The following is a 144179-nucleotide window of genomic DNA, read 5'->3' on the forward strand; positions in this document are numbered from 1 at the left end:
AATAAATAGAAAGGACTGGTCATGCTTTATAGACAAGAACTAAAATGAATCAGATTTCTCCTTTCTCCTGCTGAAATATAAGAAGCCTTTTTTTCTACAGTACTTATTCTATCATATTACCTTAATTAATGAGGGAGGGAGGGAGGAAGGAAGGAAAGGAAAGAAAGGAAATAACACAACGAATAACACAACAGCAGCAATACGTCTAAACCTCATATACTTACCTATTTCCTGTTGTGTCGGGAAACCACAACATATAATTGTCTATGGAGATTCACAGTCATCTAGGTCAGAGTTATCCCAAAGGTGCTTTTTTCAGAGGCAATTAAGAAAGATCAGTTGCCTCGTGAAAAAGCACCTTTGGCACAACATTTAATCAAATCCCTCTTCCTTAATTCGAGATAATATTGTGAAAATTGTATGGACATTTGTAATGAAATTCAGTGGTTTGTGAACCATGTGATGGATAAAAACCTTTTGTTCTTCACAGACACACACAGACACACACAAACATCTGTGTTGCTTTTTTACAGTTAGCCCAATTTAGCAAAATAATCTGTTTTCTTCCAATTCTGGGAAATGTCTTGACGGGCCCACAAATTTAATAATAATAAACCCCCAGTGAGACACTACCTTGGCGTGGTTGTGGGGCTTGTGTACTCTGAGGAAGATGAGAGCTATGCCAGAGGTTCAACCATACTGGACAGGTCTCATCAGAGGAATCAGACAAAGAGTGTCTCTCCCATAAAAAATATGGTGAGACGTAAATTGCAGAATGCCATACCGGCTCGGACGTCGCCCGGGTTAACAAGGTCCGCACTAGATATTGGAGTTCCTGGATATCTGGTGAAAAATGGGTTACAGGACTCAGGACTGTTGGCTGAGCAACCAGGGCCAGCAGCTGCAGAACTACTGGAAGAAAAGGTGTTTACCCGTCGCAGATACACAGTGATGGAAAACAAAGAAATAATGATCTGTTAATACAGATCAAGTCCAACAAGAAGAGGATATCTAGGGAGCTTCCGGTACGGGGCGATGGCGATGGCGGCTACCTTGTAGCCGTCCAGCTGGGAAGGTGTCAGAATCGCGGAGCGCAGCACGTATCAGCTGGCCCGCGGTTCGGAATTCCCTTCCCGGGCAAAGGGAAGGGATAGAGAACGCAGGAGTAGAGGTAGAACCCCTGAACCCCCTCTGGATTCATTCCTAGAGGGGGTGAAAGGAGTGTTCCCTCGGAGCTCCTGCTGATCTCCGCCTCCCAGCTGTTTTTGCTTCTTGGAAGCAAAAGAAACCACCGCCTCTATCTCCGTGAATATAACGTCCTGATGAGTAATTTTTAAAAAGGACAGAGCGGCTTAAAGGATTCTTTTATATAGTTTAGGGTTTTATTTTTTTCTTTTATTTAGTTTTGGTTATCTCTCCTTTGTTCTTTCTTTTGTTGATATGGAGAGAGGAAATAAGATAGCGTTTTGAAAGTGTCGGAGTTTTTTTTTCCCTTTGTTTCTCTTTTGTTTTTAAAGAACTGGACTTTAATGATTCTGCTTTTGGTTTTTTTTTTTGTTTCTGGTACTGGATTTCTCTTTCGATTTTTTTTTCTCTTTTTTCCTTGGATTTTTAAGGATTATAGTGCTTTTGCTGTCTTTTTAAAAAATTCTTTTTTTTCTTCCCCCTCCCCTTTCTTTGGGGAGAAGCGAAGTGAGAACTGTGTCATATAAAATGGCTTCAAAGAGACAGCCACCTTCTATAACATCTAAGGCGGTCTCTTCTCCTATAACTCTTACTGCACAATCACAACAACAATCTAAACATGTACCACCGAAAATTTTACCTAAAAATATGACTAGTCAGGAGAAGCAGACTTTGGTTAATTTGACGGGTTTTGAAATTGTTAATAAGGTAAAATATTTGGGGGTGATGTTATCTGTTTCTAATGCAAAACTATTTAAAAATAACTATGAAAGGTTGTGGGTTAGGGTACAGAAAGACTTGAAGAATTGGGAGAAGTTGCAATTATCCCTCATGGGAAGAATTGCAGTGATAAAAATGAATATTCTACCCAAGTTTCTCTTTTTGTTTCAAATGTTACCGATTTTGAAGAATGAGATTAATCTAAGTGAATGGCAGAAAGGCCTTAATAAATTCATTTGGGCAGGGAAAAAGCCAAGGGTTAAGTTTAAAATCATGCAAGACTTCCGTGAGAGGGGTGGACTCAAGGTACCGAATCTGAAATTATACTATGATGCGGTGGTTCTAACACTAATTAGTGATTGGGTAAATCTGACAAATCCTGAGATACTCCATCTAGAGGGATGGGATTTACTTTTTGGGTGGCATGCCTATTTAATATTTAATAAAAAAATGGATTGGGTCTTTAAAGCTCATATTTTAAGAATTTCTTTACTTAGGATTTGGAGAAAATATTATAAAAGTGATTTTAAAGTACCATTATGGGCTATACCTTGGCATGCGATAGAAGGAATAAAAAGAGGTGCTAAAATGGATATGGTGTCTTATAGACAGCTACTTAGATGGGATGGACTAAACTGGCAGTTTAAATCACGGGAAGAGTTAGCACAAGAAAATATTATTTATTCTTGGTTCCAATATAGGCAACTAGTAGATAGATGGAAGGTGGATTGTAAGGTGGGTTTTCTTAGAGAAGATGAAAATTTTATTAAGCAAGTGAAGGATCAAAGACAAACCCACATTAAGAGGATTTATGGGGTTTTAGTTGAATTGGATTCAGAAACGGAACTAATTAAAGATTGTATGATCAGATGGGCGCAGAACTTTGGTGAGCCAGTTCCATTGGATACCTGGGAAACCATCTGGGTGAGAAATGTCAAATTAGATGGCACCTTGATCCACAAAAAATGTCTCTTATATACCCTGAATTACAACCTAAATGTTGGAGATGTGGTTGTATGGACGCTACTTATTATCATATTTGGTGGTCGTGCAGAGAGATAAAAGCATTTTGGATTAAGATATGGTGGAATATCCAGAGAATTTTTAGAAGGAGGGTAAAATTTACTCCGCAATTATTTTTGTTGGGTATAGTTACTGATTGTGATACAAAGGAGGTTATATTGATGTTAAATTTGATTACAGCCGCAAGGCTGTTAGTAGGGCAATATTGGAAGAAGGAATCTTTGCCTACCTTGCAAGAGTGGTTTCTTAAAGTGTCTTATTTGGCGGAAATGGCAAAGATTTCGGCTTTTTTAAAGGAACAAACGCAAGAGAAATTTCTTGCTGTTTGGGATAAGTGGATAAAATTTATACAATTTAAACTGGATATAAAAAAATATTATATAGCCTTTTCATAATTTTTATTTTTATATATATACATATATATTTTAATGTTATATTTTCCTTTTTTTATAAACATAATTTTTAATTGTTTTTTAATTAAGCCTATATTCTGCTCTGGGAAGCTCAGGGAGGGGAGGGGGAGGTGTTTGGGTGGGGGTTGGGGAAGGGGGGTTTTGTTGTGTAATGTTTAGTTTTTTCTTTGTATATGTTGTTTTTTGTTTTTGTATTGTTTTGTTCTTTTTGTAAAACTTATAAAACTTTTTAATAAAAAAAAAAAAGAAGAGGATATCTAAAACGAATGTACCAGTTCTGGAAAGAACAACATCCAGAATCAGAAATAACAGAACAGAGACTAGCAGATCAACGCCGATTTATAACACGAAATAAAGTATTCACAGAAACAGAATTGGACGAACTGCAAAGGTTTACCCAGGGCAAAGAAATCAAAGCCTTACCAGAAGTAATTCAGAATGTAGAGGCAAACCAGGGGGAGTTGGCAGTGAAGGAATCCAGCAGAGATATACAACTGTTCTCATTTGGAAACCAGGCACCTCTTCCTCAGGAAGAACAAAACCCTCTAACTAAAGAAATAAAAGAATTGAAACAAAGAATAACTGAGCATCTAGAACAGCACAAAAACAACAGAATAAGGCTACCTGCATTGAAGCTTGTTCCAAAGAAACAGCTAGCACAAGCATTAAAAGATGCAAATACTGCAATATCAAGTATAAGCACCAATTCACTGCAAGAAACAAACCAACTAATGTACAGCACAGCTGCAGTTATAACAGAATACCTGGGATGCAAAATCAACAAAAAAGAAAAACAAACAAACAGTGCACCAGAAAAATGGAAGGTTAAACTAGAAAATAAGATCAGCAAGTTAAGATCACATGCAAGCAAGCTAGAACAGATGAAAGAAAAGAAGCTGAAGAACAAGAAGACCAAAGAATACCTAATCAAGAAATACCACTTAGAAACAAGGAAGATCAAGGAAGCACTGGAAATAATAAAGCAACAAATAACAGCTATAGCCAGGAAAATCAGTAGATATGAAGCTCGAATTGCAAACTATAGGCAGAACCTCCAATTTCAATCCAATCAGAAACGTTTCTACCAATCCATCAATGGAGAAACTGCAAGGAATCAGTCAGTACCTGACAAGGAAGAAACAGTGCAGTTCTGGAAGCAGATATGGGATAACCCAAAGAAATACAACAAGGATGCGGCTTGGTTAAAAGAGGTGGATGCAAATAAAACAGAAGTTGAAATGAAAGAACTAGTAATAACAACAAAAATGGTAGAAAAAAGAGCAAAGAAAATCAAAAATTAGTCAGCACCAGGTGAAGATGAACTGCATGGGTTTTGGTTGAAACATCTAACTGTTATACACCCACTCATTGCCAAGCAGTTCAACAATACACTACAAGGAGGAGAAATTGAAAAGTGGCTAACAACTGGGAAAACCTACCTAATAATGAAAAATCCAGCAAAAGGGGCAACACCAGGCAACTACAGGCCAATTACCTGCTTACCAACAACTTTCAAATTACTAACTGGTGTGGTAGCTGATGCAGTACAACAGCATCTAGTTGAAAACAATCTCTTTCCACCTGAGCAGAAAGGAAACCGCCCCAATAGCAGAGGAACAAAAGATCAACTCCTAATAGACAAAATGATCTTGGAAAACTGCAAGAGAAGGAAGACCAACCTGAATGTGGCATGGATTGACTACAAAAAGGCATTTGACTCTCTGCCACATGATTGGATAATAAAGTGCCTAGAAATAACAAGAGTCAGTAGAAACATCAGAAAATTTGTGCAAAGATCGATGGCACAATGGAAGACACAGTTGCAGATCAATGGTGAGAGGCTGGGAGAGGTTAATATCAAGAGAGGAATATTTCAAGGAGATTCATTATCACCATTACTATTTGTTATTGCACTGTTTCCTCTGTCAACAATACTGAATAACTCAGGACATGGCTATCAAACATCAAAAACATCTGCCAGACTATCCCACCTCCTTTACATGGATGATCTGAATGTCACCCCGTCTTTGGCACCCACTCCAATAAAAGAAGCACCTCGCCAGGAACGGAGAACACCCAGTTTATTATGCAAGAACAAACGGAAATAAAGTCAGCACTGACAATGTATACACCCATTCCCTTTTTATACAATTTACTGAAACCGCGCCTAAGCCACACCCCCTATCGCCGCCCATACACCCACCGTCCCAAATGTTGCTTCGTCATCCTGACCTAAGCGTTTCCCGACGCCCCGGCCGCTTCCCGACGCCCCAGCCGCTTCCCGACAATTCGCGACTCTCCAGTAGCTTCCAACAATGTCTGGTAATGCATCCGCGGTCTCCTCCAGCCGCGCATGCCCCGTCGGTCTCCAACAGTCCCTGGCGTCTGCGCGTGTGCACCCACCGGCCGGCTGTCACTCCGTTAAGATAGATTGTTGGCTTCCCCGGCGCGTGCTCGGCCGTCCGCTTATATGGCGGGCCGGCTACAGGTTGTTCCGGTCGAATGCCTGCTGCTGCTGCATTCAGGGTAGGCGGCCCGACATACTGCCCCCTCTTACCAAGGCTCCCCCTGGGAAAGAAAAGTAGGGTTACATCGTTTCCATGGCTTCGCTTATTCACTCCCCCCTGGCCCAGATAATTTCGGTTTCCCAGGGTTATTCTGGTGGAATCGTTTCACTAGTCGGGGAGCTCGTACTTCGTCCACCCGTACCCATGTAGCATCTGTCAACGGATAGCCTTTCCATTTAATCAGATAATACAATTCCCCCCTTTGTACACGGGAATTGAGTATTTCCTGTACTTCATAAAAATTATTACCGACGGGACCTGGTTCAGATTTCTTTTGGTACATATAGACCGGTTTGATTAAGCTACAATGGAATACTGGGTGCACTTTGCCCAGTAATCTGGGTAAGTGCAATTGCACAGTTACCGGGTTAATGATCTTCACAATTTTAAATGGGCCAATATATTTAGGCGCCAATTTTTTGCAAGGGACCTTCAATTTCAGATACTTGGTGGACAGATATACTAGTTGACCTATCCTAAATGGTTTACAGGGTTGCCTTCTCTTGTCCGCCTGCTTCCGCATCCTTCTTCCATACTCTGCTAACGCTGTTTTTACTGCCGCCCATGCTCCTGATACCCATTGAACCCACTCCCGTGGAAGATAAGACTGTGTCTGTAAATTCATACATTCAGGTATAGGGACAAAATCCTTTCCTGAGACTACCTTAAAAGGGGCAAATCCAGTACTGGTGTGCACCGCATTATTATACGCCACTTCCGCAAATACCAAAAGATCAGCCCAGTTAGCCTGTTGATAGGAAACGTAACTCCGCAAAAATCTCTCAACGGCTGCATTTGCCCGTTCAGCAGCTCCGTTCGTGGCGGGACGGTATGCGGTGCTAAGCCCCTGTGACGTCCCCAGAAGCGCCGTAAAACCCCTCCAAAATCTCGCTGTAAACTGAACCCCCCGATCCGATATTATTCGTCGAGGGGCTCCATGGATCCGATATATGTGCGTCAAAAACATGTATGCCAATCGTTTAGCCGTTGGTAATCGTTTACACGGAATGAAATGCGCCTGTTTTGAAAACAGGTCGATTACTGTCCAAATGACAGTATATCCTCTACTGCTTGGTAATTCTACAATAAAATCCATGGCAATATCTTGCCATGGATGCTCAGGGCCGGCCACTGGCTGTAGATATCCCACCGGCTTTCCTGGCTGATTTTTGCAAGCAGCGCATACAGAACATGCCTTTACGTAATGTGCCACATCTTTTCTTAACGTAGGCCACCAAAATTGGCGCCTAATTAAATGTAAGGTCTTGACGAACCCAAAATGCCCCGCTAGTTGTGCATCATGGCACCTCTGAAGAACCTTGGCCCTTAAAACAAGGGGAACATATAGCTTCCTACCAAACCACGCCAACCCGTCCCTCTGAGTGAATAGCGTACGATGAGTTTGGAACCACGAATCCTGGGACAACACCTTCTTCAGTTCCCCCTCAAAATTATCGAAATTGGAACGGACTCTTAGCCTACTCACCCCCTGGGTATACGGCGGCAATATAGCCTGTACTACTTCCTCTCGTTGGCTCTCGTACTGGGGTAACCTGGATAAGGCATCTGCCAAAAAATTACGTCCCCCAGGAACATATTTAAGTCGGAAAGTGAACCGTTGAAAGTATTGTGCCCACCTCACATGCTTTGGTGCTAAGCGCCGGGGGGATTGCAATATAGCTAAGTTTTTATGGTCCGTCCATATCTCTATTTCATGTGTCGCGCCTTCTAGAAGATGCCTCCATGTTACTAGGGCCCATTTAATGGCGAAGGCCTCCTTCTCCCATATAGCCCATCTCCTTTCAGCTTCTGTCAGTTTGCGCGAGGTGTAAGCGCATGGTTGTAAGTCTTCCTTATCATTTCGTTGTAACAAGACTGCACCCACTGCCACATCGCTCGCATCAGCCTGGACAATATACTGCTTATCGGGATTTGGATGTAATAAAATGGGCTCTTGAGCAAACAATGTCTTTAAATATTCAAAAGCAGCTTGACTTTCCCTGGACCACACTAGTGGTTGACTAGGGCGTACCTTAACTGGGGAGTTCCTCGTTTTCAACAATTCTGTGAGAGGCAAAGCCACCCGTGCAAAATTAGGGATGAACTGCCTATAGAAATTTGCGAACCCCAGGAAGCTCTGCAATTGCCGTCTCGTCCGAGGGGCCTGCCATTCGAGTACTGTCTTTACCTTTTCTGGATCCATTTCTATACCCGAAGCTGATATCCTGTACCCCAAATATTCAATACAGGTTTTGTGGAATTCGCATTTCGAGAGCTTCACAAACAACTGAGCCTTAAGGAGTTTGCGTAATACTTCCCTGACCAACCGTATGTGTTCTGTCATAGTTTTAGAATATATTAAAATGTCATCCAGATAAACCAATACCCCGCGATATAAATGATCATGCAATACCGCATTAATGGTCTGCATGAATACTGCAGGCGCTCCTTTAAGGCCAAATGGCATAACTGTAAACTGGAAACTGCCTAAAGGACAGTTGAATGCGGTCTTCCACTCATCTCCTGGCTTTATTCGGATGCGATAGTAAGCCTCCCGTAAATCAAGCTTAGTAAACACCCTCCCTTGGGATAAATGAGATAGCATGTCCTTTAACAAAGGTAATGGGTACATAGTTTCGGTGCTCACCGCATTTAACCCCCTGAAATCCACACACAACCGCAATCCACCATCCTTTTTCCCTTGAAATATCACTGGAGCCGCTATTCTCGATCGGGCCGGCTCTATAAACCCCCGTTCCAGGTTTGTATCAATATACTTCCTTAGTTCCACCAACTCCTTAGGTGACATGGGATACATCCGGGGCTTTGGCAGCTTCGCCCCCGGTATGATGTCTATTGCACAGTCGGTGGAACGGTGTGGTGGCAACGTATCACACTCCCGTTCGCTGAATACCTCCTTTAGATCGTCATACTCCACAGGGAAGAGCCGTGCCGTTCTGGTAGCTTCCACTGCTACCTTACTTCTTTCCATGTGTTGTGTTTCCCTAAGGGGTGATTGCTTCTGTGGCTCCTTTTCACCATTACCTGGAGCCCGGGGACCTGTTACCAACCTCATACGACGATACCCATCTGCCCACCAAATCACCGGCTGCCATTTGTCAAGCCAGGCCAGCCCTAAGATCACTTCCTCAGTCATTGAGGGAATTACAATAAAACGGAGCAACTCCCAATGCTCCCCCATCTCCAATCGTACCGGTTCGGTTACCTGACATACCGGCGCCCCCCCTAATAAAGAACCATCCACCTGTTCAAAGTTAATAGGTCGGGATAGATTGACCAATCTAAGCTCCAACATATTTGCCAATTTCCGACTAATCAAACATCGAGTACAACCCGAATCTATTAAAGCTTTACAGTTTTTATATTGTCCCGATCTACAATTTGTCAGACGTATCGATATATTAAATGGTACCACCAGAGTACATACCATGGGGTCTTGTTCCGGATCATCCTGACCATACGTCTCAGGCACTACCTCCGATGTGGCAACCGGCACTACCGGTGTAGACCTATAAGGGATGCTACTTTCATCTTGTACCGCCTTTGTTTGATCCTTCCCTCGGAACGGGGTGATGGTTTGTCTTCTTGTCTCCAGGGTGGACTGTCCCGAACTCAAACCCTGTCTAGGTGGGATTGGGCACTGAGCCACCCTGTGACCCGGTTTGTTACACCTATAACATCGGAAAGTCCCCCTGGACACCCCAGGTGGAACTGTTTGGACTGGTACACTTAACGCCCTTGGTTTATTTGCCGCTTGCTGAACGGATACCGGAAGTAGGGCGGATGCTCTTGGTGCCAATTCTTGTAGTCCTGCATGGAGTTCGGTTACAGTCTTATACCATTCAGGTAAACGGGAGGGCACTCCTCTTACCAAACAAGCCTGGCGGAGTTCTACATCCAGGCCCTGCCTGAAATAATGTACCAGCAATTTCTCAGGCCAGGACCGCAACCGACCCGCCACCCGCTGAAATTCTTTAATGAATTCCCTCACTGGTCTCCCTCCCTGTCTCAGTGTCACTATTTCAGCTTCTGCTCTCTGAGCTCTGGTGGAGTCTTCGAACCTAATCCTCAAGGCATCCAAAAAGGAACCTATGTCGGCCAATTCACTAGCATGGTCCCCAAAGAGGTCAGCCGCCCAGGAAGCTGCTTCGCCTTGCAAACTGGCCGTTACCGCCACCACTATCACCCATTGGGAGGAATAATGGGCTGCGAAACGATCTAGATGGTTTAGCACATGTCCCAAAAACATAGCCAACTTGTCCGGATCTCCATCAAAAGTAATTCCAATCGGTGGAGGGGTCCATGGTATACCTGTGGGCCATGCTACAGGTTGGCCTCCATGCTGCCCTTCTGCGATGTTAGTGCGTTGGCCAAGATCCCCGGGTCCCAAAGGCAGGAAGGCCGGACTGGCCTGAGTAGCAGCCATGGGTCCTAATCTCGCAGCTCCGTGCCCCCCACGGTCCGACTGTACTGTTGGCCCCCTCAATAGTGGACTGGCCAAACGGAATCCAGGTGATTCAGTGGGACGGCGTGGGATCGCTCCCTGTCTTGGCAGGAATCCTGGTTCCCCAAACCTAGCCTTTAACACGTCAAGGGTATACTGCCCCGGGGTTGTGGAGTAGCTCCAATCGCCCTCTTCGCCGCTAACCGCTCTCCTCTCCCTCCATCCTTCAGCAGGACCTTTGTCCGTCGTTACAACCCGACCCTCAGTATCCAAACGCTGAAGCGTAGAACTCAACCCCCATTCCACAGTCTCCGGTAACGCCGGCTGCTGCTTCATCCCTGGATCCACACCCAGCACGGGTGGAATACTCCTTTCCTTCGGACGAACGACCGGACCTTCCAGCGCTGCCCCAGGATCTACAGACGTCCCGGGATCCCCCTCCTGCTCCTGAATATCTTCCATTGCGTCGGCCCCTTGCACCCCTTCGGCCATGGCACCCTATAGTCTGGCAACCGACCTTGGGGGAGTGCTGACTTACTGTCACCCCGTCTTTGGCACCCACTCCAATAAAAGAAGCACCTTGCCAGGAACGGAGAACACCCAGTTTATTATGCAAGAACAAACGGAAATAAAGTCAGCACTGACAATGTATACACCCATTCCCTTTTTATACAATTTACTGAAACCGCGCCTAAGCCACACCCCCTATCGCCGCCCATACTCCCACCGTCCCAAATGTTGCTTCGTCATCCTGACCTAAGCGTTTCCCGACGCCCCGGCCGCTTCCCGACAATTCGCGACTCTCCAGTAGCTTCCAACAATGTCTGGTAATGCATCCGCGGTCTCCTCCAGCCGCGCATGCCCCGTCGGTCTCCAACAGTCCCTGGCGTCTGCGCGTGAGCACCCACCGGCCGGCTGTCACTCCGTTAAGATAGATTGTTGGCTTCCCCGGCGCGTGCTCGGCCGTCCGCTTATATGGCGGGCCGGCTACAGGTTGTTCCGGTCGAATGCCTGCTGCTGCTGCATTCAGGGTAGGCGGCCCGACACTGAAGCTGTATGGAAAAACATCATCTGAAATAGAATCGCTGCTCAACACTGTCCGTATATATAGCCAAGATATTGTAATGGAGTTTGGCTTGGACAAATGTGCCACACTTACTATCACACAAGGAAAAATAGTGAAAACTGAAGGAATCAAGATGCCCCACGAAAATAACATTAAGAGTCTGGATGAGGAAGAGTACTACAAATACTTGGGTATCCTTCAAGCTGATAATATCAAGCACACTGAAGTCAGGAAAAAGATTAGAGGTGAATACATCAAGAGAGTGAAGAAGATCTTAAAGTCCAAACTCAATGGAGGAAATACCATAAAGGCAATCAACACCTGGGCAATCCCAGTCATTAGGTACACAGCTGGAATAGTGGACTGGACTCAAGCAGAACTAAAAGCAATGGATAGGCAGACCAGAAAAATAATGACAATGAATCATGCCCTTCATCCACGAAGTGACATTGATAGACTTTATCTACCAAGGCAAATAGGTGGGCGTGGAATGCTACAAGTACATCAGATGGTTGAAGAAGAAAAAATGGCTTTGGAAGAATATCTGATGAACAATGATGAAGATGCACTGAAATTAGTATATCAGGAAAGCTTACTAACTACTGGAGAGACCAAACTGGCCTACAAGAAAGACCAAATGAAGAACAGAATAAAGGCATGGGAAGACAAAGCACTACATGGCCAATACATGAAAAATATAGCTGGGAAAGCAGATAATAATAAAACCTGGCAATGGCTCAGAGCAGGAAAATTGAAGAAAGAGACCGAGGGACTAATTCTGGCTGCACAAGACCAAACCTTAAAGACAAATGCATACAAAGTCAAAATTGAGAAGACAGCAACAGACAGTAAGTGCCGCCTATGCAAAGAAGCTGAAGAAACAGTGGACCACTTGGTAAGCTGTTGCAAGAAGATTGCACAGACTGATTACAAGCAGCGGCATGACAAAGTAGCAACAATGGTGCATTGGAAGATCTGCAAAAAATATCATTTGCCTGTAAGCAAAAACTGGTGGGATCATAAAATAGAGAAAGTCATAGAAAATGATAAAATTAAACTGCTCTGGGACTTCAGAATTCAAACAGACAAGCACCTGCAACATAACACCCCAGACTTAACAATTGTCGATAAGAAAGACAAAAAAGTCTGGATAGTGGACGTGGCAGTGCCTGGAGATAGCAGAATAGAAGAGAAAGAACTGGAGAAGATAACAAAATACAAAGACCTACAAATAGAAATAGAAAGACTGTGGCAAAAGCAAGCAAGGGTAGTACCAATAGTCATAGGCTCCTTGGGTGCAATCCCAAAACAACTGGAGCACCACTTGAACACCATTGGCATTGACAAATTCGCTATTAGTCAATTGCAAAAGGCGGCCTTATTAGGAACTGCTTCCATCCTGCGACGATACCTGTAATACCATCAAACATCCACATCTGCCTATCCCAGGTCCTGGGTAAGGACTCGATAGGTAGACAAAATGCCAAATCCAGTCTGAACATCTGGCTGACTGTGCGATGATCAATAATAATAATAATAATAATAATAATAATAATAATAATAATAATAATAATAATAATATTGGAAGTGACCTTGGAGATCATCTAGTCTAACCCCTGCTCAGGCAGGAAAGCCTATACCATTTCAGACAAATGGCTGTCCAATCTCTTCTTAAATTTGGCCATACTAAAGCCATTTCATCAAATTTCTCAACAATTTATCAAAGAACAGAAAGCCAAAAACTGATAGCTGCCAAGGAGTGGCAAAGATTTCAGTAAACGAGTTTGGAACTAAATTTCTTGCAACATATTAGCTGTGGATGAAATGGTGCAGTAAATGGGGGATTCAGTTCAACAAAACTTCAAATGAATGGTCCTATTGAAACAGCATCATTAGTTGAATTGGGGGCCTCCTTCAAAGAAATGAATCATGAGGCTCCAAAGCATTTTAAGGCCATCTGAGGCACCATGGAGATTTGATGGCTTTTCTGAACTTCTGGGTTCCTTATAGACTACATAAAATGTTACAGCTTCTATTCCGTCTACAGAGAATGCTGAAGGAAGGGGAGTAGGGAGATTGAATGATGGAACAAGCTCTCCAACCCTGGCATAAACAGCTGTCGATGAACTAATCATCACATTAAATTAAAAGGAAACCAGGTTGCCAAAGAATACAGTGGCTGGATACCATCAAAGCTGACACCATTAAAGCCAGAGCATAGAACAACTCAAAGAAGCAGTGCAAGATTGGAAGATGTGGAGAGATCTGGTCCATAGAACCGCCAAGAGTCAGACATGACTGAATGGATATCATTTTCATCACCCTTATCACCCTTATCATCATCATCATCATCAATTTAATCTCAATATAAAAACTCTCAATGGATTACATTTATTCAATAAAAAAGTACTTTATTTACTTTTAGCCTCTTTGTGTTTGTATAAGCCAGGAATGAATAAATTGTTATCTTGTTGCAAATGCAACCACAATACAGCTTCATTAAAATTTCTTTTTGCAAAAGTTCTAAAATTATGTTCTGGGAAGAAGCAGTTATGTAAATCCATTTTGCTCTGAGACAAGTTCAAAATGTCCAGATACTCAAATTCTTAAAACTACGCACTTATTACCTGTTGGATGGCCTTACTAGGATATTTAGTAAGTGAAAACTGCTGAATCAGTTTCATTATGGTCTACTAGATATGGCATATTCCTAGCACTAGACTGAACCAAAACTACTCATATTTTAAGTCAGTTTTTTAATATTTCAATTTTCTTTTAATTAAAATTTCTCTTTTATAATTATCCCAGATGACAGAGTTTAATCTCTTTCACATTATCTATACTGCTAATGGAAGCTTTTTATGCTTAAAATTTACTTTGCTTAAAATTGCAGTTTTATGCTTATCCTCTGTTACTTATTTTAATCCTTTTAGTCTCCTATTTAGGCCTACTGTTTTATTTGCTTTGTGCTGGTTAATAAAGATTGATTTGATTTGCTGACAGATTAGTCCTTCCACCCTGAAAAACAAATTTATGACCCCAATTACTCAATGGATTGAAAATTTGATGTCATTTCCAACTCATGAACAACTTGCTTATAGACATAAATTATGAATGGATGATTAGTTATTTATATAACATTTATAAGGCTGACTGATTCAATGAAGACTCTTGGTGGCTTATAGCAAAATAATAACATGTAACAAAGAAGAATGAATGATGCATATCTGGAAGAGAAAAACATCCATCTATCCTAACCAAAGTCTTGGGGGAAGGTCATGTTTTTAATGACCTTTTAAAAAAGACCTGGGTAAAACCCATTCAGACATGGTGATAAGGAATGTCCTATCAGATCCCCTTATTTAATCAATGGGCAAGATTAATCACTGAGCATGTCAACTCTGTGCAATTGAACATGTTAGGCAGATAATACATGGTTCCTCAGTAGCTTAGCCCTACCCCATGAAGGGCTTTAGAGATGGTAACCAACATTGTGGATTGTGCCCAAAAGCTCACTGACAACCACAGCAACTTATGGAGCAAGGGTATTACAGGGGCATACTGTAACAAGCGATGCTGCCATGCTGCTGTATTGTGGACACAGTGGAGAAAAATTCAGTCATTTTTTTTTCCATTGGCTTTTTCTGCACCTCACTGCCCTCAATTGTTGTGTATTCTTGGAGAACCATGAGGACCAGCATAATTGGTAAGCAGGACTGTCTTGGAAAGAGCCCCTCTTTCCAGTGAAATGAAATGAGAAGCTGGACAGGACATATTGGCAAACTTGGCTGCTTTTGGGCATGCCTCAGAAAAATGAAAAATGTTGCTCTGGTGGGATGTTTCTGATTGTTGAGTGGTTCGGAGTACCCAGAGGTATAGCAAAGATGTTTGACAAGCTGTAAAGTAATCCTTCATTGCTGGAAAGAATTTGTGTCTAAGTGTAGTTTGCCAGCAATACTCAGGAGGGGTAGCAGAAGCAGGATATATACATATATAAATGTATGTATAAAATTTTACATACTATTTTTAATAAAGGTTAAGCATTTTGAAATTTCCTCTTTAGAGTCTCTGGCAAAGTCTTTTTAAACAATTAGATCTTGGATTACAAAATGGTTTGAATTAGACTTGGTTGTCATCATATATAAGATAATAAACTCAAATTGATTTATGCCTTCTTCAAAACTTAAATTTCCAGATGAAATATAACTTTGTTGTTGTTGTTAATTGCGAAGTCGTGTCTGACCCATCGCAACCCCATGGACAACGTTCCTCCAGGTCTTCCTGTCCTCTACCATCTTCTGGAGTCCATTTAAGTTCACACCTACTACTTCAGTGACTCCATCCAGCCATCTCATTCTCTGTCGTCCCCTTCTTCTATTGCCCTCAATCTTTCCCAGCATTAGGCCCTTCTCCAGTGAGTCCTTCCTTCTCATTAGGTGGCCAAAGTATATATAACTAGTTTAATGAAAAGATGGACTAGGGGTGACATGATAGCAATGTTCCTATATCTAAGGGACTGCCACAAAGAAGAGGGGTTCAACCTATTTTCCAAGGCACCTAAAGGTAGGACAAGAAGCAATGGATAGAAACTAATCAAGGAGAGAACCAACCTAGAACTAAGGTGAAAGTTCCTGACAGTTAGAATAATTAATCAGTGAATGACTTGCCTCCAGACATTTTGGGTGCTCCAGCACTGGAGATTTTTAAGAACAGATTGGACAACCATTTGTCTGAAATGATATGGGGTTTCCTACCTGAGCAGGGGGTTGGACTAGAAGACCTTCAAGATTTCTTCCAACTCTGTTATATTTTGTTATATTCTATTCTGTTCTGTTCTGTTAAATCAAATTGGGGCTGATTCCCACATCCTTACAATATCTTTATTTGGGGATAGGAGAGGTTGTATAAACAGGAGGAGTTGTATAAACAGGAGGGGTTGTATAAACCTTGGAACATATCCTTTGTTTTCAATCAAAATTCAGCTGGAGTGGCCCCTTAAATTGTGGGGGGGGGGGTTGTACAGCAGAACAACTGCATCTGCTTTGGTACATGGAGAATTCTGCTTTGGTTTACAATAGCATTTCAAAGTGAAAGAAACCTGAGTTTTGTTACTTTCCTAGTCCTCAGGACTTCATAAAAGCATCTCCTGGCCCAGCTGCAGCCCATTCAGAGCAACAGATTATCCAGCACAACTGTGTAATGATCTCCAGAAAGGACAGGTTAGAAACAAATTGTTTCTAATTGAGTAGCTTAAACTGGTAACTATCCTGTAAAGCTAAGAAAAGTGTGCCACCTTGTGGAAAACAGAAAGAATCAGTCTTCTGATTAATGCCACAGATATGCCATTTGATCCACGTGCCCTCAGGTTAATATTTAATTATGTTGTGCAAAATGCATTGAGAATAATTGCAGGTTGTGAGTATCTGTCAGCATTAACTCCTTTCTAGAGAATTTATTTTTTATAACTTGCCCTATTACAGAAATGTATGAAACTGAGCACAGGACCCCACAGTCCTTCTCTAAAGAGAGACAAATTGTCAGAGTCACATTTGTTTCCCTGTGGATTTAAAGTAGAATATATGATTAGGAACATTGTGCTTCAAGATTTTTAACAAGTGGATTCATTTTAAGTATAGGTACCATGGGAGAAGGGAAAGATTAATGAACTGAATCGATGTAATGTCACACTTAATTAATATTACATCCAACATGTATAATTAATTGATATTAATTTGCTTTCATTTTTTTTTTTTGTTATGCCTATATTCACTTTGTGGGCTATGGCCCATAGCACAGCACTGAAATGCCAGTGTGACTTATGACCTGATCAAAACATTGCATTTGTGCTTTATGAGCATAATAAACAGGCAGACACGTGGCTTACTTAGTCTATAACAGGGCTCTTCAAACTTGACCCTTTTATGACTTGTGGATTTCAATTCCCAGAATTCCTCAGCCAGTGTGTCTGGCTGAGGAATTCTGGGAGTTGAAGTCCACAAATCCTAAAAGGGCCAGATTTGAAGACCCCTGGTCTATAACTAACCATCTATATAACTGTCTTTTTACACAGATCAGCTGGAACCTTTTAGGACAGCGGTTCTCAACCTGTGGGTTGCGACCCCTTTGGGGGTCGAATGACCCTTTCACAGGGGTCGCCTAAGACCATCAGAAAACACATATTTTCGATGGTCTTAGGAACCGAGACACAGCTCCGCATCCGTCTCCACATGGCCTCCTCTGCCATTTGCAGAAAGAGAGACAGAGAGGCACTTTCGCTTCCCTTCTCTCTCTCTCTCAGGCAGAATTACCTCCTCCATGGCTCCTGATTGGCCCTGCACCCGGGTGCCCCACCCCCTGGAAGAAGCGCGGCCAGGGCCTCGTGGCCTTGGAGCCGCCTGGGGAAGCCCTGGGATCCCTGCTGGGAGTGGCCCGCTGGAGGCTCCACTGAGCGGGCCAGCCCTCCCACAAGCCGCGGCCCAAGGGAAACCAGCCCGAGATCCCCAGCCAGCCTGACCATTGGCCCCGCTGGCCAGGAAGGTGCGTCGGAGTCCAGGCTGCAGGGAAGAAAGAAGGAGATGCATCAATGGTAGGAGAGGAAAGCCTCCTCCTGGGGCCTGGTGCTGGTGGCGGCTTCCTTGCCCTCCTCTTCCTCCTCCCCTTCTTCCTCCTGCTGCCCTCCAGGTGGCTCGGGCAGGTGCCGGGACAAGAGAGGTGCCTGGGGGAGAGCAGCCAGGCTGGTGGAGGGGCTGGCAGGGGTCGCGCGGCACTAGCCCCCACCGCAGCTCCATCTATGGGCGGAGGGCGAGGCCGGGCAGTGTGGAGTCCTGGCTAGGGTGGCTGCTTCCTTGCCCTCCTCCTCTCCTTCTTCCTCCTGCTGCCCGGCAGGCGGCTTGGGCAGGTGCTGTCTCCACCGTGGCTCCATCAATGGGCAGAGGGCAAGGCCGGACAGCACAAAGTCCTGGCAGGGGCGGCGGCCATGCCGGGGGTGGTGGGGGCCCCCCGACGATGCTGCCATAAGAGAGAGAGAGAAAGAGAGAGAGGAACGAGAGAGAGAGAGAAAGAGAGAGGAAAGAGAGAGAAAGAGAAAGAGAGAGAAGAAAGAGAGGAAAGAGAAAGAGAGGAAAGAGAGAGAAACAGGAAAAGAGAGAGGAAAGAGAGAGAAAAAGAGAGAGGAAAGAGAGAGAAAGAGGGAGGAAACAGAAAGAGAGAGAGAGAAAGAGAGGAAAGAGAAAGAGAAAGAGGAAAGAGAGAAAGAGAGAGGAAAGAGAGAGTGGAAAGAGAGAGAAAGAGAAAGAGGGGGAGAGGAAAGAGAAAAAGAGAGGAAAGAGGGAGAGAGAAGAGAGAGAGAGGAAAGAGAGAAAGTGAAGAGAGGAAAGAGAGAGAAGGAGAAGAGAGAGAGGAAAGAGAAAGAGAGGAAAGAGAGAGAGAGAGAGAAACAGGAAAAGAGAGAGGAAAGAGAGAAAGAGAAAGAGGGAAGAAAGAGAGAGAGAAAGAGAGAGAAAGAGAAGAGAGAGAGAGGAAAGAGAAAGAGAAAGAGAGGAAAGAGAGAAAGAGAGAGAGAAAGAGAAAAAGAGGGAGAGGAATGGTGCTTCTCCAACCAGCCAGGAGCCAGCGGAGCGGCCTTCCTGCCCCCCCTCCCTGGCCAGCTGGATGGGGGGTTGGGGTTCACCAAAACATGAGGAACTGTATTAAAGGGTCGCAGCATTAGGAAGGTTGAGAACCACTGCTTTAGAGCATAGTTTTGCTAATAATGTGTCTTTTTCTGACTGAGCTATTGTGCCCTGCATGGAAGGAGAGATTTGCAGATATTTCTTTCTGTTGAGGTCTCCTAAGGACAAAAAGTAATACTAATCTGCTTTCTGTCCTCTTTTGGCCATCTTTTACTCTTGGAATTAGTTAAAGGCTGGAAAAATAATTTTATTTTTAAGAACCCATATAGTTTCTCTCTCTTTTTTTTTTTTAAAAAAAAAAACAGTTTCCAGGGAAATGATTCTTCAGAATGTGCTGAATATTTTTGTAGATCAGAGAGAGAACATCCATATTTCTTGCACAATCCAATGTGTGTATATAATGATACTTTGAATTCACTGGGGGTTCTTCCCAGGGAAGTGGGTACAGCCTTAAACTAATTTAACAAACATTCTGTAGTTCTTTCCTCACTTTTTTCTTCAAGTAGTCATGGATTAATTGGTTTATTTCTGTCTCAGATTTTTGTTTATTTTTCAAATCCATTTGAATAATAATAGCATGCATCTGTGTGCCTACCCACAACCCACCCTCTTAATCATATTTAAATGTTTATGGAATTATTTTCTTAAAATGTTATAATTCTACATGTATTTTTCATGAATATTTCTAAATTTATTTTATTCTAAAACATTCCATTTCTTAGGGGTAAAAAGCAAAGAGCCAATTTTATTGAATGTAAGTTTGTTGGTTAGGTTATATTGGAGGGAAAATTTTGTTTTTATTATGGACGAATGGTTGTTTAAAAGAAATATACACCTCAGCGAGGTGAAGATGGATAAATTATATGTAGAGTAAATATGGGTTATGATATGGGTTTAAAATGCATTATGCAGATTATGAATTATTTATAGTTTTTAAATTGGAAATGCTTATATTGCTAATTGTTTTTTCCTTTTTTGTATTTGAGTTAAAGTATATTATCGATTTTATTATTTGTATAGTTGGATAAGTTTATTTAGAATTTGTTTGTTTATTTGTAACCCTGTAACCAGCTCTGGGAAGTGAGGGGGGGAGGGAGGGAGGGAGGGGGTTATTTTAGGGAGGGATATTGTTTAAAACTTGTATAAAACTTTTCAATAAAACATTCCATTCTTACTCTTTTTGATGAATTAGTGCCCTTAAATATTTCGGCGTAAACATCTTGTTGGCCCCAACTATCTTTGTCACTGAGATATAATGGGAGTTATTCTATAATAGCCAAAAGGTATTAGATTATCAGAAATTACCTACTGGAAAGACATGCAACTGATTATATATTCTTTTTCTGATGAAACAGCCTCCACTTCCTTTTTCAGGAGTCATAGGATTTATTTACTTCCTTTACAGGTTCAGAGAGGAGCTCCAATCTTGGAATGCTTTACTCCTTTGTCGTAATTTCTAATTGTAAGGCTGGGCTTCAGAAGCTCAGAGGGAGATGGGAGGAGCTGTAAGCAATACTCTAAATATGGTCCTTTACTGTATCCAAAAAGTGAACAATAAGCAAAAGACAGTGAGGCCATTTCTATTCTCAGTTCAGTTTGCTGGGGTGGCCCAATGGTTAGAATGCAGTATTGCAGGCTAATTCTGCCAACTGCCAACAGTTCGATCCTGACCGGCTGAAAGTTGACTCAGCCTTGCATTCTTCCAAGGTGAGTAAAATGAGGACCCAAATTGTTGGGGGCAAGATGCTGACTCTGACGCTTAGAGAGGGCTATAAAGCACTACAAAGTGGTATATAAATCTAAGTGCTATTGCTATTGGCCGGGCTGCAGTGGATGTAGCTCAAGGCCCACTGATAAAAAAGGAATATTCTGTTCCAGGGTGGGGGGTGGGGGAAAACCCAAGGACAGTCAGGGAAATCAAAACAAAACGGAGGTTCAGATCAGTCAAACAGCTTTTAATAAACCACAAAAGCAAAACCCAAAGGCTTTCAAAGCAAGAAAGGGATAAGGGAGTGAACAAGGTGCATTTCCCTGGTCAGTGAGTATTAGGATTTTGCCTTTCATCTTTCTTGTTACTAACTATAGACAGAAACAACAGCATTTTTTTATGACAAGGATCAAAGTTCTAACAAAAGGAGTATTCAGAAGGCACATTGCAGAATCTAATGGCAGTATTAATATTTTCCCCAATTTCTTTTTCTTCCTTGGCTGTTCATCAGTATTTTCTATATGTTACAAATTATATAGGATTTTATGTACACTGTCAAAGTATAGGTAGTAAAGATCCCACCAATCAAGCCAGGAGCATAATCAATCTTCTTCTAGCAACTTTCTTACAGCATATTCTGCAAACACACACACATACACACACACATCCTTTCACATGTACAAAATATACGTATCGAAAATAAAATTAAAAAGTGAGTACTCTTTCCCTCCATGAGTCTAGAAAGAAATGGAAATTTGGAAGATTCTCCTAAGAGCTCCTTATGGGGGAACTTCACCATTTCAATACCACATTCTACCTTTTATACCTCACTCAGATCATGTTATTTGTGCTGTTCATCACAATAACTTTTTACACTTTTTGTGTACATTTCCTTCATCTTTTGATAGGTCAATTGCTTCCTTAAAGAAATAGTTACTAGTTTATTAGTGCCAGCTATGCAATCATAATAAACAGATATTTTCTTTAGTACAATACTGCGTTTCCATTTATCAGCTCTAAATGGCCCCGGTTGATGGCTTAGTCTGCATTTTCCAACTTTTTTATATTGTTCTTTCATTTGCTCCCGGTTTATGATCAGTCAGTAACAGAAGAGCAATGTAAGATTCAGAGAGAATGTAACAGAATAGAGAGTATAGAATAAAAAAATGAAAGTGTAATATAATGGAGCTATGATTCCTAAACTGGGAGAGTATCTCCAACAGATTCCAGGAGCAACATCAGAACCCTCTGTCCAGAAGAATGGAGTGGTAGGAACAGCTAAAACCCTCAAAATCCCAGGCATCTGGTAGAGGACTTGAGATTAAGGAAGGCCCCTAGGGATGAGAAGATGTATGTATGTATGTATGTATGTATGTATGTATGTATGTATGTATATATATATATATATATATATATATATAAATGTAGGTATGTCATAACTTCCATTTCAATGCCATATATCCTGTTCAGCCACTCAGTTTTAAACAATCCTGTAGATAATTAGAGAGCCATCTGCAAGCTCTCCTTAATTGAAACAGTGTGGAGCTGTAATTGTATTTGTCTGAATTTTGTTCTAAAGCTCCACAGGATATAAAACACTGGTTGCTGTATTAATGGACATTTTATTTTTTGTTTCATTTGTTTTCACATTGTTCACATTTGTCTGTCCCTTCAAACTGTTGAGTACCTAGAATCAAAGAGAGAACAGTGGAAGATAGAGACTTTTCAGTCCAATCCCTTGCCCAATCCTTGACTGATGGCCATCCAATGTTTGTTTAAACATCTCCAGAGAAAAAGAATCCACCCTCACTTTCCTATTGATAAAGAATCCTTACAAATAGGAAATTGTTCCTCATGTCCAACTAAAATTTGTTTCAATGTAATTAAAACTGTTGCTCCATTTCTGCCTTCTATAGGGCAATCTTTCAACTATTGAACTATACCCAACTTCTCTAATTGTTTCTCATATATTTTCCCTTCCAGGCCCCTTATCATCCTAGTTATTCTTCTCTCTATATGCTCCAAGTTGTCATTTTTGGAATATGCTCCTTCCTTCCTGGGAAACTGCCACTTCACTCAAGTTCATCACACCATCCCCTTTTTCTATGGGCACCAAGACCCAGGATCCTATTTTAAAAATACCTTATGAAAAAGACATGTCTGCTTGATCCATTACTTTCATAGCTATATTTATTATGATAAACATATAAACTGCTCCAATAATTGTTTTTAGAACATGTTTCCTTAATTCTACAGTGTTGTTTTCAGTATATTAAGTCTGGCTGTGAATCTGATTTCCCAAAATGTTCCTGTCATTTTTCTCCAGCTTCAAATTTAGTGCTTTTCAGCTCTTTAGTATGGAAAGAGGCATCTTCTAGGGCAGCGTTTCTCAACCTATGGGTTGCGACCCCATTTGGGGTCGATCGACCATTTTAGGGGGGTCGCGAAACAACGCGATCCGCCATTTTCCCCCCTGGGGGCGGCGCCGCGCATGCATGCCGTCACACAAAGATTGAGAACCGCTATTCTAGGGAATCATTTTCTCCCACTCCAGGACTCTCTGAACAGAGGATATCTTGGATTTGTTGAGCATTGGAGCCAGTACTGATGCTGTAGAAATCCAGGAGCTGCAGAATTAGAAGTTTTCTTCAGGAGCAGACAACTACTGCATGCTGTGGATCTGCCCAAGGTGCTGAAAGACACTATTTATAACTTCCTTGACTTGTCTCTTATGTTCCTCCCTTTGCCTCTGTTTTATAGAAAATGATTCTGACCCAGCATTACTAAGTTGACACCTTTTTATCACATTTGGCTTCACCTCTCCTTGATTTAGCCAGCATGGTCGTTGGCTGAGGTTGATGTAGCTTTAGGAGAGAACATGATTTCATAAAACTGTTAAGCTATTATCCATTATATTTTAAAGAGATCATTGCATGAAGGGCAAATGCTTTTGTCTGATCCAAGAGCTTTGATCTAAGCTGAAAGAGATGTTTCCTTAGTGAAACCTGAAATTAGAATCAATTCTAAGCCTATGGAAGAGAGCATTTTAACAAAAATTCTTCTAGCTGATCAGGTGCCCGCAACAGTGATCTTAACTATTTTCCCTGTTGGTAATAGTAATACTGCAATTGATATTAAATGGACTTGAGTTACTGTTTTAAATTTCCAGCATATTGTAGTTGCTGGGAAATGTCAGTTTAGCAAGAATGTTCTTAGTCCCACAGCAGCTGCCCAAGATTGCTTAAGTCTGATGACAGTTCTGTATGATGCATTTCATACAGAACTATCGTCAGACCTAAGCAATCTTGATATTGATATGCACCAATTCCCCCTGTTGATTTGTTTAATGCTGTAATACAATTTAAATTTTATTTCCTAAAGGGTTTCTTTCCTTGGAAAAGCAGTGCCTGATTTTCTGTCTCATTCGCTGAATGCTGAGTGTTGGTAATATGTTTCAGTTTTATTGTAATCTGGCAAAGCCTTGCACGCTCCTTATCTATCCCACAAATAAGGCAAGTTTAAAAACTGTATGCCCACAGATCCATTTCCACTTTTTCTATTCTATTTCTGGAAATATATATTCTTCATAAAATTGAAAGAGGTCAGTAAAACAAACACAATAGGGAAAGAATGTTAAGCATGATGTTTAGTATTGTTTTTATTCCTTTTATAGTTGTAGCCGTAGGAGATGTCTATATTTTTCCCTCTGTAATAAAGTAATGTGTTTCTGCTCTCCATTCAAGTTGTGTATTTCTGTGCACTGGGAAGCATAGAATGGAACGCATAGATTCTGCTGTTGGTCACATGCAGAGGAGATAAAGACAGATACTTTCAGAATGGAAGTATCAGGAACATTCTGAGACACTACCCAGCTCTCTATCTTATAGGAATAAGTTGGGAATTATTTCTGCATTTTTTCAGTGCACACCCTGGTTCTATTTGTCCCATTTTCAACCTCAATTTTGCTGATTTCTCCCCCACTAGCAAATATGATCCTGTTTTGTCACATTTTCAATGCATTATCCTACAGACAATTAGACAGATTAACAGAGGTCTGCTCCATTTTACATTATGTTGGATTGGATTAGAATGAATAAAAAGAGCAGAATACTTATCACAAATCTAGTTTTATTCTTCTTGTTGAAAAAAGAGAGCCTGGTCCAGCCTAGTAATATCTTGAAGAAAATATAATCTGTTGAAAACCATAAATATAAATACAAGATGCAAATAAACAATTTTATTTAAAGTCTATTTGTATTTTTGAAAGTATAATGAAAAACATCCAATCAAATAAAACTAAAGTGTTCGCTTATTCTTGGATTCAGATTAATCATATTTTATTAAGCAAATTTCACATTTATTTTTCAGATTATGCCAACCTAGTTTTATATCTTTCAACTCATTTTAATTTGTGAATATTGGACAGTGATATGAAGCCCTCAAAGACCTGGGCAACTTGTTACTGTACTTTCTTATTTAGATTTTATCACTAGGGAAAAGTTACTTTTGCCCAATCTGGAGAAAATTAGATTAATTCACAGCTGAAGGCTTCTCTTCTATATTCATATATGTTCCTCAAAATTTTGGGATAGACTTACCCTTTTAATGAACTGTCTATTCTTAAGAAGGATAATATTCATTAAGGAAGGAAGTGCAACCAACTTCTTCATGGCCAGATTTCCAAAAAGGTTTACAAAATCATATATTTTTAGAATCAACACAGATTTAGCAAAGAACAAATTTTCTGAATCACAATTAGAAGCATCATTAGAGAATGCTTTTTAAAAATCCTTGAGAGTGCCAAATTGGCTCATAACATTATTTGTTTAATACATTATTGTAAAAGATCAACTATTTTGTTGTTGCTCTTATCTTGGAGTATTATTTCAGATCAGTCAGAGCAATATTCCACAAGCTTTTTTTTAAATGCTCACCAGACAACTATGGCAAAATCTAGTAATCCTGGCAGCCACAGAAGGAAAAGAAGGAAAACCATTCATATTTATAGTCTTAAGTCTTTCCAAAAGCTTTTCCACATTCTGAACCATTAGTGTTCATATGCTGAGATTGGCATTAATGAACCTTGCCAACAAAAACATATAATATATATGGTATGAAATAGACTTATTTTAAATATTTGACATAAGAAAGTCCAAAGTATTCACCAGTGAAAGAAGCTGCCTGATATGGTTTCAATTTTTCAACCTGAACAGGTCCTAGATAGAATGTTCAGGCAATCCAATGACCTCGTGCATTTTGCCCTACAACACACATAAACATTTGGAGGACAACTGGAGCTTTCACATGACCTTCTCAGCAACTGAAACCTTACATTTTTTGAAAGGGAGGAATTATAAACACAATGGAATAAGACTGGACGTTGTCAAGTAGCAGGGACATTTTGGCCAGTAGTTAAGAGCCAAGCCCAAAGAGTGGAAGTCTGGAGCTTGATGTATAATTTTATGAAATGAAGATGTTCATTGCAGAGTCAGACCAGCCATACACATACCTACCCCAGTTAGAATTTGTCATGCATATAGTAATCATAATTCATTTCATCACTGTATGCAATTAGAACTTCTCGAATGAGGAGTTTTAAGTTAGGCTCCAGCTTGTTCCTTCACAATTTCAGTTTTCATTTTTTTTTAAATATTCTACTCTAGGATTGAGAAATGTTTGGTGTCTGTTGGGATCTGATCTATTATGCTCTGTGGATTTAACAAGTAGCTGAAGGATTGTCACCATATGCTGTTGTGGCAGAAGAGTCTGAGGCTCGTATTTTTCAGCTTTTTTATGAACAAAATCTTTTCTAACATCTGGAGATTGTGACAACAGTGGTAAACACTGTAACACACATACACTTATAAAAGTACCTTGCTAATTCTGCATTTCTCAATTAGGCTTGCATTAAATAACTCTTGAAGAATTATTGTTTATATAAATGCTTTAGGAGTGTTTTTTTAGTTTAGTGTAATGTTAATTTTCTTTCTTTTTTCCATGCTAAAATTAAACCTTTTGCTACAGCAGCAATGCATATATGTTACTAGCTTTTCAAGACAAAAGCTTTTTCCTCAACTTATAACTTATATGTTTTTTTCTTTATCCATCTTGGTTTAATGAGATAAACTTTAATTGATAGGTTAATCAACCAAAGCTTTAAAAGAATGTTCATCAAGAACAACTACTAACTCATGGATCTTTGGCAATAAGCTTGGAACTGTGAGTACAAACTGTTTTAAGTTATAGTATGCTACTACACTGAAAATATTAAATATGGACTCTTGAAAGAGGTGATTTTTGTTTAATTTATTGAAAAGTGTTTCTCCCTTGCCATTTCTCTTAATATAAATATATGAGAATCAGTGTGGTTTTTCTCCCCAATAACAATTTATAAAGTAGACTATGTGGCCTGGTTGTCTGGAATGAGCTTAAATCTGTTGATTCTGGGGAAGTGGACAATTCCCCTGAGTCTGTTGGAGTGATCTCCTGTGTGTTAGATACATGCCCTTCCTCATTGGTTACAGTTTTCAAGGTGGAATCATGAGTTGGCTCCAGGTGGTAGTAAATGCATCCTTGAGAGAGGGGGAGATTCTTCCAACTTTTAAAGAAGCAATGGTCCATTCTCTCCTCAAAGGTTACCCTGTCTTCAACCAAAATGGACAAGTTTCACACAGTTTCCAACCATACCTTTTTAAGAAAAGTTATTGAGAAGAGAGCTGACCTGTAACTCCAAAGAGCCTTGTTTTTATTCTCTGATTTTTTTTTCTTTTTACAAGGAAACAAATCACCAGCATTAGTACTAACAGAACTATATATAGTTTGATTCCTGCATTTTTGGCTTAGAAATAAAACTGATAAAACAGTCTCATAAAAAATGTATTCAACGGGCTACCCTTGAAGAGCGTTCGGAGGCTGCAGTTGGTTCAGAATGCAGCCGCGAGAGCGATTGTGGGTGCACCAAGGTACACCCACATGTCACCTATCCTCCGTGAGCTGCATTGGCTTCCTGTGGGTCTCCAGACGCAATTCAAGGTGTTGGTTGTCACCTTTAAAGCCCTTCATGGCTTAGGACCAGGTTACTTACAGGACCGCATACTGCCACATAGTTCCCAGAGACCGGTAAGGTCCCACAGATTGGGCCTCCTTCAGGTCCCATCGGCCAGACAATGTCGGCTGGCGGGCCCTCGGGGAAGGGCCTTTTCTTTGGTGGCTCTGACGTGGTGGAATCAACTTCCCCCCGAGATTCGAACTAATCCCACCTTGCCAGCCTTCAAGAAAGCTATTAAAACTCTCCTGTTCCGGCAGGCCTGGGGCTGATGTCCCCGGGGAGGGGGATACGATTGGGACTCATGAATGAGTGAATGTACTCATTTTTATTGTTATATTTATTGTTTTAATTTTGTACGCCGCCCTGAGTCCCTAGGGATTGGGCGGCATATAAATTTTATTAATAAATAAATAAATTCCGGATATCAGAAAAACAGCAGATAAAATTTGTGTTATCTTCTCTGTGGTCATCTATTTTCTGTCCAGGGATGGTTTTGTTCTTGTTCTAAAAAGTTTCCCTCTGGGTCAGAGCCTGGATTTTATACTGAATTTATAAAGCAACTCAAAATGTATATTTTCCCATGAGATTAATTGTAACATCAGGCAAAGAGAGGAGTCTTCACCTTAGCTTCTTTGGAAGTTTTTTTTTTCAGTCCCATTCTCACTTATTACAAAAACACCACTGATATTACCATGAAGTTTTGTTTGTTACTATATGTTTTTTTAAAACAAAATCAGAGAGTGGTTTGATTTTGCTTGCATTATTCCAAATATTACTATGCTAAAATCTGATTTTAACTTTGCAAAACTTTGTTTCCCCAAGAAAAGGATCTTCTAGTTGCCAGTCCAGTAAAATTCATTTTAAGGCCTTCACCACTACCATATGTCAAGTTCAAAGCAAAAGTAATTCACCATTTTAACCAATCTTATAGCATCAGAATTCTAGAGAGAGTCAATGTGCTGGTAGAGACCTGATTTTTGCTGTCAAAAGAAAATAAATAATTGATCTTAGTCATGATTCTTCTTTCTGCAAAACAAAGCTGCCATTCTTCTTTTTGCTTGTCTTCCTTGATTCTTCTCTGCTTCCATCCTTCCTCTTTCATTGCCTTTGGGAAAAAAGTTAACAACTGTGGAATGCAGGATGTAAACAGCCAATGAAGAGAAAGTCAACTTGATAGTAGACTGACAAATCACATGAGAACAAGCATTTACCTTGACATGTTATTTATTTTATTTTATTTTATTTATTTCATTAGTTTAGATTTGTTTTATTTTATTTTATTTGTTCAATTTCTATGGCCACCCATCTCCGTCAATGACTAATGTTGTATGTATTATAACATGCAGTTTGGAGGTGATGGAGAAGTAGGTAAGCTGTGGGATGTGTTTCTTACATGAAGTTGAGGGACAATTGTTCCCATTATCCCAAACAGTGTTTTAGCCCGTTTGCTCTCATTCATTATTTAGACCCATTTCTCAATTTGTTTTAGGGAAAGATTTCTTAAACAGTGTCATATAGTGCTTCAGCTCCAGTTACTAACGTCTTATTTGTTGGTTCCATTTAGAGATTGAGGGAAGGAAATGACATTGAAAAAGGGACTTCATCTTCTCTCTCTGTAGGTAATCTGTATATATGTGGATGGATGGATGGATGTATGTATGTATGTATGGATGGATGGATGGATGGATGGATGGATGGGCTGAGGGTGAGATGGACAATGGATGAACAATGGACAGTGCACTGCAATCTCCATGTTCCTATTTCTGATCCTGACATGTTGGCTGATATGATTTGAGACTGACACCCTCTTATTTTAATTTAGAAGCTAGCTTAATATAATAATCTAGGCCTTTTACAATTGTATGTTGTTATGTAGCTGATTCTGGTTGTTTGAAATGTTGGGCTGAAAAAGGAGGGAGAGAAAAAGAGTCACCTTATAGGGGAGATGAGAGATGGGTGGCATACAAATTTAATGAATAAATAAATAAGAAAAAACAGAAATTTTCTCCCACTTTTGCCCTTGCTTTGCCCATTTCTTGTGGGTTTCTGGCTGATCATTGACAGAATAAGCTAGATAGACCCAGCATAGCTTTCCTTATAGTACTAAAGAACATAAGAAAGCAAGTCTTACTGCTTGGGTTCACATAGTAAAGTAGTGGAGCTGAAATAAGATGCAGCATTTTGTGGTTCACAATATAGCATGTGTTATTTTAGCATATTGTTTGAAGCAGTAGCCATGTTAGTTCATAATACAGTTATTGGCAAAGTATGCTATATGAGCACCATCATGGTGTTTTGGAATCAGAATAGAGCTAGAAGGAACCTTGGAGGTCTTCTAGTCAAACTCTCTACTCAAGCAGGAGACCCTATACAATTTGAGACAAATGGCTGTCCAGTCTCTTCTTTAAAAAACCTCCAGCAGAGAAGCACCCACAATTTCTGAAGCCAAGTTCTCACTGTTAGGAAGTTTCTCTTTAATTCCAGATTGCTTCTGTCCTTGATTAGTTTCCATCCATTGGTTCTTGTCCTGCCCTCAGGTGCTTTGGAGAATAGCTTGACCCCCTCTTCTTTGAGGTAGCCCCTCAAATACTGGAATACTGCTATCATGTCACCCCTAGTCCTTTTCTCTAAACTAGCCATCCCCAATTCCTGCAACTGTTGTTCATATGTTTTAGTCTCCAGGTTTCATCCAGGTAATTATCCTAGTTGCTCTTTTTCTTCCTTGTTAAGAACTGTTTAGGGTCTAGTATATTGTATGAATATGTTGCATACAAAATACATCACATTACTATATGTTGTCTAATATGACTGACCAAATATCTAAAAACATTCCCAAGGAAACAGCTTTTAGATTGCACTGCCTCAAGCCTAAGACGGTGATTGTATTGCAGACTTTTATGTACTGTCCTTCACTTTAATGACATTTTATGTATGGGCATAATGAAGGCAACTATATAAAAGTTGGAATTGGAAAGTGCAACCCTAATTAAAATATAAGAACACAACTCAGAATTCAATCTTTTCAAGTTAAATGAAACATACACTGCAGAAAATATGAGCAAGATTACAGCCTTGAGGTATGCCAGATGAGAATAATTGTGATAGTTCATAACAGCAGTAACAATAGAATCACTTTAATTTTATTAAGCAAATTGATATCTTTTTGTGGGGTAGGCAATCATTGGATTGAATCCACAGAAGGAAACAAGTAAACCCATTGAAGTCAATGAGATTTTAGAAATAATTTCAATGAGTCTAAGCATGGTAAAGTATGTCCATTATGTCTATCCAGACTCACAATAAAAAAAACACTTTTGCTTTATGTTATTGTGTTAACTGTGTATAGATAGGTGAACAGAAGTCTGATCTCTTGTACATTTTTTTCAACATTCCGTTGGATAGAAAAGAATAAAAACAATGTTCCTTAAAGTACCACTCAAGAACATTTTGCAATTTGCAGAAAATTCAAGGAACAAATAGATTCTTCAGATATATTATAATTTATAATGAATACATCAGCATTTCCAGAACAGCCACATTTCTTTAGCTGGAAAACATGATCTACCCTTTGTCATTCAGGATGTTAGAAAACAAATTACTGCAGTAAAATGTATCTTATCTTGTTGACAAGCAGTGCAATGAGACAAAAAAAAAAGTCACCTTAAAGTGGTATGCAGTAAGATAAAACAACAGTGTAGATAATAAATTATATTTTTCTCTGGAACTTCTTAAACTTTACAAATAGTAGGATTTTTACACATGTTTAATCAAAGCAAGAAGCCATTTAAAGGAGCAGGCTTAATTCATTTTTTTTAGGGGGATTTATCTATTTATGATGCTACAGCACCCTAGATCAGGGGTTCCCAACCCTGGCCTGGGCCATGGTCTATTCGCAACTGGGCAGCACAAGTGGGCCAGCACAGATGGGCATGCAGCTCAACTGGTATGAATGGTGGATCATTGCACGTGCACATGTATTCTCTTGATCTCTGTAATGGTGCAGTGAAATGTATGTCCCACCCAGGATTGATTGGAAGCGCTTTCACATAACCACGAAGTCCATGGGTGGCTGATGGAAAATAGAAATCATTCAATCCAAAGGGAATAAACACATTAAGACATGCAATTAACTCAGTGTTAATTACATTTATCATAAATCCTAGCTCAGAAAGATTTCTTGCTTCTGAAATAGAGGTAGATCATTCTTAAATTAAGAATTGTGATGTGTAAAGTAGAATACATGGCTCCTTATTCTGGATGTAAAACAGGAAGCATCATTTTAAATTACCGTGAATAAATAAATTATTATTTCCTCAGCTACACTTTGGAGAAGTGCCAGCGAATGAGAAAGACATGGACAGTCTATAAATAGCAGTTGAGAATGGTGGAAGAGCTGCCTTCAATTGTTTTTTTTTTTTTTTTTAGAAATTCAGCATTTTTATTTGGATAGTATTTTTGAAAAGGCCTTGGATCTCAGGTAGGTGGCATCTACAATTTTGTCTGTACATATGTATAAATAAAGGGTCAAACTCACAAGCCATAGAACTGGCATCACAAAGTACCTCACAAAGTGCCCTGTATAATTACTTGAAATTTACTGGCTGAATTGTTTTGGAAGTCCATTTCTTGGTCTCTGTGACTTCCCTGCCCCTTCAAAAAAAACATAATAATGTTATAAATCATGAATTATGGTTTTCTTCTATTAAAAAAAGAAAGGTAAATAGGTGAGTTTGGTCCTCTGGGGCAAAAATATGTAACATTGTCCTCATACAGGAAAGTTCATTTCAAAGAGGTATGGTATATTATTACAGAAATGTGTGGAACACTGTAATAATAATATTGTTTTTGAGACAGAATGTTCATTAGCAGCCACAAAAAACAGGACAGTCTTTGGTATTCCTAAGCTCCTGCCAGGGGACAAACCCCATTAGATGGTCTGCTTTCAATTAGTGAGGCCCTTTAGCATATATTATAGCTTGGCCATGGATATCTGTCTGAAATGGGAAATGGGAGCCTAGACTGAATCAGAATTAAGATCAAAGATCCAACCAAAAAGCCAAGCCAGAACTGGGCATGAAGCGATAGATCCAAAATACAGCTAAGTTCAAACTTGAGAGTGTGGTCCTCACTCTCTGACACTCTTCTGCTCTTCTTTCTTACTTTTATTGTCTGCCCATCTGCCAGCAGAAAAAAAGAAAGCAAAAAGAGTGAGACTATGAGGAGTATATTGAGAGACGGGAAAGCAAAATGCTTTTTCTTCTCCAATTCAGAACCAAGGGATCATTTAAAAATATGCAAGACAGATAATAGAAGGCAGGATATATAACTGCAAACAGCTTGGGGAAAAATTTAAACCATTCTCAGCTGTAATATTGGTCATCTTATTTTCATGAATGTACAGGTAATCCTCAACTAACAATTACAGGTGGGACCATAATTTTTGTCACTAAGTGATGCAATCATTAAGCAAGTCATCACATGACCAAATCCAATTTTTTTTATCAGGGTCATCACATGAATCACCATAGTCATTAAGTGAATCATGAGGTTCTTAAGCAAATCACATAGTCATTAAGCAAATCTGACTTCCCCCATTGTCTTTGCTTGTTGGAAGCTGACTGGGATGGTTGTAAATCAGGAGTCTTCAAACTTGGCAACTTTAAGACTTGTGGACTTCAACTCCCAGAATTCTTTGAAGGGTTTGAAGACCCCTGTTATAAATCATGACCACAAGATGCTGCCACTATTATACATGCAAGTGAATTTCCAAGCACCCAAATTGTGATCATTTGACCACAGGAGTGGTGCAAAGATTGTAACTTTGTAGATGCTTTGCAAGTCACTCTTCTTAGCCCCATTGTGATTCTGAGCAGTTGTTAAACAGTTGATTGTAAATGGAGGACTGCTTGTAATTTCTAATTGTTATATCTGCCTGTTTATCTATCATGGGTTATTTACCATAAGAACTTCCCATCGATGGAGTGACCTACATCAGGAGAATGGACTACTTTTCCATGTACAATATTTCTCCACACTGATCCTTTGCTAGGTGAAGGCAGGAAAAAAATAATCTTAATTATGTCAGTCAACTAATTAAATATGAATGTTCTCTGTGCATTTTAACATCTTCCTCTTCAGTCACAATAAACAGGGCAATTTGTCTTCCGTTTTTAAAGGGGTCCAGTATATAAAGCTGCACGTAAGCTTTGTCTGAGCAAAATATCAAGCAAATGGCCAGGGAATAAGAGAGCATTTTGTCATTTTTAATATTTTTATTAGGACTAGGAATCTCAAAGGCTGAAAGCAGTTCAAGCCTTTCCAGTCTCTGACTGGACTGACTTATAGGACTTTGGGAGCACAAATTAGGTCCACCTTTGGTAAACTTTCCATGCTTTCTCTTTTAATTATTTGCATGAATTCTCTTCATTCTGTGTGCTCAGGATCCAATTCTTTTTCCAATAAGGACATTTTTACAAATGAAAGGCTTCAGTAGCAGTAATCCAAATTTTGTCTGGAGAAAATGTCAGCATATGCCTGAACTGCTCCTTTTATCTCTTTTTCTTTGCAGGTTTTTTTTTAAAAAATTGGCTATTAAAAGCAAAAGTATTCAAGTCAAAAGCAGGATGAAGTAATGAATTGGTTGGTTTGTGATTTGTGAATCTGGTGAAGTTTCCTTTTTATCTGGCCTAAAATGATGGAGAAATTCCATTGGAATCACTATCAATATATCAGATAAATTGAAAGGGTGGGAGAACAAAGAAAGGATCATTATTCTTTCATTTGTAATTTCTAAGTGCATGCCAGCAATTGATCCCTTTTTTACCAATTTGCTAACATTTACAATTAATTTTGCTTTCAGATTAACAAAGAGCACATTTTGCATAGTCTCTTGCTCCCTTATTTTTTCACTCATATTTCAGAGAAAGCTCTGATATAAAATTGAGTCACATCTATTTTCGATGGTTTGGTTTTTCTTAACATGTTTCAGGAACAATTTCTGCAATTAAATTTTCATTTGGAAAAAGCTAAAAGCTGGAGTATACATGAGTATAATAGGGATTCTGCTCAAATTAACCTTCCTAAGTCAGATCTCTTGCCCTTTCCTCCAGCTGAAAAATCTAGAATTCTTCAATTTATGATTGACCATAACATCATGTTATTGTAAATTTTCTTTAGGAGTGGCATGGTGGCCTAGTGGTGAAGACACTCACCTACCATTCAGAAGGTTAACAGTTCAATTCTAGGTAGTGGCAGATATTTCTCTCCTAAGGTGCAAAGAAAAAATATCTGCTGCGAACTTCATATAGCATCAGGAAGGGCATCCAGCCAGTAAACGCTCAGCTCCATCCAGTCACCCAGACTCTACCCTGAATTAAGGGAGTTATTGTAAGTTTTCTTCCAGATTGCACAGGAAAGTGTATTGTTAGCTTTCTCCCTTCAGGACCAGTCTGACATATTAATTAAATTTATAGATAATTATTCTGTCTAATAAAAGCTATGGAAAAGAAGATGCATGGAGTTTTAACATCTGTTAACAACCTGGAATACCTTGTAGTGGTTCAGATTTTGCTCAGTTATTATTCTTGGCATCCATTGCCTATTATTACCAAGGATGCTGGTGGTTATGTCTGATGACCACAGGATACCTATTCTGTCCTAGATGGTTGTTTATTTAAAAAGAATATGAAGAAACAAAAAAAAAATCCTTTGGAATACAGATATTCCAAGTAGGAATTACATTTATCAGTGGACTAGCAATAAAACAAATAAAATTCCAGACATAGGGGAGTCCACTTTTCATTAGGATTACAGAGCACAGGGATGAGAAATTTAATCTTTTTTTGTTCACAAATACAGTACCAAAGATGATCCATCTTCATCTCTGATGGCATTTAGCATTAAAAAAAGAAACCCTTCCAAAAAGATTCAAGAAGAGCTCTTGAATCCGTATCAGTTGTGATACCTGAAACTTTCATATGAATTGGGACAAGGGAAAGAAGAATTGTGTGACTCTTCCTTGTGTACTGTGATCCTGGGGAATGGCAGGGGATCCAGATTGAGCTATCTTTTTTTTTTAATTACATTGTAGTAAAGCAAGGTTTGCTTTATCTCTCATTTCTTTTGCTTTGCCTGCAACATTGGGAGCAGGACTTTGGGAGCACAAATTAGAATGTGTGGAATATAACAGTCCTGTTGATCCAGTCCTCAGAAATCCCCAAATCATAGTCAGAAATGCTTTTCCTATATAATTTCTACATAGGAAGGGAAAGCTGAAAGGGTGGGATGGGGCTGCTGATATCTGTGATCTTGGGGACTTCAGAACTCTACTTGTACTCCATAGAGAAGCCCAGAGAAATTTTATTATGGCAAATAGAAGATTGGCGCCAAAGTTCATTGCCTTACAGACTAGTCCTTGTGTGACTTATGGTGGAATGTATTCATTAAGGGGAGTTTCTGTTGTGAGGTTTATAGAAAGGAATGCTACGCATCAAGGTCAGTAGACATAATTAAAAGTGTTTAGAAAACCAAATGAAGGGGAGGATAACGAGAGGAAAGGACACAAGGAACTGTTGATTTTGTTGGCTCAGGGAGGATGAATTATGGGATGAAGAAGATGCCTTGTTTTTGAAAGAGTATTGAGCAGTTCAGAAGAGGGAGAAAGGGAGTTTGAGGTGTTCAGAAGAATAGGCAATCTTGATTGACAAAGAAACCAAATTTTATTCAATACGATTGATTCTCTGTTACTAAGATATCACTTGCAGCATATTGAATCATGCATGCAGGATTGCTTAGATTTGTGAAACATGGCATCAGGAGCAGAGAACTGATGTAGTACTATCAACCCATTCAGTTCAGATTATTTTGAGGGCCAGATGAGAAGAGGAGAAAATCTATACATAGCTCATAGATTCATAAATCCATGGCAGGACATCATAGTGTTCTTCTTGGCAGGGAAAGGGTAGCTTCTTCTCAACCATGTTCCAAATCTTTAAAGAAGCATTGTACTTTAGAGAAGAACTGGCAATATAGATAAGCGAAAGGAGGAACCAAATAGAAAAGCTGGTGCATAACAAGCGAATGTAGTGAAATAAATTAGATTCCAAGATCAAGATGAGAACAATACATTCCAATACAAGCCAACTGGAAAGTGCAAAGTACTATGGCAGTGGTTCTCAACCTGTGGGTCGGGACCCCATTTGGGGTTGAACGACCATTTCAAGGGGGTCGCCAAACAACGCAGTCCACCATTTTCCCCCCCTTTTCCTTAGCTGTGCTACTCCCTTTTATTCTATTGGCTTTTGAAAGCCAATAGAATAGACTCTCTTGAATAGAGTCTAATTCTATTGGCTTTCAAAAGCCAATAGGAATTGTCCAGGCTGTCTCTGCCCTGCTGAGCCTGCCAAAAGTCCCATTCTGCAAACGGTGCTGCACCAGTTGAGTAGTCCTCGACTTACATCTGGTTGAGTAGTCCTCGACTTACGACCGGTTGGGCGTTGCGACATTAAAAAGGTTGAGAACCACTGTACTATGGAATCTTTGGAGTTCTCCAGAAGAGTTGATCAAGCAAGACTGTAAATAAAGACAAAGGAGGAGGCAAAGGAAGAGGGCAAAGTATCTGTTATTCAAACCAGTCTACATTTAGCTATATATATTATAGCATACCATGAAAAAAGACTTCAAATATTCAGTTATGTCCTGAGATCATTTTAAGGCTACTTCCAGATGATGGATCTGTCTTCATTTAATTGACAGGATACCATGCATTTGTAAACTTCTCACCTAGCATTTAAATCAAAATATTTCTAATCCTCAAGTTTGTGCTTTCAAAATAGACTTAAATTATATTACAGTAACTGAGTAGCCATGATACCATAACTGAAGTATTAAAACAGTTCAACAAAGGAATTATTGAGTCTGTCATTTATACTTCTCTGTCTGGTTTGATACAAATAGGACAGATAAAGAATTAACAGATAGGTAGAACTACAGAAAAAACAATTGTAACCAACCTGCCTTCAACTGAGAACCTGTATACTGCATGGGTCAGAAAATACCTATAGATCCCTCACATCCTGGACATAAACTGTTTCAACCTCTCCCCCCAGGATACCACTATAAGGATTGCATGCCAAAACAAGCAGACACAGGGACAGTTTTTCTGCCCATGCACCACTCTGCTGAACAGCTAATAATAATAATAATAATAATAACAACAACAACAACAACAACAACAACAACAATAATAGTAAAGTTGGAAGGTACCTTGGAGGTCATCTAGTCCAACCCCCTGCTCAGGCAGGAAACCCTATACCATTTCAGACAAATGGCTGTCCAGTCTCTTCTTAAAAACTTCCACTTGATCAATTGCAAGAGAAGTATCTTTTGGTGTGGAAAAGATGGATAAATTTTATACAATATAAGTATGATATAACAAAATATTATCTAGCTTTTGAATAATTTATATAAGTTTAAGATATTATTTAGAAGTGTAATTGTTATTATTCTTTAATTTTTTTATTTTTTTATTTTCTCTTTTTTTTCCTCTTTTTGTTTTTTATATATAATGGAGTTAAAGTACTTTACAATTTGTTTATTGAGGTGCTCACTTACTATTTTCTTGCCTATCTTAACTTGTGTTTCTATTCTGTTTTTATGGCACTATTTTTGATAGGTTGGTCTGTTTTATTCCCTTTGTGTAAAGACAGATGCAAAAAATGAGTTAAATAGTTCTGCTTCCTCCCTGTTGCTTGTCACCTTCTTGCCACAACACTGTCTTATGCCTAAGGATATTTACCCATGTAGTGGAGCTGCATTACTATTATCCTTCTCATCTTTTCTACTAATTTCTCTTATTGGTATATTATGATTATATTACTCTGTGGTTTTGCATGTACACTGAGAGTTAATGCACTGGAGACAAATTCTTGTGTGTCTAATCACACTTGGCCAAATAAAGAACTATTCTATTCTACTCTACTCTACTCTTCTCTACTCTACTCTTCTCTACTCTACTCTACTCTACTCTACTCTACTCTACTCTACTCTACTCTATTCTACTCTACTCTATTCTACTCTACTCTACTCTATTCGTCTAGTCTAGTCTAGTCTAGTCTAGTCTAGTCTAGTCTAGTCTATCCCATCCCATTCCATTCCATTCCATTCCATTCCAACCTTATAGGTGACACTATAATGCTAATGACACAAATAATGGCATTCTCTGAGCTTTGCTTTTTCAGTGCCTGCTCCAGAGTACCACAGCTCTAGTGTAGCATTACTGTATGCTGGTTTTGTTGCACAATCCTCTGAATTAGACACAGAGTATTAACTCCACAAAGCATGGATATTGCCATTTCTGTGCTCTCTAATCCCCCTTGACACAGTGGAATGTTGTCTCCATCATACCTTTTCTGTTCTCCAGCACATGGCATCAATTTTATTCTTGGTTAATATGATTAGGTTTTATGTTCTTTTGGGCTTTCCTCTTCCTTCTGATTTTTTTTAAAAGCATCAATGGCACTGTGTTGTCTTGTTTATGGAAAAGACACAGTGGTCCTGTTCTGAAGAACTAATCATAACTCCCCTTTCTGAGGACATCTGGCATGGCTTAACAAGGCAGGAAAGCAGGAAATTCTTTGCATTGCTGACCTTGTCTCATGATTTTAGCAGCAGTCTGGAGCAAAAGGCTACTATCAGCTTCATTCTGGAAGAGAGAGGCTCTGTGAGACCCCACTAGCAGCACTGATGTTTATTTGTCAAATAATTTTATTACGTTTTACAAATAAAAACCAAAATAAACTAACAATTAAGATAAATAATAAAGAGAATAGGCCTGACTTTTATTCAGCAGTCAGGGCCAGGATTGTCTGGCTACCCTGAGATTCTTCCTTAGGATTCAGAACGGTGAGTATCAGCTTCAAACATCTCCTTATCCCCAGGCAAGAGTATTGCTCTCTCCTTGCCAGATAAAAATGTCACAAATCACAAAGGCATTGGTGAGTTTTACAGAGTTCAAAATGTCACTAGCAATATCTAAACGAAATCTGGAACAGAGTGACCCTTTCCGGTTATATAACTAAAATAATGTCACAGTATCTGTTATATGATTAAATACCCCATGGAGGGTATGTATGGAAATTGTAACGATCAAGGTTGAAACATGAGCTTCTCCAGCAAAATCTACATTCATGAAATAGGTAGTGAATGTGTATATGCACACCAGTGTTTTTACTGTAGTTTTTCAAATAGCATCCCTCAGCTTTGATCATTCTGGTTAGAATGTTCGGAACTTAAGCAATTAATATCCTCAGAAAGGTATTGCATTGTATTGATTAGGGTTATTGTTTTTTGCTTGCTGGATTGTTTGTGTGGTGTTAATATCTGCCTGTCTGAGTTTTAATGACTGGGGAGAACGTGTTGTTTTTGTTTCCTTTTTAGCTTTTTATTGTCTCTTTTGAATGATGTGTAAATATGGTTTCTTTCTATGTGCCTATTGATGGCTGATTTCTCTGAATGCCAAGCTTCCAGGAATTCCAGCATTTTTTGGATTTAACTTGGTCTAGGATGACCACTATTTTCCAATTGAAATCATGGTTGAGTCTGTCCATGTCTTGTGAAATTAAGGTGTTTTCTTCATGTCTTCTGACTGCTAGTTAGTGTTCATGGATGCCCTCTGCTGTTATAGTTCTTAAACTGTGTGTTAGAGATGACTCCTATTTTTTTCTTCTTTAGCTACTGAGTCTTTTGATTTACTTAAGATATTTTGGAGTACATTGGTTTGTGTGCCATAGTGATGCTGTGTGGTTGTAATAGTCTGTTGGTTGTTTCTGATATGTTTTTGATGCAGGGCACTGTTATCCTTTTCATAGCTTACGTTGGTTGTGCTGCAGTGGGTTGAATGGTCAAGCCCTTTTTGATAAATTTTCTTCTGCTGAAACTTTCAAGACTCTTTCAGATCCACCACACAGGCAGCATTGACAAATTTCATGTTCTAGACAAAAAGGACATTCCAGGCTTTTGGATATCACGAAGGTCATTGGCCTGCCTTCAGTATAATCTTTACTTCAAGCAGCTGTATGCAGGAAGTTGCAACTCTACCCTAGTTGAACAGAACTATTGGTAAATAAAGCGATTCTACAGTCACTCATTTATTTTCCAAAGAACTTTGGGTTCTTTGGAAATATGTGAATCATTTAAAAAAGAAATGAAAAAAATATCATTTTGACTGTGATACTCCTTTGAAGCAGGAGTGGGAATCTTCTTCTCCATGTCTGTTTCCTTAGTGTTTTAATAGACATTGAAAGTATTGAATGAAATATGGCTGTATCATGAAAATGTAACCATAAATAAACACTATCTGTTGACTGAGACTCTAACTTCATTATTATTAAGGCTTCATCTTTTGCCCAAAAAGGGGCTCTCAATAACTACTAAACTGTCTTAACTATTGAATACATTAGGACAGTGTTTCTCAACCTTGACAATTTTAAGGCATGTGGACTTCAACTCCCAGAATTCCACAGCCAGCATTGCTAGCTGTGGAATTCTGGGAGTTGAAGTCCACATGCCTTAAAATTGTCAAGGTTGAGAAACACTGCATTAGGATGAATGCTATGCTAAGATGTAGGGATGGATAGCCTGAAGTGAAGCTGAGATGAACTCCATATGAACTAGGTCCAAATACATAAATGTCTGAACTTGACTCACATTGAGGTAAAGCTTATTGATCCAGAGGCTGAAGTGATATTCTAAAAATCTGTAGGGCTGAGTTCATTCCCCTGGCCAATCAGCAAATAGTATCTCAAATTTAAATGCATTGAAAATACTACCTCCAGATATGTCAGATTCCATGAACATCACCCACTCATATTGAAAGTTATGGAAGTTGTAGCCCAACACATCTGAAGGTAGACAGATTAGGGAAGACTAGTTCAGTTCTTTAAAAAACTATAATTGGCCATATGAAATCCAATGATTCTTCAAGATGATGTGGCTACTATGAATCTTTTAGTCAACAGGGAGAGATTAAGTAGGCCTTAATATTATTGAATATACAAGTCAAATATAATAGGAGAAATTCTAGCAACTCCTTGAAATTTTTAGGGAGACATAGAATTCAGCTACCAATACATGGCAGCTGTCTCCCAATTTCTAAGCAGGAAAAGGTTGTGTTAATGAATTCCATGCTGAATATCAGCAGAGTTTGGGTGTGTAGTTTATCATCACAACTTTAGAAGGGGGCTATTTAAAAGTAGGTAACTACTATGTGAGGGTTTTTGGGTTTTTTTTGTTTTTTGTTTTTTTTTTTTTGGAATCTGGCATACTGTAATGTTTCATTTTCCATCATATGGTTTTAGCACAGCGGTTCTCAACCTGTGGGTTGCGACCCCATTTGGGGTCAAACGACCATTTCACGGGGGTCACCAAACAACGCAGTCCGCCATTTTTTTCCCCTTTTCCTTAGCTGTGCTACTCCCTTTTATTCTATTGGCTTTTGAAAGCCAATAGGAATTGTCCAGGCTGTCTCTGCCCTGCTGATCCTGCCAAAAGTCCCATTCTGCAAACGGTGCTGCAAGTTGTCTGCAGCAAAGGCAAGCTGTCTAGAAGTTTCCACCCCTCCCTGCTGAGCAACTACTAAAAATGTAAGTAAAAGAGATCCAGGGGTGGGAGGTGGGAGGCCGGCGGGCGTAGGGAGGGTTGCTGGTGTGCGTGGGGCCTGGCGAGTAGCTTACCTCCCTTGGGCTGGGCCAGCTGGTGGCCCAGCCAGTGATCGGCCTGCTCTGTCTCTGCCACTTGCCAGCTATGTCTCGGCTGGTGCAGTGGGCAGCACCATGCATACACAGCACTCCCGGGCAGGGAAAGTCCTCGACTTATGACCAGTTGGGTAGTCCTCAACTTACAACCGGTTGGGGGTCACGACATTAAAAAGGTTGAGAACCACTGCTTTAGTATATCTATGTGGAAAAAGTTATTCTTACTGTTATCCTGGTTCTAAGTTCAAGTCAACAAAATATTTTAATACCAAAACATTAAACATAAAAAAGAGGTAGTAGATAGTTTTTTTTTTTAATGGCAGGGGTTAGAAATACCCCACCAGAGCCTTGCAACCAAATTTTGTATTAGCTGTTATTTCTGAGGTGTGCATAATCACTATCTCATACTAAGCACATTAAAGTAATACAAAGTTACCAGTGCATATTCATTACAATTAATTTTTGCTTCATGGTAATTATTTCAAATTTAGTTTGTAGAGTCTCAATATTTCATTTTAATTTGCAGAACAATTTCTGTGCATGTAACAATTTTTCCAAATAATTGCTCCTTCCAGAATGTATTTTTCAGAGAAGCATTTCCAAAAACTTTTAGTCGATGTGCTTCCTAAATAAACATTTGAAATATGTAGGGACCATAGAGTTAAGTAAACATTTTTTTCCCATGTTTTCCCATCTTTTCATCTTTAAGAGAAGAGGTATGACAATTTTTTTGGGGGGATGCAGTGAGACGACATATTCATAGTTGCATTTGGGCATGCTTTGCCATTCCCTCCAGTATTTAAAAACATTTTTAAGCTAACCTTCATATCCAAAATCAACCAAAGTTTAGGAATTTATGTTTGTATAAATAATGCTTTGGGCATTTAATGTGCAATCACAATTCTACTTAGCGTAACATATGCTATACATTTATAACTGATAACTGCACACAACTGCCTATTTTCCAAATATGTCTTATAATGCTGCTTGTACAATCAACTAATCTTTGTCAAACATTTAGTAGGTGCCCAAACCAAATATGATTCTTCTTCACACACCATTCTTAGGGTTCAATTTTCACCCTCAAATTAAAACAAACAAATATTGTTGAAATCTATGTGTTGTCGGTATCTCTGTGAAAGATTAAATAATTAAAAAAAAATCTGTGACTTTTCAACATTTCAAAAAAAAAAAGTGAAAATCAGTTCCTCCCAAGTATATTGGGCTTTCCAAACCAACTGAGGGCTGTACTTTTGTTTCTGTAACTTGGTCAAATCACAGTGTGGTTCCTAATTTTCAAACATCTGGGAAAGAGTTCAGAAACAAAGAAGGAGACGCCAAGCCTCTGTCTTTGCTAGGTACTATAAAATGTCTAAAGAGACAATTTTTAGGGGAATGTTAGAAATCCCAGTTTCCAGATAATTGTCAACTTTGATTTAGGATGTCCATTTTACCAGTACTTTTAATTTTTTTTCCAATTACATTGTCATTTCAATATTAGGGCTCCAGATGAATGTACATATATTTCCAAAGAACAGTAAATTCCTGTTTATTTATCTTCAAGACCATAATACCCATGAGGCCAAGCAATCATGAATTAAAATATGAGACAATGAACATGTGCTTGTACCATTATTACTTTCATAAGAGTTATTTGTGAATGAAAGCCTGTACAAAATCCTTTTTAAAGAAAACAGTTGACAACTTAAAGAGATGCCAGCTGAAATTCAAAGGCAAATTATTGTGAACCAAAAATGACATTTTACCATGACTAATTGTGATATAATATTAGCTGCTTCTTTGTAATAAGAAAATGATAATGTATACTTCTGAGCAGAAGTGAGGGCGGCTCTAATGTTTTGCCACTGAATTCAGAAAAACTTAAAACTACTACATTTCAGTAATGGAGATCTTACTCTTCATGTCAAGATTCAAGGTGTGAAAAGTTTTCCTTCTTCTTCCAAACACTATGGATTGGAGCCATCCAATGAAACTGATTGGAAAGAGATTTAGAACAAAGCAATGCTTTGCATAGCACAACTGGTGGAATTCTTTATTATACAGTGTCAAAAGTGAATTGGATTCAATGGATTGGTTTAGAAAACTGTTATCTTTGGGTTGGAGGTGGTTTGCCTTCAAAATCCAAGCCAATGAGAATTGGAAAAGGAGACTTCCGGTTCTGCGCAGCTAGTGCACCAGCCAAGGGATCAAGACAATCCGATCCTATGGCTGATTTCTCTCTGTTTGGGGACCCTAAATGGACCCAAAGCCAGCCCAGAGAGGTAGCAAGGAAGGAGGGGAGCCCTGCCAATCCTGGGGAGATGATAGTCAATCCAGACGCCTGGGGAAAGCTCTCCAAAAACTAACAGAAGAAAGGCTAGCGTCATTCATGAATCTAGCCCAAGCTACATGCAGCCGAAGCCAAAAAGCACTAAACTAAGCATAACTGTAAACAGCGGGACTGAACTGGTAAGAATACTGATTTTCTCTCTTCTATTTGACTGATTTCCTGAGAAAAAAAGAAAAAAAACAGAAGTAAAAATCCTCCAAAAGTGTGTGGGGGTGTTTTTGTTCCACCTCCTCTAAACGGAAGTGGCAAATTAAGTTTAGGGGGAGGGGAATTGAAAGATGGACTGGTGCTGATATCTAATGGTGGATGAAAATATTTCCCTAAATATACAGTCCAAAAAGAGAAACCTGTTGTGGTGACCTTCAAGGTGTTGATTAAACAAAGAGCAGCTGGACTATCTACAAAGTGAAAACTACAAAACTTAGAAAAAAAAAAAAGACCTTTCTGGATTATAAATATTTTTTAAATTGCAACTTTAAAGTGATTGGCAGAAAAAGGACTTTTAGTCATTATGTAGCATCAGAGATCTGCAGAAAGATCATACCAAGAAAAAATAAATACTTACCAGGAGGAAATGTTTGTTCTGTTACAACAAATGCAAATGATATTAACTTCAAACCATGAGGAAATTAAAAATGAATTTGAAATGTAAATGAATGCATTCTCAATTTAACGTCACAACAATCAAATGATCAGAAAACAAAAAAAATGAGAGAGATCATGTAAAGCAGACAACTGAACATAAGCTAGTGGAGAAAGATTTACAAGAATCATTGAACATTGAAAAGATAACTCTAAGATCACAATGTAAATTTGAGGATAAGGAAAAAGTTTTGACAAAATGGATTGCTGAGCTGTTGGGCGTACCACAAGAAATGGGGAGACAAGGGATGATGAGAGAAATCTTCAATGAATATGAAGGGATAAAATCTTTTTTCAAAGACATGATGTTTGATTTGTCTATTATATCCACAACAACGTTTACAAGATTGTGGAAAGATTCTTTGATGTAACAGAATATATTGATTGGGAGAGATGCTTGGCAAAAGAAGAGGGCTAAAGTGAGAATTGAGGAATTAGATGGTGGGGTGTATCAGAGGGAATATTTAAAAAAGAATTGGAAAAGGATGTATCTGTATCTTGCTTACAAATGTCTAAGGAGGATTTGATTGGCCCCCATGAAAAACAAAATGGTAGACCTAATCCAGCAAGATTGTTCTTTTGTTCTTCTCCAGATTTCAGATGTGAAAGAACTTTGCCCAAGATCCTGCACAGTTGCTCCATTTATATAGATGTGTACTAGATACTGTACTAGATAGACAAATCATCAGATTTGATATAAATCAACTTCTTATCTGGTTTCATGAAGCATGTTAAACTCTATGGTACTGGTCATTGTGCTTCAGTAATACATGGTTTTTGAGTTAGCATCTTGTGTTAATGCAGGATATAATAACCCATTTTTAAGAAACTCATGGCTTTATGTCTTATGTGAATTCAGTAAATCATAATTAAACAAGCCATTATTAAGTGTGTTGTACAAGTCCTATCCCCGTATACAACGAGTTTCAAACAAGAAAACTTACAGAGTTCAAATCTGATTAGAATTATTAGCATAAAAACATAGTTATGCTTTATGAATATGAAATGGTACATTCTGCACTACTAACACAGGATTTTCAGGTCCAATTACTCACTCAGATACTAGATTTTGACTGGCAATATGGAAAGAAAAATATTTCTTTTGTGATATTTTTAGTATCACAATTCCATATTTCCAACAGTTTGTTTAATTACATACCAATAATTGCCACAGTGTAATTGCTCTTTAAGGTTGTAGCTGAGCAACTGCTGCATTGACAGACTGAAGGTTCATTCACATCTTTCTTGGAGGAGTTACTTTACCTCTCTACATGGCATTGTCCACACCCTTCCAGCTACGTGCAGAGAATGTGCTGTCAGTTTCTGGAAGACAGGAATGAAAGGCAGCACACATTTTCTTACACAAAGTATCCAGTGTTAGGTGTTAAACCTCTGGAAATAAGTAGAATGGGGTTGAGAAGGATGTGTAGGATTTTTCCATCATTCAAAGGTTAGGGTGGAATTAAACACCGCCCTAAATCTGCTACCTTGTTTACTCTGTTGGTATAGGCTATACTTGAATGGTTTGAGAAATGAACACCTCAAGGGAAAAAGTTGTGATGGCTTTGCTTCCCTCTTCTTTAACAATGAAAGTCATTTTTTAACTTTTCTGTGCTAAAAGTTCTTCAGAGTTTGGCATGTGTCCATAAGTCCAAGAAAATTGACTGAATTTGATTTTCCTTCTTTGCAATTGTAGTCCTGCTGTATCATTAATTCTGAAGTTTTAAAATTGCAAAGAAAGCTTGATGCAAGCAAGCTGTATCAGGCAGAGTGGGAGATAAAATAATATGAAGGTATTATCCATTAAAATATAAAGATCAAGATGCTCTTGGATTGTGCTTGACTCTTGGTAACTACATGAACTCAACCAGGCAGTTTTCTGGCAATAGTACTAAGATGTAGCTTACTCGGGTCTTCTTCTAGAATGTCTCTCAATTTTCCAGTTCATCCTACAACTAAATGTTTCTGTGTGGTCTCCCATCTAAGTACTAAACTACCCTTACCTCTGCCTTAGAGCCAGACAAGCCCAGCCCAAATACTGCTATTGGCTAAATCATTTATGATTCAGTTGTTATAATCCTTGCTGTGGTTAAATCCTAAGCAATATTCCTCCATGGTGTGGAATTAGGTTTAAGAAAATGGGCACCTCTACCAAAAACAATTCAGATCACATTTCTAAGGAAAGAGTCCAAGTGTTGTGTTGTCAACCACTCTATTTAGAGACAGAACTAATAAAGATTAAAACAAGACTTTGTGTGAGGATATTTAACTCTGGATTCAAACTGAATTTTTGATCATAAGTTGCCTTTCAGTATTAGCATCTCCTGGAAATGAAAAATGCTGCTGAATGGGTTTTCTTACCAGATGTTGCTGGGAATGGCTACAGACATTCAGGAAGATTAGGACAGAGCACTCAGAGTGATCTTCTTAACATTTAACAATCCCCTCCAGCAATTGTTATAGGGAAATATAAGAATATTCTATTCACTGAAAGACTCTGTCCACTTGGCCATGTTTTTTTTTTTTTATGGATTGCTTCTTCTATGAAAAAAAGAGAGAAGAGGATGATCAACAGGAAGGTGGATGGTCTCAGTTACAGTTGTGATGAACGCACTATTGGGGAACTTGAAAAAACAGATTACGGATATGGAGAAGATCTATGTACTTGCTAGGAGTCAAAAATGACTTGATGACACATAATCAATCGCCCCTTCTATATATAAGCACAATATCACAGTAATCCCATAATGTAAACATTATTTTTTAATAATACTAAATTTCTATGTCTCTGGATGACTTTTTTGTAAGCTATCTACATCCAAAGAAAGATGATGAAATCTTGAGTCAGAACTTTGTTTAGCAGCTTGCATGATATCATTGCAAGGAGGAAGAGAAATTGTGGAAAGGTATAAAGTACCAATCTTCCTTTTTATTATTGTATCTTACCATAGTTTACATTGATTTTATAATATGTTATTCAACTCTTATCTTTTATGTTGTATTATTATTGGAGAGGATGAAATGAAATGAGTCTTAAGGACAGATTTGAAACTAACAGTTTATTGTGTTCTTGACTGAGGGTGTCTATTGGAACAATATTCATAAATATCATTGTCTTTTTCATTCTTCCTTACAACAAATCTGTAGACTGGGTTGGGACTTTTGGCTCAAAATTGCCAGGTGAACCAGCAAGGCTAAAGATAATCTTGAACTTGAGCATCTCTTGTTACTTCTTTCTTTATTTTATTTATTTATAGAATTTATTAGCTACCCATCTTACCACTTAACTTCTTTAACCACCCCACATCACTACTTTCTGCACTTTTCTCTGATTTTGAATGAAAAATAAACAAGTCTTACTGAATGGAGTGGGAAGGAATTAAGCATTCTTTTAAATATGTCTTAGACATGAAATCACTAAAACTTAAAATATATATAACCATCTCTTTCCCATTCCTTGGATTACATGTAATGAGAACACCAACGTGATCTTGGTTTGTGGATGGCTTAGTTTTCCACCCACAGCTAAATATTGTACTAGAATGTCTCTGTCTATGTCAAGAATTTGCTTCTCATATCATCCATCCAACTTTGACCTGCTTGGCAAAGTTGTCCCATGTTCTGCTCAGTAAAACAAATTGGTCCTATAAGTATACAGCATTCTTTCAATGAATACCTCCATCACCCCAGGTTTGGCATCCCAGAACTGTCAATGCCTCATTCAAGAAGCACAGGCTTGGTAGGAGATAGTAGCCTTGAAGATTTAATAGTGTTCTTTTATACAGCTACTTTTGTCTGTTGACACAAGGGAAATTTCCAGCTGGCTCAACTAGTGAATGGAACTGAACTACTAAAAAAAAAAAAAAAAATTAATGATATTTATACCCCTACAGCTGCCAGTGAGCTTGCATGCGTCATGAGTCACTCCAGATGTGGATATAAAATAGAGCCCTTCTGTGCAAATGAATTCCCTGACTCCAATGAAAATTAGTCTAGAGTGAGGTGCTGCTGCTTCACCCCATTATACTCATCCCATTCTGCAAAAGGAGGAGACAGGAGAAAGATTAGCCAACTGTGTCCTGGCATACTAGAAACCAGATACTGTAGAAAATCTCTGCTTTGGGAAATTTGCAATGCGTTGGAAGATGCTGTTCCTGTTCTTGCTGTATTATAATGCTCAAGGCACTGTGCCCCCCAGGTGGAATCGAGGTAAGAGTTATAAATATAAACACATTATTGCTTAAAAGCAGGCATGTGATGCTGATATTGCATCAAACAAGTTTCTTTTTCCAAATCACATCTACCACTTTAGTAGATTCTTTTCTTCTTGTTTATTACTTTCAACCATTTGATCTGATATTTCTCCTTTATGTTCTGCAAATATATTATATATATATATATATATATATATATATATATATATATATATATATATATATATATATATGAAAGCAATGATTTTTCTCCCATTAATTGCTATGAAAGTTGGGGATTAAGACAATTGGGTGTTTACTGCAATTTTATGTACATATTTTGATGGAAATTCAGGGCTGGTTGACCCAGACAGAAGCTCTGTTGGCTGTGGAAATTAATTCAGTCCTTGCTGAGCCTAACCACGCTGAACATCTCTTTGTCTAAGATCTGTTGTTTTTAAACATATTGTATTGAAATGCACATGGCAGTTTTGCTTTCATTTATAATTTAAATAATAAATGTATAGGATTAGATTAGATTAGATTGGATTGGATTGGATTGGATTGGATTAGATTAGATTAGATTGAGCTAGCTTGGTCTAATGGTTAAGATGTTGGACTAAAGGAAACCTGAGTTAGTATGGAAGCTAAGTAGGCAATTTGGGGCCAGTCAGTCTCTCTCAGAATAAGAAGAATGCATTGGTAAAACCCTTTTGGAAATACTGCCCAGTAAACTGCATAAACTTGGCTTTCACCAGAAGCCAAGTCTGACTCAAGTTGGTTTGTATGCATACTAGGCCCACAGGTTTTCAAACACAGTCCTTTCTTGATGTTAACTTCAACAAGTTTGCTATATTAAGTTCCTTAAAACCAGGGGTAGGAAATCTCTGGCATACTGGATACATGTAGACTCCATGCCACTCATCTAGAAGCTCCCTAGACTATGCCTGCTTCTTTCCCTGATCACGCACCCTCCTCAGCTCAACTCAAGCATTTACCTTCTTTATCTTGCTGGATCTGTCAACTGTAAAGCTACTGGAGGGAACATAGAATGACTAGATTTTTTTTTACTTTGTTGCTGCTGATTACATCCAACATAACAGCTAGTTAAAACAATTCAGAAAAGTTCTCATCTTTTCTTTAACCTAAATGGAACTGAAATCCTTAGTTTCTTCCCTGAGATGCTATGTAATGGAGTAGGTGATATCCTATACTGTGCATGTCAGGGATATCAACTTCTACTGCAGAAGATAATATTACTGGTGATGTTCCATGAACTCTCTCATTCTCTCTGTGCCTTTTGGGGACTGTGCAGAAACTTAGAAGAGCCAACAGTGCCAATATATCTTACAAGAGAATAGTATACTGTATTCTTACTCTATAGCAGTGTTTGACAAACTTGGCAATTTTAACATGTGTGCACTTCATTCTAAGAATTGAAGTCCATGCATTTTAAAAGTTGCCAAGTTTGAAAAACACTGCTCTGTAATGATTTATATTTTCCCATTAAAGCCTCTGAACGATAGGGCAGAGGAACTGGCTGGGCAGGAAAAACTGGCAAAATTAAAAGGGAACTATCCTTCTTACTGTCAGAACGCTTCTAGGATGATGTTATATAACATAAAAGTTGCCTTGTAGGGCTGCACATTCCTGGATCAGTTTAGAGTCTAAAATCACATGATGACCTTTCCTTTTAGTCATGAATCAATTGGTCAGAGCTAGATGAACTGGGACAATTGGATAAATTGCCTTAGATTAGGCAATTTTTTTGTGTTGTACCAGTAAGAAAGGTAAAATGTAAGGGATTGGAACTATGATACTTTAGTTTACCAAACTCTAGTTGGTTTTCATACAGTATATTATGATATTATGCATACAGTATAGTTATTTTGTTTGAAAAAGCTATGAAGTTACAAAAATGTTGTAGGTAAGTAATTAGTGAGGTGACAGGCAGACCTTTGCTTCAATAGTCCAGAATAGTATTTCATGTCTCTGTGTTGGTGCTTTTTTAGGCACAAAGGTGAGCAGCAGAAAAGAGAGAAAGAGGCTAAAGAAGTAAAAAGAATTTGTTAGCCAGATAAAAGTGACACAGTTACTTGATAACATGTTCTTTACTAGGTTTGTAGCCTGGAACCTAATCACTTGGTTGTATAATGTACAGAAGGAAAAGAGATATGGCTTAATTAGATTCTTAGAAAATCATCTTTCTTATACTGAAATTCCTGTGGCACTGGTCCATTGGACTTGATAGTCCAATCATGTCTCCAAAATCTCTTCCAATCCTTTAATTCTACAAACATACGGCAAGGCATATGTGTTATTTACATTTATTGGTTTTTAGTGTGTGTGTGTGTGTGTGTGTGTGTGTGTGTGTATTTGTGTGTATACGGTGACCTGACTTGAAGCCAGTTGCATGAGGGCTATAAACCTAATAGTTTTGTAACAACTTTCACTGGTTATGCTTTTTTATGTGTTTTCCTCTAATGTACAATCTTTTGGCAATATCTTTCACTAGTCTGTCTGTACTACATTACAAAACATAAGTTCACAACCCAAAAGATAATTGCATTTTGATCTACTCATTAGCTCAGGAGGTGTGAATTTGTAATTTTGTCAGTTGCATAAAAATATAGATCTAATAAAATACACCAAATTAGGTAACATTTTATGCAGTTTCTTTCTTAGATTGTAAAAACTAGAACTTGTGGGAAATGTATGTTCCCATTTGCACTAGAAGAGTCATTTAGATTATTGATTGAGAATCATCATAGTTCCACGTGCATGATCTCCTTTGGAGAAATTGAATTAGGCATTTTTTTAAAAAAGATTCAACTGCACGATGTAATCAAACCATCTGTCTTGTAATGTTAATAATATGGTTTTGAAATGGAAATTCCCTGATTATTCATTTTGCTGATTATTAATAGGAAAATCTACTTCATACATTCAGGATGTTGATGAGTTTGTGGTTCCTTTGGTTAAACCAACCCTCCCAGTTTTGCATAAGGTCCTGGCATAATCTCATCTCTTTATTTTACTCCGGCTGTGTGTTTGCTATTGCAAAGCTTCCTACAATGAAGAAGGAAAACATTTTTTAGCAGAATGTTTGAGAACCATCCTAAACCCACGGAATTTTCAAGGGAATGATGGCATATTGGAAACCTATATTTGTTCATATTTTTAAAAGCCATTTTTCTTTACTTGAAACTCTGAAGACAATCTATTCAGAGAATTTCAGAATTAAAGGGGATTTATGAGATATCAAAATCAAAATTCAAAATGGCTTCAAAATCTTTTTTTTTAATTTTTATTTTTAACCAACAAGACAAAACAGAACAAAGCAACACATAACACACACACACACACACACAATATATACCTCCTTTTCTTTACAGCAATTACGTAATGGTAATCTAATATTTACATTTCCCCGTTATTCTTCTTTAAATATTTGTCCTTATAGCCCCATTATTTCTTATTTACATTTTTCTTCCTTATTTTCACTTTTGACCTTTCCATATTTATTCTCCTCTATTACTTCTAGTCTCCAACCAGACATACACCTTGTTCCATACTATATAATACTCTGTGTCTTCCTTTTCTTTTATCTCTTTTGTTAATTTGTCCATCTCAGTACAGTCCAGGATTTTTCTTATTACTTCTTCAAAATCTAAGAGATTGGTTTGGACAAAACTCAGCAGCACTTTTTCATGTGGCTGCTGATAAAAACAGGATCGCCAATGTCCAATAACGGGTATGGCACAAGAAGAAGAAGAAGAAGAGACATCTGGTCCAAGCCATGATATGTCATATCACTTGGATATCACCCTTTTGTTCATTTTTAGCTAAATGTGATGTATAAAACCAGCCATGGCTTCTAATTTAGAATAATTTTCATCCAATATGGGCAACCTTCACATCACCTAACTTCAGTACCCAGAATTTCCCATCCAACAAGGCAGGCTTAATGAAGGCTAGCTAGCATAACTGATGAAATCAGCTAATTGAGATTTTTTTTCCAACCCATTTGTATACCATGTGTGAAGTCAGTCAGTCTTTGTGAGAATAGTGATTTGATGATATTATTCCTTGCACTGGTCTAATACTTCAGACTGTAAAAACATGATGATGTGGGCTATTGAACAACTCCTTAAGTAGTTAGAGATTACAGCCATGTTTCTCTCAGACTTCTCCTTCTAAGGTTAAACATAGCAAAGTTCTTCAAAGTCCTTGTTAAAACCTTACAGCTGGTAATCTTAACTGACCTCTTTTCTTCTGATTTTAGCATGTAGTATATTACAGGAAACCCCACTTTTTCAATGCTAAATATCAGATGGAGCACATGTAACAGGCATTTTTTAAAATGAATTGGTGAATCAATAATTTAAATTAAGGACAGACATCTGTAATGATTAGCATAAAGCATTCTTTGTGGAATGATGAATAACAATGATATTTTGTAAAAAATGCAGATCATTTGTATGCAGCAAAAACAGACAATCATTAAATCTGAAGATTGGAAATAAATACAGAGGGAATCCAAAATATCCTATAACTCTCTCTCTCTCTCTCTCTCTCTCTCATTTTCATTCTCATTCTCTTTCTCACACACACACACACACACACACACACACACACACACACACACACATTCTTAATATGTTAATTTAGTTTCCTGCCTTGCTAGTGTTGGCAGCAGAAAATAACTGGATCAGGAAAGGATACAGAATTGGTAAAATACTTTCTGGATATAAATTATAATTGAAAAAAATAGTATGCTTCACATTTGCTTCAAGGGTTTATTATTATTATTATTATTATTATTACTACTACTACTACTATAAAAGAAAAGAAAAGGGATACAGTTCTGAGCATGACCATTAGGGAAATAATATTGAATCCTTTAGGAGATTAAATAAAGGCACTAGAGTTTCATAAAGCACCATGGCTTTTGCTATTGCTGTTGGTTCAGCCATATCTATCAAAGTCAACTTCTGACTTGTTAAGAAATGCCATAGGATTTTCCAGTGGTTTTTTTTTTGTAAAAAAAAAAAAAAGGTGCCGGAACTCACACACGTTATACAACCTGCCTTGCCTACCCTAAAAGGTTCCATCCAAAAAAGGTGCTAGAACTCCATTCTGGGCGTTCTATGACAAAAAAAGCCCTGGGATTTTCTAATTCTCTATCAGATATGACCTCTCTGAATACTTGACCTTCATCTCCAGATATATGTAAACCTCAGTCTTATTCCATTGTCCTTCTGCTTTCTTAGGTCATATAAATATTAACTTGCCTTTTCAACTATCCTCGCAGCAGCTTATGAACTATGCAGGGGTTTTGCTATCTAATAGAGAAAGAAGCACCAAGTTTAATCTCTCAAGATACTACAGTTTAGGGTCATTTTATGCAATGGATTGCTAAGCAATTCAGGAGGCAGTAAAGTCCACAACGAATTTATTGGATTTCCTGATGCTATGTTGATAATAACCAGTTTTAAATAATGTTAGAATTATATTAAACAAATAAGAGGGGGTTTTTTTTAGCTTATCCATAGCTACTAGTCCTCACGACTGCAGGGAGCTTTAATCTTGATGGGCAATACCACTAAAAACTTGCTGTTTAACACAATATGATAAATTAGGATAATACTATTCTTACTTTCTGTCCATGGTATTTCTGAAGTAATGGCTTGTTTTAGAAATAGGAAGTTGGACTTCTTTTATTTTTCTGGGGTGTTATCAGAACTTCCTACACCACCATTTTCAAGTAGTTTTTTAAGAATTGATTACAAGAAGTAAAGTTCCTTGGAAATGGAAAACAAAAGTATATCAACAAGGCTAGTAAGTAAATTTTACTTTCCAAATTTTATGGTAGTAATCATTGAATTGGAATGACAACTTGGATGTTTGCACTCAGCATTCAGGAGCAGAAAAACACTTGAGAATTAAGAATTACAATGGCATGGTTTTATATGAGCTTTGGCATCCAACAATAATTCTGAGGATGTCTAAGCAGAACTAATATACTTATTCCAGTTGTATTTAACTTGCCTTTAGTTCTAGTGAGGTCTCATTGAAATCACTGGGAAAAGTTGGTAACTTTTAATAATTGATATTAATGAAAATTCATTATAATTAACAGCTGCATACATTTAAAAATGTGACATACCATGCCCTTACAGAAGATTGTTGGCTATTGGATCATACTATTGGCTTGTCTAAGCTATAATATTCTTTTCAGTAAGTGTGAAATCATGGAATCATGGAATCCTAGGGCTGGAAGGAACATTGGGGATCTTTTAGTCCAGCCCCCTTGCCCAATCAGGTTAGTCATGTGACCAACTGCTTTAACAACCATCACAACTTAAACCATGATGGGCAGGCTCTGTTACAGTCATAAGTTGAGGATTGCCTGCATTTGAAGGGCCTTTATAAATTCTATGTTCTTTGACTCATTCTTCCTCCCTTCCAAATTTTATGAAAAACTGTGGACCCTCTTCCCCTCTTCTAAGCAAGAGATTAACCATGTTTTACAGAAACTCATCAACCTACATTACATCTGGGATACCCAACCTTGGCAACTCCAAGTCCTATGGACTTCAACTCTCAGAATTCTGAGAGACCCAGAACAGAAACCTGAAGTCTACAGTTAGAGATGCAGCTGCCTGTCCAAAACAGGAGTAAGAAATGAATTAGAAATACAACAACACCAATCCAACGTTAAGCTTCAGGAGCATTATTATTGAGATACATGTTTAATATTAGAAAATATAAAACTATGAGAAAGCTGAATTCTCATAAACATTCTTCAGCATATTACCTACAAGACTGATAGCATGTGCTTCTTCGTTTTATAGAATTCATCTTTTCTTATTTGGGAAGAAATAAGTTTGTTTCTACTGGACTTTTTGTCTGCCAACAATTCTTGTTCTGAGAAGTCAAAGCAGAAGAGAAGATTGGGTGGAAGAAGGGCGGAGAGAAAAAGACTTTTGCTCTACTCTCTATAGTTTAATGTCTCTGAAGAGATTAGTTGCTTTTCTTCACTTTCTTTTTTATATCAAGACTGCCTGGAAAATGGGACACTCTTTATTTCCATAATGGTGGGAGAAAAATGCCATGTAACCTTGGTAATTTCTATCTGCCCTAATTATATTTCTTGCAGCACATCTATTTCTTATACATTCAAGTTGAGTTGGCTATTTTCAAGGTTTGGAAAGTTCTGGTTTCAAGTTATTTCTCCAAATTGCAGCAATGCTTAGATTTGAGAATATGGAGTGATTCTCTCTCACTTTTCCCTCTTTCTTTCTTCTGTTCTTTTTTTTTTCTTTTTAACTATTCTCTTTTCCAGTCCCCTGATCACAAAACCTATCAGGGATCATTTCTGTAATAAACAATGGGACATCTTAAACCATTTATTTATAGCTATTTCTTTAGTCAAAATCCTTCCTTATAATATTTATGTATTATGTATATAAGCATACTATTTCCCATTAATAAGACTTTTAAAAAGCTCCTTATGTTGAGCTGGAATCTTTTGGGACATGCAGCTTGAAGGAAAGACACACGGTATATACAAACACAAATACAGCATAACATTGAAAATACAGGCTCTATTTCTGTGGTTTCTGGCAATTTTCCAGTATAAATATCAATAGAGCTGCACCATCATTATTAGTCTTTCTGTTACAGGCAATAGCACCTCCAATTGCAGACTTAGGGGCTCCCTTCTGGGGCCTTCAGAACTCTCTCTGAAGCCTAATGGTATAATTGTCTACTTTTTAAAGGTAGAAAACACATAAAAACAGTGAATAACCCACTTAAGACAACAATTTTTAGGGTCCTGCTCATCCACTCATTGGCTTTCAGAGGTTCAAAAAAGTTAAATATGGCTTTTAGCCAAGAAATGATAATTTGTTCATAGTCTGATAGGATTCCCTCCCTGGCTCATAGATCCTAATGCTACCCATTGAGATAAAGCAAGCACATTGTCCCAATCATTTTAAAATATTAACATACTTTGGTTAATGAAGGCTCTGAGATATTTCCTCAACAAAGGTTAAAAACACTAATGAAATCACTCACTGTAATATCTCTTTTTCTCCCCTTTATGGTTGTTTCTTTTTCCATCTGCTGCTTTCTCTCTCTCACTCTTTTTTTGTTGTTGTTGTTCTGTTACTTTTTGTTAAGGTTATATATTTCTTCTGCAACTGGAATGAAGTTAGGTTAGGATTAAAGACTGGTTCAATGAAACCCCTGCTAAAATTATTGTCACTCTGGGAATTGCTGGTAAGCTGCCTAGAGTCTCTCTTTATTATAAATAAATAAATAAAATTAGGGCATACTTTGCATATTAGCATTCAGTTTCCGTTTTCTTTTCTGGATGACTTTTGATTATGCAGTTTGGTTAACAGAACATACTCAATCATTCAATTACATATTCAACCACTGAATTATTTTTCATTTGAAAAACAAGCTGAGAAGTCGTCTCTTCTTAAAAACTTCCAGTGTTGGAGCATTCACAACTTCTAGAAACAAGTTATTCCACTGATTGATTGTTCGAACAGTCAAGAAATTTCTCCTTAGTTCTAGGTTGCTTCTCTCCTTGATTTATTCATAGTATTAACAAAAATTTCAAAATAATTGTGGGAGTACACCATAAAACATCAAGGAGTAGTAGTATTATTGTTCATTTGCTATAGCATGTTTTAACCTCAGGAGGATTGAAATTCTGTCTCTGTCTTTTCTAATTTTCTTTAAAAAAAATCTATATGAAGGGGTCAGGAAGCAAAGCACCAACAGGAGACTGAACAAATTCTGCCTGATATTCTGGAAAAGCTATAACTCACAATGGTCAAAGCAGAGCTAGATTCTCTCTGTTAATGCTCCTTGGGAGCCTCCATTGATCCAATGAGCAAGGAATGCAAATTGAAATTTGGGAACTTGCTGAAGATACATAGATCAGGATTCTTCTCTTTCCAAGCAGTGATAATTTAATGTACAGTATCCATAATTAAAATAAATAAGCACATGTTGAGATGAAATAATTGTTTTATATAAACTTCTCCAGAGTAAGAAGAAAGGAAAAGATAGCAATTGCCATTAACATGGACACATTTTTCTTTGATAGAGAATAGCACTTTGTATGACAGTGTAGAAGAGAGTCATGTCAGAAGAAAAGTTTGCACATGGATTAATAAACACTTGGCCAAGTACTGGCTACACATTTCTCTCCATCTCAGGGTTTGGTTTTATTTTTAGCTCTTGGTTTTTTGCCTTAATACATTGAAAAATAAAACGTGGGGCAAAAAGCAAGCAGGCAAATACAACCCAAAAATTCAAAGCGGAAATAGATATATCAGAGTACAGCATGACTTAGAACAGAAGAATCAAAGACTGGTTTTGAATAACTCTGAAATATAAAGAAGTATGAGTAAATTATTGGAGACTCAGTGAGGCCTAAAGTGTTGGATGTAGCCCAAGGAGACAATGGCTATATTTGTTCAATGCATTTAGCCAAGCTTTGGGATGAGAGCTACTGAATAAGCCACTTAAGCTCAATATATGAATACATCATAAATCATAGTTTGTAAACCATATTGGTGGGTTTACATAGCACTCTAAGCCAAAACTAAAAAAAAATAAAGTATAATTTAATATGCATATTTAGCATATTAGGCTGAAAATGAAGAGTCTAAGCTAGATTCGCATAAAATGTAACCCTATAATGTGAGTTGTCTGTTTTGACTTAGCCTGTTATATACTCCCAGTCCTTCCCTTTCTTCCCTTTCAGTCTACCTATTTCGTGGAGTCGTTGGAGTTTTAGGACTGAGACCTAAAGCCAAAGGTTATTATTTGAAACCCAACATTAAAAAGACAAAACTATGATACTGGCTTGGCTTGGTTTGGCTTTAGTACAAAGTAACAGCAGAAGTAGCACACATCTGCTGAGGAGAAAGGAGAAATCAGCTCTTTTTCTGACATCATTTTCTTAATCTAAACCTTCCCCTTTGGCCTTGTAGGTGTTAACATGGGACATATATAGGAATAACTCTGACTTTAAAACAAGAAAGGTGATTTAGCTTGAAGGCAAGTTAGACAAGAAAAACTATTCTCTGCGGGTGTCAGTAGAGCCATCCACTTTAAACCAAGTGAGCAGAAGCAGGCAGGTAGGAAATTTTGCTGACCAGGAGTCAAATATTCCCCACATTTCTGTTAAGACATTGTGTTTACTAGACCAGTTGAAGGTTACAAAACAGGGTGAGGACTTTTGAATTTCCGAGTACTCTTTATCTTACTTAAGAAAGAATTCCTGGAAACTTCCAACTTTGCATACTGTTCTAGTTAAAGTGGTAGGGGAGTGTATCTTCTGTGGCCACCACAAGGAAACAATCTCACCACAGCATTCCCTTTCAAGGCAGTGAAGAATGTCAAATGGTAAAGACTAACACATAAATTCCGAGTGGGGAAGATCTTTATCAGATGCCAAAATGGTTGCTGGGCTCAGCCATAGAGTTGCATGAAAGGCGGCTTGAAAAATTATTAATCTGATCACTGTTGTCTGGATCACTGCCAGCAATTGTTTAATAAGTAAACATTGTAACTGCTGGGTGATTGAAGTTTTAATTGCCAAGCAATTAGCACTTGGAGATTTCAGTGTGTTTCATGTGCTGATATGCAGTGTAAAAAGTTGTCACAGGCCAGGAGGAATATAGACAAAGATGAAAGGGCTGTTGGAAGATATATATGGAATGGAGGCTTTGAAGACTCAGTTACAAATCTACGTTACAGGAATATTGTGAGACCAAAGTGAGGAAATACCTGTTACACTTACACATACACACATTACCTTGGACATTTGGTTTTAAAGCAGGGGTCTCTAACCCCTTGTCTGTGGACCAGTACTAGTCCATGGTCCGTTGGGAACCGGGCTGCACAAGCAGCAGGTGAGTGCACAAAGCTCCATTAGTGCATGCACAGAATTAAGTTGTGCACAAAAAAACATCCCCTCCTCCCTGCTGTTGTCGGTGCCGCTGCTACCAGTCCACGAAACCACAAAGGTTGGGGACCATTGCTTTAAATGACAAGGACAGGAATAGCCAAATTTCCCAGTTTCAATGGGAAATTCATTAAATTTTAGCTTTGCAAATTGGACTTTTTTCAGTGCCCAAACCTGTGAAATGTTGCCCACTCCTGGGCTGGAAAAAGATTGAATTATGTTGTGGGGAGCTACATGTCTTACCTAAGCTTTATTTATCATTCATTCATTCCAAAAATGTGTATGGCCAATCAATTCACAGAGACTCCAGGTGGCTTACAGAAATAAAACCCCAAATACAAATCCAATATTCATCCTCCTGGTAGGGACAATCAGACAAACCACTTCATATGTTCTGTATCACCCTGGGCTCCCCAGGTCCATTGTAAAACCATGTCTCTAGGGCAGCAGCTCCCAACCTTTTCTATACCCCACACCCCTAGAACACTTCTGATATATTCTCGCACCCCTTACAAAAGTTCAAAATAATGGCAACGAATTATGCATATACACTATAATTTTGAAAACCCAAGTTTTCGTACCCCCTGGAATATTGTCTCGTACCTTCAGTTGGGAACCCCTGCTCTAGAGCCTATCAAAGAGTATCAAATTGGAGGACAGATTTATTTCTGTGGAGATAATGTTCCACAGGGAGGGAGCCACCATTAGATAGACATCCTTAAGGGAGGGGATCTGAAATATATCCTGCCTCCTCACTCTGGTGGCTCAGGCAGATGTAACTGGGAAAAGACAGTTCTTCAAATAACCTGGCCCCAAACCATATAGGCCTTTAAAGGAAGCAACCAGTATCTTGAATTGAACTCACTCACAATCACCTCGAACCATATATAAAAGTAATGTATAAGTATATGTATGTATACTGTATACTGTATTGTATACTGTATATATAATGAATAAGTAAATAAAATAAATCCAGAAGCAAATTGGCAACTAATGCAGGTCCCATGAGACCTCCAAGGTCCCTTCCAGCTCTGTTCTATTCTATTCTAACTCAGATTGTAATTGGCTCATTACAGGAAGGACCAGAATTATTTTTCGTATATATTTTATCTTGTTGAAACCAGTGAAAAGTTGTTACAACTCTGCACAGTTCAAAAACAATTATAAAGTATTTTGAACAGAGATGCAAGCATTAAGTTAGCCATGTCTTTTTTTTTTTTTTTTTTTTTTTTTGGTCTTTAGTGAGAATCATTAAACCCTGACATTTTAAATACAACTTACTTACAAAGAAGCAGGACTTCTTTTTTTTTAAGACATATGAATAGAGCCTGAATAAATAATAATGTGCTTTAATGAATAGCAGAAAGTTTGCATACTTGCATAAGATCCAAAGCATTTCTTCCAATCATGTTTATGCAAGCACAACCCTAAATCACTATGTCTATATAATATAATCTGATGGATCTACTGTAAGATGTACTGTAATTTGTGGATCTTATCCAAGCCTGTGTCAAATCAATGAATGGCTTCAGATCCATGTCTACCTCCAATTACATATGGAATATACTGTTCTCCTCTGAAGAACATCATCAGAACTTTCCACAGCCATACCAAGCAGTTGATAGGAAAACCAGTATAATGTAAAGTTTAGAAGTGAGGGTTGTGTTGCTCCAATTAAGCCTTTATCAAAAGCAAACTCCCTCTATGAAGATCTATATTGCCCTATGTTACCCCTAGACCAGTGGTTCTCAACCTGTAGGTCGGGACCCCATTTGTGGTCGAACGACCATTTCACGGGGGTCGCCAAACAACGCAGTCCGCCATTTTTCCCCCTTTTCCTTAGCTGTGCTACTTTCTTTTATTCTATTGGCTTTTAAAAACCAATAGAATAGACTATCTTGAATAGAGTCTAATTCTATTGGCTTTCAAAACCCAATAGGAATTGTCCAGGCTGTCTCTGCCCTGCTGAGCCTGCCAAAAGTCCCATTCTGCAAACAGTGCTGCACCAGTTGAGTAGTCCTCAACTTATGACCGGTTGAGTAGTCCTCGACTTACGACCGGTTGGGGGTCGCAGCATTAAAAAGGTTGAGAATCACTGCCCTAGACCTATCTACTATCACTTGAAGACATCTAAGAAATCGAGGCTGCTGTCAAAGGACTTGTTAATTCCTTGTACTCAGTGTATAGAACTAGACTGCATCCATGCGTCTAGTAATCTCCTTTCAAAGCCAACTAAACTGATGGACAACTCCACTACTTGGAGCAATAGATTCTAAGGTTGATTATGTGCTATATATAGATATAGTTCCTTTTATCTGTTTAAGTCTTCAGTTCAGATTCAGTGGATTGCTTTTAGTTCTAAGTGATAAGGGAGATGGTGTCAGCAGATGCAAGAATGAAACTGCAGGAAACTGGAAAAGTAATTTTAGGAGACAGGCAGGCTGTAGCTTGAGCTAAGGCTAAGCAGAACCTGGGTGCTGGCTTTTAAAACAACAAAATAAATACAAGGTCTAAATAGCAATTTTTCCCATTTTATGTTTTGAAAAGCATAGAAGTTTTACCAGGCAAAATGAGGAAGGATTAAAGTTTATTAAACTGCAGCCATTATTTATTTATTTATTTATTTATGTAGGATATGGCATATCATACATAGCCTAGCAATATATATTAACATTTCGCCTGGATTGATTAATTAACTACATCCATTAACAGCTTCTTGCCCATCCTCTCTCCTTTCTTCCTCAGCTACGTTTTTCCCAGCTGCTCACCGTGTGAAGAGGTCCTCAGCAGTTCTTCTCAACCCAGTGCTTCAGAAGTCTCGGGAAGATGTGGATCTTCTATTTGAGGTTTAGTATGAGTAAAAGTACAGTTTTAAATCCAGCCCTTTAGAGCAATGGGTCAAGAAGATGACACAACTTCAGGGCAGCAAAAAAAGGAGAAAAATCACAGATGCTTCAACCTTGTGAAGTTATTGTGCAGGTTTCTGATGTTATTCTAATGCAGTTTCAGAGATATGATATTTTTGGACTCATCTGAAGCAAAATCTTCATGCTCCTTTTTATTTTGATTCGAAAATTAGAATTAAAATCAATAAATTAGATATATGCTTTAGCCTTCAGTTATATTATCAAGGGGGCTTATCAATGTCTTTGTTAAGTATAATTTATTCTATTTTATTCATTCATTTCATTGGTTAGATCATACCTTTCTATAATAATGCACTTCAGTGGTGGGATTCAAATATGTGAACAACTGGTTCTCTGTGTGGATACTGCTTCCGGAAGTCCATTCTGGGCCTGAGCAACAAAAAGTAGCTACCAATTCTGCTGAACTGGTGCGAACTGGCTGAATCCTATCACTGATGCACCTGCAATAAACGGAATAAACAAACTATTCTTAATAGAATGCAATTTGAACAATACAGAAATGTTTTTAACAAAATACCATAATGTACATTAGTGAACGGTAAATGTAAAAATGGTTTCTAAAAGGTGATTAGAGATTCAGGAAAATATGCTGAAATAGATGAACTTGAAAGTCACTTGGAATAGGAAAAGAAAGAGCCAGCTTTCCCAACATTTTATTCTGCTTCTGTAAGCTTTTGGGAGGGCCACATAGTTACCTAAGATGTTGAGACCCAGCCTTTTAACAAGTAAAATTCTCAGTCTGGAATGTCAGGCAAAGAAGAAAAAAAATCCATTGCCAGAGTAGTTAGTATAGATAGAACTGATTCAACAGAAAGCAGCATTCTAAATTGGTAGACTCCAATTTAAAGTCTACCAATGTCAATGGTAGACTCTAAATGGACATCTAATGGATGTTCTATGACATCTAATTTTCTTTGTATGTATTTTTTTTCATTGTAGAAAGCACTGTGTCTGATGATTCTCCAAGGATTTTCCAAAGGGGTTCCATTGACTGCCAGGAGTCAATGGGACTATTCAAGTGGTTGTTATTATTTGTAGTACGATCAATTAAAGTAGTATTTATGACATTATTTTCATACAATAAATGTTCATACAATCTGAAACTTCATGGAGGGATTGATGAGTGTGGAGTTGGGGATCCTTGCTCTATATTAATCCAGACATCATTTTAGCACCTCATGTATTGATTTATAACCAAACCAGAACTGGTTTAACACTTTTTTTCCTCTGTGCTTTCATCCCAGTTTCTTCTAGGTGAGCTGGAAATTGATGATGACCTAAAAATCACTGTCAAGGATGAGGAACTCGCTTCAACCAGGAAAGCGATGATGTTTGACACTCTGTGTAATGATGTTATCCCAAAAAGTATTACAGAAATACGCAGATTAAGCTCCAGGCTATCAGGTTACCCTGGCATGTTAAAGAAAGAAGATTTTGAAAGGACAGTATTGACGATGGTCTACACAGCATACAGGACAGCTCAGTCCCAAGGACATCAGAAAGACACCTGGGCAGAATCCTTTGTAAATCTTTACAAGCTTCTGATGCATGACTTGAAGTTGCTGTCCAGCCAAACTCCCACTTCTCAGAGAACTTGACGCACCAGAAACACTCTGATTATGAGAAGGATATTTGCTTCTTCATTTTGATACGTAATAAAAGAAACAAACTGCAGACCTGGACATATTTCTTAATCTCTAGCTCCTCCTAGAGATAATCTGTTGTAAAAACTTCTGTATTGCCTTACAGATTGAATTAATATATCTGTTAAAAACGTTTCCCAAATTATCTAGCTTTTTCTTTTTAAGTGTAACCAATGGACTGCAAATCCTCTCTTGTTGTGTATTTATTTTACTTCCATCAATGTTCTTCCCATGTCTGTATAGATTATAGCTGACACAAACTTTAACCCAGCCTTTAAATGAAACAGTTAAGCTCAGCAAAACTATGCTCATTCTTGATGGATATGTGGGACTCAGAAAACCTTTTTCTGGCCTGTTTTAAAAGCTCAGTGAAAAAATGCTGATCTCAATCCTTTTGGAAATTTTATTTTGCTATTAACCACCTACCCCCCATACATTCTTTCTCTCCTCTTTTGTCAATAGGCATTGGTTAAGAGATGAAGTATAGGTTCATTTAAGGAGAAGAATAAATTCTCTCTCTCTCTCTCTCTCTCTCTCTCTCTCTCTCTCTCTCTCTCTCTCTCTCTCTCTCTTTCTCTCTCTCTCTCATATAGTAGTAGCAGCCCAGTAGAACCGAATCTTAAGTAAACATTAAAAAGGTGATTCTTACCAAGTTTGCTGCCGCAGCATTGGAAAAGGTTTAGTGTATAATGATGTTCTGATTAAGCTATTATTATCTCAGTTTTGTTTAAAAAGAACATCTGTTTTCACATTTCTTCAAAAACAATAAAATGATGGGTGTTTTTTTTCCCCCTCTGGGGTAGTGCAATACAGAATACACCTGAAGAGAAAAGTAGTATAAAATTGCAAAGTAGATTACTGCTACTTCCAGAGCAGGATAGCTGTTTAGATGCAAACTAGACTGGTTTTGTGTGGGACCTTTCCTGCCTTAGAAGTGCTAGTGCTGCTGTTCTCCTTTTCTGGGAAAATAGTTCCAACCCATGCCTCTTGGGTCATCATTTCAAACATATTTCCTGAGAGACCTTCCTTAAGAAAGGAAAAGAAACAGAATGGCCACATATCAGCAAAAAAAGCAATGGGAATGGGAGCAACTTCCTACTGGCTTCCCCTTTGAATTTCCTTGTGGAAATTTGGCAAGAAGCATCAGAAATATTCCTTTCCCTTCCCTTCCTTTCCCTTCCCTTCCCTTCTGGCAGGTACTGGTTGCTGCTGGGTAAGGAAGGGAGTGAGGGATTGTGAGACCAGCTAAAAAACTCTCATGAGACATTGAAAATGAAGATCATAAAACTGTAGCACCAGCCAGTAGTACTAAGATAACTATAATCTTCCCAAATTTCATTCCATCAGGAATCATAGATTCTGGATTTTGGCGGCATTCTGTGAGTTAGCTCATTTCAAGCACTTTGGTTCAAAAATTGGTGCCTGTTTTGTCCAGTTAAAGGTCATGACAATGAAAATGTAATGTAGTATATAGATACATCAATGATAAAAAGCCTTGATAAGAGCTTGCCTGATTGATCCCAGCCTTGCAGAAAATTCTGCTCATTTAAAATCAAGTCAGTAAGGCCTTACTTTCAACTAAGTTACATAAAGGTTTGCAACCTCAATTAAACTGTGTTAGTTCTTGATTTAATTTTCTCTGCAATCTCAAATGAGAAATCAGAATGAGAATCATTCCAGACTGATAATCGGATAAATTCAAGTATTTACTTTTAGTGTAATCTGCTCAGAAGATAAGGACGTAATTACTTTTACAATGAAAAAAGAACCTGAATTGTACTTCACAATGATTAGAGATCAGATATTATTAAAAGAAAAAAATCCATCTTCACAAGTGGGACTTTTCTAAACAATTTTTAAAGCTAATCTTACCGTTAGGCAGATGCTGAGAGAGGGAATGCCAATAAAGACAAAACAGTTTGTATCTTGTACATTTTAGCAGCCTTTATCTCCGATGTACCATATGAACATCATCCAGTTATTGATGTTGACTTAAGATTGAATTCTTAGTCATGTGGAAGCCAACTAATAAAATAACTTGGGACAGCCCTGGTTTTCCACAAATAGTGTAGAGTCAGCTTTTATTTTCTTTTTTTAAAAAAAAAAAAACCTCATTTGGAAGTCCTAGAGCTAATATTTATAAGTATTTCTAAAACAATGCATCAAGCTGAGCCAGAATCTTGGTATCGCGTCAAGCCTAGCATTGACGCTATGTGGGCTCAGACATCTGCAAAACAATGGTAGATCAAAGTCTCTACTGGCTGTGAAACGGCACTCTTCCCCCTCTGTGAATCTTGTGATTGAATAAGGCATGACTTGGGTTCAGATTCCTGATGAGTTTCCTGTGTGGCTCATAGATTAGTCTGGAGTTTTTTCAGGTCAATCAAAGAACCATCTAATGGCAGTTGATCTGTTTGGCTGACAAGGAAAAAAAAGAAACCCAAGCTGTATTGCTACTGGACCAAAATCACTGTGGGATGACAAAGGTGACAATCTTTGGAAATGAACTATCTTTCCCAGTTGTGAAGATAGTTAAGGTAGAAACTTTTACTTGGGCTGTTATGGTACATCGAGACCATCCTCACTCCTGGTAACTACACAAATAAGTCCTTGAAGTTTCTTGATAACATTTTCAGAAGCAGCTTGCCAGTAATGTCTTCCTAGAGATGAGAGCAAGTAACTAGCCAAAAGTCACCCAGTTGGCATCCATGTTAAAGGCAGGGCAAAGGGTCATAGTCTTCTAGTTTCTAAGCAAGTGCTTTAGCCACGAGACCTGTCCAAAAGGTGCTTTTGCAGGAGGCAACTGGACTTTCTTGTTTTTCTTTGAAGACATTTCGCTTCTAATCCAGCTTCTTCAGAGAAAAACAAGGAAGTCTTCAAAGAAAAACAAGGAAGTCCAGTTGCCTCCTGAAAGAGCACCTTTGAGACAACCATGACCTGGATGACTGAAATATCCATAGACACTTAGCCACTAGACCAAACTGTCTTCCTTGGATCAAGTGGCCTTAAATTGTTTTTTTCTTGGGATAGCCATTTACAAAGCTGTGTAGGAAGAGAAAAGTGACCACAAGGATCAGAGCAGAAAGGGGAAGAAGACTACATGAGACACATTTGGTAAAACAGCCCAATTTTCATTAATGTTCTTTATAAGAATATCCTTCCAATGCTGTGAGCAGTTATAAGTGAACCTCAACCACTAGTTACTGGCATTTACGAAGACCAGCGTCCACAAAACCATATATTCTGACTAAGTCTTGGAAAGTTGCATGATGTTTTTTACTGTAGAAGTAAAGTGTTCATGAATGCAAATTGTTTCAGGGATCTGTCTAATAATATGAAGCAGGAGAAAGCCTTAGTGGCAGAGTCGTTAAGCAATGGCAGGTTAATAAAGAAGAGCCTCAGAATTCTCCAATTTATCTTAGAGATGAAGATGAGATGAAGATTCTTCAAAGTTTCTGAGCCAGCCACACTGAGCAGAAATTGTCAGTGGCTGGCAATAGTCAGAATAAGGGAAGGTAGAGAGGGAGAACGAGATGGAGTTATCTGATTTTCTTTTAGGATGCAAGAAGGATTTTAAAAAGTCCTTACTTGCAAACTGGGAGTCATGGTTTAAAATATAGCGACTTAGAAGAATTGTCTAACTTGCAACCGTTTGTTTAGTAACTGGTTAAAATTATGAGGGCACTGAAAAAAGTGACTTATAGACAATCCTCACACTCGCAACCATCACAATGTCCCTGGGTCATGCAATCTCCATTTATGACCTTCTGAGCTGGCTTCCAGATTCATTTAATGACCATGTGATTCAATTAATAACTGGGACAATTCATTTAACAATCATGACAAAAAAGTCATAAAATTCACTTAACAACTGCCTTGAAGATGAGGACTATCTATATTGGGATCTCTCCCTTCTCATGTTTTCAGCAAGACTAATCTAAGCTAAGTGAGATGACAATGGAATATTTGATCGTATTCCTTCATGCTGTAAAAAAGAATCAGAGGACGTTTTTAGCCTTTAGCACACCTCCACTTACTGAAATGTCCCAGTCAAGAATATTATAGTACTGTAGGTGCTAAAATTCTTTGACCAGCCCCATCTTCCCATTGAAGACCATCTTCAAAATCTCACAAAGAAAGATAACTGTATGCCAGATATGCACAGTGCAATTATTAATTAATAAGGTAATTGTAACTTCTCTTACATGACACCTGTATCTGCATAACTAATTCTTCTTCTCCTCCCTTCTTTCCCTCCCATCTCACTCTAGTTTAACTCCTAAGACTGTCTGCCCACTCTATGCATCTGATGAAGTGAGCTGCTGCTCACGAAAGCTTATACTTTTTGATAAAATATGTTAGTCAGGAAAAGTGCTACCATATCAAGATGCATAATTAGAGACACAGTGCTAAGCCCAGTAATACATTACATAACTGAGTTTTATTGAGGAGAAACCAGGAAAGAAAGAACAAAAACTTTATTTATAAAACTAGATTGGATCCTATTTATTGCTGAAGCAATTTCTTTCTTGGGGAACAGCTGTTCTATTACCATGAATGTATGTGACCCCCACAATAAAGCAGGTTATGCTTTACCTAGGGAAGAAAGGCAATGGAATCTTCTGAGTAGATTCAGCCATTGTTGTTGGGACAAACTAACTACCAGCCAATAGCCTCAAAATTTCCTTCCTTCCTTCCTTCCTTCCTTCCTTCCTTCCTTCCTTCCTTCCTTCCTTCCTTCCTTCTTTTCTTCCTATACATGATAGCGGTATATTTAAGGGAATGACACAAAGAAGAGGGGGTCAACCTATTTTCCAAAGCACCAGAAGGCAAGACAAGAAACAATGGATGGAAAATAATCAAAAAGAGAAGGAGAACTAAGGAGAAATTTCCTAACAATGAGAACAATTAACCAGTGAAATGGCTTGCCTTCAGAAATTGTGGAGGCTCCATCACTGGAGGCTTTTAAGAAGAGACTGGACAAACATTTGTCTGAAATGGTATAGGTTCTCCTGCTTGAGCAGAGGGTTCACCTAGACCTTCAAGGTCCCTTCCAACTCTGTTATTCTGTTCTGTTAAAAGCTTTTTTTCTAAATTGATGTAGTTTATTGGAAGTAGCCATTGATAATCAATGTTGTGTTCAGTGTTGTTTTGTAGTATAAAGATTTGTTCATTACATGAGCATCTATTGTAGGTGCTTGTTCATTGCATCCAGCAATTGCTTAGTTAGGATGATGTGTAAGACCTTGCCAGAGTCTGAAAGAAGAATGGGTGCTATCCGATCATTACAATTGGTGGTATTTGCTCTTCTTCAGTAATTTGATGATTAACCCCTTTTAATAGGCATCTGGGACACATTCTGTTCACCAATACTAATTTGTGACTCCTGTTAGTTCTTGAATGTGCAAAACCATGAATATACAACAATGAATGTGCAAAAAAAAATTGATAGTAGGGAAATTTTGAAAAATTCTATGTTGACCAGAGTTAACACTGATCTGTAGATCTCTCCTCCAGCTCTATTGCATTGCATGATACTGGAAGCTAAGAAGCACATGCACACTGCAAGCCTGGCTTTGATTATGTACAACTTTTTGATTGAGTTTTAGTCTTACCAGTTGCAATCTGAACATAAAGCGGCAATCACCTTGCATTTGTTTGTAGCAGATTAAAAAAAAAAAGTCTTGTTTCTGAAAATCTAAAATGGTGGCTGTTTTGGAGGTTAGAGAATTTGTATGCCCTGAGATGATAGTAGCACATGTCCTCAAGATTTTAGATTTAATCATCTCAACACAACCTGTGAATCTTTCACAAGGCAGCCTTTTAGCAAGACCTTAGCTAAACTTTTAGTCACATTTCATAGCACTATGTGACTTCTCCCACAGTCAAAATGAAGTATTGTTGATTTAACAGTGAGCCTTGGCTTGCTCTCTGAATAATACATATACAAACAAAGCATAAAATATTATGCAACTCCCTGTAGAACAATGAACTTAGAAATAACTCTTTACAGTCCAGAACTTCCAGTTTGTAAAATAAAGTCTTTCCAGCTTTCGGGTTTTCATCTGCCTCTTTTATTGTGGATAATGTCAGTAGTTACAAAATATAACGATGGCATCCCAATCATTCTATTTTATTCAGCCAATAATTTCATGAGAAAGAAATAAAGCAGCCAGATTCCAAAATATATTTGGGTTTGGGGTTCATTTATTAGAGGAAGTATGTAAAAAGACTAGCAAATGATGGGGGAGAGAAAGAGAGAGGAGAGAACTAGCTTAATTGTAAATCTTTACATTAGATCAAAATTGGTTGTTGTTTTTAGCTGCCATTTTGACTTTTTGTTATGCACCCTTTGGACAACCCTGGAAAGCATGGAGTCCTTTGGGCTCTGACCTATCTAGTCAGTTTCCTAAGTGGCAAAACCTATAATCAGAAGGCTACACGTAGCTTCCATAATCCTCCTGAAATGATCATTCATATGAGACAATTTTGACCAAAAATGACATAGCACAAGTGAAGGAAATGATGTATTCTTTCAGTTTTGTTTATTTTGATGTCCATGTGGCTTGTAAGGGATAACTAAACAGATAGGGTAACAATATCCATGGTGGGCCAGCAAGTAATAAACTAAGGGAACTGGGGGGAAAAATAGAAGTAGAAGAATGAATGGATGGATGGGTAGATAGATAGATAGGTCAGCTGAAGCTTTTTCTAGCAAGAAGTCTGAGAGAAAAACTTCAGTTTATCAGGTTACAGAATCTGCCTCGTGAATATCATTGTGCTCAAAAGAGAATATGACTTCTCTCATTGGGTAGAATTTTTACAATATGCTAAGGGAAAATTTTTAATGAATCCAGCCATGGATTAACCAAAATAAGCATGTGTTTAGGGCATCCAGGGAAGAGGGTCAAAACAGAGTTTTTCCCATAGCTGTTATAGCCTTAACTTTTTCACTTTGTCGATCAAAGTTTTTGTAGTTGTCCTTATCAGTGGTGCTCAGATTTAATCTGCATTGTTAAAAAAAATTCTTTTAAACTAAAGTTTAAAAATTTGGTTTGAAGGTATATTCAGATATCATATTTTCTTTTCCTTCTTATGGCATGAGAGTTGCTTAGACTGTACTTAAAAAAATCAGTTGCCCTTAATTAGCTGGCCCTGTAAAGACTGCCTATGTGGCACCATTCTCATGTGCCATGTTTTCACCAAGCTATTAAGCTTGCCATATACTGCAAATGCAAAATGGCTGCCATCTTTGAATATTTTAACACAGGGGTCCCCAACCTTGGCCACTTTATGACTTGTGGACTTCAACTCCCAGAATTCCTCAACCAGCATGGCTGGCTGAGGAATTCTGGGAGTTGAAGTCCACAAGTCATAAAGTAGCCAAGGTTGGGGACCTCTGTTTTAACAGATGTTCTATGTTACAGTGTCACATTCTCTCTCTTGTTAGCAAAGGGTTTTTTTTTCCTTTTGTTTGTGAACAAGCCCTTACAAGGCACTTTTAATTCTTGATATTACTACAGCAAACAGGACTTCTATGTTACCCCATAATGAAAGCAGAGAAGCAGCATGGCAGAGTAGCTAACTTCTCCAGTCTGGTGATAGTTAAAAAATGCCTTTCTGCATGTCATACAGCTAAACTCAGAGTTGGAGACCCACCAAGAAAAATATAGTACAGCATCCACATGACTTGAAAATGTGATCACACCAGCAGAACTTAATGCAAAGTCAAGCTGTGCCTGGTCACACTTTTCTTCTGACCCTGATCAGGGTGGTGAGAAATTCCTGGAATTGTGTAAGATTGTGAGAAGCTACAAGTACATCCAGCCATATACTGCAAAGAATCCAGATTTGAATGCCCCAGGAGCTGTTGATACAATTCTACAGAGGAATTACTGAATCTGTCATTTGTACTTCTATAACTGTCTGGTTTGGTACAGCAAAGTACAGACTCCAATGGATAGTTAAGACTGCAGAAATAAAATTATAACTACTCTGCCTTCCATAGAAGATTTGTATATTGCATGGGTCAAAAGAAGGGCTGAGAAAATATCTTCGGACCCCTCACATCCTGGGCAGAAACTGTTTCAACTCCTCCCCTCAGGACGCTGCTATAGGGCATTACATGCCAAAACAACTAGATACAGGGACAGTTTTTCCCTCATGCCATCACTCTGCTGAATGCCTAATTTTCACAGTGCTGTCTTATGTTTAAGTATATTCACCCATATTGTATGGCTGTAGTATTATTATTATCCTTCTCATCTTTTCTACTACCTCCCTCTTATTGGTATCATTATTATGATTATTGTTACTCTGTTGCTTTGCATGTACACTACACCTAATTCCATAGCACTGTCTTATGCCTAAGGATATTTACCCATGTAGTATGGCTGTATTACTATTATCCTTCTCAGCTTTCCTACTACTTTCTCCTATTGGTGTCTTATGATTATATTACTTTGTTGTTTGTATGTACACTGAGAGTTTCTGCATCGGACAAATTCCTTGTGTGTCTAATCACACTTGGCCAAATAAAGTACTCTATTCTATTCTATTCTATTCTATTCTATTCTATTCTGTTCTGTTCTGTTCTGTTCTGTTCTGTTCTGTTCTGTTCTACTCTATTATATACTGCTGGAATACAACACTGAATGCATCCACCACATGTGAATAGCTTCTACCATTCAGTGTAAATGCCACAAATATATGCATTCTTCAGAAAGAAAGGTGCTGGGGGGAAAGTGAAGGAAATTAATGAATTATTTCATACTGACAACAGGGATTCATATTTTCACAGCAGCTATCTGACCTTGAAATTGCCACACTGTCCAGCCTCTGGGGCTGGAGCTAGAGAAGCTGCAGGGTGGTTGAGTGGGAATAGCCTTTTCTATGGAAGGACATTGATTTTTTCCCCAGAAAGCTCCTTAGGTTTTGCCTAAAGGGGAAAAGACTCTTCCACCTTGTGTGTTGGTGAGCTGTGGTAGGCTGAGATTCAGGTTTTTATCTGAAAGTCAAAGTAATCTTTGCAAGAATTGCTGTGAAATTCCTAGCAGTGGGGGTGAAAAAGAAAGTAACAAAAAGCTAATCCCTAAGCAGTTGAGAAAGGAAAAAACACAACAGAGCACAAAGGAGAAAGAGGAGGAAGTAAATCTGAAGAACTGTGAGTTTTCTTCAAAGTTTTAATTATCAGGGTGAATACCCAGTTGGGGCACCCCTGGCAGTGTGTGACTGGGGAGCAAAGCAGTTGTATCATTGTAGGTGCAATTTGCATTCCTTTAAAATAGTGATGGAAGGTGGAAAGACATTCTGCACCAAGGAAGTAGCCTGGAGATTTTCCTGATCACCAAAAAGCCAAAGAGCACTATGTTCTTCAGGTACTTACAGTGTGATGGTTGTGAAGAGCCATTAGTCGGCCCTACCTAAAAATCACAAGCCTCTTAATGCATTGAATGAGGTATCTTTGAAGAAAGGAAATTCTTCAGTGGAAAAGAAGAAAACATTGACCGGAAGAGTCCATTTGGGAATATTCATCAGAAAACCAACAAGCTAACAATATGCAGTGTAAGATCACAGTAGCCAAGGACTTTCTCCAGGCCAGAAACCTACTACTGGTTGTTTTAATTCCACTTTTGCTGCTTCCATTGCCATTCTTGCACCCAACAAGTGTAAGTATTTTGATATGTTCTTCATTGCAATTTTTATTGGGGACTGAGATGGACCATGGAAGACTCACTAAATGAGCTTTGGATCAAATAGGTGAAATGAATAACTAAATGTTAGCATACCTATATAGATATAGGGAAAGAAACAAACTTCCTGGCTTTGAGAGGAAAAATTTGTATCTATTCAAAGTCTTTTTTTTTCAGGGAATGAGGAAGATTCAAAAGAAACATTCACCTGCCAAAGTGAGGAACGAACTGTGTGAAATGATCTGGTAGATGAAAATGTTCACGCAGTAAAAATAATTTAAATATAATTCCAAAAGTTATTCCAGCCATTGGGATTTGGGCACACATTCCCTTTTAGTGGACTAATTACTTCAGTGGATGAAAAACAATGGAGAATATTATCTTGAATCCAACAGACTTGCTAGTTTGGGATGACATGAGTTGAAATATAACATCTCATCTGTTGGAAGCCTATCAGAGAGAGATCCAACTTAGAAATAAGGACAAATTTCCTGACAGTGAGAACAATTAATTAGCAGAACGCCTTGCCTCTAGAAGTTGTGGGAATTTTGTCTGAAATGGTACAGGGTCTCCTGTTTGAACAGGGGTTGGAGTAGAAGACCTCAAGGATCTCTTCCAACTCTGCTATTCTGCTATCTTTAAAGCACTAGATTTGGGGATGGAAGTGGAGGGATTCAAGGAGAAGCAGAGGTCTTCTTGAAATGGTTTCTTCTCACATAGTGAAATAAAACTAGCAGTTCTGAGAAGGGGAGATTGTCTCCAACATTTGCCTTATTGCCTTCTAACTTTTCAACCTGGTTTGGCTATTAGATGTAACAGGTAAATTGAAGTTCAATGTCCAGAGGCAGTATACCAGACACAGAGACAAAAAGACATAGAGTAAAAAATGACAGATCTGGCATCTTCAGAGATGCTGTGAGCTACTGGTGATTATTTTAAAAATGAATTGGAGAGAAGGACAGAAGAAAAATTGCCTCAAGTAAGAAGACTATGCTGTTTGGACTAAGAAAATGTAGGTTTTGGTTATATAATGCAATAGCCATTATGTTAGAGTCCCTGTCATTTAATTGTCTCAGTTAAACACTACAGATGTAGAAGTAATCCTGGGCTTAATCTTCATTAACCTTCCAATAGATTATTATCACTACTTTATAAACCAGTAGCTGTAACTGCATGCTGAGAAAAAAATTAAAACAGAGGCACAGAGATGCTATGCAAACTGCAAGCCAGGTCCTTCGGTTTTAAAACCAGTTCTTTTTCTTTTCTTTTCTTTTCTTTTCTTTTCTTTTCTTTCTTTCTTTCTTTTTTCTTTTTTTTTTTTTTTTGCATAGGAACTGACAGAGGTTATTCAATAAGGAAGATATTGCACTCTGAAAGGACTTCTCAGTTAAGCCCTCTTTACAGCCTTGGACTCTAGGTGAAACTCTGCAGTTGTATATACACTCCAATCTTCCTTCATCAACCCAGAAATAACTTTCTCTTTAAGCATAATATGCACTTTTCCAAACTTGTCCAAGGAAACAGTACTGTTTACTTCAACTTGCTAGCTTTAATGAACTCAGAATATACTTTTTTCATAAATAAGTTTGAAACCTCTTTAATTCTGTTTTTCTTGTTATTTTCTTCTATTTTAAAAAAATAATTAACAAGCTAAAGAAAAGAGAAGAGCAAAAAATAAAAAGGAAGGAAAATGTGGAAAAGGGATTTACAAGCTCTAAAAATTAGACAAATATTTACAAAATATATTAGAAACTAGAAATTCCCATTATTCTACTAGCAACATTAAATTGGTGCAATATAATTAATTTATTTGGCACTTTAAACAGTATTGTACAAGTGATTGTACAAGAATACTCAGTCTATCAATAAAATGTAACAAGAATTTCTAACACATCTGAGACAGTTTGTCTTAATTTTAGTACTGATCAGACAAAGACTAGTGTATGTTGAAAGAAAGATGCTAAGTAACAGTATCCTCTTGTTTATCAAGGTTATAGTAAACAAGTAGGCAATTAAACAAAGTAGAAGTCAGCTAAAACTAATTTAAACCTCATTAAACAAGGGAAGCAAAGAAAGGTAATGAGATTCTTTCTTTGCTGCAGATAAAATAAAATAATGAAGACAGGATTAAGACACAATGAACAGAAATTCACACAAACATTAACAATCAGCAAATAGTAAATTAATAAAAAATGCTATTAAAAATCTATAACATTGCATATGTACCCATAATTCTGTTTGCTTAATCTATCTTTTAAAAGAGAAAAAGGAATCCTTTTCAGCTGTAAATTATTTCAATGGACATTTGTTTTGAAAGCTGTTGGATTTTTGCTGACAAACACGGACAATTTATATTGCCTCAGATTTTTTTCTCAAATATGTTACCAGCTTGTCTCCAACTTTAATTCGAGGGCTTGGTGTTTGAGCATCCAGCCCTTAATCAATCTGAAAAAGTAAAGTATTTTCTAACCCATGTCTGAAGTACAAGACAATGTCCTGCAACAGTGGAATAGATGTGAGGAACTCATGAAATTTTAGGTTCCAGAACCCTCAATGTTATGGCCAAGGGTGAGGAATCTTGGGGACTGTTGTCTGTCATGGCTACTCAAGCAGTCAGGAGTATTTGATTGTACTATATTTCTACTTGCTTTCATTCACTTGAAGCTTTAAAAATCTTTCAGTGGAGAAAAGAACTTCAGATGTTCTTGTGTGGAGATCTAGAAGATATTTTGTTATGAGATACCCAAGGCTTGTTCTGTAGCAAATGTCAAAAGGTCTTTAGTACAGAGATATGCAAAGGTTTCTCAACTGAAAAGTCTCTGGCTCAGTTGTTGCATATTTCCTGATGATTAGTAAGACTGCAAACATTGTTTCTAAAATATTGGCTTTAATGTGCTTTTTCACACTTTCTGGTGCCATTTAATTTGTGGTATACTTGCGTCTAAGTTTAAGTGTTTCCCTTGTTTGTGTTTCTTCATTGTTGGCTTTCTTAGCATACATCTTGATTTTATTGAGCCCTAGAAAAGCAGCTCAGAAGTAACAAACCTAAGAATCCTAAAGTCTTGTGAGATTCCCAGCAGAGATAAACTTTATTCTTTACATAGTTTTCACCATCATTCTGCATCACTTGAAAGATGACTACTTATACCACTTTGGTGTTTTTTACCTAAATTATATACAAAACTAGATTTTTATTACAATCAGAGAGTAGTTCAAAAACAGAAAGAAAATATATGAAACTGGAGACAAAATCCACAATAAAACCCATAAAATTTTACTTATAAAATTGTTATGGTCAAGGTGTGATGTATTTTACAAAAAGTAAAACAAAACATAACCATGTTAAGAAAATAAGATCACATTGATCAGATTAATAGGAACTGTAAAGAAATTGGTGCTTATGTCATGGTGCCTCCGTGTTTATGCAGAGAAATAGTAGAAAAAGAGAACTTTAGAATTATTCTGTGCAGGTATTTTCATCTAGTCTTTCCTCTCAATAAAATCCAAAACTAAGTTTACTTTTAAAAGTAAATTAGTTGGAAAAAAATAAATCTAATCTTCATTTCAAGTAAATGCTTAGGGATGTAGCAATATTAGTTTAAATATTTGATTTGCAGTGGTATAATTGCTTTTCCAAATCTGTGGTGGAATGTAGTCTGAATTCCCAGAAGGGAGGTGCTGCATTCCAGATGGCAAAGAGGGATAATTTGGTCAGGAGAAAAAGAATTAAGCAGGATCCTCCCTAGCAATTCTCATATCTACAATGATGCAAATAGTTGCTTTAGTTTGGCAAGATTCTGTCTATAGGGGAGGAAAAATAAAGGAAACTGGTCAGAAGTATTTCCACTTGCTTTTCTTGGTTTCTTGTGATCTGACAAAATCTGACATTCTGAAAGAAAAAAAGCCAGCTATCAATTCAGTGGCATAAAAACAAATGTCACTGAATTGATCTGATGATTCCATAAGATTTAGAACATTCCCAAAACTCACTTTTCTGGACTGAATCAAGAGTCCAAGTCAGATAAATGATATGAGGTTGAATCAGTTATTCAGATTGGAAATTCAAATGGTACAGTAGTTAACATGTCCAAATTCATTTCATTTCCCAGTTGAATCCACCTGACTTACTAAATCAGATTCATGATTCCACAGATATAATTGCATCTTAATTCACATAAGCTCCATAGATGCTATATAGTTCCTTAAAATGTTTGACTTAATTGGCTGAATAGGAAATCAGTTTAGGACTCCATTCAATTTTGGAAGGAATTTAAATTGCCCGGTCAGCTTGACTAATCTCATTAATCTTGAATTCTGTGTCAAAAATGAAAGGACAGCTAGTCATTAAATGTTATACAGCAAAGCAAAACTGCTCCACTCTTTCTTTTGTTTCTGGCAATTTTACATCAGATCAAGAGAAATTGAAAGAGATTCTAACTGTGTCCATTCAAGACAGGTTGGTTTTTAAATACTTCATAATTAAATGCCTTAATTATTCAACTGCCCTAGTTATTGACCATTAAATAACCCAACAGAAACCAATTACGTTTTAACTGAGATTAATAAAGTGGCAACAGTGATTGAGGGTTTTCTCTGTTTGCCACTTTGCCACATAAAATTAATCAGCATTCACCTGGAATCCCCAAGATCACAGACAGAATGGGTATGAATGGATAAGGGCGGAAATGGTCTGTAACCTCTTAGGAGCATCTGATCAAGCATTATGGCCATGCTTTCATAGGAATGTGAATGTAACCTCTTAGGAGCATCTGATCAAAGCAGGGGCCATGCTTTCATAGGAATGTGATGCATTGTCATTCATATCTGGGAGAGTCTCAGATTGAAGGGAAAATGATGGAGAATTTTGGAAAATGTAGTCTTTGAGGGCCAAACATTGAGGAAACCCTATACAAATGGATCATATGCTAATCATGTACTTTAAATTTATATTTACTTTTTTATTTTATTCCATTCTATTCCAGCTCTATCTCCCAACTTCTAGTGTACGCTACAGAGTAAGACCTTCTGTAGTAAAGAATAGCAGCATTCATTCGATTTCTGTACAGTCTTTGTGTCTCTTTTTAAAATTTCCTTTCACCTTGCAAGCTAACAGACTATTACTGCTTTTGATGTAATAAAAAATACTTATTGATAGCATTTATTTCTGTATTTGATTATATAGAATAATACATAAAGGTTTAATGGTACAAAATAGCTTATAAATAGACATAAAGCTGGTTATATTCTCAGCACATTTCTTTTTCTTTAATTTCAGATTCATTTTCCTTGGCTCCCTTTTTCCTTTTTTCTTTCTTTTTTTTTTTTCTTTTTTGGCTTTCCAAACAGCCATTTCTGCATCTTAGCCTCTTCAACTCCACAGGCCCCAGGTGCTTTAGAAAACCTTCCAGTCTCAAGATTTTCTTGTGATGTAACACAATAAGAATGGGCTGTTTGGAAAATAAACACAACCCGCAGCAGCAGACTCAGATTTAGCCATGTGCTTTTCAGAAGCATGCCCTCTATATTTTTTAAGTCTTAACAATATCAAGTAAATGTTTGCAATAAATTATTTTGTTGTCAAATCCTCTGGGTTTTGAGGATAATCTTGATTGGCAAATAATATTTTAACCAGCATTTTGAATACATAAATTTGCAAAGTGCTAATAACAATAACCACCACCAGATGGATCCGTAGCTGGCTGACCGGCCGTACTCAGCGAGTGGTCCTCAATGGAACTGCATCTATATGGAGGGAAGTGTGTAGCGGGGTGCCTCAGGGCTCTGTTCTGGGCCCAGTACTCTTCAACATCTTCATCAACGATTTGGATGAAGGGATAGATGGGGAACTCATCAAATTTGCAGATGACACCAAGCTGGCAGGAATAGCCAACACTCCATAAGACAGGCTTCAGATACAGAAGGATCTGGACAGACTTGAACACTGGGCACTAACTAACAAAATGAAATTCAATGGTGAAAAAAGCAAGGTTCTACATTTAGGCAAGAAAACCAAATGCACAAGTACAGCATAGGTGGCACCATGCTCAATAGTAGTAACTGTGAGAGGGACCTCGGAGTCCTAGTAGATAATCACTTAAATATGAGCCAGCAGTGTGCGGCAGCTGCCAAAAAGGCCAACACAGTGCTAGGCTGCATTAACAGAGGGATAGAATCAAGATCACGTGAAGTATTAATACCACTCTTCAATGCCTTGGTAAGGCCACACTTGGAATACTGCATCCAGTTTTGGTCACCGCGATGTAAAAAAGATGTTGAGACTCTAGAAAGAGTATAGAGAAGAGCAACAAAGATGATAAGGGGACTGGAGGCTAAACATATAAGGAATGGTTGCTAGAATTGGGTATGTCTAGTTTAACGAAGAGAAGGACAAGGGGGGACATGATAGCAGTATTCCAATATCTCAGGGGCTGCCATAAAGAAGAGGGAATCAAGCTATTTTCCAAAGCACCTGAAGGCAGGATAAGAAGCAACAGGTGGAAACTAATCAAGGAGAGAAGCAACCTAGAACTAAGTAGAAACTTCCTGACAGTGAGAACAATTAATCAGTGGAACAGCCTGCCTCCAGAAGCAGTAAATGCTCCAACACTGGAAGTTTTTAAGAAGAGACTGGACAGCCATTTGTCCGAAATGGTGTAGGGTTTCCTGCCCGAGCAGGGGGTTGGACTAGATGACCTCCAAGATCCCTTCCAACTTTACTACTATTACTAATAAAGACTTTACTAATGACCAGGATTTGCATGATGACCAATCTCTCTCCCTCTCCCTCTCCCTCTAACTCTCCCTCCCTCTCCCTCTCCCTCTAACTCTCCCTCCCTCCCCCCCCTCTCTCTCTGTATCACATCACATCTTACTTCTAATTTCAAGGATTCTAAAAGCATATAATTGTCTTCATCCCAAAGGGCTAGATTATAATTTTATCACCTAACAAGAAGTATTATTCAGATTCAGTCACAATTTTGTTCCGTACAGTATTAACCATGTGAACTCTCAACCTTCCTCCTTTTGCTATGTATTCAAGATACACAGTGATTAATATTTATATGTACTTATATGTAAGGGTGTAGGTATATGTATATAGCATGTTTATATGTGTATTATGTATGTGTACACTTTTGAAAGCAAGCAACAGAGTTTCATTTTTAATGTGTGCTAGTGTGCCCACAGTAAAAAAATAACAATAAAGGTTATCTATCTATCTATCTATCTATCTATCTATCTATCTATCTATCTATCTATCCTTAATTATAGTTCTTTAGCAGAAAGTGAAGGAATGGTGGGGAAATCTTATACACAAGAATCCAGCTGAAATGCTAATGCTAGCATGTTAGGAAATATAAATGTCCATTCTTCAGTATATTCTGAAGGTCTCATGCATATTTTATCTTGTCCTTTGAAGTACATTAATATATCAAATTTAAACAGAGGAAAGCAATATTCCAAAACTTTCTGATTTCTGTGTCTGTGTATACTAGACAAACCTGGTCAACAGCACAATGTCTTTTATAGTTGGTTTTTGCTGATATAACAAGTCTAAGCTAGGAGACTTCCAGAAAATTCTGAGATGGATGAATTGATAGATGGATGGATGGATGGATGGATGGATGGATGGATGGATGGATGGATAGATAGATGGATGGATGGATGTAGGCATGCATGCATGGATTATATATAAGAGTCAATGTCAACTCTTAGTAACCACATAAACTTCTTCAGAAGTCCTTCAGTCTTCCAAAAGTGCATCCATCACCACTGTAACTGAGTCAATCCATCTTGCTGCTGACTGTCCTCTTCTTCTCTTTCTTTCCACCTTTCCCAGCATCAAAATCTTCTCCAGAGAGCTAAATCTCCATATGTTGTGTCTGAAGTAGGATAATTTGAGTCTTGAATGGGAATCCTGGATTGATTTGTTCAAAGATTTTTTTTTGTTTGTTTTGTTTTCTTGGTTGTCCTTGATATTCTCAAGACTCTTCTCCAGCATAAAACTTCAGAAGGATCAATACAACTTATATCCTGCTTCTTCAGAGATTAACTTTCACTTCCACAGAGTGTCACAGGGAAAAACATTGTCTGCATGATTCTTTTCCAAGACCTATATTGCTAACTTACAAAGTATTAGTCTACAGCACATTTCTTAAGGAAATCCCAAGGCTTTGGGCTAAATTGGGATTTGAAAAGAACATTTGTATGAGCTCAGCTTGAAGGAATTTTTAGTGACCAATACTTCAGCCATTTAACTAAATTATATGACATGGTGTCATATAACTATAAGTACACTATGAATTATTTTTTTCTGAAATGATCTTACTATTGTTTTCTTCTTTTCCTCTCCAACTCACACGTTAAAAAAATAAGGAACTGTTAAATTTCAGAATGTGCTTTCAACAAATATCCCTTATGTAGACATGTTTAACAGTTGTTATGTTTCCTGTTATTTCCTGTTTATTTTATATTTATATTTTCACTTCTCTGTCAAAATAGGGTGATATATTTGATTTCCCCTCTCTTATCTTCACCAAAAAATGATTCTCTGAATCAGAACAGGCCAAGATATTATGACTAGTGAATTTCCTGCCTGAATAGGAATGTGATTTTGGGTTGGTACAATTCTAGTCCAACGTTCTCTTTGCTACAACCAAAAGCTCTCAAATACTAAATATGTTTTAAATTGCTAAATTGTTAGCCAAGTGCCACTAGAAAATGCCTAGGCAACTTAATGCCCCTGAGATGTTTTAGTTTTCAAATCCAATTAATCATAAGTAGCAAGGTTATTGGCAAGGGATTCTATTAGATATGCTCCAAATATGCAGAGCTTGCCAGATTGCTTAATCCTTTTCAGCAAAACTGAATATTTGAACCTCAGGTCTGAGATGTAGGGTCCTTGGTGTTCTCTGAGCTTGGTTGATTTTTTGCAGGTGTTTCATTACCCAAACCAAGTAACATCATCAATGCTAGCATTGCTAGTACCTAGTTTCATAATGAAAAGTCTGCAAGAAAATCACCCTCTTCAGAAATACAGTCTCTAGAATGGGTGGTAAATCTATAGTCTGATATCAGAATTGAAATGTAAATGATAAATACAAAGCAAGTAGATTTCTGAACTGGATGGTATAAAAGCTATTGTAATAAATATTTTTTTAAAAAAATCAATGCAATAAACTAGATATACTCTAAGATTAGGTTCACACACTGAGTTAAATTTTAACCATAATTAAACCACATGGTCTGGTTCATAGAAGGTTCATATCGCAGACAGTATGGGAATTTCTCAGTAAAACATCCCTCATTAGCAGTACTACAAATACTACAACATTTTGTGAAATTATGTATTTCTCTTCTTTGGGAGGCAGGGTTCAAAGCACTTTTCATTCTATTTTTTAAAAAACCTGAATCATGGGAAGAGTTCTTGGTAGAGGGCTAAGAATTCTCCAGTTGGATATATTGAGGTTGCCAGTATTTTTTTTTTAACTGGGGAAACAATGATGTTTAGGTTTTTAAATTAACTTCCCTATCAACTTGTAACATATGGCTTGCATTCACACAAACTTTAAATTGTTTGGCTTAATATGTTAATATGTTTCTTATGTGTAATTTGAACACAGGTGTAGTTTAAAGGGGAAATAGCCACAAATTAGATGAAAATAATTTGGTGTTTGTGGATTTTGAATATAATTGTTATAATTACTGTTATATAATTATTATAATCACTATGAGTCTTATCACAATAAAGTGAGTCACTCAGGAAATAAAATCTGGGAGCCAGAGGGTTCTAATAAATAGTTCTATGCTTCACAATATACTAGGAATAAATCCAATTAAGTGTAGGATAATTTTTTTCTTATTTAATTGTGCATAGAATTGCAGACATACTTTCTTGGCAGTAATAGCATGCACATACTGAATCTAGAATTACTTTTAAACTGGGAAACTATTAAACTATCTGAGAAAAGAATGAGTTAGCATTTAAAAGTCTGAGGTATTCTTTCATTCCTTTTCCCCTTTCAGTTAGAATCTGGGTCATAGTCTGATCAAAAGCAAGGTAGAAATAAGTATTTCTAGCTACCTTCTGCTAACCAGTGATTTATTTAGCTAGCTATATAAAGTGGGCCAATCAGGCTTGCTTAAGCCAAAATGCACCCTTTTTGAGATTTCCTAATTGAATATTTTGACTCTGCTGGTATTCAGCCCTTCTGGATAGTGCCAACTGTCTGCCTTTTATTTAACTGTCCATCTTGCAAAAAATCTGAAGATTTCCATCTCCATTCATTTTTGATTAAAGGTCTGTTGAGCCATTAGTCACCCCTGCACTTTGAACCTTTTGTAAAACCTTTGTCTTCTCCAACTGAGATGTATTGAACTAGAATTTCCATCATCCCCAGCTAGCATGGCTGGCAATATGGACATTTTACTGCAACTGGGTGCCATGATGTTAGGAAAAGTCCTTTTCTGCTGTTTCTTCTCTTAAAATTCAGTCTGTTAATTTTGCTGGCCACCATGATCACCTTCATCAATTTTGGTCATTATCATCATGTTTTAAAAATCTGGTGGTTCTGCCTGAGATCCATCTTGGACAAAAGCTTGGGAAACAAGAATACTTTCAGTTAAGGCAAGGAACACTTACTAAGACCAGCATGGAAGGATTCCACAGTACAAGATAGGGGCAGATTTGGAGACCCTTGCTAAAGTGCCAATTATAAGTACTTCTGAAAAAAAGCAAACAATAATTTCAGTAAGGTCAGGTGGTCTCTCTAGGAGAGATTACACCACTTGACTAACATGGCTTGAAGCTAAAGTCTTAGACACTACGTAGAAGTTGATTAAAAGGTTACTATGAGATTTCTGTATCCACAGAAAAGTTGATTATAATCTCCTGCATTTCTCAGGATTCTTTTCCTTCTGCTTCCCTGTTTTTGTTTTTGTTTTGTGTGTGTGTGTGTTGCTGTGAAAGAAGATAACATTCAGCTAAATAGTTTGCAATCTGATTTCTCCCAGGAGACTGGAAGGTTGAATACAAGCTTTCTTTGCCGAAAGTCTCAGATTTAAATCCAGTAAGCCATACTTAGCATGTATTTGCTTTTCAAGAGTTATGTTTTAACTCTATATATTAACCCTTTTTAATTAGTTTGTTGCCTAAATCAAATGAAAAGCTTGTCCTAATGGATGATCATTTAACTATGAGCCAGCAGTGTGCAGCAGCAGCCAAAAAAGCTAATACAATATAAACAGAAGCATAGAATCAAGATCCCACAAAGTATTAGTACCGCTTTATAAAACCCTTGGAAGACCACACCTGGAATACTACAAACAATTTTGATCACCATACTAAAAAAAGATTTTAAAACCTGGGGAAAAGGTCATAGAAGAGCAACTAAAATGATCAAAGGCCTGGAGACTAAAACATATGAACGGCTGCAGGACTTGGGTTTGGCTAGTCTAAAGAAAATAAGAAACAGGGGCGACATGATAGCAGTATTCCAGTATTTGAGGGACTGCCACAAAGAAAAGGGGATCAAACTATTCTCCAAAGCAGCAGAGGGCAGGACAAGAAATAATGGTTGGAAACTGACCAAAGAGAGAAGCAGCCTGGAATTAAGGAGAAACTTCCTAACAGTGAGGACAGTTAAACAGTGGAACAGTTTGCCTTCAGAAATCATGGGTGCTCCATCACTGAAGGTTTTTAAGAAGAGACTAGACAGTCACTTGTCTGAAATGGTAAAGATTCTCCTAGAAGACCTCCAAGGTCCCTTCCAGCTCTATTCTATTCTGTTCTATTCTATTCTAGTCTAGTCTAGTCTAGTCTAGTCTAGTCTGTTCTGTTCTATTCTGTTCTGTTCTGTTCTGTTCTGTTCTATGAGCTTCCATTCATATTCTCAAACTACCCATATTGGCAATTAATCTCATTTTGATATCTATTTTCATTGTGTTTGAGGTCCATACAGTAGACAGGTTGAAGAAGTACAAACAGTTCTTTGTATTCAACATGCAGCTCTATTCTGTGAAGTCCACAGATTTTAAAGTTGCCAAGGTTGAAAAACACTATTTTAAAGCAACCCAAAGTGACTTAGACAGCTTTTGCACCAGGCAACCTATGCCAGGATCTTCAGTCCAGGGAGAAGCAAGGGGTGGAGTAGATTAGTAATGAATGACTCTCTTTCTTACATAGATGCTCACTTAGAAGAAGTCACCTTGTGGTGGATAAGTAACAACCTTGGAATTACATCAAGAAATAAAAGAGAGAGAGAAGAAGAGAGGGGAGAGAGTAGGCATTTCAAGGTCTTTGGCTGCCTTGTCCATTTCTGAAATATGAAAATAAAATACACTTTTTGAGATCTTATTGTTTAGGCTTTCTAAGAGCTGTATTCACACTGATAGGAAGATCTGCCGCATTTGTTCCATCAAATCCATATTTAGCACTTAGCAGCTGCCGCTTGGCTAAGTCTAGCTGTTGAAACAGTGTTCTTGAATGACTAATGGTATAGGCATTGTGTATGTGTGCTTGTATCTGTGTATGTGTATTTGAGGTCTTTTTGTGTTTTATTGAGGTACTAGAGCAGTGTTTTTCAACTTTGACAATTTTAAGATCTGTGGACTTCAACTACCAGAGTTTCTTCTTCAATTCTGGAAGTTGACATCCACAGATCTTAAAGTTGTCAAGGCTGAGAAACACTTATTGTAGAGTCTATTGATTGATCCAAACCCAGATTCCAGAAGTCCTGTTGTCCTTGGAATGTTGCATTTCAAAAGAAACCTTCTAAGAGCCAGGTCTTACAGTTCTTTCTCTCTCTAGGATTTTATCTTCATCTTTCCCACTCTCATTCACTGTGGTGAAGTATGTATCGGTGTGTAAAACTGATGAGATAGGGAAGGCTCCCAACAAAAGGGATCTGATCAAAAGTAGGTAACTATGGTAGAAACTGGGGTATCTGCAAATTATGGTGAAAAAAGTGGTTATTCTATCAGTCCAATAGTGTAACACATAAAAGTTAGTTGGAGTTTCAATTGTATCATTATGATCTTGATTTCTTTTTACCATTCTTTTGCCTCAGTGTAAATAAAAATAATAAACCTCTCAGAAGCACTTTATTTTAGTACATTAAGATTTATCCAAGGTGTAGAGATATGCTGCTTTATAGCAGCATACAGCCCTCAATAGGAAAAGACTGCAGAATAGTAAGGAAAAAGATACAATAGATGCAACATACTTCAAACTGGCTGATAAAGTAATATTTACAGAGTGGAGCTGAGAAACAGGTCAATTCATTAAAAACTGGAATTTGTTCCTAGGTTCTAACTGGTAATGTTATCTGGAGCAAGTTTGATTTTGTGAGTCTTGAGGAAATGGATAATCCAATCAGTGATCTCAGCCATTTGTATATTCGGTTGAGGTCCTTCTTGCATGATTAAAGCCACCTAGGAAGGGTCCTTTGTTGGATCCATACAGTATATTTACTTCTTAGTAAGAGGGATGGTCCTCTCAGTCTTAACTTACACCTAGTTAGTACTACTCTACTCAACCTAACCATCTTGGATAATTTCTGTCCAGTCTCCAACCTCCTCTTTCTAGAGAAGGTATTGGAAGGGTGTTTGGGCTTCCTTGGAGGAAACCAAATATCAATATCATTTTGGGGTTCATTTTGGAGACAGCATTGGTTGGTTGGTTTATTAAATCTGTATGCCACCCACCTCCCTACCAAGTTACTCTGGGCAGTTTACAATACTGCAAATAACAGATTAAAACAACTACAGAATTAAAGCATTAAAAATAAAATAGGAGAATAACAGAGTTGGAAGGGATCCTGAAGGTCTTCTAGTCCAATCCCCTATTCAAGCAGGACATCCTATACCATTTCAGGTTGTCCAGTCTCTTCTCGGGAGCCTTCAGTTGTGGGTGTTGGAGCACTCACAACTTCTGGAAGCAAGTTGTTCCATTGGTTAATTGTTCTCACTGTTAGGAAAATTAAATGTTATCTGATTTTTTGTTTATAAACAGATGCTATGTTAGGAAAACCATCAGGTGTTAAAAGCTAGAACCTTAAAATGGTTGTATTAATTAATGACCTGTGGCAGAGCTGAGATTAAGTGGTGAATTCATCCTGATGTTCCTTGATCTCTCTCCCAGATTCAATATTTTTGATCACAGCAGCCTTTTGGACCAACTTCAGGGGTTGGGAATGGAAGGCCCCATTTTGTGGTAATTATTATTCTCCATTTCCTGAGACCAGTTTTAATTGTGGTTGATAGGTGGAGATGTTGTACCCAGAGTCCAGAAGGCTTAAACTTCTTGTTTAACATCTATAGAAAACCACTGGGTGATGTTATTTATCAGTTTAGGGTCAAAACTCATCAGTTATACTGAGTCTCTTGAACACAACCAACCTGCACAACTGAAGAAGCAATCCATAACATTTAGACATCTCAGTTGTATCATTTCATCAGCCAGTACTTGCAACTCCGAAAGTTCATGTGACCCTAATTATTCCTGTATTTCTACCCCAGGAAGCCTCTTGTGCCTATGTGCTGATCGTCACAGCAATATATTGGGTATCTGAAGCAGTGCCCCTTGGAGCAGCAGCCCTTGTTCCTGCTTTCCTGTATCCACTGTTTGGTGTCATGAAGTCCAGTGAGGTCAGAGTTGTGTATTTTTCCTTCCTTCCTTCCAGTGGTAATGTCAAGTATCCAAGAGTCATACTCGAATCTTGGACTGCCATGTTATTTTCTTAGCAAATGAACTTGCTATGCTTTCTTCTGGGATGTTTTTTTCAACTTCCTAGTTTGGTGTAGATCCCAGAGATCTCTCCCATTTAACTATAAACCAGGTCTGTCCTTGCTTAGCTTTTTGGAACCAGCAACAGTTGGCTAAGTTAATTCACCTAAATAGATACATCATTCATGAATTTATAATTCATGAATTTATAATTCATGAATTTATAATTCATGATTGATGGCCAATGCTGGGCAGTAAAAATACATAACCAGCTTACTACCTGCTGCAATACCGTCATTTCATTTTATTTTTAAACAGGCAATGTTTCTTGTGGTGTCTTTGCTATAAAATGCAGTAAAAATGCTTTAACAGAGCTATATAGGGGCAAGCTCTTTTTATTCTGTTAGGCTTTAGAACCTACAGCTATCTAATTTAATACAGGACTCACTGAGACCTCTATTTTGAAAACTTTGAAGTGGGATTATTTGCATTTCAGACATCATCATATTAAATAGTGTCATGCAGATTTCATTTTTTAAAATCAATCATATCTGCCTATATAGCAAAAAGACGTTCATTGCATAATTAATAACTAGTTCATTTTAACACTACTAAACATGACCATTGAAGAATCTCAAAGCAGTGACATGACCATGTGAGTCCATGGCACATAGTATGTTTTTTTATGTCTATGAATACTTCCAGAGTGGAAAAAGATTCATCTGATAAACATCCTGCAATGGGAGATGAAGGTGAAATTTATGTCTGTCGTACCTTGTTCATTTTCCCAAGTCATTATCTGATGAACTTGCATCATTGACTGTCTTATTCTTGGATGAGAAGTGAATTCTTCTTGGATGAGAAGCAAAATGTTTTCTTCTTCTTCTTCCTCAAGGAAAAGAACAGTCCAGTTGCCTTTTGAAGAAACAAGCACCTTTAAAATGATGGTTTTTATTACCATGACCAAGCTGGATACTATCAAGCAAGGAGAAAGAGAAAATACTGTTGAGAAAGCAGCTTGACAATTGATAGCAGCCTGATAGAATAACATGTCTTTCAAATTCCCTCAACACAGACGTACTTGAATGGCTGCAATAAAAAATAGTTCATCCATTACCAGCAATGGTGTAAGAAATACTACCTTATGACACTTCCAACATTGCTTCTCATATTTCCTGGGATGAAATGCAGGCACTGCTTTAGGGAGTAGGAAAATCATCTAAAGTGATATAGGAACTGTCACATTATAGTACTGTAGATCCTCATGTCACTGCCGGTGAAATATAAATTAGCCCTTAGCCTGCATAAATATTTATCCTTGTACTAACACTTCCCATAACAAATTAGTAACACTAGGATGTCCCTAGTTTAAAGGAACCGAGTTAAGTTACTCTGGCACATTTATTTATGCAATTATTTATAGACTGTCCACTTTAACAAAGGACTCCAAGCAGTTTATAATCAAGGATAGGTTAAAAAAAATGGCAATCTAACTACCGTAACTTCAACTAGCTAACCCTGCGGCCTGCAAAACAAATCTTCAGATCTTTTCCAAGTGCTTTCTAAATCTTCTTAGACACCATACTGTAATTTTTCTTCCTAGTAGGTCAAACCTGCTGAGGCTTCCCTTGAGTCTTTGGCTTTTAAGAATATGAGCCTTTGTTTCAGCCATCCTGCAAAGGCGTGAAAGGGATAAAATGGAATAAGCAAGGTTTTGTATTGTTAAGGGATTTTTTTCGATTCTTAAATTGAATTCTTCCACTTAAAAAAAAAATCTGCATGGATTACTGTGAAGTGTAGGGCAGGAGCTGGGATTTAGGGAAAGGAGAAAGGACTAATGGAAATAAGCAAAAATAAAAACCCCAAGATAATTGCATGGCAGTTTGGAAACATCCATCGGGGGTTACTTAGCAAATAAGGAGATTTGCCTATTTATTTTAAGACTGAAATCTTGCTAGAACCTTCAAGGAGAAACCAAGATAAGATAGAGCATTAAAAAAATGCAAAAATTAGATATCAGATTTAAAAATCACTTCCCTTAAAAGTTTTCAAAACAAAGTAAATATTTCAAAATCTGATATAATGTTAATAAAGCCTACAACAAGATTGGACCTGTGAATAAAGGAAATTTCATAGTGGATGCTTGTACTAGGCATTTTGAAATGAGATGGGTGACAAATAAGTTTAATAGAGATAGATAGATAGATAGATAGATAGATAGATAGATAGATAGATAGATAGATAGATAGACAGATACACAGATACACACAGGCAGACAGACAGATACAAAGATATAGATAGATATATAGATAGATACACAGATAGACAGACAGACAGACAGACAGATGGACAGACAGACATTAAGAAAGATCTATTCCATGCTCTGCACTTCAACAGCCAAATAGTGTTTAATCCAAGTCTTTTTTATTGGAAATCTTTTTTATTGGAGAAGATCAATGGTGTTTTTTAATATGAGAAGACCAAATTACTTGGTGCAATCTCCTTAACATCATTCATCTTCTCCAATAAAAAATACCATGATACAGTTTCAAGAACAAACCTCTGGTACTCACAGACATAGTTAGAAGTGAGGATTAAATGTTGTTTCTCAGGAATGCATCAAAATAGAGAAATTACATAGACCCAATTTCTAGGTGTCTGTAAATAATATGTGCCTCATTTACTCTGTTTATCCACTGACTTCAATTGTCCATAGGTAGCTGCTGAATATGTCAAGAACACCACCTTGCTTCTCATTGGGGTTATCTGTGTGGCAGCTTCTGTTGAAAAGTGGAATTTGCACAAACGGATTGCCTTGCGCATGGTTATGATGGCTGGAGCAAAACCAGGCATGTGAGTGAATCAGCTTGTTTTGGTCTGCGGTTTGCTACAAGAGAATAACCAACTGATAAAGCGTGCAGTAAACATTTGATAAATGCATAATAAAGACATTTTAAAGATACAGGTAATCCTTGACTTACGACCACAACCGAGCCCAAAATTTCCGTTGCTATGCAAGACATTTGTTCTGTGAATTTTGCCTCATTTTATGACCTTTCTTGACACAGTTGTTATGTGGATCATTGCCTTTGTTAGTAACATGGTTGTTAACTGAATCTGGCTTCCCCATTGACTTTGCTTGTCAAAAGGTCACAAAAATTGATCACATGATCCCGGGACACTGCAACTGTCACAGATATGACTCAGTTGCCAAGTATCTGCATTTTGATCACATATCCATGGCGTTGCTAAAATGGTTGTAAGTGTGAAAAACGAGCATGTCACTTTTTTCAGGGCTGTTGTAACTGCTAATGGTCACTAAATGAACTGTTTTGTCCAGAACTATCTGTATAAGCACATTGCATATGTTTAGAAATCATTCTCATCTTTATTTCTGCTCCTGCTTATTTTCTTAATGCCTCTTTCCTGTCTACTCTGATGCTTCTGTTTTACCTTTGCAGAAACTATCAAAGTTCATTGATTCTGTTATAATAATGTATATACGAAAGTTCCTTTTATCTTCAGCAGATTACTTAGACCACAGAAATTGAATCTCCACTCAGGCATCATTTTTAATTGCAAGAAGTAAAAAACATTATTTTTTTTAAAAAAAGAGTTAAATTATAAAGAGGGGGACAATGAGTTTTTAACTGTGCCTCCCAAATGATTCCTCTTTCTTGAACTCTAGGCTGCTTCTTTGCTTTATGTGTTGCACCACTATCTTATCTATGTGGCTTTCCAACACATCCACCACAGCTATGGTGATGCCCATTGTAGAGGCAGTTCTTCAGGAACTTGTGAAGTCTGAGGAAGATCATGAAATGAATGGCACTGCAGGAAGCACCATCCGGGAAGAGAAAGAGACAATAAGTATGTCATCATCCTCATTGCTCTTTTAAATTCTTTTAGAGAGAGATGAGCAAAATTCAAGTTGCTATGGCAAGTCATACCTACATGTGCCCCCTACCTTTGCTAAAAACTCGAAAGGGAATTTTCATAGAATCATAGGATTAGAAGGGAGCTCATAGATCTTCTAGTTCAATCATCTGCTCAAGGCAGGAGACTTACACCAACCCAGTCAAATAGTTGTCCATTGATGAAGTTGGCTTGAATGTGATCTGGACACCTAGCAAGCCAAACTCCAGAATGCACAAAGACCTGGACTTGCATTCCAAACTCAGCTTCTCTTTGGCTTTCCAGCAGAAAACATGAAAACTGGGCAGAGGAAATGTTATAGTCAACATACATGACCAATTTTAATCTCCAGCTGAATACATAAACAGGACTAAACTGGCTGGAAGAGATTGTTTCATTCAGTCCTGGCTCCTCGGGACCCAGATAAGAAGAAGCAAATCAGATAAATGAAGCATATCTGATGAGCAGCTGATTTCAGTTGTTTCACAAATTAGTAACAGATTGGAAGAAAGCAAATCAATGCTCCACAATTACAAAGATCTTTCATGATCCTCCTTAATTATCATGGAAGACAAGGTTATTAATAGCTTGTCAGGAGCTTTAATCAACTTGTGGAGATCAGTCAACACATTTGGAATTTTGGAAGCACATTATAGGCCCTCTCTAAAAGGGGTTTTCAACCATCATTTTATTTTTTGAGAAGATCTCTGAGGTCCATGTGGTGTCCAGAAGCTTTGCCGGATAATCAAGCAATGCTTGAGACCAACCCTAATCCTCCCTCCTTTTTTTGTCTCTTTTATTTTAGGTCTCCGTGACAAACATGGTCAAGGCTCCCTGGAGCTCATTTTCATCAACGAGGAGTAAGAATGAAGCCTGTCCAGCTCTAATGGACATTTGAACCCTTTCAGGTCACAATGAGATAACATACCAGGAGCAGAAAATGAGATATTATATCAAGAGAGATTTAGAGGTTTGAGAGGTTTAAGAGAGGAAAGAATGACATGTATTGTTTTGATTTTTATCTAAGTAAATAAGTAAGTAAGTAAAGAAGGAAGGAAGGAAGGAAGGAAGGAAGGAAGGAAGGAAGGAAGGAAGGAAGGAAGGAAGGAAGGAAGGAAGGAAGGGATTTTCTCCATGAGGATAAAAGCCAAGCATATTTTTGCTACATTGCACGTTCTTGGTTTTTACTTAATTTTCACTAGAATGATCACCAATGAGAAAGAGAATCAACTAACTTCCCACCCAAGAGACCTGACCTGTCTCTTCCTTCACTGTCCCTGGCATGCTTCCACCATACTGAATTCCTTCTGCATAGCTCAGAACTAGAACTGGAACCAGAACTAGAATAAGCAGAATTGCATTGGGATGCAAATCTCCAATGACCTCTCTCTAAGATGAAACAAAAGCTGAGATGGATTTTTAAAAACTGCATTTGCAAAGAGATTTCTTTATTACAGTGTTCTCTTCCAGCACTGCAATGGCATGGAAGCTAATGGCAGTTTATTGGACAGATGCACATGGCACAGCTGTTCTCCAAGCCAGTCTTCCATTTTCTGTGTGCTGGAGAAAACAAGGCCGAGAAGAAGCTGAAATAAAACTGCTCTGTTCTCATCTTTTGTTCTCCCAGGCAGGCGTACTAAACACTTGTTTGACCTTCTTATATCACTTGCATGAATCTGAGCATCAGCCTATCATTTGTTGCAGGAATGCTGGGATAACAAAACTGGATACAGAGCATCATGATTTCCTGGGAGCATCTGCTATGGCACACGTGTGATTCATTATTAATGTTTATCCTTTTTTTATTTCCCCTTGTTATCTATAGTGCTACAACTGCCAATTTCAGCTCTCTGATGCAGTCCAAGGTATTTTTAGAGCATGCATTTGTGCTTCAATAACTCTCTACATCTTTCACAAGGACTATCTTAAAATAGTAAAATAATGATGGAACAATTCTCTCCTTTTTTGTGCAAAACTAAGCCACATTTTATTGTTTAGTGGGTGGAAATGAAAACCCAATCTCGTAGAACGGAACTATGGCAGATATAAAAACTGTTGAGGAGACAATGCTGGGCTTCAGAGTTCAGTAACCATGATCTAGATCACAGATCTTTATATCCTGACAGAAGCCCAGATGCAAACCCAATCAGTCCCTGCTCAGTGGTCTGTGGTCTTCATAACAGGCCATAGAACCCATGAAGATGCCAGCACAATTGCCAGATCAGGAAATATACTCTTGACACAACAATAACTAAACCCTGAACCCCAATACTGTCCAACTGTCCAACAGTTACTGGCCATGAAAGTCTACACCGGTATAATCTGTTGAAAACTTTTTGATTTGCAGTCCTATGGTTAAAGGGTTAGATTGAACAAGGTTAGATTCAGAAACCTAAAGGGCCCTTTCTGTATTCTATATTAATATAAGCTTAAACTGCATTATTAAAATTAGTAGCCATATCTACTATGCTGATCTGGTTTCATTTAGGATTCTATCCAGTTCTAGGACACTGGACTTAATATTCTCTAAGTTATTCAGTTATTCAGGCATGAAGACAGCTTGATAATATTGGATTTGTATTTCAAAGCAATTTGGTTGTTAGAATCTTTTTTCCTTGAGTCAGCTATGAGTATTGTTGTTTGGGATGATACCAAATCCTCCTCCCCATCCTTGAAGTTTTATACATGGGTGGTTATCATTATTCTGACTGAGTCTTTCAAAAGGATATTGAATATAATATGTAATCGATTATTCTTTCTATGGGTACCAACTGTTCTTTGGCTATTGGGTTGATGGACAGAAATCTCTAGCTACAAATCTATTTAAAGTCATCCAAAATCCTCTGATTCTCTGAGAGCAGATGAAAGCAAATCTTTGTTAAGCAATGCTAATAAATAGGATAGAGTTGGAGGAGGATCCATGGGACAATCTATGTTTGAGTGGGTGGCTAGAAGATGAGACTGGTCAAAAAAAAAGCTGGATGACTAGATCAGCTCCATGTTGCCTGGGAGAGCCCTACACATTTGCTAATATCTGAATCAAGCGATTACAATGTGTTGGAATACATGTTAGAATGCATTTTGTATTGCCTCAACTACAAAATTATTCAGCCAGTAGATTATAATGGTTATAATCTATGGTTCCTTTTATTCTGAGGAAAGTTTCCTGTGACAGAAGCAAAGCTCATGGTGACTGCATACAGTACATTTTATTTGATCTGTATGGCTATGTAACCATCCTCTGCTACCAATCTGTATGACTATATAATAATCCTCTGCTACCATTTTTATAGAAAAAAAATCCAGAATTTTCTAACACAATGCCATGAAATAGGCAGTTCGCCAACATTATGAGGGAACTCCAGGTTTATAGACAAAAGTTCCAGGACCATATATTCAGTACAAAGTACAAACCTATTACAACTGATAGTGTTCACGCCATTCACATATTTGTTTCAGGGCACAGGAGCACTATCCAGAAACTGGGCAGGAGGCTCTAAGACTAGTTGAGAGCTATGCAGCAGAGGTCTGCCAGATGAGTGGCACTTGATGAAACTCTGTTAGTGTTACACTTAAGTCTGCCATGGTTCCATTTTTGGCTTTGGGTTTGGGGTTTATATTCTCCTTAAAGGAGCAGGTTCTCACTTTGCAGGATCTTTCTAGACTCATTGCTTTTGCTAGAACAACAGATAGAATAGAAGCTGTGGTTAACTTTGGCTGGTATAACAATAACAAGCCTACAGTAGTGATTCATGTCCCCATCACATCACATCTCGACAACTGCAGTTCATTCTACATGGGGCTGTCTTTGAAGGTCACCTTGAAGTTTCAGTTGTCTAGATTAGTCATCTGCTAATCAGTGACAGTATATTTAATACCAATATATGGTCACTGCACTGGCTGCCAATTTCAGTTCATGTGGCTTGACTCCTAGATATTTATACAACCACCTGCCCCAACAAACAAGACCTGGCTTAATCTGAGTTAATAAGAAATTTCTTCTTCTTTGGAAAACATTTTTGGAATCAAAATCCTTCTTACTAAAATGAGAATTGATAGGAAAAATGCATTCCCCTCCACCCCATGGATACTATTCATGCAATCTCTGTTCTTCTAAATATTCATTACTCAGAAGAAACAAAAGGAAACGGTCATGCTGCGTATGTTGATTTTTCAGGAAAACACTTTCTTTAAAACTTCCTCTTAGTAGGTTAGGCAGTTGTTTTAACCAAATTGCCAAACAATTTAACTTGTGGAAAAATTCCTAGAAGAACTTATTTGGGGTGGGGGTATGATGATTGAAAATGATGAAAAGTGATATTTTCTAATAAAATATTTCTGGTCCCTCAGAACATGAATGGGGTACACATGATAGCCAATACAATTGGAACAATGAATTCCAGAACAAATGGGCAACATCTACCCCAGGTGAGATCATTATTTTGTGTAGATGCAAACTATAAGTCCAAGTTCAATATGAATTAGTTTCTGAACTTAACTAGTCACATCATAGCTTATTTTTGGGATAGTGTGACTCTAGCTAGCTAAAAAATGAATTAAACTTAGCCTGCTCCAGGAAAAGGATTAGATTCAAACATGCTGCAATTTCATGGTTAACCACAATAATTTCCTACGCTGTAGTAAGACAACCATCTCCAGCTGTTAATTCTTATAGAAAACTAGATTGGTTGTTTCAGGGCAGTTGACTACTGTGCTGTGCAATGACTAGGCAGTGCAGCTCTAGATCAACTGCGTTATAAGTAGAAAATGGAGCAAGGAACTCAGTGGCTTGAAGAACAAATCAACTGACTGAAGATAAACATGTTTTTAAAGTTTCTAATCAGAGCATATTCAACAAGCTGTTAGCCAGTTTGCAAGGCCAGAACAAGATGTAGTTTCAGCTTTCAACTTTGTATTTAAAGATTTTCTTCATAAACGGGAAAAAGCAATCCTTTCCTTTCATAGAACAATGGCAACCCTATTTATCTATTCATCTCTTCTGTCTCTCTGTTAAATATATTGCTTGTCTCTCTGTTAAATGTCTAATAAATAACACAAAAAATACAAAAAAAGAAACAGCATTCATTGAGTTTTTAAAAATAAGCTTGAACAACAAAATAGCAGTTCGAGCAGGATACATTGGAGTAGTAAATACAAATGAAAACAAAAGTTTATATAGAATATTCAATTTCCTGCTCATGGGTAGAATCTTATGTCTGTATGCTTGTGGCCTTCCAGATGTTGATGAACTACAATACCCAGCAACTCTCTTATCTGATCCTTATCTGATGGGCTCTTGGGATTTATCATTTACAAATACTTAGTGGGCTACAAATTCCATATATCTTTTTGAAGAAATGTTCAGGTGGATTCCAATAAGAGAATGAATTTATAGATGCTAAGGTTTCTTCGGTGGAGGGGCTGGAAAGCAAGGCAAGGAAACTTTGGAGAAGGAGTGAGGGCTGGTGGGTACCTTAACTCACTTAAGCCAGGCCAGCTTTGGAAAACAGACTGGAAGGTGCAGGCTTGTGGTGAGTTATCCCCACAGCTGGGGCAATGTGATGGGGGTGAGGTGGTAAGTGAGGTGGTAGCAGTGAGGTGGTGGTGGAGAGATGGTGGCAGTGAGTTGTCCCATTCTGAAGTCAAGACCTATCTAATCCAGTATTCTAAATTACATGGCAGTCAATCAGATGTATATTATTTGTCCAGTACTACATTTATGATTCAGTTTTCCTCTGAGAGCACAGTATGAGCACCTGAAGTTTTCCTTCAATTTAGCCTCACAATAACCAATCTGTGAAGTAGGTTGGGCATGGTGTTTGTTCATAGTGTCACCTCTGGATTGCACAATTCAGGAATAATCTGAACCAGGGTCTTTCCAGTCCAACAGTGTCTTTTCTAAGTACAAAAAGACTGCACATCAGTCTCCTACTCTTGTTTTTTCCTGGCAATTAGTAAATAATCTTGTAAACAATCTATTTTTATTGATGAATATTATTGCATTTGTGTGATTTCAGTTTGAAATTATTTTTGATAATTTGTCCCATCTTGGCACTCAGCAATTTTTTTGGGGCTTCAGCTATCAGAATTCTGAGACAACAAGGGCAACATTTCCATGCTGATCAGGAATTCTGAGAATTGCAATCTCAACATTTCTTCATAACCCTAGGTTGGACAATGAAGAATGAAGATTAGTTTCTATGTTTTTTTAAAGCCAACATATGAACAAACATACATGATGTGGCTTTTTTCCAGACTCAAATCCTCGTTCTGCCACCTCAGCCTCAAAATTTGGACCAAGATAGCAAACAGCAATATCCATCCAAGCATGATCATATGGTTTGCAAATGCCTCTCACTGAGCATTTCCTATGCAGCAACTATTGGTGGACTCACAACCATCATCGGTACTTCCACCAATCTCATCTTCCTAGAATATTTCAATAAGTAAGTATTAATATACTCTGAGTGAAACTGATGGGAAACCATATGTGTTTTCCTGACCCCAGGCATATTTTTTTCTTATCCATTAGTTTCACAAGATATTTACTATAAATTAAGGAAACAAACAGGCATGATGTTCTTTCCACAGTGGCTAAAGAAATTTTCATCACATCGTGATCTGGGAATTATATCCTAAGAAGGAGAATTTGAGGAAATGGGGATGTTTAGTCTCTAGAAAAGAAAATTGAAGGGGATAGATTTACACTTGAAAGAGTGCTGCATAGAAAAGGGCTAAGATTTTTTTCCTTGGTGGGTATTGTCTTAAAGTACAGAAGACAAAACAATAGCTATAAGTTATAAAATGGCAGATTCCATCTGAATGGTAGGGAACACATCCTAAAGATAACAGTCTGGCAGTGGAACTAATGATAAGAAAATAGACAAGCTCTATGTTGCTGGATATGTTCTAAGTGAGATTAGACAGTTGTTGTTTGCCAATGATTTAATCTGGAATCTTGCATCAAGCAAAAAGTTGGATTTTATACAATCGCTTCCCATTCTTTTCTGCAAATGGTGAGAAAGTATCAAATGAAGCTCATCTACATGGAAAAGCTCACATCTAGGACCATGAGTTTGATGGAAGATAAGAAAGTACTTGAGGAGCCAAGAAACCTGTGAAGATTTGTTTTCTCTTCCTTGTCTGTTTTATATTCTTTCCTACATTGATACAGTTCTAGGTAGAGCTGTCATGAGTGTAGCATGTAAAATCGAGATATATGCATTACTGTTCATAAACTATGGTCACGTCAGAGCTGTGAGCAATCATATTCTCACAAAGGCCCAAAGCTGTATAAGCCTTTGATTAGACAATTCACAGTGGCATAGAATGGACATACCTGACAAATGGGTTCTGCATTCAATCTTTTTCTTTTTTGTCTTTTTCCCCCCTGTTTGATCTTCTTTCCTTGGTCTGATAAAACAAGTTTAAAACAGTATAATTGAATCACTGTAAAAATCGTAAGTTCTTCCACACTAAGGTAGAGTAAGAGTTGTCATGAATTGGGAATGCTTGTGGAAGCTTAAATAAATTGATTATGAATATATGTCTTTTAATTTCTTCCCAGCCATTACCCAAATTCTGATGTGGTGAATTTTGGAACCTGGTTCTTGTTCAGTTTGCCTATCTCTCTCATTATGCTGGTGTTAACCTGGTTCTGGATGCATTGGCTTTTCCTTGGTTGCAAGTAAGTGAAACTGTGATGGAATGTAGTAGCTAGATTCCCAGGCTGGGGGTGGGGGCATTCCAGAGGAATTAGAGACAACTCAGTCCAGATATTATGTGTAGGAGAAAGAGACTGAAACAGCCCCTCCCTAATAGTTCCCAGAGTATATGGGAGATGCAGATAATAGTGCTCAGTCTGGTAAGATTCTGTCTATAGGTATGGAAACAATAAAGAATTTGACTTGGAAGAATTACCATCTGTTATTCTTAGTTTTTGAGTTCGACAGAAACCTGCCCTATCTACCAACATTCCCAATCTATAGTAAGAGTGCTACAACATGCTGGTATTACACCAACAATATCCCAGTGTCCACTATGGAACATCAAAACTATGAAATGGAGGCCAAGGACTAGCATCAGCAAGTATCAGATAAAATATTCATAATTACAGTTAAAAGAATTGGGCTGCAACATCCAGATAAGCAATAGATGAGGGCACAGAATATGGAAACAATTTAATGTTGGGATTTTTGTAGCCCAACTCTGGTAACCTGAATGATTCTTGTATTCTTCAGTTTCTAATAGCAGGTTTTGTTTTCAACTGTTTTAGATTTTGTATCATTTGTTTTAGTTAAATCTTTTAAAAAGGAGCCTGTTTTGCAATCCTGAGGATTATTATAAAGAAAGAAATTGTTTCCACGCTAGTACACAAATAGCTGGAAGCTGGCAATGACCTCAAGTTGTCACTGGCCTTATCTGGAAGGGCTCCAATTAATCTCTCGAGACATTTTGTTTCCTAATAAAAATAAGATATAATAAATCAGAAATAATGTATACTCTTGCAACAAGTCTGAACATGATTTTTGCACAATGAACAGTTACATTCTGTTGGCACTGCCAACTTCAAATGTTTTTTATTACAAAATGTACATTTTGTGGCTTATTAATTTGTAATTCTATTTACTACAATATATTCAAGAATGTATTATATTGAAAACTTGACATAGCCATAAGCCAAAAGTTGGAGTTATAAAGAAGCCCAAAGCTAGGCTGTCTGTTACAAGTAATGGGAAAAATATGGCAGTAGGAAGTCGGAAGCTGAAAGAAAGGGGATAAGATGGCCCACCAAACAGAAGTCAAGCAAAAAGCCAATTCTTATCAAAGGAGAGTGTCCCAAGTCAGTAGGATTTCCTTTCCCATGCTTCCGATCTTATTCAGTTTACCTATCTCTCTCATTATGTTGGTGTTAACCTGGTTCTGGATGCATTGGCTTTTCCATGGTTGCAAGTAAGTGAAACTGTGATGGAATGTAGTAGTAGTAGTAGTAGTTTTCAGAATTGGATCACAAGAGCCGTAAGTGCCATTGCCATATCTTCTGGTATGATATAAAATGTACCTCAAAGCAAAAAAGAATTGGAAAGCAAAGTAAAAATTTGAAACAACTTTGGTTAAATCAAAATGTTTAATGTTGCATCAAAAAAGGGATCTCACTGATCAGATGCAAGTTCAAACTGAGATGCAAATCGCAGTTGTTTGGTTTTGACCTTCACACTTTGGTTAAACTGAGATAGACCTAAGATATATATATATATTGTTTACTTGCACTGATGTGGTAAATAATGTGGGTCAGATGCTGGCTTATATACTCCTGTGATCTGATTCACAAAAATTCTTCTTCAATTGCTGTGCTTAGAAACACCAATTCCAAAATGAACGATGGTGTTAATCCATTTCATTTCAGGGAAAAATCCACAAAGGATTTTAAATACTTTATGAACAAGATCTGCACAGAAGGACCTCCTTCTGTTCCTTTTTATGAGTGCTGAGGAACAAACTCATTTGGGAAACTGAGTACTTTTTTCTGACATTAATTCAGTTCTCCCCAGGGTGCAGATGTCAGGACTAATATAAATTTGCTGCAAATCTTTCTGCAGTTCCATACTCTAACTACTGTGTTCTGTTTTCCCATCTCTTGTTTATTTTCAGTTTCAAAGAAACCTGTTCAATAAGCAAGAAAAAGAAGACCAAGAGGGAAGAAATGTCTGAGAAGAGAATCCAAGAAGAATACGAGAAGCTGGGAAATATTAGGTAAGGAATAGGGTACCTGTTTTGCTTATTGTATACACATAATCAATCTGCCATTTTCCAGACGTATTAGAACTCCTATGATTTTCACATATGATAGCTGGCTGAAAGTTCCAACTGTTACTGTTTCAGTACATTTGGAAGTGCCAGATTGAGAAAGACCACTCAATTATATATTAGTGGACCAAGATCCAAGAAACAGCATGGATGAAGTCAACCTGGAGGAGCTGCCTTCTACATTCTGAGTAGAACTAATCAACAAAGTATTGGGCTGTGGGATTCTGTTTTAAATGCTTCTTTTAAAGTATACATAAATATTTCTTTTCTAGCTATCCTGAAATGATGACTGCATTCTTCTTCATCTTGATGGCTTTGCTCTGGTTTACAAGAGAGCCTGGGTTTGTTCCAGGTTGGTCTTCCTTCTTTGAACAGTAAGTATCTACTTAGAAGCACAGTGTCAGGCTTCCTGATAAGGGCTCAACTGTAAATCAGAGATCTCATCTCATATGATGGCTTAGTTTGACTGTTAGCTAGACTTAGCAGAAGATTCTTGGCTATATTGGAATCTTAACAGCAGACCAGCATCTGACTATCCTTGCCATTATGGAGTTTTTGTTTTCAAAATTTAATCAGTTTACTATCTTATAACTGCAGTCCAATATTTTTGGTCCTTCACTGCCAGACAGTGAGGTATACAATGTTATGCAAAGCACAAACAATGAATATGAAGGGGTGTGTTTGGGGAGGGGACAGTGCCTTTTAATCAATCTTGACTCCTGGTGACTGCCTACAATTCTCTGCTGGCAAATTTTTGCAGTATTTTTTTTTTTTTTTTGCAATTGCTCCTTCTTAGGGGTGAGAGGAAGTGGATTTAACCATGACATCAAATTGGCTCTCTATAAATATGAAGTAGTAAGCCAAAAATTAAATATGTAAAATGGGGCAACATTCATTTAACAACTGCCTCATTTACCAATAAACATTTGGGGCTCAATCGTGATGGTAAGTCAAAGACTATCTTTACTGTTATAAACATTAGATCTTCTTGTTCATTTCTCCATCTTTTGAATGAGAAAATCAACAGCAGCACAAGTTAGGATTTTCCTGGAAGAATCATACTAAGCTGAATGTATCTTCCACCAGATTTGGGGCGGTAATTAAGTTACCATCTCTACTACTTCTGGAAACCATCATCCACACTTTCTCATTGGTTGTGGAGGCAATAATACAGAGCAATATCAGTATTCCTACACTTATTTTATCTATTTTTTTTGTTCTTTAAATCATTTCTATACCATGCAAGATAAAATCGCATGATTCAGTAAGTATTATAGAAAGTTCTTGCAAATCTTTGCCCACAGTCCTAAGACATAGTTGTGATACAATGAGGATCCAGGCATTATATCCCAGAATTATGTGAAAAACAGGATGCCATGGCTTATTTAACAAACCATGATTCGTAAAAGAAATTGCATGTGTATGGAGCCAGTGAGGGAAAAGAGGAGCTGCATCAGAAAATGAATCTATCTGCTGATTAAAGCCAGTGTCTGTTGTAAAACTGTTTCATGGTTTTCCTAGGAAAGGCTATCGGACAGATGCCACTGTCTCTGTTTTCCTCGGTTTCCTTCTCTTTTTGATTCCAGCAAAGAAGCCATGCTTCGGGAAAAAAGGGAAAGGTATGAAAGCTTATATATGGAGCAACATTTGTTTTATTTCAGTTGGGGTCAGTATCCAAAACAGAATTCACATATTCACATCACAATTGTTGGTCACAATTATACTTTACTTCTCAGATTGTCTCCTTGGAGTGGATGTTTAGCTGGACATGAGACCAAATTACAATTTGCCCAAGGCCAGGAATTATGACAGTTAGAACAATTAACCAGTGGAACAACCTGCCTCCAGAAACAGTGAATGCTCCAACACTGGAAGTTTTTAAGAAGAGACTGGACAGTCATTTGTCTGAAATGGTATAGGGTTATCTGCCTGAGGAGGGGGTTGGACTGGATGACCTCAAAGGTCCTTTCCAACTTGATGATGATGATGATGATAATGATAGATATTCTGACTGATCTTAGTTTGTGAATGCCAAGGGCAAAAAGCAGGACAGAGAAACTGCAGCTTTCAGATAGCTATTTTAATTCTGTCTTAACTTTATTTTGTTTATCATACCTACTAATCTACGCCTGCAAATACATTGAATTGAATTGCCAGATCTAAATATTAGCACTCAGCACCCCAAACATCATGGCCTTCTCTGATAGAAATCTCTTCTTTTTTCCTATCTAGATTTTCTTAACCTGATACTTTCCAGTTACATTGGTCTTATTCCTCAATCTCATATCTCCGATAGGCACCAGATTTTACCTCAGACATTGCCGCTTTCCAGATTCTGCTGAGAAAGTATTTCTTTGTAGACATTTTTAGACTGTGCAGTTCCTATCTGCAAAAGAATCTAGAAACAAAGCAAGTGTATTTTGTTTTGTCATAGGTCATGTTAATAAGTCTACAGATGTTAACTCAGGAGAGTCCATAATCACCTGGAAGGACTTTGAGAAAACAATGCCATGGGAGATAGTAGTTCTGGTTGGAGGAGGTTATGCTTTAGCAGCTGGATGTAAGGTAAGACAATTAACCTCAGGATATTCACTCATGGTAATATTCTATGTCAACATTGGCAGCTTGAAGATGTATGGACTTCAACTCCCAGAATTCCCCAGCCAGCTATGCTGGGAGCTGACATCCACAAATCTTCAAACTGCCAAGGTTGAGAAACCCTGCTCTATGTAATGAAATGCTACATTGTCAAAGGTACTTTTTCAGGAGGCAACTGGACTTTCTTGTTTTTCTTTGAAGAGGTTTCACTTCTCATCCAAGAAGCTTCTTCAGCTCTGACTGGATGGTGGGGAATGGAAGGATTTATATTCCTTGCAGACAGCTAGTCATTTGCATTCTTTTGGAGAGTCTTTGAGGCCATTTGGAGGTTTATCTGTGTCCTCAGAGTCACCAGAGTAGTGCAAATGTGTGTGGACCCTTCTTGGCTACAGGATGTTTTCTGCCCTGTGTCCCTTTACTGTTGAAGACAGGCACAGGCTGTTGGGGATGAGTTTATGTTGTCTGCATTTCAACCTGAAGCGCAAATGGTTCCTGAAGCCTGCAATGTTTTCTGGAAATCCGTTCATACTCTTGCACCATTCAAAGACGAAATGCTCCATAGACGAAATGCTACCTTTCCTACAAAACTAAAATGCTGATAGTGGGAGAGACTTTTTCCCCTCAATAGCTTCATCCCTTGATGCACAGTGAAAGCAAGGGGTGAAAACCCAATCCAAAAGAGGGTGGGTCCACCCCACTTCTCCTTGCCAATTCAATTTTCCCCTTCCATATTCTTTGCCCAGTGACTACCAAAGAATGGAATCCATCCAGGAATCAGAAATAATCACATGCAAAAAGCTTTTGAAATGAGACAGGAGACTACAAGCACCCATATATGCGAATTTTTATCACTCGGCTATTTTTCCTTTTACTTGCTAACTTTCTTTTTTTATATCCTTGTTTCCCAAATGTCAGAATATTCCAAATATTCAAAAATAGACTCACAATTTCCTCTGAAGCTGATTCTTTTAAAGTTTGCAGTTTAATGACAACTGGGGCCTACTAGTACAGGTAGTCTTCAACTTACAACCATTCATTTAGTGACCATTCAAAGCTACAACAACACTGAAAAAAGTGACTTATGACCAGCATCCCCATGGTCACATAATCAAAATTCAGATGCTTGGCACCTGGTTCATATTTATGATGGTTGCAATGTCCTGGCATCATGTGATCACCTTTTGCGAACTTCTGATAAACAAAGTCAATGGGAAAGCTAGATATCCTTAACAACCATGTAACTAACTTAACAACTTATATTATTATATAAGTTATTATGTTATTTTTCCTCTTGTTATTTTAGTCTTTTATAGGGTGTTTTTATAAGTCGCCATGTGCAAGCAGGCAGCAATACAAATCTTCTAAATAAATAAATAAACTTAAGTGCAGTGATTCACTTAATGACTGTGGCAAGAAAGGTTTTAATATGGAGCAAAACAACTGTCTTGCTTAGCAACACAAATTTTGGGGTTAATTATGGTCGTAAGTTGAGATCTACCTGTAATGGAAAGTGTTGGAAACTGGGGGAATTAAAATAACTGAATTATTAACATTTATCCTTACCGCTAATTAATCTGCCTGCCAGATCTCCATTCTCCACTGAGAAACATACTTTTGAGAAATATGCAATAGAGACAGAATTCATCTCTTTTACTTGAAAGGATGCTTCTGATCCTAAAGTGCCAGGGAGCATTGGGTTGTAGTTTGTTCTTTGACTTGTGATGAGTTTGGACTGATGAGTTTCGATTTAAATTATTTAAAAGAAGCAGACCAAACAAAAGAGGAGGTGAAGTTGCTCTCTATATAAGGAATAACTAGAGCATCACAATGATGAAAACTCTCTTGAATGCATTTGAGTCAATATAAAAGGGGGGGGGAAATGACATTGCCATAGGTGTATACTCTAGGCCACCCAACCAAACAGAGGAAATAGATGAACTTTTTGCTAGTCAGCTAACTCAGGTATGTAGGAAGCACATCACAATAGTAATGGGGGATTTTAATTACCTTGATATCAATTGGGAGACAAACTCTGCACCAAGTGGAAGATCAAACAGATTCCTAACAAACCTAGCAGACAACTTTGTCTCTCAAAAAGTAGAGAAGGGAACTAGGGGATTAGCCATATTGGATCTAATCCTTACTAACAGAGATAACATGATAGAAGGTGTTGAAGCCACAGGAACTTTGGGAGGAAGTGATCATGCAATATTGGAATTCAACATTCTGGAAGCACAAGCAATAGAACACAGTCAAACAAGAGTCTTGGACTTTAAGAGAGCTAATTTCAATAAACTTAGAGAGAGATTAGAAAGTATTCTATGGATGAGAATCCGCAAGGGGAAAACAACTCAAGAAGCTTGGGAAATTTTGAAAAATGAGATAATAAAAGCCCAGTCTAGCACAATACCAAGAAAGAAGAAAAATAACAGCTCTCAAAAGAAACCAGCATGGCTGCATAAAGAACTCTCTGATAAATTGAAAGATAAAAAGGACAAGTATAAAAAGTGGAAAGAGGGGCACATAACTAAGGCAGAATGTCAGCAAATAGCCCATGCCTGCAAAGATGAAATGAGGAAAGCTAGGCTCAAAATGATCTAAGGCTTGCAACCAAAGTCAAAAATAACAAAAAAAAAAACTTCTTTCAACATGTAAAAAACAAGGAAAAGGTTAAGGAAATGATTGGTCCATTAGTGGGGGAAAGTGGCAAGAAGGTGACAAGCAACAGAGAAAACAGAACTATTTAACTCGTTTTTTGCATCCGTCTTTACACAAAGGGAAAAAACAGTCTAACCTATCAAAAACAGTATCATAAAAAACAGATTAGAAACACAAGTTAAGATAGGCAAGGAAATGGTAAGTGAGCACCTGTCCAGCCTGGATGAGTTCAAATCACTAGGACCAGATGGATTACACCCCAACGTTTTCAAGGAACTGGCAGATGTGATCTCTGAACTAGATCCTGGAGCACTGGGAAACTATCAGAGGACTGGAAAGAAGCTGATGTATTTCCCATCTTCAAAAAAGGAAAAAAAAATAGATCCAGGAAACTACAGACCTATCAGCCTGACCTCAATACCTGGGAAGATTCTGGAAAAGATAATCAAACAACAAATCAGCGAACACCTAGAGGCAAAGTCATTACTAAAAGCCAACATGGGTTTGTCAAAAACAGATCATGTCAGACAAATTGTATTGCATTCTTTGACCAAGTGACAAAATTAGTGGACCAGAGGAATGCTGTGGATATAATTTACTTGGACTTCAGTAAGGCATTTGATAAAGTAGATCACAACCTACTACTTGATAAGATAGAAAAATGTGGGTTAGACAGCATCACCACCAGATGGATTCGTAGCTGGCTGACCGGCCGTACTCAGTATATGGTCCTCAATGGAACTGCATCTACATGGAGGGAAGTGTATAGTGGGGTGCCCCAGGGCTAGGCCCTGTGCTCTTCAACATCTTCATCAACAATTTGGACGAGGGGATAGATGGAGAACTCATCAAATTTGCAGACGACACCAAGCTGGCAGGAATAGCCAACACTCCAGAAGAAAGGTTTAAGATACAGGAGGATTTGGACAGACTTGAACACTGGGCGCTATCTAATAAAATGAAATTCAATGGTGAAAAAAGTAAAGTTCTACATTTAGGCAAGAAAAACCAATGTATAGGTATAGTATAGGGGGTACCTTGCTCAATAGTAACTGTGAGAGGGATCTCGGAGTCCTAGTGGACAATCATTTAAATATGAGCCAGCAGTTGCAGCCGCCAAAAAAGCCAACACAGTGCTAGGCTGCATTAACAGAGGGATAGAATCAAGATCACGTGAAGTATTAATACCACTTTACAATGCCTTGGTAAGGCCACACTTAATGGGGCTTAATGATTGGAATAGCTACTGTAAGAACTAGAATCTACTTGGTTTTTTTTCTGCCTATCTTTTCTTTGTCCCCCAGACCTCTGGACTTTCAACATGGATTGGGAGGCAAATGTTGTCCCTGAGTAGCCTTCCATCCTGGGCAGTCAGTCTGCTAGCCTGCCTCCTGGTGTCCATAGTAACGGAGTTTGTTAGCAATCCTGCAACCATAACAATCTTCCTCCCAATTCTGTGTGGCATGGTGAGTACAGATTAGGATTTGTTAAAAACAAGGTTAGGCATTTCTTTAAGATAATGGGCACATTTAGAGCTGGAAAGAGCACTTTTCATTTTTACATGGACTAGTCAAAAGATACACAGACATCAGAAAATAAACAGACAAGGTTGTTCCTATTATTAGTCCTACCTTCCCAGAATAATTTATAGTGCCAAGCTTACTTTGGTTACCAATAGAGGAGAATATTTGTAGCTCAGAGTTGAAATGAGGGGTCCTTGGTGCTCTCTGAGCTTAGTTGTTACTTATTTATTTATTTAAGATAATTTATATAGCCACCTACTCACTCAGAGTGACTCTACATGGCTTACAGATAACAAAAACACAATATAGAAAAAATAAAAATAATAACAAAAATAATAAAATAATAACCTCCCCATCCCACCCCTTGGCAACAACACACACTCAAATCAATCATTTAATGGGCCCCATCTCACTCTGGATTTCCCAGGCAAAACCATGTTTTCAGGGCCTTATGAAGGAGTGGGGGCCAGTCTAATTTCTGGAGGAATAATGTTCCAGAGTGAGGGAGCCACTACAGAGAAGGCCCTTGATATTTATGTACAATTCAGAAGAGACAATCAAACTCAAAAGGAAACAAAAAGATCCAAACATCTCCTTACAGCAATCAATATCCAGATGAGCGTAGATGAACTCCAAGATTAACATCAGGCCAACAATCAAGAAGTAAGCAATACTGCAATCAAGGAACTGCCAAACAAGCTAACCATAAACAAGCTAATCGTAAACAGTCTAACCAAAGAACCATTAAGACCACTCCCACCAACACTGACAAAGCAATCCACTAGAATATAAAATGAGAGCAAAACCCACTCCCTACTAGCATTGATGATGTTATCTAGTTTGGGTAGTGAAATGTCTGCAAGAAAACAGCCAAGTTTAGAGAGCATCAAGGACCCCTCATTACTTTGGCCAGTATTTTTGAGGCAGTAAGGACATATCCAAACAAAGCAGAGACTCTCACCCTTTTCATTTTTGGAAGAATGTGATGGAATCTCTGCAAGAACCAAAAGCATTATTGTTGATGTACTTGATGCTAAAAGGCAATAAGCCACTTTCTCATTTCATGCTTAATAAAAAGCATGAAGAAAATTAAAGTCAGCTGAGATAGGAAGTCCACAATGCCACCAAAGGAGGGAAAAAAATAGTGACACAATCCTGTTGCTATCATCTCATCAATGCTGCAATTTATATACTTGCATCACAGCTTGGAACGCAAGCACATAATGGGGACATTTGTGTAATGACATCTCTGTGTAGTCATTGTCACTTTAGCAGCTAGAACCATTTATCTGTGATTTATCGAGGTAAAAAATCTAAGCCAAGTCTCTAGCCAATCTTGGGTGCTAAAATACATTGACAATTGGTTATAGAAGGTAGACCTCTTTCTTATATTTTCTGCATGAATTCTCATTTGAATATGTGTAGATTTCAGTTTTATCAACAACAGTGCAGTATATTTCTTCAATGTCTTGCACTCTACCTCTGTGGCTGAAAAAAATGTGAATCCAGATAACCTGTATTTTAGTTTAATATTAAGCCATCACATTAGATCTAATAATATTGTTTTTCCAGTTTTGTTATGCATATTACCAAAATAATTAGTTTTCCTTCTTCTCTTTATAGTCCGAAAGCCTTCAAATCAACCCACTGTACACCCTGATCCCTGTCACCATGTGCATCTCTTTTGCGGTAATGCTACCAGTGGGCAACCCTCCAAATGCCATTGTCTTCACTTATGGACACTGTCAAATCAAAGATATGGTATGTACTAAGCATCCACAATTTAACAAGTAAATTTCAAAAACAACTAAACACTTCAACAAATGTAATGCAATAACAATAGATTTACATTATTTGTAATGTACAAATTGCAGTTTCCACAACTGCTATTATTACTACCATTATTACCATCTCCAACTTTCAAAGAATGGTGTCAAAAATGCTATAAAGGAAAAAAGTAGTTGAGGAAAAATATTGAGTAGAATTAAGAAAATCTCAGACATAAAATATAGATTAGTGTTTCTCAACTTTGGCAACTTTAAGATGGTATGTGTCCATCCATCTTTAAAATGTCAGGGTTGAGAAACACTGACATAGATAGATCTAGGATTATTTCAAGCCAGTTACTGCCTTGTTGACTGTAGTTTGGCAAAGTGAAAATGAGGACACATAAGGAAATAGAAGGAAATGAATTAATCCAATTAAGTAGCTGATCTAAATGCTCCCTGGATTTGGTCTATTAAAAAAAATGCCAGAAGCTATCCAGACCTGATGTGCTTGAACTGCAAAGCCTTGTTCAAATTGATACTCGTTATTGTTTTTCTTTTTATTTGTAGATCAAAGCTGGCTTTGGCGTCAATATCATTGGACTAGTGATTGTTACATTGGCCATAAATACTTGGGGAATTAGACTCTTCCAACTGGACATATTTCCTGATTGGGCCCAAACCAGTAATAACATTACTGTCCCATCATAAACAACATTGGCAAAATTTGTCAAATCTCAGAAAGTGGACAAATATCATTGTACATATATATTAAACAAGGAGACTCGACTATATATTATATCAGGAACGGGAATAAAATAAGAGGTAACGTAATTGAGGTTCTCCCAAATATTACATCTACCAGCTAGCATTTTTATTTTCAACTGTTAAATAAACACTGAAACACTAAAAAAAAAATTTTTTTTCATTTTTATTTGATGGGATGTATGTAACTCATGGTACTCTACTGTAAATTTAAAGATTAAGTCTTAACTTTGTAAATGTTTGTGCAGAAAGCTGTATATAGAAGCTACTTTATAAGGATCCTTATAAAGGATCCTTAACATTATTTTGATGATCTCAGTGGAACTGTGGGCTCTATTCATATTCATAACATAAAGCCATTCTATACATACAATCCCTTGAGTCTCTAAAAATTTCTTTTTAAATGTTTAAATTGGATGTTCTACTGTTCAGTAAATGCTGTCTTGCTCATTTTGCTTTTCTATTGTTCCCTCTCCATCTCTCTCCCTCATTTATTTTCTTTTGCTAATTTTGATTAAGAAAGCCAGTTTGGTGTAGTGATTAAGGCATCAGCATATAAAACCAGGAGACTGTGAGTTCTAATCTTACCTTATGTACAAATCCAGCTTGGTGCCTTAGGCCATTTATTCCTTCTGAGTCTTAGGAAGCAAGTAATGGTAAACCATTTCCAAAATCTGGCCAAGAAAATTGCATTGACTTGTCCAGGCAATTGCTAGTAATCAAGACTGACTTGAAAGCACAAAAAAATGTTCAACATAATATCCTACTTGAAGAAAACCCCACAAAAAGTGCTAGATAGATGTTCTTCTGTTTGGTGGAGTGTTTTGTATTGCACTATTATCATTATCAAACACAATTAAACATTTCATAAAATAGACTAACTCATTTTAATGATTATTTTTTTTCTCTTACTGAAAAAAATTTGCTTGGTTCCTAATTCAATCCATATAGAGGTTTCCCGAATTACTTTTGCAATGATAAGCCTGCTTCCTGCAATTTAAAACGGCAATTTAAGGGAAAAAATTGGAATCTTTCCTGTGCTGAAATATGCCACTGATAAGTGTAAGAAGGATTTTAAAAGCATCTGCATTTATTGTTAGCTGTAAATACAAGCACTTAAGCTACTTAATCCTCATTTAGCTCTGAGCAATAGCTTGAAGAGAAGGAGGCATTGTTAGCACTGGCCTCAGCTAAAAATTCTAGAATAACTTTCAGAGAAATCCCAATAAAAGCAGATGCCCTGCAGCTTTACCTTTCCATGAAATTCTGCATACAGTTTAGCACAAGAACAGGGGAAACTACTGTGCAGAAAATGATGTCCCATGAAGAAACCTTTCAGGATAATAAGACCTAAGAAAGAGTGTGGTTGCCTCATGGAAACCTTTTTGCTGAAAGCATTGCTTTTACTTGCTGGAATTGCAGACTATAGGCAAGATTCACACAAATATGCCAGTGTGACTTTGCTGAGTTCTGGAAGGATCAGGCATGTTCCCTTAAAATGATCCTGTGACGCGACTGCTTGAATTCCTACAGATTTATTCTGTACTAAGTGCCTTTACAATAGACTTATTATTTTCATAATGCTTATGTATTCTCATCCTATTACTGATGATACATAACCTGTAATAATTATATCCTGATTACCTTTTGTATGTTTTTTTCCATTAAGAAAAGCAATAACCATCTTTTGTTCCCATTGCAAATGCTTTTGCTGCAGAAATTGCTTGATAATAAAGCCAAGTCTAAAAACTGTTAATATTCTTGTGGTGTGTAGAAATTGTAGAGGGGATGTCCAAACACATTTCCCCTTTTCTCTTTTTGTCTTCTTGTTTTTAATGTAGGCCTGCTCATCCTACAGGGAACAGAATGGCAAAAGGCTTTTTCTCTAGTCTGGAGATATGAGAGTGACTTGGTTACAACATCTGTTGCCCTTCTGACTGATGGGTTTAATTTGGCTAGCTAAGCAAATGTCCTCTTACGCTTCTAGGTGTTTCCACCAGAAGGAGGACAATCTCCATAGAAGTGGGAAAAACACCTATAAATAAACAAATGTTCTGCTTTTATTTTGCCCTATAAAGGTACAAAACTCATGTGAGAAACCTTTGTCCAGATCAAAACATCCATTTTGCCCTTAAAAATAAATTTTCTCCCACCATAAAAAAAAAGAAAAGGATAGGATTTTTCAACTCTTTCTAGTGATGTTGCCTTGCCATCAGACAACTCTCCTGCAACCTTCAAAGGTGAAATCAGTAATTATAAAAAATGTCCTACCCCCCCCCAAAAAAAGTTGATAGCCATCTGTGCTTTTCTGATAGAACCTTCAGTGTGGACTTCAGTGGCTTCTGCTGAATAATAGCTATTATTTATTATATTAATTAAATTTATATCAATGTCTTCCAGGTATAGAACTGATGAGCTCACTGAAACTCACAAAAGTATATATTTCACTCTTTACTGAAGTAGCACCTGAGCTAGTATCTGTAATGGCTTCTCACACAGCTCCAACAACATGACCATCTTCTGCATTGATTGGAATATTGGCCAAATGTTGCCAAGATGCACATTCAGATCCACATCATTTCTTTAGATCAGGGGTTCCCATACCCCGGTCTGTGGACTGGTACCGGTCCATGGCATGCCAGCAACCAGTCCACGCAAACAAGCCCCATCTGTGGGATGCAGGAAGCACACAAAACCACACATTCTGCAGTCCGTGAAAAAACTTTCTCCATGGAACCAGTCCCTGGTGCCCAAAAGGTTGGGGATCTCTGCTTTAGATGAATTGTGCAAGCCCCTAGTTTTCAAGATCATTTCTGGTAAGGATTAGGTTATTTGAAAGAAATGGAGGAACAGACAACAAATAAATCTGTATCACACAGAACAGAGCATAGCTAGATATAACATAGGATCCATTCTTTCTTCAGTTACACTCTCTCCAATTACACTTTTGTCCTATGTACAAGTGAATTTGTCAAACTTTGCCCATGCTTACACCTTGGCTTTGATTTACTTGATATGGGAAAGAACTTGAAAAAATCATGAGCAAATGGCTCCCATCAAACCTAATTAATGAATTAAACTAAAATGTATGTGTGTTGTTGGACTGTAGTTTCCCCAACATTTTCTAATATGAAAAGGCTCTTCATTCTCTAATAATAAGAAATTTTAAAAAATAAAATGTTAACCTTACTGAAGACCTGAATGTAGGCAAACAATATCACTAATATCTTTGTGTCCTATTTAAAATTCCCTTGGCTATATATAAAAATGGGATAGGGCTGAGAAAAGTAATATTACTGGTAAAATTATTATCGCCTGTCCTTTATCCTACAATGAGAACTAATCAGAGTAATAACAATAGTTAAATGACAGCAACAAACTGCTAAACTGAGTGATATGGAAGCCAGTGGTGTATCTAAATTTCAATGGAAATTCTCAGTCATCCAAGTCATGGTTGTGCCAAAGGTGCTTTTTCAGGAGGCAACTGGACTTTCTTGTTTTTCTTTGAAGACATTTAGCTTCTCATTCAAGAAGCTTCATCGGTTCTGATTGGATGGTGGGGAATCATTTTGTGATGTATCATTTTCAACACATGTATTCAATATAAACTTGGTTAGTGTTTCCTTTATCATAAATTGAAATAATGATGCATGGACCCAACCAATTTAACAAAATATAATTAAGCAGAACATTATTCATTATATTATGTAAACCCAGCCATAATACACAGCAATAATAGGGAAGAAAAAATAAATACCCTATTGTTATTAAAATGAGTGATTGGAAAGAAATGAGTTACATAATGGAAACAATTTGCAAACAAAAAGGAACAAAATAAAACTTTATTGTGTAATTAGGACACTTAATTTGATTATTGAAAAATTATACGGATACCAGTTTAAGTAATTTTCCAGATTAAAATTTGGTACACAAGTCTAGCAACAGATGCCAACATTTGTGTCTAAGTATATTAACTCTTATAAGAAAAATCTTTCTTTTTTTTGCTATTAGAAGGACTGTCAATACATAAAACATTTGATTGTTTTATGGCATGTGAATATAAAATTATTTGATGTGATCAATTGATGTTCAACTCCTTTGATAGCACGAATACTTGCCACTTTGTCCTTTCTCCAGTGAAATTTCTGTTTTACATAGCAGTAATTTTAATCCATGTTACTTGTTGCCTTCTCTTTCTTCCTCTTCCCTCAACATTCCTAAACATATTTATCTTCTTGAATTACTGCCCAAAATATGTGAGTTTTCTAGTTCCAGACAATCACATCAAATGAACAATAAGTCTGCATATAGTCCAGAACAGCTGAATCCTTGTTCCTTAATTCTTATCTTCAAATTCATAATTCAAAGACACGCTAAGACACCAACATTATGGTTTAACACGTGTGAAATTAATCAACTGTTACTCTAAATTGAATTCTTTAATTCCATAAACTATATATATATTTACATAGTTTGCATATACTTATTCCTGGACAGATAGATAGTCAGCTAGATATAAAATGTGCATCAGGGTTACTTCCTTGCATGAGACAAGGATTTCTGTTTATCTACTTCAGTGTTTCACAACCTCACATAGTGGGGTGGGAAATTCTGGGAGTTGAAGTCCACATGTCTTAAAGTTGTTGAGGTTGAAAAACATTGATCTACTTCATCTTTTCTTACAATATAATCTGTGTACAATTCACAAAGTATACTGATGAATAATGCACTAATTTATTAAAATATTTCATGTACAACCCATACTTTTATTCTAAAACTGCTAGTACTCAGGTCTGTTGTATCCCTTCCATAAGTTACACTGCAAAACTGTCCTAGAAACTGTGTGTGCTAAGTGGGATTGAAAGAATGTAATTCAAAGAAAAACTGGCAACTCTCAGTGGAAGTGAATAACCAGCTTTTATTTTGTACCATCATATGTACTGTTTAAACCTTCATATTTTGCAGACATGAGAAAGAATTTTTGTAATTCTTCAAAATACCATTTGTAATTTTCAGAAGATGGCCAATATCGTAAAGACAAACTCTGCAGACCATGACATAAGGCAATAGCTCCATTGATTTAATGGTAACCAATATGCAATCGAGAGGGGGAAAAATGCTGCTTCATGTAAAATTAGCTTTGATCTCTCAAAGCTAATCCTCTTCCTTTCTGAAAATTTGCATTAATTGGGATAATAGTCCAATTTTCCCTCTACCCATATAGACAAGATTCTGAAAGAGAGAAAGAAAGAAAATTCTAATAAAATTAGATCGGTGGGGAAATCAAGCAATTTTACCCAAACACTTCATATTCTGTAGAAAAAACAATTGATAACAATGCCCTAACACTGCATCTATGTATGATGGTCAAGGTCTGAAAAATGATAATACAAAAAGAATCTATTGCAATTCTAAAAGTCACATCAAGTTTAACATGATGAATATAATTCCAAATAGAGAACTAAAAGTCAAGTCAATGGGAAAAGGTTCTCAATGACATCACTGTGAATTGGACACCCTTTAAAAGCTGAAATTTATCACAATAGTTTAGTATTTATTTATTGTTACAATATACACATTTTTGAATGCACATGGTAATCCATAAAGCTGTACTCAACAGAGTATACGAGCATTGTTACAACCCCAAGTCTATGAGTATCAAAACTTGCTATTTAACAAATGAAGAAAACAATAAATGCAAGTAATTCTCATATAAATATACAGGTAATCCATTTAGCATGTGACACAAAACTAGAATTCTAGGTTCCAAGTTAACCTGTCCAAAAGCATATTATCTAGTCCATTATTAAACCTTAGGAAGCCAAAACTTAAATTTTAATATTTGTGGTAAGGAAGGGTTTCAGTAGAGAAGTAGGTATAAATTTGGGATAGTTTTTAAATTCATATTGCCATTTTTCAGCAGTTCCATTAACAAAATTTAATAGAGTGATCAATCAGAATAGGGTACAAAAATGTTTGGGGGAGAGAGGGCTACAATAGGCATGCTTGCTCCTGCACTATCAGCAATGATCATCCAGCCTCTTCTTAAATATTATGAAGGATCAGGTTTCTTACCATCTTTAAACTGATGCATCTTTCTTTGTTTCAAGAAAGGGCTACAACAGATACAAGACAGGAAAAATACAAGCCAGTAACTTTGCATAGTTTGATTCATGTTTTCATCATCAAAATGCAAGTGCAGGACTACATCAATTCCTAGTTATACCAGAATGGTTACCCCTTAGAAATATTATAAACTGAAGTACCAACTAAGAATTGGAAGATGAGTATATTGTTGATACATTGGAACAATTCATTTAAGTTGTTCAAATTTTAATTTTTTTAATTTTTACAAACAATGGATAAAGCATATTGGGTATCATACCTCTATAAACTGCTCAATGTTTGACATTTAATTCATGCTGACTATACATGTTGCAGGAATGCCCAACAATCAAATAGAAACATCATATTTCAGCAACAAGATGGGCATTTTATAAGACGTTTAGCGTTTTATAAATAGATACCAATATTTGTAGAGTTATATTTTTTAGATTGGAATAATTAATGGCATATCTTCATTCTGTTCCTGACTCTTGTTATTACTAAATGTAAAGTATTCCTGAAGCAATAAATTGAGAACAAAAGTCCAGTTTGTATATATACTGTATGGGATATTTTTTTCTTTGGAAAAAAGTCAAGTGCAAGGAGGCCACATGGATATAGTAACACTAAGTCTGAATGCTTTTTAAGGCCTTCAGAGATCAGGCAGGGGAGCATTCATTAAAGCCAATAAAGGTTTGACACCTAAGGCTGGATGGTTAAAATACACCATCTATGTTGAAAAGTAGGATGCCTATATCAGCATCATTTATCACTCGGAGGCTTCTTCTTAGCTTCTACATCTCTCTTGATGTCTTCAATCTTCTTTGCAATGTTTGGAACCTATAAACATATAAAGGAATATAAGAACCACTGCAATTTGGAGAATCAATTCAAGGTAATCTCTGGATCCATGATATGTACAGGAATGTCTCTTCTTCTACACTCTAGTACGCACCATACTCTAGTGCAGGGGTCCTCAATCTTAGCAACTTTAAGACTTGTGGACTTCAACTCCTAGACTTCCTCAGCCAGTCTGGGAGTTGAAATCCACAAGTCTTAAAGTTGCCAAGGTTGAGGACCCCTGCTCTAGTGTCTTTTCAAGACTGACCAAAGATTGATTTATTTAATTTCTGCATTTCAAGCTTTATTGTTGGAATTAGTAACAGTGGAAAAACAGGCAAACTTTGGTGCCTTCTGAGACAAAGAAAACACTAGCATTCCAAAACTTATAATGCAGGTTTCAATGGAAAAGTGTCAAAATATATCACAAATATTTCATACATATAAATAAGAGCAGGTTAATGTGGAAACAGAATGAAATGAAGGAATGGAAAAAGGAATGTAAAATTGATCTGGACTCTCCTTATTACACAAATCAAAAGCTGGTGGACTGTGGTTACATACAAAAATAGGAAATCAATAGCCTTTCAGATACTGCAAGTCAACAACTCTCATCATCTTTGACACTTTTGACTACTGCATTCTAGAAAAAAATGGGAACTGGAGTTCAGACTCATCTGATGTTTGATAGGCTCTGCAATCCTCACAAATTCCAATTCTTAATATAATTTCGAAAGCAGCAAAAATACTTACATCATAGTTCTGGGCCAAATACATTCCAACTACATTGCCAACTGCAAAACCGAGCTGGAGAAAGAACAAAAAGGATAACATTGAGGATTTTACTTCCCTCACTCACCACACATGAAATGCAATTTAGAAATGCAATTAGTTTTCCATTCTATCTTTTAAAACACATGTTTTGCCAATTTCAGGCCAAAACCTGACTTTCATTAAAGTGTTTATCATGTTTTTAGCTAATGTTTTTCCAAACGGTTTGTACCATTTGGCTGAATTCCATGTAAGCCACATACAAATAATTCCTTTATTCACCATTTGCAATTTAAACACTGGAGTTGTGCAAACAGACAGGCCAGGATTTGGGAAGACCTCAAATAACATATTCCTAGTAGCAAGTATGAGAGAAAAAGATAGGGTAGGGCAGAGTTCCCCAATCTTTCCGGGTTGGTGACCCAGAGGGGAAGGGATAAGGGAGAAAAAGGGGATGGTTTTGTGGGAAGGGCAGGTAAGTGCATGTGCACAAATACCTGTTACTCGTGCGAGTGAGGCCCTGAGTGGTCTTGCGAGAGAGAGCCCTCATGAGTGGGACCGCAAGCCCCAAGCGCCTGAGACGCTCGCGTGCATGAACCAGCCACTCACATGGCCCGGTTGTGAATAGGCCATGGACCAGTAGTGCGGCCCAGAGGTTGGGGGCCCCTGGGGTAGGGGATCTTCCTTTTTCACTGGCATAATTGCCACTTATTTAGCTGCCAACATTTTCTCATGGCTGTTTCTACTTCTCTACTGTGAAATAATATCAAGATGACAAACCATGGAGGGATGTGGTAAGTGGGTAACTTTTTTGTGGCTAGAACATATACTCCTTTTAAAACAGTGTCCTCAACCTTTGTGGCTTGGTGGCCCACCTGAGGGGGAAGAGGGGAACTGGACCACACAAGCAGTGGACCTTGATTTTGCCACCCTCCTCCCAAAATACTGCTATGTGAAGAGAAGCATGCAGCTGGGTACCTCAAGGTTTTGTCTTGGGCCCAGTGCTCTTCAGCATAGATGACTTCACAAATGACTGAAGTGGCACTCATCAAATTTGCAGATGATAGCAAATTGGGGGGGGGGGGAATTGCTAATACTTTGTAAGAGAGACTCAAGTTCCAGAAGGATCTTGACAGACTTGAGCATTCGGCCTTATCCAAAAGATGATGTTCAGTTATAAGAAAGTAAGATCTGCACATAGGCAGGATAAACCAAATGGACAGGTATAGAATAGGTGGTACCTGGCTCAACAGTAGTATCTGTGAGAGGGATCTAAGTGTCCTAGTGGGACACCATAGGGGATTGGACTAGAAGACCTCCATGGTCCTTTCCAACCCTATGATTCCATGATGAAGAGGGCATTAGAATGATGTCACCTATACATCAATTGCTTCCAAAGTATGTACATTCCTGATACCTACTGGGCCATTCTGATTGGAGCAGTATATAAACCCTAGCAAATTAATACATATGTAATTAAGTCTCTAGATGAAAAAATAATAATCACAAGAATTATATCAAAGGAAACAGAGCAAAAGTTTCATTAAGCACCTTCATGGGCATTTCAAAGATGCCTACATGAAAAACCAAATGGAGAAGTAGTCAGACTAACAGATTAAATGTTGGTGAATGACTATCCATACTAAACTCCGAGTCACATTAAAAAAAAAACTTCGCTTAACTCCATAGCTCCATAGTGCAGTCCAGTACTATGTACTGCTGTCAATTTGTGGTGGCTTATTCCTGTGCATACAGATTTATCCAATTTTATTCATCTACTTTCCAAAAACAAGATTTTTGGACTAATTTAAATGCGTACTTCTTAAATGGTTTCCATCTGGGTAACGAAGTCTTCAAATACCATAACACTGAAAGAGTAATGAAATATTATTTTAACATTCCAATGCCTGGAGGTTAATTGCTTTTAGCACTTGAGAATCTCTGCTTCAGCCATGAATGAACTGCAGGTTTTACTGACAAGAATAGAAAGAGCTATTAAAAATACGAGCAATAAAATTATGATTGTTTCCAAAAGTCTGCCATTGTAAGTCATTAACAACTCACTTCCTATACAATATAATAGATGCAGTGTTCAAAAAAAGAGAAGAACCCCATTTAAAATAATGTACAATATAATATTAATTTTCATAACCTCATCTGGAGAAGCAGTAACCCCAATTTTTTATTCTTCATTTAATTTAACTTTCCCCAATAATATGCCCTTTAGACATGCTGGACTACAACTCCTATGACTGTAGCTGGTTCCAGGATAGGGAAAGCTATTTTGAAGCCTATGTTTGCTTTACTTTCTTGGAAATGGGAAAGATTTAGAAATCACCATTTTCTCCCCAAGCACTTGAAGTCCAATCTAATTTGCCTAGCTGTGTGCTTGCTATGACAGTAAAATATTGACCTAACAAACCCATTTAACAGACCTCTGCAATGGACAATTTTTTTTCATCTAGACATCTTCTTGAAATAATAGAACAGTTCATTGTATCTGAATTAATTTGGGCAGGGTAGTTACATTTATGGTAATCTTACCTTAATTTTACAACAATTTGTATTTGTATGACTCCCCAAGGATTATTTGTTTAAAATATCTTTGAACATGATCATTTATGAAGCAAAATAATTGGGCTCTAAGTCACCCACATAATATAGAAAACTACCTGTAGGGCATATAACATATAATATTTAAATATAAGAAGCTATATGAAAGATACAGAGGGCATGAAAGACTGCTGGGTCAGGGATCCCCAATCCCCCAGGGCTACAGCCCACTACCAGCTGTGGTACGTTCAGAACTAGGAGGAATGAGTGGCTAGTTGGCACATGCATGCACACAGCTCAACTTGCATGAGTGGTGGGCCAGCATGCATGCACGCAGCTCGATTTGTACAACCGGTGAGCCAACATGCACACGCACAGCTCAACTAGCTCATGCAGGTTGGTTCTCCCCCTCCCCCGGCCAAACCGTAAAGGTTGGGGACTGTGCTAGTTGACTGGGCCCATCTCTCTCTCTCTCAGCCCAACCTTTATCACAGGTTTGTTATTGTGGGGCAAGAGGAGGAGGAAGGAGTATTAGGCATGTTTGCTGCATTGAGTTACTTATTAGGATTATAAAGGAAGAATAAAAATAATACACACACACACTTCTCTGCTAAAGCATTACTTACTATGCTAATGAAACTTAAGTTTCCAGAAACTTGAGAACTCTTTATTCCCCAATCACCTATTCCTGTGGTAGCGAACCTATGGCATGCGTGCCACAGATGGCATGCAGAGCCCTCTCTGTGGGCACATGCGCCATTGCCCCAGTCCTAGGCCTTCAGCTGGGTTTTATAAAACCTTTTTGCTTTAGGCCTCCGCCGCTATGTGCAAAAAAAAAGAAGGTTCAATCAATCAATTTCTTGCGGGAAAAAAAAAGTTGGAATTGATTGACTGAACTTTTTAGTCCCACCCAGTCTTCTGTTACCACCACAGCCACACCCACCCAATGGGACACGCCCACCCGGCACCTGATGATACATAAGTGGGTTTTCGGTTGCAGTGTGGGCACTCGGTCTCTAAAAGGTTCGCCATCACTGACCTATTCCAAAGACTGACTACGGAAGCTCCCAGGAAACTCCACCACTGAGCAAGGATCCCAATGATGCAGTAATTCCATTCATGTGCTGATACAACCCTACTGAGGAAGGCAATATCCACAAGACTGACTTGTGGAAATATTCATAGTAATCAGAACGTCCTAGCAGAATCTCAGGGAATCAGGTAAATTTCTGAATAAGAATCACCATCTTTTTCCAGCCAGAGAGGGGGGAAAGATACACTCTGAATAATTCATAAACTAATTAAATGAGAAACATTTTTCTGCCTTTTTTGTTTTGGACATGCAAAGAACATGCAAACCCAGAGATTTACAGTAGCAGCATCTTCTTTTAATTCTGAAAAATCATGCTTGATTCTGAGATTTCTCATCTTTCTCTCTGAACCCCAACATGGACCATTTATCATCATCATCATCAATCCTCATCCTCGCCCTCCTCATCATATGTAACATGCTATTGTTTTCAGGATGGATACTGAAATGTTTACTTTTCTAGAGATAAGTATTTTACTTCTCCAATAAAAACCAGTTTGTTCCTCTTACAGCAAACTTGGCTCTCTCGCTGAAAGTATAAAATACACCCTGAAATTGTTCCATCAAGTGGTGGATGGAAAACCTGACTGCACTCGTATTTTTTTGACATGCTTTCTGGAATTTTGCAGTGGGATCAGTTCTTACACAAAAATGCAAGACAAACCTCAGAATTCCATATGAGCCTTCTATTTAATTGGCTTTGATAAAGGAAACACACAGTCTTATATCCATCATACTCTGACTTTGTCTCTGATCTGTATTCCCACTTCCTATGTATTTCTATTATTCTGCCACATGATTTCACACTCCCCCTTTCTCTTAATTTATCATGAAATAGTTCAGCTTCTTTCAGCTCCTCAAAGTTTGTCCCAGTTTGGCTGGCTTCTTGGGAATGGAAAGACAAACTATACTCAATGCTAATATTCCAGAACTAGCTGAGAAATTTGATTATGGACAAACATCTTCATAAAATTAGAAGCACTGATGACAAGAGAATAACAGAGTTGGAAGGGACCTTGGAGGTCTTCTAGTCTAACCCTCTGCCCAAGCAGAAGACTCTATACCATTTGAACAAGTTGTTGTCCAATCTCTTCTTAAAAAAATATAAAAATAAAATGCTCTACCCCCACATTTTCCAACATGGGTATCTTCCAGATGAATGAAATTAAATTTTGAGAATTCTTAGCCATGACCAGGCTGGCTGAAGAATTCTGGGAACTGAAGTTCACACATCTAGACTTTGCCCCAGGAGAATTGCAGTAAAACTGGCTTTGTGTATTCTAATTCAAATTGTATTTTGATGTGGATTTTATGCCCAATTCATATCTTATGTACATATTATTAAAAATAAATTCAGCAAAATTATATAGTACGGTATTTCAAAAGTTAATCTTAATTATAACATCCCCAGGGGAATAGAAAAAAGAAATATTAGCCACAAATCCTGATTAGCTCCATACTTCTTAAAATAAGAATTCATATTAAAAAGGCAGAATAGAAATAAAATACTACTACTACTACTATGATATGTTTACATCAACCTTATATCTGGATCTCAATAATTTATACAAGAACCTGACTTGATTATGATCTTATGAAAAATGTAGTATTATTTGTTGTATTTCTATATTCTTAAAATATAGATATACATTATAGAAAACTATAATGGCTTACAGGTAGACCCAGTCATTGTACTTTAAACAAACCACAGTTTAGCACATTAAGTTTCATAGAATCTGTATTTCATAGAATCAAAAGCTTTTAAAATTCTGCAAACCATCCTAATATCTTTTTTACAAAACAACAAGAACCACTGATTACGCAAGATGATGGTAGCAGATGTTTTCCTGCCCAGGATTATAAATTATTCTAAACTTGGGTAGAAAAACCAAGTTGCATAGATATACGGATAAGTGGTACCTGGTTTAGCAATAGTACTAGCAAAAAGGATCTGGGATAAAACATGAGCCAGCAATGTGTCACAGTTGCCAAAAGAGTCATAACGTTTTGGGCTGCATCCACAGAAATAGTATTATGATTACAGAAAGTGACTATACTCCTCTATGTTATACTGGTCAGACCACACAAGCAGTGTGTCTAGTTCTGGTCACCATAATACAAAGATGCTGACAAACTGGAAAGAGTGTAGCAAAGAGAACAAACAAAGTAAGGAGCTTGAAGATTAAATTCTATGGAGAATGATTAGTTTAGTCTAAGGAGAGACATGACAGCAATCTTCTAATGCATGAAAGAATGTCACAGAGCAGAAACCATTGATTTATTCTCCAGAACACCTAAGACTAAGAATTAATGGGTGGAAGCTTAACAGAGACCCAAACTTGAAATAACCATGAATTTTTTGACTTTGGAAACTGTTAAGCAGCAGGAGAACCCTGCTTCTTGAAATTGTGGGTGCTCCATCACTAAAGATTTCCAAGAAAAAGATAGAAAAAGTTTGTATGAGGATTGCATTTTTTTTTTTGAAAAGTAGAAGCATATACAAAATATAGGAGATGCAGATGAGGAAGGAGAAAAATTATTTTTACAGGCAGGGATGCTTACAATCCAAACTTACACCTATGCTTGGAAAGAAACTCCACAGTTAAGATTCGCATGGAAGTTCAGCTCAAGAAACGCTATGCAGCTTATAGAATTTAAAGTCCAACATCCCTAAAGCGCATCAGTTTTCAGGTTGACTTAATGATATCTAACAAGAAAGACTAGTAACGCGAGCAACTATATGTAGTGCTAACGATGGGAGGTGGGAGGCTATATTTAAATACATTATTTTTTGCTGGACAGATTCCAAAAACAAAGAAAGCCTTCCGGAAAGTTTTTTTTTTTAAAAAAAAAAAAAAAGTCCCAGTCCCTGCAGCATTCCCGTTCAAGCGCTAACTAGACTTGACCCTGCGTAGCTTTCTAAACCACCCAAAATCGGCCGGGCGTCGCCACCTAAAAATTCTCCTTTTTGCAGCGCTCCCCTCCGCCGGGCCGCCCCTCCCTTTGCCAAAGTCTTACCAAAAACTGAAACATGGTTGCCAGCTGTCACTCCCCGTCCCTTCCAAGCGGAAGGGAAGATTTACAGCTGACTACTTTTTCTCTTCCGGATACCCGCCTTCCTTTCTACATTCGCTTCCCGCATTGGCCGAATGACTTGATGGGCTCCTCCCTTTTCCAATCCCTATTTCCTTCCCTTCCTTTTTGTCCCGCTTCAAGTTCTCTCCCTTCCGAGGGCGCCTTAAAGACGCTGTTGGCTTTTGGGGGGGGGGAGGGAAGGGGCTGCGTTATATTGCAATTTATTCGGAAGCGGCCGCCGCTCCTGCCGTGGAGCGTTTGCTGGAGAGTTGCTCAGCTTGCAAAATTGAGCACAAAGTCGCTTAGGGAAATAGAGAAGGATCAGGCGTGATGTCACCCAAGGCGGTCGTGTTTGATTCCCCCTGATTTAAGTGGGAAATTGAAACCGCTAAAGGGAGGGTTACTGTGCAAGGAAAATTATGTTCCTACCCAAAGGAAAGCCCTGTCGAATATAGTAGAGATTAATACCTGAGAAATGCCTATAGGTTGGATTGAAACCCTGAAGATTAGTCAAATATATGAAGCGATGAATGCTACAACACTGGAAGTTTTTAAGAAGAGACTGGACAGCCATTTGTCCGAAAGGGTATAGGGTTTCCTGTCTGAGCAGCGGGTTGGACTAGATGACCTCCAAGGTCCCTTCCAACTTTATTATTATTATTATTAACTCGGTATAATCTTGTATTTCTCTTAACAGAGAGCAAGCACCATTGATCTGCCCACCAACCTTCCAGAATCAAACTCCAATAATAATAATAACAAAACCGTCTGTCAATTGCAAAAGGCAGCTTTAGTTGGAACAGCTTACATCCTGCAAGGATACCTTTAACACTATCAATCAACCACATCTGCATATCCCAAGTCCTTGGGAAGGACTTGATAATAGGTAGCTAAAAATGCCAAATCCAGTCTGAACATCTGTCTGATTGTGTGGCCAACCATAATAATAGTTGAGGAGAATGAGAACGGTTCGCCTTAAAAAATATTTAAAATATTATTTTTAAAAAGTACACGGGGCTACCAGAACAGGGCTGCAAAATTCATACATCAATTGGAAAGAAAGTAATGCAGGAATTTCATGTGGTTTGAGCTGATCCAGAACAGATACCTGAGCTATGTTCATGTTTTGAACAGAGCACAACACACTTAACAGATGAACTATAAAATGAAAGATATTTAAAGATATTGAGATTCTGATGTTACATCAGTTTTGAAAGTTCTGAAAAATAATGCCAGTTCTGTTAAGAAAAGAAAAAAATGTCCAGTCATTTGTTCTGCTATATCTTTGTTACATTTTTTCTTAAAATTAATCTGATTGCATTTTATTTGAAGTAAAGATTAAGAAAAAATTAAGAGTTTAATAATTAATTACACTTTAATTACATAGGCTATTTATACATGTGTAATTGACCTAGCCAGTCAAGGAAAATGAGAAATAATTCTAGTGTAGCAATAGAAAATACATGAATTTTGTATACTAAGTATAAATGATATTCTATGAAATGAACACAAGATGGCACCTCAAATCCACATTTGTTGATTTTTTTTTCACCCAGAGTTTTTTATTTAATAGGATGATAGGGATAGAGAGAAACTTAGTAGACTTTGAAAACTGCAAATCTGTAAAAAAACTAAATTTCATTTTTAATGTGTGCCATTGTGCCCACAGTAAAAAATGACAATAAAGCTAATCTAATCTAATCTAATCTAATTACAGAATAGAGCTGGAAGGGACCTTGGAGGTCTTCTAGTCCGGCCCCCTGCTTAAGCAGGAGAACCTATAACTTCTCAGATAAGTGATTGTCTAGTCTCTTCTTAAAAATCTCCAGTGATGGAGCACCCACGATTTCTGGATGCAAGCTGTTCCACTGGTTAATTGTCCTCACTATCAGAAGTTTCTCCTTAATTCTAGGTTGCTTCTCTCTTTGTTCAGTTTCCAACCATTGTTTCTTATTCTGCCCTCTGGTGCTTTGGTGAATAATGTGACCCCCTCTTCTTTGTGGCAGCCCCTCAAATACTGGAATGTTGCTATCATTTCTCCCCTATTTCTTCTTTTCTTTAGATTAGCCAAACCCAAGTCCTGCAGCTGTTCTTCATACGTTTTAGTCTTCAGGCCTTTGATTATCTTAGTTGCTCTTCTCTGAATTTTTTTCAAACTCTCAACATCTTTTTTGTGATATGGCGACCAAAATTGGCTGCAGTATTCCAGGTGTGGTCTTACTAGAGTTTTATAAAGCAGTACTAATACTTTGTGTGATCTTGATTCTATGCCTCTGTTTATACAATCCAGGATTGTATTAGTTTTTTTGGCTGCTGCTGCATACTGCTGGCTCATAGTCAAGTGATCGTCCACTAGGACTCCAAGGCCCTCTCACAGTTACTGTTTTTAAGCTAGGTCTCGCCCAGTCTGTACTTGTACTTTTGATTTTTCCTCCCTAAATGTAAAACTTTGCTTTTCTCCATATTGAAACTCATTTTGTTATACAGGGCCCATTGTTCAAGTTTGTCAAGATCTTTTTGGATCCTGAGTTTGTCTTCGGGGGTGTTGGCTACTCCTGCCAGTTGCTGTCATCTGCAAATTTGATGAGTTCCCCTTCAATCACCTCATCTAAGTCATTTATGAAGATATTGAAGAGTACTGGGCCTAAGACGGAACCTTGTGGTACCCCACTGCTTACTTCTCTCCATGTGAATGTAGTGCCATTGAGGACTACTTGTTGAGTAAGGTTTGCCAGCCAGCTACAGATCCATCTGGTGGTGATGTTGTCTATTCCACCTTTTTCTAGCTTACCAAAGAGTAGGTTGTGGTCTACCTTATCAAATGCCTTACGTCCACAGAATTTCGCTGGTCTGTTAGTTTAGTTACTTTAATGGAAGAATTAAATAAGGCTGGTTTGGCATGATCTGTTTTTGATAAACCCGTGCTGGCTACTAGTTACAACTTTGTTTGCTTCTAGTTGTTTGCAGATCTGTTTCTTTATTATCTTTTCCAGGATCTTTCCAGGTATTGATTTTAGATTGATTGGTCTGTAGTTTCCCTGGTCTGTTTTTTGTTTCCTTTTTTGAAGATGGGAACCACATCAGCCCTTTTCCAATCCTTAAATATTTCCCTGGTGCTCCAGGATTTTTGAATTTCTGGTCCCAGTTCCATTTCTGGGTCATTCATTATAGTTAACTTTTTTTAAGATAAAACATTCCACAAATATCAGACATTGATGTTTTCATTCAATGTTTTTATCCTTATTTTTGTTGTAGTAATTCTATAAATAAGTTCTGAAAGTGTCCTTGGAGTCAGTCTACTGAGCTTCTCAATTAACTACTAGGAAAGTGCACTGCATGAATTCGAGTCATTGTGCTCTATTATAGCCACTACATAATTCATGCAGTGCACTCCATAAAGATGTCAATTTTGTAATGTATATTAGAAATATATAATGTATATATAAAGTATATCTGAACACTTTCAGATGAACCAAACTTCTCTTAAAACAAGTTACATGCTGATATTTTGGATGAAAGACGCTAGATGGCGCTGTTTTTCTTCTTGAACTAGTTGAACATCTTTTCTAAGGTATAGTAAGAACATTTATAATTCTTTCAACTTAAACCGGCAGTAATTTTGTGTGTCGTTATAATCCATTTAGCAATTTAGTCACAGTTTAAGAAAAGCTCTTTCTTTTTTATGACAGTTTACCTCAGAAAGAAATAATACCCCCCTTTGTTTTAACTTAGAAGAACAATAACTCAACAGTTACTTTGAACACTTAAGTATTTTGAACTACAATGCAAAGTCCTCCTGAAAAAGTTTTGTTAGGAAGCTGCTCTGAAGTTCCCGAACTACTTTCCAGGTAGGAATTTCCTTATTGTAGTTTTTCTTTGACATTTGAAAAAAGCATTTATTTAAATACTTATTTAAATAAAGTATTTATTTTGCGTGCTTTAAATTATTGTAAGTTAATTAACTCTCTATGTTTGCAGATCTGTTTCTTTATTATCTTTTCCAGGATCTTTCCAGGTATTGATGTTAGACTGATTGGTCTGTAGTTTCCCTGGTCTGTTTTTTGTTTCCTTTTTTGAAGATGGTAACCACATCAGTCCTTTTCCAATCCTTAAATATTTCCCTGGTGCTAATTTGCAGAAAATTAGTGTGCAATATCTCCTTTGGGAAGCAGATATTAATAATTTCAAAACATAGATAAAATAAAATAAAATGTAGCAATCATAATAAATTAACTAGCCTAGCTATAAGAGGAGAAAATTATTTCACGTTATTACAATACCATTGTAATTATTACAGCTCGATAAAATTGCAATAACTTAATTATTTATTAAATTTATTTACTAATTTTTTTATGCTGCCTATCTCCCATATAAGGCAACTTTGGACACTCAGAGCTTATAAAAGTTAAACTTCGATCACATAAAATCATATTGACTAATGTTCTCTCTACTGATAAAGAGCTAATTCCAAAGCTGAAAGTCAACCGATTTTGTTAACCAATACACAAGTGCCAACACATAATATTTCTTAATTGCTCAAGCAGGCTACATCAAAGTTCTTGATAACAAATATGTATTGTTTGGATTGCAATTCCATTCCATTTACAGAAACATGTGTTTTAGGAGAAACTGTAGATTGGATAGGATCACATGACTCAGCCAATGCAGTATTTTTCAGACTTGGCCACTTGAAGATGTGTGGACTTCAATTCCCAGAATTCCCCAGCTCAAGTTCACACATTTTAAAGTTGCTAAGTTGAGAAACACTAGACTAAAAAGATGAGCTTCAGAGGAGAATAAGAGTTCCAGTAGTCGAAATATTTTTTTTTCAGCATGGCTTAAATGAGTTTTTTATTCGTCCCCAAGACCATTATAAAATAATTCAAACTGCTTTTTTAAAAAATAAAAACTTGTACAATCTATATCGGGAATATATTGGTATAGCAAATGGCTGAACCCATATGGTGAAAGGCTAGACATCTTGCTCACCAGAAATTCTTTGGGGATTCAGACTCTAGCCTTACTTCCTGCTTTGAGATGACTGATAATTTGGCTGCCAGGGAGTGTCTCGCCAGGCACCTCATTCTTAACCCTAGTATGTGAGAGACTTTGGATTCTCTGCAACTCATGATGCCTGTCTTTGCCATTGAGGGAAGTCAGAACCCTAGAGAAGGAAATATTAAAAGGGCAGAAAAATATATTTCCTCAAAAGGACTTTTAAAAGCAGAAACCAACCCTGCCCCCAAGTCTCTCTGTCCCAAGCAGGAGCCAGCCCTATACATATGCAGATGTAACCATCAGAAAGCTGGAGCCAGAAACTCAAGAAGACAAAGACCTAAAATCTGCATACCCCACCTGTTGTGTCCTGAGCCTGCAAAAGCAGCTCGGGACGTTGCATTGGTCCCGGGCATTCCAAAAGCTGCCTGGGACCAGCCTGAGTGGCGCCAGCCTTGCGCGCATGCGCAGGGCGTGAAAACGCTCCGCTACTTGTTGCCATTGTGTCCGGGTCTCTGGGCAGATAAAGAGAGGCCTGCGTGCCATTTGTGTTGTTGGGGTGTTGCTGTTAAACGAATAAAGAGCTGTTAATTGCACAATGAGTCTTCATCATTCGCCCACGATCAAAGGACTTAACACCACCCAAACTCTAGGAGCCATTAGCCCCATCACCAGGGAAGCAGGATATGATAACCCATCACCATAAAGAATACCAGAGAGGCACATCTAAATTCAGGTCAGAATACATGACACAGGAAATAGCCTCAAAGTTCATGCCACAGGAACAGGAAACTTCCAAACAAAAGGCTAGAGAGAGTATAAAAACCTACTACCCGTGTGCTCAGCCCTCTTCTCTGGTCTTTTCTGCAAGAATCATCTTCAATAAACTGCAACCTTCTTTCCAAAGTAGTCACCATGTTGTTTATTTATCTCTGGCTTGGATGAACCAGGATGAAGACTTTTCTTTCAACACCATTAAAAGCCAAAGAACAAAAACTGAAATACTTTCAATAATACCACATCTTGACAAGGTATCACCCTTCCATCTCTCCTTGCAAAATAGACTACTCTCAAAAGTAATTAACAAAAATCATATTTTACTTATTGAAACCCATTCAGTGCTTGAAAAAAAAAATCCCTAGCTATTCAGTTGCCATGAGCTGCTTATCAGTGTCTTAAAACATAAAGCCCCTAAAGAAAATATGTTCCAGCATACCACCAAGGCTGTGCTGTTTTGCTCCGTAGTAACACAAGACAGAGAGTTCCAAGTTGATATGACCAATTACAAGAATATTTTACAAATCTTTCTGGCTTCATGGACAACCTGAAGTACTGTATGAAATAAAAGCAACGTCCTAACTTGGACAAGGAAATAATAACATGAGACAATGAGACTTCAGAATCACTTGACAGACTTAGCACAGTACATATTTCTGGCTAGGCAGCAACAGAATTGGAAGATTCCAGAAATATTTCCTCTACTCCATTTAATAGACTTACTCCAGCATTTGGGGGAAGACTGCACCTCAGTTATAGCCTGCTGAAGAGATGGTAAACCCCATCTCTTTTTTCAAACTCAGCTCTCCAGGCTTCCATCTAAGTTCTCTGTAGTTTTGAAAAGTCCAACCGTTTTTTTCTCTAAGCTGAGGAAGCGAATGGGGATACTGTTGAGTCCGTGGTGGGAAAATAGACACGAGAAGCAGCTGGAGTTCTCAGTTTCTTTTATTCAGCGTTCAGCTTACAGGAAGATGGCTTCAGCCTCGCCCAAACGCCTCGCAGCCTCTTATATAGGCAACTCCCGGGTAAATGGGTTACTTTTCCCGCGCCAGCACCCGCGCATGCGCACGGCGCTGGTGACAGCCTGTCTGGTCCCAGGCAGCTTTGCACCTGCCCGGGACTGCCTGCAAACGCCCCGAGCCGTTTGCAAGGCTCGGGACATAACACCCCTTTCCCCCGGGCTAAAACTACTACCAACAGACAACATTTATTTTATACGACAATTTGCTCCCCAGTGCTCCCACTGTTTACTGGCTTTTTCCTTGCCAGCAATGTTATGTAATCTTCTAGGTACTTAGGAGATTTCTTTGCTCTCTGTGACCTTCTTAGCTCTGGGTTACTGGCGTAAGTTCCCTGACTGGAGGGAGGCGTGAGCCTGTTCTCTCTATTGTGCCCTGGTGTCTTCCAAGGACTGTGCCCCGATGCCTGGCCTGCTTGCTTGCCCACCGGGCTAGTCAGGCCAGGGCTTCTGTTGCTTTGTGACCTGGTTGTCCTACCTAGCTGTAGACCCTCAGGCCCCTTGAAGTGATAGCCACTGCTGGGCGTCTCTGTAGAACCTCCTAGGTCAGTCCAAGACCTGTCAGGAGACTGTCCATTCCCTGAACCCCATTCTGTTCTCGGGCTCGTGTGGGTTTCTGTACTTTCCCAAAACTCAGGTGTTCCCTGATTTGTGCTAGGGGTGTTGTAGTCGGGACTTGGCTCCTCGACTAGCTCTGTGTATGTTTGACCCCCTGGAGGATTTGGGGTAAGGTCAGGCCAACCTTGGGAATTGTGTGCCAGCTCTCTTGCAGGGAATGATTTGTTGGGATGCCCCCGGGTATCCTCCGTTGCTGGAGTGCTGTGTGATGTGTGTGGAAAGTGAGTATTCCCCCGGGGTGACTCCCTAGCTGGAGTAGGCGTGAGTGCCTGTTGTGTGGGTAAGCTCCATGACTTTCTTTTCGGAGCAATTGCGGAACCCTGGGATGGGCCGTTTGTGGCTCCCTCAGTGGAGATGGGCAGTAGCTCTTGCCCTTCCCTTTGCTCCAAAGGGTCCCCCTCCCCCCTGGAAAAGACCCAGGAGTCTCAGCAGAAAAGTCTCGCCTAGGGCGAAGTTGGTCGATGTGCCGCCGCAGGACACGACCGTTGTCCAGGGCAACCTCGTAGGAGAGAGGGCCTGTGATCCTGGACACAGAAGCGGGGACTCATGTATGACCAGGCCCGTAATTGCGAGCCCAAACCGGGGCACCCACAAGTAGTTGTCTAGGTGCCCTAGGATGTGAGGTAGATGAAGGCAGTCTGTCCGGATGCAACCGGTCAAGTCTAGTAGTAAGTTGGTGCCCCCAACGAAGTTCAGCTGGACTTCTCCCTGTAGAAGTGGACGGTGTGGTGCGATACGAAAGGAGAAAGTCAGCCAACCTGTGATGCCAGTCCCCGTAGGTGAGTCTCTTCAAGGCGTCCTTTGCGATGTGCACCATGCGTTCAGCCATACCGTTGGTGGACGGGTGAAAAGGCGCAGACGTGGCATGACGAATCAGGTTTGCCTGTAAGAAAGGCTGGAATTCGGAGGAGTGAATTGAGGGCCGTTGTCGGCACAATGACATCTGGCAGCCCGTGTGCAGCAAAAATCCCCCTCAGTACCGTGAATAGTCTTTGCAGTGTTGGTGGCTGAGCCAGGCACAACCACATTTTGAATGGCTGTCAACAAGACCAAGAAACTGGCCCTGAAAGGGCCCAGCGTAGTCAATGTGCCCCTAGACCCTGGGTACTGTGTTTTCCTCCCATTTATGCACGGGAGCTTGGGGCATCTCTGGGCGAGATCGTTGGCACAGGTGGCATGCATGCACCTGAGCCTCAATATCCTGATCTAAAACAGGCCACCACAAGTGGCTGCATGCAAGAGCCTTCATACGAACAATGCCAGGATGACCCTCGTGGAGGGATTCTAAGAACCTAGTCCTCATTGAGGTGGGAATGACAACTCTGTTTCCCCAAAGCAGACAACCCTGAGAAAGGGACAGTTCGTTCCTTTTGGACCAGAAACTCTGAAACTCAGGACTAGGGCATTGCTCAGGCCACCCGGACAGGACCCAGGAGCGGACACGTGAAAGTGTGTGATCTGTACCTGTTTCAGCGGTAACATCCCTGGCACTAAGAGGGAGCTCGGGCAAGGCTTGGATTGATAGAATGTTGACAGCTGGCGCAGGGTCAGCTTCTACTACTGGCAGGGGCAATCTACTGAGGCCATCAGCATGGCCCATTTCTTTTCCAGGCTTGTGGAGTAAAGAAAAATCATATGCAGACAAAAAAATAGACCACCTAAGCATTCTAGGGGAAATGATTTGGGGAGTCTGCTTACGTGTGGTAAACAGTCTCAGCAGAGGCTTATGGTCAGTGAAGACCATGAACTGCCTGCCATATAGAAAATCATGGAATTTTTTAATTCCCGCAACAACAGCCAGAGCCTCCCTGTCTATCTGATCGATTGCGCTCTAGTCAGAAAGAACAGTGTCCTTGAGTAGTTGGCAATAGGACCTAGTTCCATCAGACCCTGAGGTTGACTTCAGGACAGCTCCAACCCCGTAGGGGACGCCATCACAAGCTCACACCGAAGAGACTCGTTGAAGGTGCAAGAACCTGTTAGAAGTGACAGGCCTTGACTTCTTTAAAGCAACCTCATGGTGCTTGTGACCACAGCCACGACAGCTTGTTTTAGTCGAGTACCTGTTGAAGAGGCTCGCTACACTGCTTTATGTGGAAGAAAAGAATTGTAGAAATTCAGGAGGCCTAGGAAGGCCTGAAGTTCGGCCTGGCCTGGGTGCTTGTAAAATAGCAGTTAGTTTGGATTCAGCAGGATGAATCCCAGCAGCATCAATTTTGCATCCCAGAAATTCAGTAGAAGGCACCCCGATCTTGCATTTGTCTTTTCTGAGCTTGAGGCCTGATTCCCTGAATCTTAACAGGACAGCCCTAAGTCTTTCAGCTAGAATGTGTGGGGAGTCTCCTGCAATCAAGACATCGTCAAAGTAGGGGCAGACCCCTGGTATACCTCGTAGTGTGTTTTCCATTACGCTTTGGAAATCCCAGGAGCGACATTCACTCCAAACTGTAGCCTTTTTACCTTAAAGGCTCCCCTGTGGGTCACAATGGTCTGAGCTATAGCAGCATCATCATCAACAGGCAGCTGTTGATATGCTTGAGCTAGGTCAAGCTTTGCAAAAACACGCCCCCCCTTGAGAGAGGCCAGGATGTGACTGACCACAGGAACAGGATAGCATGTTGCTGCAATGCCTTATTGGAGTGTGCATTTTGTTCAGCAACGAAATCGAATGTCCCCATTTGCCTTTAGAGGCGTGACAATGGGGGTCTCCCACGGGCTGGAATCAACAAGTTCTAGGATTCTGTGGATTCTTTTGTCTAATTCGTATCAATCGTACTTTTTACGCAAAAGGGGACCCGTCTTGCTTTAATCCTACTGGGAGTGACAGTGGGGTCTAGCTTTAAGGACACAGGTGGTCCTTTGAATGTGCCCAGCTGGGGGCTGAAAACATCTGCAAATTCTTTGCAGACTTCCTGTAGGTCGAGTGTTTGTAAGCTATTGAGTCCTGTGACGTGGATCCCCAGGGCCTCAAACCAATCGAGTCCTATGAGACTCGTTCGTTCACCCCCTACTACTAATAAGTCTAGTGGACCTTCAAAACTCTTGTATTGCACGTTAAGGGTGGCCTCCCCCTGAACACACACTCTTGAGTTCTGAAAATCTGTTAATACAATATCAGAAGGCCTTAACTTGGCCTTAGTCCCACTACTGGAACAAATCTTCCTAAATGTATGCAATGAAATAATGGAAAGGGCAGACCCTGTGTCTAGTTCCATAGATAATGGAACCCCTTGTAGCTTCACGTTGAGTGACAGCTTTTTCTTCATGGGCTTGTGTGTGCCTGTCCTACAGATGCTTCTTCGCGAAGCGCAAAAACCTACCCTATTCTGGCTGGGGAGTCTGGTACCCTTCAGGCGTTCTTCTTGGGGTTGTGCCTTTCGTCGGGCCAGACACACCGCTGCAATGTGCCCTTGTTTGCCGCATGCCCGGCAGGTAGCGGAGCGAACTACTTTGCAGTCGGTTCTCCCTGTGGCGGACTTCCACAGCCGATGCATTGAGCGGAGCCGAAGAGCTTCCCTTCTGGTTCTCTTCCTTCGCGGGGTGAGCGGTCGACTCTTTCTTCATCGGATCCCTCGGAGTTTCGTCCGACTCTTCCTGTGCACGGACGCATACTATGCACTGCTTCTGATCGGCCGCATGGTTCTGACGGCGCCGCCTGCTGCGTCTTCTGCGGTGACTTCCCTTAAGGCGTCTTGGAAGGATAATTCTTCCTTTGCGAAAAGTCTCTGTTGTAGCTCGCGATGCCTTAACCCGCACACGAATCGGTCCCTCAGTCGTTCCTCGAGGTCCTTGAACTCGCAGGGCTTGGCGGCCTTCCATAACGCGGCGATGTATTCCTTGGCTGACTCACCGGACCGTTGATCCCTCTGTTCGAAGGTGTGGCGCCATGAGATAATGGACACCTTGGGGTGGAAGTGCTCCTTCAGCAGCTTCTTCTTCATCTGCGTAGCTTACAGACTCTACTGGAACAGGTGCTTCAAGGTTTTCTTTCTGCGATTTCGAAGGCTCCCTTGGCCGCAAACGCAAAGCAGGGTGGCAGCCTCAAGCTATCTTCCCTCACTATTGTTTGCTTGAAGTATTCTCCATTCTGGATACGTAGACCTCCACCTCTCCTGGATGTGAGACGTCGAATTCTGAAAGCCTTCCGATTTTCGCCATCTTCGGATCTTCAGGAGACGGGTCTATCAGCCAGCCTACCCCCGAATGCGCACGGAATGGCGGGCAGCTGCCGAGTCGACGCCGTTCCTCTTCCGCCGCTCAGGACTCCTTGGGTAAGCTTACACTTCTTCCTTTCCAGGTAGTGCAAGGCATCCCACCTTCGTCGCCAGTGTTGAGTCCGTGGCGGGAAACAGACACGAGAAGCAGCTGGAGTTCTCAGTTTCTTTTATTCAGCATTCAGCTTACAGGAAGATGGCTTCAGCCTCGCCCAAACGCCTCGCAGCCTCTTATATAGGCAACTCCCGGGTAAATGGGTTACTTTTCCCGCGCCAGCACCCGCGCATGCGCACGGCGCTGGCGACAGCCTGTCTGGTCCCGGGCAGCTTTGCACCTGCCCGGGACTGCCTGCAAACGCCCGAGCCATTTGCAAAGGCTCGGGACATAACAGTAGGTGTGAGCTTAAATGGACTCCAGAAGATGGTAGAGGACAGGAAGGCCTGGAGGAACGTTGTCCATGGGTTTGCGATGGGTCAGACTTCGCAACTAACAACAACCAAAAAAACTCCAAAAGATATTCAATTAACCTAATCAACTAAATCCTAAAAAAGAAAAAATAGTGAATCTAATGTCTCTTACTACTACTACTACTACTACTACTACTACCACTACTACTACCTACTACTACTACTATTATTATTATTATGCTGCAGTTCAGATCCCATCTGCCAAACACTGATATTAAAATGACCAAAACACATATTGTTACCTGCTTAGCTAATAGAGTAAGGACTATTTGAAACCTTGAAAATATTCTTTTGGTTAAAGGGCTGGTGTAATATTAAACATTTCTTGGAGGAATGTTATATTCTCCAAATGGTGGGGAATCTATATTCTTCAAATGGTGGGTTTGTTCAGATAGTATGATTCTAGAGGACAATGGGAACAGTCAATGTAAGACATTTCCCATGCTCCTACGTACTAAAGTATGTTGCTTTTATTTCTTATTGGAAACATCCCCATTCTGTTCTGTGTTCTGTTATGATTCCAGACCACAATATCTAAACAATGTCTTAATTCAGACTTTATGTGAATATAAAAATTGCTAGATATTGTTCATTGCATAACAGATGTGGGCTTTTAGTGATTTTTAAATTCAGTATGCATAATGGGAAAGCAGTGATCAGCCATAGCTTTTAAAGAACATGCACTAAATGCACAGACAATCTATAAAAGTAATTTATAAAATTTTACATGCTTTAGAAATAGCCTCTGCAGATGAATATTTAAGTTTGAGAAGCAGATGGGAGTGTTTGTAGAATTCCTTGAAAGAAATTCAGAGACGAGGTTCGGAGTAGTAGAATAAAGTTTCTTTTATTATCAAAGTTGAGTTTAGTAAAAGGAAACGGTTTGCAAAGCGTGGTGGAACTCAGCCATGCACTCACAGGAGTTACAGGGAAGAGCCACACCTCCTACAGAAGCGTAACAGCAGTTATACCCCTCCCTATCTCCTCCTATACCTACGTCAGCTATTCCTGACGTGGCAGGTCACAAACCTATCAGACGACACAATTATCCTACCTTACCTCCTACCTTACCATATATGGGTATTCTTTTGTTCTCTACATGTGGACATTCTCTACTTAGTTTCAGGCACGTACTCATGTTTTCTTGCACATGCTCAGTGAGCCTGTTGCTGAATAGAAAATTTTAAACTTTTCTAAAACCTTCCCATTCAATTCCCCCATTTCTTATTTGGTCACTAGTTTAATATTTTCTTTTATTTCATTTAACCTACTAGTTTCTTCGTTGGTAGTTTTCATTGGATGTAAAGTATTCATACTTTCCAACAACTGGATTTGGTCCTCAATTTCTTTTAATACCATTATGGACTTAGCATTTTGTTGGGCTTGTAATATACCGTGGACTGAACTGTTCACTAGGTTCTTTATTACTGGAATCAGACAAGGTAACATCATTATTCCAATGAATATAATACATACCATAAACAGAGCCTGTTTCCAATTTCTGAATATTCCTCCCAAGAACCCTTCATCATCCAATATCCCTGTCCAAGTTTGTACAGGTACATGTGCAATCCTAACCATGTCTTTCGTTATCTGGTTAATTACCATGCCTGAATCGTCAATTTGTATACAGCAATTTGTTAAATTAAATTTTCCACAGACACCTCCTTCCTTAGCCAACAAATAATCTAAAGCCAAGCGGTTTTGCATAATATATGTTCTGGACAAAACACTTTCTTTAGCCAACTTAGTTAAAGCCTCAGCTGTTCTATTGGTTATAATTTCTACTACTGCTTGTAATCGGATAATTCTGTTTAACATATAAATTGGGGTCCTATACCCCCAACTTCCATCTTGGGCCCAAGTAGCTGGATCATAATAAGCAATTATTCGTTCGGGTGGCCATTCATCATCTTTCCAATTCCCAATTTTTAACCCTTCTCCCACTTTAGCCACAGACCGCCTTACCAAGTTTCCCACATGTTCATAGGCAGGGACACCCAATAATTGTCTTCTTTGTAATGGCAAGAGGAAGAAAGAGGGTTGTATAGCACCCAGAATACAAGACCCAAACCATCCAGCAGGGAGAATATTATATGCAAATGCTCCGCAGATCCAATATAAACCATCAGGAGTGGTCCAGAGGAGGGTATCGTTTTCAGGATCTTTTAGGAAGGCAAGCTCGGGAATTAAAGATAAAGAGTTGTTAGGGACACTTTGATTCGTTTGTGATATCCAAGTATTGTTTTCCCAGGTATTCAAACAGCGCATGAACCCCATAGGTTTAGTTCTCCCACTATGGTTACTCCTCGAGTAACATATATTGCCCACCAGGTTAATGGACATCCTCCAAGTTTCATTATAGGTGTTCTGGTAAGTGAAATTTCCTTTCCATTTCTCAATTTCAGTATAATTAGCTTCTCTAGCATGCCATGGCCATTCATCTCCCATATTGGTTCCCCCACACACGAAGCAATTTTTCAGCATTAACCTCTGAGCAACCTCTTGGGCTAAAGCGATAAACATATTTTTAGCCTTTGGTGGAACAGGGAGACTATTAAATTTTGCAATCTCTTCCTGATATTCCCAATATACTTTTACTGGCTCTGAAGTTAACTTTGTTGAACTCACTTTTACTATAATATACCATATGGATCTCTTCCTCTTCCACTTATACCAATACCAAAATAATAAAAATTAGTAGAGGGGGTTTCAGATGCCTTGATTTGTAAGCAAATCCGTGTACACTGTTCTGGCTTACAATCTGTTGATACTGAGGCCATAGACAAGTTGAACCCCTGGGGTCCTTTCCTCCATTCCCAAGGGGTCTTAGTGGTATACCAATAAGTGTGACTTGGAGCAAAAGCCACCTGGCCTGTATTCGCAGCGGGCATAGCAACTTGGAATAAATATTTTTCTTCCCTCATATAATCTTTTTCCCACTCAAAGTTACCACACTTCATTCCATGTCTATTATCATGTCCTTGTCCTATCCTTATAGCTTTACAAGTGTCAAAACACACAGACAGCTTGGTATTTCCTCTTGTGGTATTGTGGGCAACGTATCCTCCCTTAGTTTGGGCTATAGCAAATAACCCTTCTGTTCCAGTAACTCCCCCTTTATATCCATATACATAAATGTTAGCAGTAATTGGACCTACTGCTTTTGGTTCATAGCACTGCATCCCTTGGGCTGTATAACACCTAAAATATTGAGTTTGATTACACACACAAGGTTGCACTTTAGTAGCATTACACTCTGGTTTTAGAGTGTGATATAATAAGGTACTAGTAACTATATTCCCTTGCTTGGTCTTTTTAATACATTCTGTGCACTCTTGGCAGGGTCCGAACTTCGTTGTGGTCTGTTTTGTAGTAACAGTAGTTCTCATCTTTCTAACAGGAGGGGATAAGGAATGGACAGGCTGATGAGTCTGAACAAGTTCTTCCCATAATACTTCACACAGCCCTTCCCATTCAGGTTGTAAATACTGACTCCTAGTATTGTTACATAGAAAGTAGAGATAATCAGTGCTTTCCCCTTCTGTGCCACAACCACTGTACCACAAGGCCTTCCCTATCCAATGGCACCTTGGGTCTCCCCTGGTTGCATTTTCACACATCTGGGTAATTCCACTCATCCACTCTCTACTTTGATTTTTACAAGTCCAAGCTGGATCTCTCTGGGTTTGCCTTGGTGTTACTTCCAGAGTCAGATTACATCCATATTGAGTAGTTTTCCAGTATTGGAACTCTCCCTTTTGATGTCCCCCACCTTTTAGACAGATAATAGTACTAGTTGCTCTCTTTTCTCTCCGCAGAAAGTGTCTCCTCATAGCCGAAGCTGTCCATATCCACAAGGGAATAGGAGGAAATTCAAAGGAGTCTGGAGAAGTCACTAAAGAGTGACTAGTCAAATAAGTTTTCCCTTCCCACATGGTACAGGTATATTTACCTATAGTCTCCCTGGTTACTTGTAAATATAGAGTATTTTGACACTTACCCCCTTTATTTTGCGTTACCCAGCTTTTCTCCTGACCTACTTGCTGCCAGTTTGGTTGCAACTTAGATTCACACCACCAAATTTTGGGTTCAAAGATCCAATTCATGGGACAGTGTTCACTCTCTTTGTCATTATAACACCGAATTTGTGTCCAAGTTCCATTAGGTTCAAAGATTCTAGGCGGCTCGATCCATAATTCTCCCCCAATCGCCACTATTGTTATATTCAAAAGGATATAAGTCATTGTCTTTTTAACACCAGTTTCAATGGTTCTTTTTGAAATGCTTTCCATGTTTCCGACTCCTCAAGATTAGCCTTCTTTACTCGGGTATAATGAGTCCAACCCTTTTCTTGTGTCCGAATGGCAGTGTCTGTGGTCAATAACACCAAGAACGGTCCATCCCACTTCGGTTTGAGGGAATCATCTTTCCACGTCTTTATCCACACTTGGTCTCCGACTTCTATGGAGTGGACTTTGAAGCTTAGAGGAGGAGTTTGTATCAAATAGCCAGTTTTTCTGAAAGAATCAAAAGTCTGGGACAGTATTTGCAAGTATTGAATCAGTCCCTTATCTTTACTAGGTAGATTCCCCATTTGTATACCAGCATTTCTTAGTGGCATGCCAAATAACATCTCATAAGGTGAAATCCCAACATCCCTCCTAGGTTGTGTTCTTATTCTAAACAGGGCTATAGGCAAAGTTTTCATCCAATTCATTCCTGTTTCCAAATATAATTTCGTTAACATAGTTTTAATCTTTCCATTCATATTTTCCACTTTTCCACTAGAGGGCGGGCACCATGGGCTGTGCAAATCCCATTTTATTCCCAACACATTAGC

General features: G+C 38.3%; 3 protein-coding genes across 4 annotated transcripts; 2 read left to right on the forward strand and 1 right to left on the reverse strand.

Moving 5' to 3' along the window:
• The first annotated feature begins 49464 nt into the window (after positions 1 to 49464).
• On the forward strand, positions 49465 to 65511 carry FAM180A (family with sequence similarity 180 member A). Its single transcript, XM_039365234.1, has 3 exons — positions 49465 to 49816; positions 63542 to 63642; positions 64968 to 65511. The coding sequence occupies exons 1-3, from the start codon at positions 49741 to 49743 to the stop codon at positions 65319 to 65321; spliced, it is 531 nt and encodes a 176-aa protein (XP_039221168.1). The 5' UTR covers positions 49465 to 49740; the 3' UTR covers positions 65322 to 65511.
• Positions 65512 to 74226: 8715 nt separating this feature from the next.
• On the forward strand, positions 74227 to 114547 carry SLC13A4 (solute carrier family 13 member 4). 2 transcript variants are annotated; one of them, XM_039365236.1, is made up of 16 exons: positions 74227 to 75034; positions 89573 to 89701; positions 92497 to 92633; positions 93469 to 93650; positions 94501 to 94555; positions 95521 to 95560; positions 98046 to 98123; positions 99951 to 100141; positions 101263 to 101382; positions 103347 to 103448; positions 103775 to 103876; positions 105024 to 105121; positions 105937 to 106067; positions 110063 to 110224; positions 111905 to 112042; positions 112618 to 114547. In XM_039365236.1, the coding sequence occupies exons 1-16, from the start codon at positions 74924 to 74926 to the stop codon at positions 112756 to 112758; spliced, it is 1917 nt and encodes a 638-aa protein (XP_039221170.1). In that variant the 5' UTR covers positions 74227 to 74923; the 3' UTR covers positions 112759 to 114547. The 2 variants fall into 2 exon arrangements, with proteins under 2 accessions (XP_039221170.1, XP_039221171.1); XM_039365237.1 differs by lacking the exon at positions 89573 to 89701.
• Positions 114548 to 117710: 3163 nt separating this feature from the next.
• Positions 117711 to 120606, reverse strand: STMP1 (short transmembrane mitochondrial protein 1). The gene is made up of 2 exons (XM_039365233.1): positions 120511 to 120606; positions 117711 to 119757 (listed from the first exon to the last, which is right to left on the reverse strand). The coding sequence occupies exons 1-2, from the start codon at positions 120589 to 120591 to the stop codon at positions 119680 to 119682; spliced, it is 159 nt and encodes a 52-aa protein (XP_039221167.1). The 5' UTR covers positions 120592 to 120606; the 3' UTR covers positions 117711 to 119679.
• Between the last annotated feature and the right edge of the window lie 23573 nt (positions 120607 to 144179).

This window comes from Crotalus tigris, unplaced genomic scaffold (genome assembly GCF_016545835.1).
Source record: "Crotalus tigris isolate CLP2741 ecotype Arizona unplaced genomic scaffold, ASM1654583v1 scf7180000020016.261972, whole genome shotgun sequence".
Lineage (NCBI taxonomy): Eukaryota > Metazoa > Chordata > Lepidosauria > Squamata > Viperidae > Crotalus > Crotalus tigris.

What these genes read in the sequence shown, in the direction of transcription:
- STMP1 (XM_039365233.1), bottom strand. Translation starts at nt 120,591, where the DNA reads ATGTTATCCTTTTTGTTCTTTCTCCAGCTCGGTTTTGCAGTTGGCAAT. An exon ending in ATTTGGCCCAGAACTATGAT is followed by an intron (nt 119,758 to 120,510) that starts GTAAGTATTTTT and finishes ATATGTTTATAG; the next exon opens with GTTCCAAACATTGCAAAGAA.
- FAM180A (XM_039365234.1), top strand. Translation starts at nt 49,741, where the DNA reads ATGCGTTGGAAGATGCTGTTCCTGTTCTTGCTGTATTATAATGCTCAA. An exon ending in GCCCCCCAGGTGGAATCGAG is followed by an intron (nt 49,817 to 63,541) that starts GTAAGAGTTATA and finishes TTTCTTCCTCAG; the next exon opens with CTACGTTTTTCCCAGCTGCT. An exon ending in ATGTGGATCTTCTATTTGAG is followed by an intron (nt 63,643 to 64,967) that starts GTTTAGTATGAG and finishes CTTTCATCCCAG; the next exon opens with TTTCTTCTAGGTGAGCTGGA.
- SLC13A4 (XM_039365236.1), top strand. Translation starts at nt 74,924, where the DNA reads ATGCAGTGTAAGATCACAGTAGCCAAGGACTTTCTCCAGGCCAGAAAC. An exon ending in TGGTCTTCCTTCTTTGAACA is followed by an intron (nt 103,877 to 105,023) that starts GTAAGTATCTAC and finishes TGGTTTTCCTAG; the next exon opens with GAAAGGCTATCGGACAGATG. An exon ending in TCCCAATTCTGTGTGGCATG is followed by an intron (nt 110,225 to 111,904) that starts GTGAGTACAGAT and finishes TTCTCTTTATAG; the next exon opens with TCCGAAAGCCTTCAAATCAA.